The sequence below is a fragment of the Mercenaria mercenaria genome, chromosome 13 (genome assembly GCF_021730395.1).
Source record: "Mercenaria mercenaria strain notata chromosome 13, MADL_Memer_1, whole genome shotgun sequence".
Lineage (NCBI taxonomy): Eukaryota > Metazoa > Mollusca > Bivalvia > Venerida > Veneridae > Mercenaria > Mercenaria mercenaria.
The window spans coordinates 30303531-30447709 of record NC_069373.1 but is presented as its reverse complement, the minus strand read 5'-3'; the positions used below and the strand labels follow the sequence as shown (position 1 = coordinate 30447709).

At 34.8% G+C, this 144179-nt stretch overlaps 5 protein-coding genes across 7 annotated transcripts; all 5 read left to right on the top strand.

Moving 5' to 3' along the window:
• Positions 1-23658: 23658 nt before the first annotated feature.
• LOC123529032 (uncharacterized) lies at positions 23659-35192 on the top strand. Of its 2 annotated transcripts, none has more exons than XM_053521416.1 (5): positions 23659-23857; positions 25666-25738; positions 30368-32362; positions 32638-32848; positions 33181-35192. In XM_053521416.1, the coding sequence occupies exons 2-5, from the start codon at positions 25675-25677 to the stop codon at positions 33719-33721; spliced, it is 2811 nt and encodes a 936-aa protein (XP_053377391.1). In that variant the 5' UTR covers positions 23659-23857; positions 25666-25674; the 3' UTR covers positions 33722-35192. The 2 variants fall into 2 exon arrangements, with proteins under 2 accessions (XP_053377391.1, XP_053377390.1); XM_053521415.1 differs by lacking the exon at positions 23659-23857 and adding an exon at positions 23970-24936.
• A 16011-nt stretch (positions 35193-51203) lies between these two features.
• LOC128547859 (uncharacterized) lies at positions 51204-66982 on the top strand. The gene is made up of 5 exons (XM_053521413.1): positions 51204-51247; positions 54433-54517; positions 57920-60214; positions 60534-60741; positions 61202-66982. The coding sequence occupies exons 2-5, from the start codon at positions 54442-54444 to the stop codon at positions 61773-61775; spliced, it is 3153 nt and encodes a 1050-aa protein (XP_053377388.1). The 5' UTR covers positions 51204-51247; positions 54433-54441; the 3' UTR covers positions 61776-66982.
• Positions 66983-70996: 4014 nt separating this feature from the next.
• Positions 70997-75379, top strand: LOC123529170 (uncharacterized). The gene is made up of 2 exons (XM_045309390.2): positions 70997-72508; positions 72845-75379. Exons 1-2 carry the CDS (start codon positions 71465-71467, stop codon positions 74549-74551), a joined length of 2751 nt encoding a protein of 916 aa, XP_045165325.2. The 5' UTR covers positions 70997-71464; the 3' UTR covers positions 74552-75379.
• Positions 75380-80854: 5475 nt separating this feature from the next.
• Positions 80855-86467, top strand: LOC123529171 (uncharacterized). 2 transcript variants are annotated; one of them, XM_053521412.1, is made up of 2 exons: positions 80855-81031; positions 82777-86467. In XM_053521412.1, the coding sequence occupies exons 1-2, from the start codon at positions 81020-81022 to the stop codon at positions 84391-84393; spliced, it is 1629 nt and encodes a 542-aa protein (XP_053377387.1). In that variant the 5' UTR covers positions 80855-81019; the 3' UTR covers positions 84394-86467. The 2 variants fall into 2 exon arrangements, with proteins under 2 accessions (XP_053377387.1, XP_045165326.2); XM_045309391.2 differs by having other exon boundaries at positions 80855-82451.
• A 15882-nt stretch (positions 86468-102349) lies between these two features.
• Positions 102350-139393, top strand: LOC123529036 (histone deacetylase 6-like). Its single transcript, XM_053520800.1, has 27 exons — positions 102350-102443; positions 106490-106631; positions 107251-107388; positions 111623-111753; positions 112781-112849; positions 116658-116784; positions 117697-117762; positions 118483-118542; positions 119595-119684; positions 120512-120618; positions 120790-120915; positions 121651-121803; positions 122084-122134; positions 124152-124239; positions 124507-124547; positions 124970-125066; positions 125469-125540; positions 129549-129574; positions 129851-129955; positions 130171-130239; positions 130913-131039; positions 131937-132002; positions 132909-132968; positions 133505-133594; positions 134100-134203; positions 135469-135536; positions 137273-139393. The coding sequence occupies exons 1-27, from the start codon at positions 102427-102429 to the stop codon at positions 137407-137409; spliced, it is 2427 nt and encodes an 808-aa protein (XP_053376775.1). The 5' UTR covers positions 102350-102426; the 3' UTR covers positions 137410-139393.
• The last annotated feature ends 4786 nt before the right edge of the window (positions 139394-144179 follow it).

Genomic DNA, 144179 nt, shown 5'->3' with positions numbered 1-144179 from the left:
CAAAATACAGCGCATTAAGAAAACGTTATATTGCAAAGAGATATAGAAGAAATCCTAGTATGTGGAAATTTATTGAACTACTGAACTCAACAGATAGAAAAACTTTAAATAACTTAGCAGCCTTTATCAAAAATGCCATAAATATACGATCTGCCACTATTAACAATATCTTGTGATTATGAGATAGAAATATGTTTACTGTCTTATTTTAGTACATATTATATATTTTGGTACTTCTATAAAAAATGTTTTATGAAAATGTATTATGCTATGTGCATTGATGTAGCCAACAATATTATTTTGATATTATTTTTGTTCATCCTCAATACTGTACTTTATAACACTATACCTTCAGAACGTTATATGATATTATGTATATATGTTTTTTTGACCTTGTATTAGATTGTAATAGATTTATGGACGAGGAACCATAATGGCTCAAGTCCTTAATTAGTGAAATAAACTATTCTTCTTCTTCTTCTTCTTCTTCATATCGCTGACACCTTGCTAGATCACCTTGGTGACAGGGTATTGTACAAAATCGATAATCCGCAACGACCAAGGTTGCTGTATTTTCACGCCCCGCAGACTCGGATTATAGGCAACACATTAATTAATGAAAGTTAATCGTATTTAATTGCTTACTGCCAAACTTGCAATTAATGTTGTGTCTCAAATTCTGCCGACAAAGGAAAGTATCTTGAGTAAAACACAAACGCAAATCGGGATCTTTAGATGTCTTTACATAAAATATATTAAATTAAATATTTTTGACACTTAAAAAAGGCGCCAATCATAATGATTAAATTCAACACATAAAATGTAGAGAAATCCTCATAGATTTTACAGGTCTAGTTAAATTAACAAGTATTACAGCTTCTACATAAAAGTATAAAAGGCCAATCAGCCTCGCAATTTTGCATTTCCAAATCGATCATTTGGTAAAAAGAACCCTGAACTCCGTTCATTCAACCCTCAGTGGTTCAAAAAAAAACAGTGAATTGCGTTTTACCTTTATAATGCCATTCAATGACTAAAAACGTCGGGGAATTTTTTGAAATATTTAAAAATAAAAGGTGCACACTTTCTTTTGGAACTGAGTATATGTAATTGTGAAGTTGCTCAATGAATTGAACTGTTTTCGTTTTGCGACATTCATCCTTTATAGAACCAATAAATGTTTTAAGTATTTATGTAGCGAGCGAATATCATTTATGAGAAATTCGTTTCATGTTTTTCTATCTTGTCAGATGTTAAAAATCAAAACATTTATACTTTTTTTTTGTTTTGAAAGTCGACTGAGGCAGTATTTATTGAAAGTTCGACATGCTACTTACAACCTCTAGTTCTAAATTTTTTGTACTACTTCTGTTATGGCTAACTAGCTACGTACTAGAGAACCAGATAACCAACGCCGGATAATTATCTTGCTATTTATATAGATAAATATCTCGATTAGTTTCACTTTACAGGGAATACATGAATAGCAAGAAAAAGGGAGAAAAGCAGTTGTCACTGACATACCTCGAAGTAACCTTCTTTGGGGAAATGGATTTAAAAGGTCTATACGATACAATAGTTTGATTTAACAATCAGCAGTCTATTTCATAGAACAGAACGGAACAGAACAGAAAGTTTATTTAACGAGTACACTACAGGTACATTGTTAAACATACATATATGTATATTTTTACATAATACGGTTTAGAGGTCAAGCATACAGTGAACTTGACTATATTATGACATTACATTTGGAAAAACTATTGCATTACAAAAGGGAGACATATTTCCATCAAAGAAATACACATACAGAAAGTAGTTGAAGTTTATTAACTTAATCCTTAATTCATCATACAAAGCATATTTATGCAGATCTTCGCGTCTGAAATTTAATGCACTCATGCGGCAAGCACTATTACATTTGCTTAATTTCCTGATTTAAGTAGTTAATATGCGCTACATCAATAATAAACAGAAAACAAGAGATAAAATATCCGACGGAATTTCCACATTTACAATTAATAAATAATTGTTTATCTGTCCTCTTTCGATAGAAAAATCGCAATACTGTCTTCCAACCCGCTTCAACGTTAATGTATATAATTGGGTTCTTTTTTGTTGTTGATAGTAGTCATAATATGAGCCGCACCATGAGAAAACCAACATAGTGGCTTTGCGACCAGCATGGATCCAGACCAGCCTGCGCATCTGCGCAGTCTGGTCAGGATCCATGCTGTTCGCTAACGGTTTCTCTAACTGCAATTGGCTTTGAAAGCGAACAGCATGGATCCAGACCAGCCTGGATCCATGCTTGTCGCAAAGCCACTATGTTGGTTTTCTCATGGTGCGGCTCATATGTAACATCAACAAACAACGGCACAGTTTTAAAGTTGATACGTTTCATTTTGATCTGGTATGTTTGTATTAAAATCGAAAACTTCCGCAGTAAAAAGTTAAAAATAAATAAATATCAGTATCCTCTTCAAGTCATTATAATACCTCTATATTATCATGCAATTTGTTCGGATCTGCAAAAATAATATGCAAAGTATTGTCCATGTTTTCAGACTTTCGTCCCTGTGTAAAATAAAAAAAACGTTTATAGATTCTGAAACAGCAGAAAAAGTGGGGTTATTTTGGTGTCAGTTTTATATAGCACAGCTACTTTCTTACTTCTAATACCACGTCTTTAGTCATCCGTGAATTACGGGTTGCTTTTTAAGTAAGTACTACATAAAACTCACCGGGTCTCTCCGTCTTCCGTCACAATTAACGGAGGCGTGAGAGTAAAAGTACGTCAAAAATTGACCACTCCATGGTTTTTGCTCTTCCTTCGTGAAACCTGTATCTGAAAAGGTAGCATGTGAAACTACGTACCAATTTTGTTGGCCTTAAGTTGGATATTCTAACGGAAACTCCAACCATTTATCTGCCTTCTATGCCAGTATCTACTTAAACGTCATGATTTGAAGTTAATTCGAATATCCGTTCGAACAAAATACGTGGAAATTTTGTTATGTGCTGTCCGTCCGTCTTCTCGTCCATTTTTCACCTTGTAGTAAAATATTGGTTTTATACATTTACAACACGGAACGTTACATTATTAAGCTTATTTGAAACTCTCTCCTTACCTATTTTGATATTTTGTATAAATAACAAAATATAGACTGGCCCCGTCCCTATGTTTGTTCTTATTTACATATTTATGTTTATTCATTAAGAGGGAAGTAACTCCAGCAGGTTGTTTCTACATTGACTTTTTTTATTGCCCTGGCTCCGAACATAGTTGGTTCAGCCATCAGATAAAATGTGCTATTTTAGAGGCTAAAGATTTTCTTATTTTGCTTGCAGTATTTATATAAAAAATAACCATGCAGCCAGGGAGCCAGGCTAAACAAAATATTGAGTTGGCTATTTGCGAGTGTGTCGCACCACCCATCAACGTCGCTACTACCGTTAAATGTCGAATCCACCGCTAAATGTCGCAAAATCATCTGCCGTTATATGTCGCAAATTTGGAACTAAATGTCGCAAGAATTCGTCCATCGTTATATGTCGCAAGACCAACGGAAAATGTCGCACTGCCTATTCAAAACTAAGACATAAAAATTAACAGATCATTGTGTATTTTTCCGGATCGTCTTTCTCAGATTTAAAATTTGTATCGGCCGGTGTCCCTCAAGGCTCGGTCCTTGGTCCTCTATTCTTTCTAGTATATGTTAATGACATTACTGATAATTTATTAAGTGTAGCTCGTCTTTTTGCTGATGATAGTTCCTTAGCTGTCTCATCTTCAGATATAGATTTCATGCAACGCACTTTAAATAATGATCTTCAGATAATTAGTGACTGGTCTCTGCAATGGCTCGTAGAATTTAATCCTAATAAAACAGAAGTAGTATTTTTTACATTAGGGTCAGAACGTAAACCTGCATTGATATTTAATAATGTTAGTCTTGACTTTGTCGAAAGTCATAAACATTTAGGAGTAACATTTAGATCTGATGGAAAATGGCATGATCATATTAATAATATTATGTCATCAGCTTCGAAAGTCCTTGGATCAATGAGATCACTGAAATTTAAAATTAATCGTAATTCATTGAATCAGATATACATATCTTATTTAAGGCCCTTATTAGAATATGCATCTGTTGTATGGGATGGATGTGCCGACTATGAGAAACAAGCTTTAGAAAAGATTCAGTACGAAGCAGCACGAATTGTAACTGGCTTAACCAGATCAGTCTCAATTGAACGGTTAATGAAGGAAATAGGTTGGGTTTCATTAAAAGACAGGCGCACTATTCAAAAACTTGTAACTGTTTATAAAGCAAGACAAGGAAACTTGCCAAATTATCTAGCAGATATATTTCCTGCAACTGTTTCTGAAACTACTCCCTATCCTCTTCGTAATAATAACGACTATGAAACATTAGCCCGTCGTACTCAGATATACAGTTCCTCTTTTATTCCGTCAGCCACTTCTCTCTGGAACAATCTTGAACTAGACATAAGAAACTCGGAATCAATTAATATTTTCAAAACTAAATTAAAGACAAAATTTAAAGCGCGCAACATTCCTAAATACTACTGCGCAGGTGACAGACAAATTTCGGTATATCATGCACGCATGCGTAATTATTGTAGTAACCTAAATGGTGATCTCTTTTGTAATCATCTTCGTAATAATCCTATGTGTGAATGTGGTCATCCAAATGAGGACGCAGAACATTTTTTCTTCAACTGTACTTATTTCCAAACTCAAAGAATTAACTTATTTCGCGATACTCGTATGTTTCATCCGCTAAATTTAGAAACTCTGCTCTGTGGTAGCGATAGATATACGGATGAGGAGAATAATTTTATATTCTTACAGGTTCAAAAATACATAAAACAGACTGCAAGATTCAAACATTAATATACGATATTATGAATGAGAACATAATGTTGAGAATACTGGAATGTCTTATATGTAAGACTGACTTCCCAAGGAGCTGGACCCCATCCCCCTCTCTCTCTCTTTCTCTCTCTCTCTCTCTCTCTCTCTCTCTCATAAAATATATACATGCTTTATTTCATTTTCAAATTTACAAAGCCTTTAATTTTCCCGCCAATTTGTTTCGTGTTATATCTGTTGGGGAGGGCCGTCATCTGATGTTGTAAGAACTTGTGGCCCGACCCATTTGCTTATTTGTTTGTGTTTGTAAAAAATGTTGTATATGCTTGTAAATATTGAATGAGCAATAAAATATGTTTAAACTAACTATTTTTCCTTTTACATTTTACTTAATGTAATAAACCCGAAGGAAGTCATACTCATACATGCTTGTTACTTTTTTAGAGGGCAGCAGACATAACATGTTAATGTTATACAAATAATTATCTTTATGTTAATTGCTGGTACATATAAAAAAAACAAGAGGGCCATGGTAACCCTAAATCGCTCACCCGAGTTTCATAGCTTGAAGTCGTGCGTCTACCTAAAATATTTTACAATACGTCAATGTGACACGCGACACGATGTATGACATTAATTAATGTCGGATCGTATTTTGCGCCCGTTGTATCGTGTGTCGAGCGTCATGTCATATTGTTGTGCTTCGTGTTCTAGGTCGATGCACAACATGCGATACAACACGCGACGCGCGACTTTATTGCCATATGACCTTAGACCTAAAATAATTTTAGTACGGCGGCGAGTACCGAGCAGAGGTTCAAACGTTTAAATATCAAATGAGCCGCGCCATGAGAAAACCAACATAGTGGCTTTGCGACCAGCATGGATCCAGACCAGCCTGCGCATCCGCGCAGTCTGGTCAGGATCAATGCTGTTCGCTAACAGTTTCTCCAATTCCAATAGGCTTTAAAAGCGAACAGCATGGATCCTGACCAGACTGCGCGGATGCGCAGGCTGGTCTGGATCCATGCTGGTCGCAAAGCCACTATGTTGGTTTTCCCATAGCACGGCTCAAATCATTAAAACATGATAAATGCCTACTCATGCATGCACGCACGCACTCGCCTTATCTTATCTCGGGTTCAAAATAAGTTGTAAAGACATTTGAAATCACCTCACTTTCGCTGTGCGACATTTAGCGTTGATGTTGCAGTATATAACGGTGGACAAAATCTGTGACATTTAGCGTTAAAGGTGCGACATATCGCGGCAGATTATTGTGCGACATTTAGCGAAGGTTGTGACATTTAACACCAACCTTGCGACATTTAACGGTAGTTGCGACATTTAGCGGTGTTGCGACATTTATTTAACGGTGTAACAGCGTGAATTTTTATGCTAATGATTTTATTTGGTTCGGACGCAAGTTAAGTTGTTCGTTTGCCTGTAGTGGAGTTGGGTGTGTCATGTATAACTATCTGATGCAGTGGTGTCTTTCTCCTAACCAGGAGGTGAACACAGGCCGGTTAAAAAGCTCATTCAGAGCTTCTGTTGTATTGTTATACGTCTTGCCGACCTTTGTTATCACGGAAATCACGAAAGTAGAGGTCCATGTTATAAGTATTTACATTATATTAAACTATAATATGGATCAAACATTGGATTCGTTCCTAGCTACTTAATTTGTGCAAAAGTAGGCCTCAAGGGGCTTATAATTTTGGATAATTTGACGTCTTTTTTCTTTCACCGTGCATGCAGACATTGGTCTGGTGTTTTCGCATGCCGGTGTAATTATATTTCTGTTCCTGTTGACTAATTTAGACGGCCCTTATACCTTTTATCAGGTCGTCTAACCGAAGATTCAGCAGTGCTTCTTTGTATACAGAATATACTGAGGACATGCAGGACAGCTGATTTCATATGACGGTGCATGTATGCATATTTTTAAACTATTGAATTTGTAGTACCGTATTTTTGCTCAGCAGTTAAATAAATTGCTACAGTTATACATTTTCGATTGCGTTTGTTTCTACCTTGACATAAAAGTACGTTTTGACCTAATAGCTGATTCTTCAATAGATTTATGTATGTCTGCTTTCATTCTGTCAACAGAAATGAATATTAAAGAAAAGACAATGTATCAATTCGCCAGGAGATGCAGAATCGCACGTGTCCCCAGCGCTAACGTTCTGCGGACACAGGTTCAAAGGTTTTTAAGCGGACATTTTGTCATAGAATTAAATAACATCAATGATGAAAAACGATCGCCAAGCGGCAAGTGATACTAAAATTGTTATATTTTCCTTACCGGTAGATAATTCAAGTTGAACTATTTATAACAGTTACAGAATAACCGGCGGACTTTCCACCTTGATATACTATATATATTACTTGTTTATCCGTCCTTTCTGGAGTACAAGTTGTCTCCACTCGCTCGCTTCCGGTGCCGACAAGAAAAATATATCACCAGACGTAAAGCTTGTCCGGTTTCAAGATGTGCATAAAGCGATTTGGTCGCAACTGGAGTGAAACCATTAAAAACTTCATTTCTTTATTTATACACAATGTTTTAACACTGGAATCAATATTCGTAAAACTCATGGGGAAAGTGTATGTAGCTTTACTATTGTTTTACTCATGTCAAGTAAGATTTCCAAATATTACGCTAACTAAACTTGGTCGAAATTCGTGTGGCAACAAATGAAAAAATATATATACATAAAGTACAGGTAAACAGAAAAATAATCAACCATATGTGTTCTGTGCCTTTTTTTCAGCACCCGTTTCTTTTATATACTATAGTATGTAAAACAAGTTCACCAGTTGCCTTTCGCTTTCAAAAGGGAAGTATTTAAAGAGGTAAACTACATCGTGCGGTTATTCTAACGGAAACTCCAAATATTTATCTACCTTCTATATTATAATCTACGTCCGAAAAAAAATTAACAAAAACGGAATACTTGTTATGTGGTGTCCGTATTTTCTTTTTCATCATGGCTGCAGATAATGCGCTGATGTTCTACATGTGTATGATGATGTATGCAGGAAAATCATTCAGATCTATAGTTCAGGCATAAATAAATGGTTACAATGTGGTAACTAACTTCTTACACTTAGGCCGTTAATACAAATCCTGTTGACACCGAAACAAATTGAATTTGCTCGGCCTTTTTTGGAAAGCCCAGTAGTTTTATACGGAATAATTAATGTCCGATTACTGTATCAATTCTGAAACTGCATTCATTCATAGAGAGAAAATACGATCGTAATGGAAAATTGTATTTACATATTTTGGATTTTATATTTTTTGCACTTGGAAGCGAAGTTAGTTTTAGTCCAGAAACGATCATTGTAAGTTTATCTAGTTTATATTGATAAAGAATTGTATAAAGACTACTCTCGTGACATGGCACAGCGGCTGCCATCCGTACATCTTTGCTCGAACTAATTCCATTCCAACTATACAAACGAGGCATTATATAGCAAAAGTGATGAAAATGAAAGGTATCATCCGCATGGGTACTTAGTCAGTGTCAAGTGTAAAATCTTTACACAGCAGATATTAGAAGTCATATATTTCAAGCTTAAAATTGGACCGGACACATTGTTATGAATCAAGGCCTGACATGTGTGCAAATAAAGGCTCTTTCACCAAAGGTCCCATTTGAGTGACTGTTTGACTGAGGTCAGCTAAACATATGCAATGTTATGCGACTGGTACCTACAGATATATGAAGCTTTTGATATCCAAGGAAGGGGAGGGAAGTAAAAACTGGACCCGCAGGAGGTATTAGTCATTTGGTTGAACAACAGAACTGTTTGATACTTGTAAATAACCCAAACTAAGAAATTCAGTTGTTCTATAAACGAATGGCCTGGTCATAAAAGGGTTTAGGTCAGGGCTTGTAAGGACATATGAGCCCTGTGATTACGATGATTATGTTCTTTGCTTCCGAAGGATCTTTATATAGAATTGAGTTACTTAATCTTTGAGTGATCTTTAGTGGTTCTAAAAGGTCCCCATGTACCTTAACTCACTGTTGCTGTATTTTCTGGTTCTTTTGGACCATGGAGTTCATTCCATTGTAATAAAGTTCCGTTCAAACCAGTGTCTGATCTTGAGGGATGGTGAATATTTCATTCCTTCTAACGAGCAGAATCAATAAACATTTTATTACTAAATTGGTAGCTACAAAATATGCTGCAAGGTTACATACGATTTTATAAGTATCATTGAATGGAATGCATTTTTTGTATTGTTGTAGATATATAGAAGAATAACAGTAACCATGATTCACCATAACCATCGTCATTGCTACCATCATTATCATAAGTTTCATTATCATTTTTTAACATTTGTTCAGGACGGACGAACAGACGAACAAAGTAGCAACTGTATGCACACCCCTTAAAATATTTTCGAAGAGCATAAAACGTTGTATATTAAAATAGCTGAAGTACATACAGATTTACTTATACCAGGAAACAGTGTTGTTTATTTGTATGGTGGTGGTGGCGATGATGGTGGTGGTGATGTTGATGTAGTGCTTAATATGATAAATAATATGAAACTAATTATGATGATTATATTGATGAAGATGATGTCGACTGTATCGACGATGTTGACGATTACTGTGACGATAAACTTTCCCTATTTACGAGTAACCATTTTTTTCAATTAGCGCCCCTCATGCACTATTGACAGGACTGACAGAAGCACCATTGCACTGACTTCTCTCAATCTGCTCAAGTGAAGGGCCGATGTATATTAAAGGTTCTCTCAATCTGCTCAAGTGAAGGGCCGATGTATATTAAAGGTCAAGGTCAGGTACCCGCTTCAATTCCATCGTGGCTCTCTTGTTTTAAGTTAGCCGATATTGTTTCAAGGTAAAATCTCATTTGTCTAAGATGAGACAAGAGTTTACATGCATCAAATTATCACTATCGAAAGTTGCGTTTTTATTTTGGTATGTATATATCTGACACATTTTTGTACTTGTGACACTCCCAAGATGCGTTGTGTCTAATGCAGTTTAGTAGTGGCTACCACAATTCGGCTGAGTACTACCAAACTTCGGACGAGTTTTGGTAGAAGCTACCAACTTGCGTTGTTACCATTTTGAGGTTGAACACAGATGAGGTGACATGATTAACGCTTTAACTGCTGTAATTTCAGACAGAATAAACTTTTTTTTAAATTAATTTACTAGTATTGATTTCTTAATTATCCTTTGAACTAATACATGAAGAGTTCATACATCCGCACAGCACAGTCTCTAATGAGTAAGGATTAATACTATTGTTTTCTTTTGTTGTTGTTTTATATTCCCATTCAATATCGCATGATTAGGCAAACAATGTCACTGTCTAACTAACTGTACAAACGATATAGAAGATGAATTTCATTTTGCGCACAAATGCGGAATCTTCCCCGATATACTAGTACGTCAATACCATTTACAAAAATATTATCGAGTACGTCCGAGCATGTTCAAATTTGTTGAACTACTTAAATGTGATAAAAAAAAAATCCACCATAATCAGACTCGCTAAATTCTTAAAACTTGCCACAAGAAGAAGAAATAATCTAATATCAACTCGAAGCACGATTCAATAGCACCGTAATTGATTGTTAAATTTGTGTAAGGCTTAATTTGATAGCTTATTAGAATCATGCATGTTTCAATGTATATTTATGCTGCTAACAATAATATCATTATTTTCCTTTATTTTCCTCTTCAGGTACATGTATAATCTCATTCTCCTGTTAACAGTACCTTATCTACCTGTATTTAGTTTCTTTTCTTTTTTTTTCACTTTTTTTCAGTGTAATAAATAATAACAACCATTATGTGACCAACCATGTAAGTTGAAAAATTGTTTACCAATAACTATGTACACAATGTTGTATACGTTATTTAATAAACATTCTGTTCTGTTTCTGTTCTAACATAAATACTTGCGTACATCGTGTCTTTCATTTGAAACTGACATTCATCGAGGACAAACCAGTTTTAACTGAGACATTGAAAATGATCTAATGTTTGGTTTAATCAATATTTTATTTCATACATTTGCATTTCCATTTGTTGTTATACAATATTACAAGTACCGGCAGAGTAAGCTCTTAATATTCGTATTTCAAAACTCTCTATATTATTTATTATTATTATTGTTATTATTATTATACAGCACTTTATATAGCACTCTTTTCATACAAATTATATGCGTTCAAAAGTGCTTTACAAAGACATTAAAGAACACATATATGTATCTCAATCGTGACAGAAATCGTAATTTCTTCATTTTTGGATATAAAATTCAGATTGTTAATATAAACTTATATCTGAATGGGAACAGCATTTTTACTTACTCATATTTAAAAAAGACGGGATAAGAAAGTAAGAAGCGAATTACTGAAAATCTTCGACTCTTGTTAAGCGCTAACCGGTGTGACTTTTCTGTATTCAGACCGCATTGTACAACTCATGAAACTGTTCAAAATTGATACAAGTATGCCTCTCTTTTCTAAAAAAATACGGGGATAAGACGGAATTTGATGAAATAGTAAAAGGCGAAAAAACAGAGATTTAGAAAAAAAGTTTAAAAAAAAGATTGTCTAGTCGGTATTAAGATTACGATGTGACGTACGCACCGTGTGACGTACGCACGCAATTTAAAGTTGTTCTTCTGGTCACGGTAATCACTAAAAAAACAATCAAATATTTTCAATTCTACGATATATCCATCGGCAAAACTGTTTTACTAAGTACTGAGCAGTAGCAATAAATCTACTTATAAAATTTATTGTTGATAACACGAGTGACGTCAAATCATCACCACGCCTTAATATCAGTGTTATCTTCCCAAATGAATGTAGTGAATTTTATTCGTTTGACTAATCAAGCTTTTTGAAACTCTGTATCTTTTATCTTGATTTAATTATTACAATATGATATAGCTTTCAAATGAGCTAATAATCTACAATACAAAACAGGAACTACTGTTTGACCACAGTTGTAAAAGGATCTTTTTAAATTTTCGAAATATCTCTAATAGCCTATTTTTGCCATTGTAAAAATCAGGTAGAATTACGATTTCGATTTTATTTAGAAATTTTACAAAATGATTGCATATGGAAATACTACCAGTTCCTAAAACAATCACAAATAAAGTGATTTTTTGGGGGGGGGGGGGGGGGGGGGGAAGAAGATATTTGGTGTCTAAAATGGTTGAAATTTACAATGGAAAATACCCAACAAAAATTTGTTTTGACGATACATTAAACAGTAATTTTTATTTGAATATTTAAAAAGTTGGATATTTGAATTCTAAAATTTAGTTATTTAGTATTAGATATCAGACAATACAAAACAGGAACTACTGTTTGACCACAGTTGTAAAAGGATCTTTTTAAATTTTTAAAAAATTATCAAATATAATATGTATATATATAGCTGTTAGTACAAAGACCGATTTTACATTATTTCATAACTGGAAAACTTATTCATTTAGAGTATTTTCTATATACTGCCTAATTGTTCCGGTTGGAAAGTCAATTTTGGAGTGGTTTTGCGCATGATCGATATAAAATAATTTTTGACGTGTGTGCTCGCGAAAAAAGTATACAGGTATACAGAAGAAGAAGAAGAAGAATGTTTTATTTGACTTAAACTTATACAGTTTCTCGTCATACAAATACAATTCATAATTATAATAAATACAAAATATACAGAACCGAAACGTTTTATAGTGCTTCAAGATCAGGCAAGTTTTTCGTCCTTTCACTGTCTTGTTGGATTTAATCCTATTCACTAAATTTCTTGACAGGAGTGGAACTGTGTCATAGACTTACATTTTATTAAAAAAAAACCGTTCCAAAACAAATCTCGTTCTATATGAACATTTTAGAATCTATTTAACCGCAAGTCTCTCCAAACTATCTATGTCTCTCCTGGAGTATTCTAACATTATCCAGCATGATGAATTTGATCTTGAGAAGATCCAACTCGAAGCATGTAAAATCACTGGAGCCAACAAACTCGTTTCTTTTGATAATCTTTATAAAGAAACTGATTTCCAACTCCTCAAAGTCAGAAGACAAAAACACAAACTTGTTCTTTTCTACAAAATGAAAAATCTTTTAACTACACAGTATCTTTCTTCCTTGGTACATGAACTTGACTGTTGCACAAACATCCGTATACAATCTTAGAAATACCGGCGTTTCTAGAAACCTGCATTGTCACACTCCACTTTTTGCTAACTCCTTTTTGCCGCTGGAATCATGGCAGCTACCATTAGATCACAGGAATTCTTCCGCTTTAAGCATCTTCAAAAGACAGCTTTATTCAATCGTATACTGAAAGTCGCAGCAGAAGAACGTAAATACCAGATTCTTCGTAGAAGACTTAGGACTCACTGCAGCTCTCTCAATGAACATCTATTTAAAAAAAATATTGTAAACATTGTTTACATTGTGTGTGGGGGAGGTGGGATGGTGGGGGGTGGAGTGTAGAAAACACATGTCTTTTTTTTTCAGATATCCCATACATCAAAGAGAACGCACAGATCTCTTAAACAATGTTAAGCCAATAACCACTGTTACACTTAACACACTGTTACATGGTGATTCCTCAATAACAAATTTCTCAAATGAATTAATATTTCTACATGTACATTAATATATACAGAAGACGAAGAGATTTGATACGTAGTTTAAATACTATTAACAGTACTGTTATAGGTGTGATAACTGCTTCGTGTCCCAGGTTTTATGCCATCTTAGCCCTAATACACAGCTTAAGAAAAGTCCTTAAATCTCCATTTGTCTAAAGTGACATTCCTGACCTATTAATCTCAATTCCTCTTTTTCACTTCCTTCTTTCCTATCCCAATTTTTAGGATATTAATACATTTTGTATATTAATCCCTTGCTGATGACAATTTTTTTTTAAAAAGGTGTTGCTGAGGTATTTTTGCAAAGGTATTAGACAGATAACCTGTTTTAATAAGAAATGAAAGTGTTCAAATATTTTCAAATATTTCTTGGAAAAAGCAAATCTGATTACGATAAATGTAATTAGATCATTATATTTATTCCGAAACTATTTTTTTTAAAAACTATATTACACATGTACTCAATTACGTCTCACTTATTCTCACAACGGATTCATTCACTTTACGCTGCATACTTCTGAAGTCTGAACTGCGCTGGATATGCATATATTTGCACCGCATACTTAAATACGTTCACGATTTTCATACATGAATGAAAACTACAATTTCATCTTTTCCTTATCTTATATCAATGGTTTTGTTTTCTCTGCTTTTCAAAATATTGGCAATTTTTAAAGTAATACATTTACAAAACCTACTTAGCGGCTGTTGAAACAGCATGTTTCATCAAAAGAAATTTGCACTGAGCTGTAAATCGGTTAAATTTTATTTATCAAAATTTCATTTTAACCCAAAATAATTAAATTCATGGGGGAAATGATCATTGCACGTAATGGAATTTAGAATACTGTCAAATATTTCCATAGATAACTTGCATGCAATTGGTAATACTTTTACTTGAGATACCGGCTTGAAATATAGATAGATAGAAAGATAGATAATTTATTGAACAAAAGGTCATAGACCCGTGAGTTCACATTGTATATAAACAGTGCATAGTATCTTATGTTCAATGGTTGTACAATCATATAAAGCATATTAAAACTACAGAAGTTGATAATCACTATAAATTTTCATTAACAATGTACATGATGAGGCAAAGTAAGATATAGCATAAATGTACCTAAACAAAATATGTCATGATACACAATTTAAAGCAAGTTATACTTTCTAATATAAGATTAATAAACATGCATATAAAATTCACATACAATGTGACATGTTCGTCTCTATTCTGGTAGGCCACAGTTTCTGTAATGAATAATTAAAGTAGAAATCAACTTTAAAGAGAGCAAAAATATGTCGTTTCATATTTTTCAAGTACAGTGTAACATATTACGCTGACTTGACCTAAAACTTTCTATAATTTATGAAAGGTTATTAAAGTAAACAGTTAACAGAAATGTGCACGTATGAATATCTAAATGCAAATTTGCGTTAGTTTTTTTTAGAAGGAACAGATACGGTTTTCTACTGTTTCTAAATAAAACCTCAAGTCTTTAACTTATGCCTGCTTTATCCTATAATAAGATAGTTTACCGATTTCTAGATTGTTAAGATTTGAAATGTCAAATGTTGAAATATTCAATATTTTTATAATTTTATTTCTATTGTATATTCAGGTCAATTCTATATTTCATACCCACCATCCCTCCGAAGAAGGGAGCTGTTTGTCGATAGGTTCGTCTGTCAGACTGTCTGTCGGTAGATGGCAAACCATTTGGTTCTGACCAATAACTAGAGAACGCTTGGTCTCACAATCATTCAGAAAGATTACCTGACCCCTATTGTCTTGAGGGTCAGTAAGTCAAAAGTCAAGGTCACAGTGACCTCGAGACTGAAAATGGTTTCTGCTTAGTATCTAATGAACCCTTTGACATGCTGCCTTCAAACTTCGTAAGATGACTGCCTATGGTCAGTAGTTGTTTCAGAAGTCAGTAGGTCAAAGGTCTAGCTTTGTCCGACATTCTACACACTTCATGATGATTGTCTGTGGTCAGTAGATGACAGCTACAGTTTTTGGGGTCAAAAGGCCAAAGATCAAGGTCACACTGACATCGAGACTGAAAACAGTTTCCGCTCAATAACTAAAGAACGCTTTGGCATACGATCGTCAAACTTCAAAGGACGATGAATCTGGTCAGTAGATGACATATAATTATAGTTTTTTGGGGTCAGCATGTAAAAATTCAAGGTCACATTGACATTGAGATTAAAACGGTGAGACCGCTCAGTAACTAAATAACGCTTTGGCATACAGTCACATGTCTGTGATTAGTAGATGACCTTTATTGTGTTGGTGGTCAGTAGGTCAAAGGGCAATGTCATATGTAGTCATTTCAGGACGCAATCACGGGGGAGGGAGGAGAACATAAGTGTGTTACAAACAGCACTCAATACCGTTGTATTCAATAACTGAGAGTTCTTTTTAGCCCACCATCTGATGATGGTGGGCTATTCAAATCACTCTGCGTCCGTGGTCCGTCCGTGCGTCCTTCCGTCCGTTAACAATTTCTCGTTATCGCATCTCCTCAGAAACTACTGGGGGGATTTTGACCAAACTTTGTCAGAATGATGTATTGGTACCCTAGTTGTGTCCCCCTGAAAATCAGACTGGTTCAACAATTTTTGAGTGAGTTATGGCCCTTTGTTTATTTTCATAATTTACATAGATTTATATAGGGAAAAATTTTGAAAATCTTCTTATACAAAACCACAGGGCCTAGGACTTTGATATTTGGTATGTAGCATCATCTGGCGGTCATCTACCAAGATTGTCCAAATTATTTCCCTAGGGTCAAATATGGCCCCGCCCCGTGGGTCACATGGTTTAATTATTTAGACTTATATAGGGAAAAACTTTAAAAATCTTCTTGTCATAACCTACAATATTCAAATTTGGACCTTATGTATAGTTTTGATTGGCTAGATGAACCTTGACATGAGCTAACCTTGATCTTGACCTAGTGACCTACTTTCACATTTCTGTAGCTACAGCCTTCAAATTTGGACCACTTGCATAGGTTTTTGTACCGAAATAATCTTTGACCTTGACATTGACCTAGTAACCTACTTTCACATTTAATTTGGACCACATGCATAGTTTTGTGTTCCAAATGAAATTTGACCTTGATTTTGACCTGGTGACCAACTTTCACATTTTTCAAGCTACAGCCTTCAAATTTGGACCATGTGCATAGTTTTGTGTACTAAAATGAACTTTGACCTTGAGATTGACCTAGTGACCTACTTCTACATTTCTGTAGCTACAGCCTTCAAATTTGGACCACATGCATAGGCTTGTGTACAGAAATAAACTTTGACCTTGACATTGACCTAGTGACCTACTTTCACATTTTTGAAGGTACAGGCTTCAAATTTGGACCACATGTATAGTTCTGTGTTCCGAACTGAAATTTGACTTTGATTTTGACCTAGTGACCTACTTTCACAATTCTTAAGCTACAGCCGTAAAATTTGGAACACGTGCATAGTTTTGTGTACCGAAATGAACTTTGACCTTTAGATTGACCTAGTGACCTACTTTCACATTTTTCAAGCTACAGGCTTCAAATTTGAACCACTTGCGTAGTTTTGTGTTCTGAATCGACATTTGACCTTGATTTTTATCTATTACCAACATTTCTCAAGCTACAGCCTTCAAATTTGAAGCACATGCATAGTTTTTTGTACAGAAATGAACTTCGACCTTGATATTGATCCTGCTTTCACCTTTCTTTAGCTACAGCTTCAAATTTGGACCACATGCATGGACCACATGCACAGTTTTGTGTACCAAAATGAACTTTCACCTTGATTTTGACCTTGATCTATAGTCTTGAAATTTGGAACATTCAAAAATGGCTCAGTCAAGGGGGGTATTCGATCTACTCCTTACCACCAAAACAAAATGGCGGCCAAAACTGAAAATGTGAGTTTTTCTTACTTTTTATCTTTTTTAAGGATTTCTAGACCATGACACATGGCTATCAACCTGCTCCACTGTTTTTTCTATCTATCGGTACCTTTAACATTGGAAATAGTGCTGTAGTTTGTCTGGAATGCTGGTCATGGGATTTGAATCGATGGAAAATCCTCCGGTAAACACGGGATAAGGAATAGTGCGATTAGCAAATATAGTCTTTTTTCCTTATAATTCAAATAATTGTGAGCTGTTTTTCTAATTAGAAGAAAAGAATCAATATATATTTCCATCATGGTTAGTCTGGAGCCGATTAAAAGTCGTAATTTTAAATTACACAGTTTTTTGTCTGATGGTAAGGAACAGTGTACGAAAATAAGAGGATAAGGTGCAGTCCACTTCTTCAAGCAACTTTTTACTTTGCTCTTTTCAGAGACAATCAAGTGAAATTCTATTACAATAATATTTTGGTGATCATTTATAACTATCTCTTGCTAAATGTAGTAAGATTTAAAAGGTATCCGCCTGTCTATCAGACACGTGATGTACTGAAAGCCAAAAGTTCAGCAAGTATTTAATATAGTATCCCTCGCCAACATTTAAGTATTTTTAACTTTCTATTTGGTATAGCGCCCAAAGTCATTAACAACAAGCAATTGCCTTACAAAAATGTTGAAATATTATTTTATTTTTTTTTTGTCTTAAAAAACCATTAAAAGTTAAACCTACTTAAAATACAATGTGTTTTACTAAAGATAGTGAAAACTCAGCAACACCACTTAACTTGTTTAGGTGTTATGCATTCTTTGTAATTTTGCGTTAAAATACATATGTTATGCGACATTTAGGCACACTAATTCACGATTTTATGGATACAAAGACTAGAAATTATTCGTGGTTGAAGCTATAACTATGTATACGACTTTTCATAATTATGGTTAACTCTTACATTTTAAGTTAACGTTGGCTTAGAGTTATTAAGGAATATTACCTCGCGAGTTCGCTAGTAGATTATTGAACGAACATTTAACTGTAACAAAACATATTTAAAAACATTGACAAAAAGGCAAATCGCAAACATAATAAGCTCATAAAACCATAGATATACTCTTACGATGCCATTAACATATATATCTGGAAGAGCAATTTGAATATTTTATGTGTCCTGCTTGTATCTTAAGCTGCATTGCAAAAGTAACGTAAGTATCATTGCACATAGGTATGAGAAAAAAATACATTCAAGTAAGGCTTAATATGTGGCAAATATGATTGTTATTTACCAACATTATGTATCTTATACCACGAATTTAAGAACATTTAATCATCAAGCTTTTCTTGGAAACATTTATGTCAATCAACAATAACACATATTGAACTTGTCAAAACTGATCAGAAATATGCTGATGGTAACGTATGTATCCCAAAGTAACTAATAAATTCATTTTCGGGTATCAAAATTCGTGTTCAAGATTGCCATCAAATTGAAGCCGACCATTGTAAATCAAAAGCACAAATACTTATTTATTCAAATTAATTATTTCTTACGATTGTCAAATTAATTATTCGTATTTTCAAAGGCGGCTTTGGTAATCTCGTTCTCTTGTATATTTGTAAGTGGCAGCTCTTATAACAAGTGCTTTTGTCACTGAATCCATGAATCACACCAATTTAAGCTGTATATAATGAAATGCACAAAGAAAAAGTACTTATTCTAATATTAAAAATTAAATATAACCACAAGTCACCGTGTCAAAACTTTTCCAAATAATGAAGAAAAGATAATTTTATTTGAGTACAACCACATTCATGAACCAAGCACCAACAAAAACCAACAATTCTACATATAAAATTTCATTCAGAGTTAACAGTTCTATTAAGTCTGTCTTTACTGTAAAGACTTTTTCAAATATATTAACGGTCTTGTAAAAAAATATTTCAAGATATATCACGGTTGGAACAAAACTTTATGCCCTTTTACTTGCAGATTTTTACCTTAACAGTAATTAAAGCTAGCTCTTTTACCTTTTAGCTACCAGTTCTACGGCAGCGATTTGTTTTAAGGTATCGATTTTAATAGATACGAAAATAAAGTAATATAAGGTCGCATACGTTCTTAGCAAAACTACAAACACTATCTTTTCGGTTAAGCCTGCGCCCGAACAACCAAAGCCTATTCAACAAACTAAGAAACAGACTCTCGATACTCCGAAAGAAACACGGTACATTTTCACAGGGAATGTATAGTGTCATATTATACATTTCTTGTGAAAAAGTACTGTTTTTTTTTTTTCGAAGTCTCGAAGTCCGTTTCTCGTTTTGTTTTTCTTATTTTCTCTCCTCCATTTTCTGTTTGCCAAAGGATATAATTAGCAGGGAGGTAATAGTTTCACTGTCTGATTCTCTCTTTTTAAAGTAGCGCACTGTCTTTAGCCTTCTCACATTCTCGATACACCTTTCAGATTTTAGCCCTTGATGTTACAATAATGTTAACCTGATGTGCAACCCACCACAAGTCAACAGTGATACACCAATAACCTATGTATTGATACATACGTTACCGATCACTGTGCTATGGGTACCACGGGTATGCTGTTTCCATTCATTTTGTATTCAAAAATATGTTAAACATGTATCTTTATGCTAAAAACACTATGACATATGACCAATTCTGTAAACAAAACCTTTTTAGCAAGAAATTAATATCAAAGCATATATTATTAGATTTTAAAAACAGAATTTGCATGACGTGTTTTAAACAAAAATAGTGATAAAAACAAAACTTTTTAGCAAATTAAAACGCCTGAGCGTATTATCTTGGAACCTTGACTTCAAAAAATAAAAGAAGCCTCATGTTGTATAAAAAGTAATATATCAGGCATGAAAGGATACATACGTTACCATACGTAACGTATGTATCAATAATTTGTACTGTGTTTATGGCGTACTCAATATGTACAACAACATAAATTTAATTGAAACAAAAAAATATAATTGTCATATAATCACAAATAGGTTTTACTTTAAGCTTCCTATTTAAACCGAACATTACCAGCGGAGCCTATTGAACATTTCAGAAAAAGAAAACACTTCTTCAAGGACAAATGTGCGACTTAACCTGTGTGAAATCTGCATCTTACGACATAGACGATACAAACTGATGACACTGTCAATTAAAACTGAGTGACACTTTCTTGTTTATGTTATTTTAAATAAGATTGGTAACGTTTGTATCGATCACGTATCATTTTGCCATTTCTTATGCCATTTAAATTAAGAAGGACCTCTGCTTCATAACAGACAAATGATTGATGTATTGAAAATGCATATACTGTTTTGGCATGAAAAAACTACTCTTAGTTCAACATGAACTGCTGTGATTTTCAGTGTCTTAGAATAAATGTAACGTTTGTATCATAGAAAGTGGAATCTTTACATAAGGAAAGTTTAAGTGAAAAATATATCACTACTAAGTATATCTTGTATCAAATGTTATAACATGTAGTTGAAAACAAAACTAGAAATAACCTATAAAGACATAAAAACGATATTCTTTATATGTCAAGCTCATATATTCATAGTAGGATAGATCCATAACCAAAGTATTCCTTCATTGGCGTCATATCTTTTTTATTGTTTAGGAATCGTAATAACACAAACATACATATTATGATGCAGTTATTAATAATTAGGGAACATGTATTCTTTGCATTTACTAAAAAATCCGTCATTAACTATAAAAGCGGTCAAGCGTTGTGAATTTTTGTATAAAACTTGCGCATGGCGCCAGTAACGTATGTATCATTTTAAATTGTCTTTTGTACATTTTTTGGATTATGGATATGATAAATCCAATTGACATTAGGTAACAAGTATAAACACATATTCATTGGAATTATAGTATGTTTAATTTGCTTCCGGAGCCTATTTTTAAACAACCACGATAAGGAACACTCGATTGTTCGTCATTTAAAACTTAACGATAGGAGGGTTTACACTATGGTTCATCTACAATATTAGTGTAGTTTAACAGCCAGGGTCACGATTCAGACCTCTTTAATTATTACATGGTATAAAAATGTCAACTGGTTATCTCAGAAATGATGAAAGAAAACTGTAAAATCCGTTTATAAAAATTGCACTGCACCTTATCCTCTAATTTTCGCACACTGTTCCTTACCATCGGACAAAAAATTGTGTTTTTTTGAAAATACGAACTGTGATCTGCTCAAAACCAACAGTATTAGATAAATATGTGGAAATATTCCTTCAAATCAGAAAAATAGCTTACAACCTGCGGTATATTAGGTAAAAAAGACCATTTTTGCAAGTCGCACTATTCCTTATCCCGTGTTTACCGGAGAATTTTCCATCGATTCGAATTTCATGACCAGCATTCCAGACAAATTAAAGTGCTGTTTCCAAAGTGAAAGGTACCAGTAGATGGAGAAAACAGTGGAGCAGGTTGATAGACATGTGTTATTGTCTAGATATCCTTGAAAAAGCAAAAAAGTAAGAAAAACTCACATTTTCAGTTTTGGCCGCCATTTTTTTTCCATGGTAAGGAGTAGATCGAATACCCCCCTTGTCAGTGGTGGGCGCCAAGATCACTCTGTGATCTCTTGTTCTATTTTATGTTTATATATTTGTATTGAATACACGTTCATATAAATGTAGTTAGTTTTAAAACATCTACGGTTCAATGTCTTAAATTGCCTTCAATCTCTCAATCTCTGTTGATCGAGAGAAGTAGTTATACAGGCCAAATAGCTCCAGAGAAGGTAACATAAATCAGAAAATGGAGAAGTCATTTAATGCAAGTCAAAGGACCGTTGTTTCATATAAGCTAAATAAATTCTAAGTTAAAGGAAAACGCTCTTGCGGTTGGAGATGTTAGAATAAATCTAATGTGGATTTTAACAACTTTAAACAAGATTCAACTGGACGCATACTTAGAGGGTGGGAACCTAATTTTTACTACTGCTACTACGACTACGACTACGACGACGACGACGACCACGACTTCTACTACTACTTCTACTACTATTCGCTTGTTGGCTTTGTTTCGCACTTTTACCGTGTCGTTTTTAAAAATATTTTTGTATAATTTATTTCCTCAAGCTCAAGTAGAGACAAATTTCGAAGTGATGGCCACTGTCCAAAACGTTTGCAAAGAATTCAATTTACCATTAATTTTGATAAAAGAAACGACAAACTATTGGTTAACAATTATAACACACAACATAAAACTGTCAATATTATTTTTTCTAGGGTTCCTCAAGTAAAAGGTTTTAATGAGACAGAAATCTAACTCAACGCCAGCATTAAAAAATCAAGGTCGAGTCCTGTGGGACTGCTTTAAATTTTGCTCACTTCATTCAAAATTAATCTTGGGACAGAAGTAAAACCTACCTATACTGTTACCGCAGGTTACTCAGTGTTTTTAAAGATGTTTAACGTTACTCTGTCCCCTTCGGTTTCAGAGGTAAATTCACTTTGAACAGCAAGAAATCGCTATAAATGAAATGAAATTTTTCCACTTTTGTACAATAAATCAATAATAAGTCTTTAAAAAAATAAAAACTTACTAGAAAAAAAGGAATATAAGGAAAAAAAAATACTGGTCCCAGTTGGGCTCGAACCTATGCCTACTTGAAAAATTTAAGTAATCTGTTTTGGAGGGTCTCTGTTGATTTGTTTGTTTTGGGCTTAACGCCGTTTTTTCAACAGTATTTCAGATATGTAACGGCGGGCAGTTAACCTAACCAGCGTTCCTGGATTCTATACCAGTACAAACCTGTTCTCCGCAAGTAACTGTCAACTTCCCCACATGAATCAGAGGTGAAGGACGAATGACTTCAGACACAAATCGTCACGGAGAACATACGCCCCGTCCGGGGATCGAACTCACGACCCCGCGATTCGTAGATCTGTGCTCTCCCCATTGAGCTATGCGGGCGCTGTTGAGGATGAATTTGGCGCCCAGAGTGGCCGCCTTATCATGAAAAGGGTGCTATATATATATATAGTGTAAAATGATGTGTTATTTTTGTTAAGTGTTTATTTCGAAGCACCCTATTTCGGACCTCATTGATTGAATCATTCATTTGGACACTCCTGAGGGTTTTCGTTTTTTTTCAAGGCTTGTGAATAGATACTCGGATAAAAGTACGGAGGAATGTTGCTGGTTGGAGTCGTAATCATGATAACAAAGAGAATTTCCAATTAAATTATCGGTTTTTTATTCTACTTCTGCCCGATCACATAGATTCACAGTGCAAACTGGGAACCAGTATTTACGTCCGAGCTAAAAATAGCTTAAATGGAAATACCACTGGAAATCACATTAAAAAGTACAGGTACATAATTTCTTGAATTAAACTCATTTTTGAAAAGCAGAAAAAACAAACAACACTAAATAAATCTTAATTTCGATGTGATTAAATATTACAATTCTTTTGAGCACTTAAAACCTCCACAATTAATATGTTGCCGTCCTGACTTTTGCCCTCGAGGTCCGGGAAGGGGGCTATTTAATGAATTCATTTAGGCCTAAAAAATTTTCTTTCTTTCCGGTAACATGCTCAAAAAAATTAGGGTAGGTAGGTCTGAAAAACTATTTGTTTTGATTTTTTTTTATTATTAAGGGAGACTTTTCGGAAATTATTTTTGTGTCAAAAAATGAATACAAATACGGGGGTTATGCCTCTAGAGCATCAGTAAGTTGATTTATAACATCACTGACTATGTTTAAGGCATAGAAAGTGTAGTTTTGCAACTTTGTGTCAAAAAGTTGAAAAAAATGTTCTCCAAGGCCATAAAAACATTTAAGGTCGGGTCAAAAATTTAGGGTAGGTTGGGGTACCGGAAACAAACATTTTTTTACGCCTTAGTCACAGTGTAGATCTATAGTTAAGTTATTAGGCCCACCTCCTGAAATATAATAATATTTTAATAAATTAATAAGATTTATTTTTAATGAAGTGTATTAATAAGTCCTGATTTCATTCAAGTAAACTGGATTGCTGTGTATGTGCGTGCAAATTAAAATGATATTTTTATGACTGTTTAAATAGAATAAAGTTTGTATAAAGTTAATCAACCATTTCTTTATGATAAACAGTAGCTTTTCTTTGTATGTGTAATTATATCTTTAAAAGTGTGTCAAATGAGCAAGTATGTCGATTTTATACTGAATTTTCCACGGAAACGAAAAGAGGAAATTCCGCGTTTCAGTGTATATTTGGAAACAAGAAAAGGCCACCATCGTTCTGTATTAAATAGAAAAACGATTTAAAACTGACAGAATGTTAATTTTGTTAAAAGATTAAAAAATATATTAAACATGAAGATAATTATGTACGTTGAATCGTATGGACAGTCATTACTAAATCTGATTAATATGCGTGGGCTTTATAAAACAATTCAGCTTTATGTGGTAAGAAATTTTATAAGCTAATAATTAATTTATTACCGTAGAGTGTGCTTCCTTCAGTGTCGTTCATGCTGTTTTTTGTAATATTTAAGATAAATTGATATAATCATGTTAACAATGAAACTATGTTTTTTTTTTTTATTATTGAAGACAATTTCTATATAACCATTTCAAATGGTGTCCAAGTGATTTGGACATCCAGACCAAGTAATTAAACTGGAAAAATAAACAGGGATGCAAATCAGTTTTTGTAAATATTTAACTTTGCTGGCGGCTTGCCGGTCAATAGACAAAACTATTGCTTGTGGTATTAATGGCCGAGAACCGATAGTTTTGACTAATGACCTGCAAGCCATTCAATAAATGTTTTATGACATCAGAAATAAATTTTCACGATTCTTTTCTTCTATTTTTGACTAGCCCAGCAAAAGTTAGTGTTGAGCTATAGACTGGTCAATAGTACAAACTATGGACCGGTGATTTATTTAATGAATCATTCTTGTTAGGCTATATTTAGTAGTATAATACTCATCTGTTGATGAGACGAAATCACATGACTTTTGACAAAACTCTTATTAAAATGAGTTTTTTTTCAGAGAATGCAATTAAAACAACAAATAATTGCCTATTTTATCATTTTGTGTCCGAATTTACAGAAAACCTTGAGAAACCCATTAAAATAATATTATAATTTATAGCAGGAAATGTATTAAGGATTTCTATTATTTCCAGGATCACAAAATGACTTCATATTTTTGTTATGCGGTCGTTGTTCCAATTCAGGCAACATCGGGGTCACCAGACGGTGAGTAATTCTGAATTAAGTGCTATTTTTAAAGGGGCGGACTTCCAGAATTATGTTAAAGTCTTTTTCAATAAAACGTATCTGTAAGATATACAGAAAAAACTGTGTACTGCAGACGTTGTCTATAAAAATGTAGAAAAATTGTCTACTGCGTTAGTCACATAGTTAGTCAAGTAGTAAAATACTATGTAAGTTGTAATATTTTTATTATATTTTTATATGCCCGTTTTGGAAAAAAAACAAAAAAAAAAAAACAAAAAAACGGGACGTATTATGTGATGGCGCGTGCGTATGTCCGTCTGTCTGTCCGTCATAATTCGTGTCGGGAGCATAACTTTATAACCATTAAAGATACTGACTTTAAACTTGGCTATGAGACGATATGCAGAGCACTTGACCGGCTCTGTAGGTCAAATGTCAAGGTCACAAATTGAGTTTAAAGGTCAAAATTGACGATCATATTTCGTGTCCGCAGCATAACTAAATAGCCATGCAAGGTATTGACTTCAAACTTAGTTTATAGGTAGATGGCGATGAGACGATGTGCAGAGCACATGAGGTCAAAGGTCAATATCACAAATTGAGCTCAAAGATCAAATTTGTCCATGGATTATAACTTATTAATCATTCAAGGTATTGACGTCAAACTTAGCGTGTATGTAGGTGGTGATGAGATGATGTGCAGAGTGCATGAACCAGGGCGGTAGGTCAAAGGTCAAGGTCACAGCAAATTCAGATTTGCCAATCATATTTCATGACCAGAGCATAACTTAAAACTTAATATTAAAGGCATTGACTTAAATCTTGGAACATAGGCAGGTGTTGACATGGTTGATGCAGACTGCAACAGTCTACATTGCAACCCCATCCGCCCCCTTTCCCGCCGCCCCCATTTTTTTCGTTTAGCTTCTTGCCCTTTAGTATTCTGTCGCCATCGATCCCCGCCATTTTTAGCTCACCTGTCACAAAGTGACAAGGTGAGCTTTTGTGATCGCGCAGCGTCCGTCGTCCGTCCGTGCGTGCGTCCGTGCGTAAACTTTTGCTTGTGACCACTCTAGAGGTCACATTTTTCATGGGGTCTTTATGAAAATTGTTTAGAATGTTTACCTTGATGATATCTAGGTCAGGTTCGAAACTGGGTCACGTGCGGTCAAAAACTAGGTCAGTAGGTCTAAAAATAGAAAAACCTTGTGACCTCTCTAGAGGCCATATTTTTCAAAAGATATTCATGAAAATTGGTCAGAATGTTCACCTTGATGATATATAGGTCAGGTTCGAAACTGGGTCACGTGCCTTTAATAACTAGGTCAGTAGATCAAATAATGAAAAAACCTTGTGACCTCTCTAGAGGCCATATTTTTCAAGGGATCTGTATGAAAGTTGGTATGAATGTTCATCTTGATGATATCTAGGTTAAGTTCGAAACTGGGTCAACTGTTATCAAAAACTAGCTCAGCAGGTCTGAAAATAGAAAAACCTTGTGACCTCTCTAGAGGCCATACTTTCGAATGGATCTTCACGAAAATTGGTCAGAATGTTTACCTTGATGATATCTAGGTCAAGATCGAAACTGGGTCACGTGCTGTCAATAACTAGGTCAGTAGATCAAATAATAAAAAAAAACCTTGTGACCTCCCTAGAGGCCATATTTTTCATGGGATCTGTATGAAAGTTGGTCTGAATGTTCATCTTGATGATATCTAGGTCAAGTTTGAAACTGGGTCAACTGCAGTCAAAAACTAGGTCAGTAGGTCTAAAAATAGAAAAACCTTGTGACCTCTCTAGAGGCCATACTTTTGAATGGATCTTCATGAAAATAGGTCAGAATGTTCACCTTGATGATATCTAGGTCAAATTTGAAAATGGGTCACGTGCCGTCAATAACTAGGTCAGTAGGTCAAATAATAAAAAACGTTTTGACCTCTCTAGAGGCCATATTTTCTAATGGATCTAAATGAAAATTGGTCAGAATTTTTATCTTGATGATATCTAGGTCACGTTCAAAACTGGGTCACATGAGCTCAAAAACTAGGTCACTATGTCAAATAATAGAAAAAAACAACATCATACTCAGTTCAAAACTGGGTCATGTTGGGACAGGTGAGCGATTCAGGACCATCATGGTCCTCTTGTTTCATTTAGTTTCTTGCTCTTTTGTATCCTGTCGCCAGCAACGCGCACACACACCTTCTCTCCCTCCTCTCCCACCCACTCGTATGCCCAACCCCATATTATATGTGTCATATTTGTAACACCATTTTCATGATAAATACGTTTAAAGGTGCTTTACATTCAAATATGCACATACAACGGCAGCCATTCTACCATTGGAGAGAGAGAGAGAGAGGGAGAGAGAGAGAGAGAGAGAGAGTAATTTGACCTAGAACCTTCAGACTTCTTAAGATGGCAGGGCTTTTGCAGTAGACGACTCTTATTGTTTTTGGGGTCACTCCATCAAAGGTCTAGGTCACAGGGGCCTGAACTTGAAAAACCGTTTCTAATCAATATATTGAGAACCATTTGACCCAGAACCTTCAGACTTCGTAAAATGATAGGACATACAGAGTAGGTGACCCTTATTGTTTTTGGGGTCAAGGTCACAGAGGCCTGAGCACTGAAAACTCTTTCCCACCAATAACCTGAAACCACTTGACCCTGAATGTTGAAACTTCATAGGATGATTGCATTGATTGGACATGCAAAGTAGATGACCCCTATTGATTTTTGGGTCACTCGATCAGAGGTCAATGTCACAGGGGCCAGAACACCGTTTCCAATAACTTGAAAACCACTAGGTGTGGAATAATTTGACATGCCGAGTAGATGATTCCTATTGCAACCAACCATCGGTGTCTCTTTTACTTTCGCTCCTGTCCCCTATTGACTTCTTGCCTATTACAACTATGCATTGGGGGAGACATGCGCTTTTCTACAAAACATTTTCTAGTTTAAACTGGTGATACAGTTTTCAGGATTATATATGGCTGCAAAAGTAGTGAAATTGAAATTTACAGGAGGCTGATTTTATGTTGCACATTATATAAAAGTGTATGTTATCTGACATATTTTAGCAAAAAGAGTAATTAAAAAGAACCTACCTTAGTACCTTCCCGGCCTTTAATGACATGGCATTGTTCACGGGAGGGGAAACAAAGACACTTTTAAGGTTGGCCTAAGCTCAAATTTCTGTAACTTACTATAATAGTTTTTAATGAAAGATAACGAAGGATACAAAATATAGCCGTTTACAGTTTAATATATTAATTTTTAGCTCATCTGATTTTTTGAAAAAAAATGATGAGTTATTGTCATCACTTGAGCGGTTGTCGGCGTCGGCGTCGGCGTTGCCTGGTTAAGTTTTATGTTTAGGTCAGCTTTTCTCCTAAACTATCAAAGCTATTGCTTTGAAACTTGGAATACTTGTTCACCATCATAAGCTGACCCTGTATAGCAAGAAACATAACTCCATCTTGCTTTTTGCAAGATTTATGGCCCCTTTTGTACTTAGAAAATATCAGATTTCTTGGTTAAGTTTTATGTTTAGGTCAACTTTTCTCCTAAACTATCAAAGCTATTGCTTTGAAACTTGGAATACTTGTTCACCATCATAAGCAGACCCTGTACATCAAGAAACATAACTCCATCTTGCTTTTTGCAAGATTTATTGCCCCTTTTGGACTTAGAAAATCAGTTTTCTTGGTTAAGTTTTATGTTTAGGTCAGCTTTTATCCTAAACTATCAAAGCTATTGCTTTAAAACTTGCAACACTTGTTCACCATCATAAGTTGACCCTGTATAGCAAGAAACATAACTCCGTCCTGCTTTTTGCAAGATTTATGACCCCTTTTGGACTTAGAAAATATCAGATTTCTTGGTTAAGTTTTATGTTTAGGTCAACTTTTTCTCTTAAACTATCAAAGCTATTGCTTTGAAACTTGCAACACTTGTTCACCATCATAAGCTGACCCTGTACAGCAAGCAACATAACTCCATCCTGCTTTTTGCAATAATTATTGCCCCTTTTGGACTTAGAAAATCATTTTCTTGGTTGAGTATTATGTTTAAGTCAACTTTTCTCATAAACTATCAAAGCTATTGCTTTAAAACTTGCAACAGTTTTTCACCATCATAAGTGGACACTGTACATCAAGAAACATAACTCTATCCTGCTTTTTGCAAGAATGATGGCCCTTTTTAGACTTAGAAAATCATGGGTAGGACAATATTTCTATTACACAAAAAAAATCAGATGAGCGTCAGCACCCGCAAGGCGGTGCTCTTGTTTTATCTTTAGGTTATCCAGCGTTTGAAATAAACATTTGTCAACATACGGTCAGAGGTCTCTTTTTCAATAGTAGATGTGTAATGCATATCATAACGGGTTATCAAGTCTGTTGTAAATGTACATATCAGCTACCTTTAAAACCGTCAGAACTAAACATTAACAAAGAAATATTCAAATCATGTCAATTAGACCTTTTCCGGAAAATGGATTTTTCGTCGGTTTTCTGCTTGTAAATATAACTGGAATAATTTTGCAAAACGATCGTAAAATCCAAACAAAGTATTGTTACAAAATTCTTGATATTCATTGACAAACAACTAAAATTGCTAATTTGTTTTCTACAGGTAAGACGGAACAAGACATTTTTCCTGCAGAATTTAGTGGAAAAGAAGGCGACAGAAAGGGAGGACAGTCCCCAGATAAACATGAACACGGACAAGCACAACAGACCGCTGCAAAAGAAACTCAGGGCCTTAAAAACTTTAAAGGATATACTTTTAAAGATACAGACCATTGTTATGTTGAACATGAAATGACGGACGCAAATGGTGAATCCCACTTAATCCATACCCGAGCAATGTCTTTGACGGATAGTGTGGATGAATTAAAGATTGGAACCGGAACAGATGGTAAAATTAATCCGGGTGGAGAAAGGATTGATTCATGGGGATCTTTATCAGCCGATGATCTTACAATGGACGCTCGCGCATGTGCATTGCCTAAAAGAAGACCGAAAAACGCACTATTAAAAGAAGAAAAGTTGACGAAGCTTGAGAATGAACATGTCGATTGTCAAAAAGATAAAGGCAAAGCTGAAAACAGACGAGGGACACATGGAAAGTGTTCCGAACACATACATGAATTTATAAAAAATCTCGTCCATACCCAGGTTTCTAAAGAGCATATCATTAAGTATTTTGATGCCGTGATAGTTTATGATAAAAATGACTACAGTAACGTAATATCTTTTAGGAATCAACTGCATAGTATTGTGAAGTCGAGTCTTGACGAAGATTTGAAAATTGAATTATTTGATAGCGAAGAATTTGCCCAATCTAAGATAATGGTTGTTGAAGATGTTATTGACAGATGCAGTGTTGTCTTAATTTATCTCTCAAGTAATTTTAATTCGCCTGAACTCCATTTATTCATAGAAGAAGCTATCGGTTTGTCAAGATTAGGATATAATGATCCTGAATTTCAATCTGGAAGAACTACTAGTCGGAGACAGTGGGTGCTGAAACCAGTACACACAGAACCTCGTAAGTCACGGGACTACAAAACACCATTAGGTTTACTTACAGTTAACGGTATAGACTGGTTTGACCGCTCTTCATCACATACACTGAATCAGATAAAAGGTATGATGCAGACTGCGATAATGCAGCGTAAGCAGAGAGAGGTGGAAGGCAATACTTCTCGGACTTATGAACACGTGTTTGGAAGTTCCCCAGAAATGCCACCTCTCGGGCCGCCTTTTAATAAACCATATGAATCGCCTACTTTTAGAATTCCGCAGTTACCAAAACGACAGACTGCTCAATTAAATTCTCATCCTTCAAACGATGCGATGTCGCTTATACAAGGTTCACCAGCCTTTCCATCGCACCAAAATGAGTCGACAACAATTCGAATTGACACGCAGCCAAGTTTTCCTTCTGGCAATCAGAATACTGCATATCGTGATGCTAGACAACTACTTGCACGTGAAACTACTTCACAAGGAAGCGGATTTGCCCAGCAAGGTCGAAGTTCGGACTTGAACACTCCGTCGAGATATGAACCTAGAAACCAAGCAGATGCTTGTCTGTCGTATAACATGCCTCCCCCGTACAGCCCATATACGGATCAACAATTTAGACAACCTCCAGTTGGCGGGCAGCAGTTCTATCAACCTTTGTCACCTAATGTTCCTGCTCATCAGCCCGGGTATATTTACCAATCAGCTGGACTGCCAAATGAGGGTTGTTTTGCTAATCAGCCGCCTGGACATGTACCAAACTACCAAACTTCGGCGATGCATACATGGCAGTCAGTAGGCGTTCCAGTACAAATGGACATGAGACAATCGCAAGTGCCTGTCAATTCAACAGCTACGGATGTTCGCGGAATTAGTCAGTACGATCCTTACCAGAGTCTACATATAAGCCGAGATGCTCTTCAAAGTGAGCCTGGTAATTTCCTTCTGGACCAGAGAAACGATACTCCACCTACCTCACAATTAAGCGTAGTTTCTCAAGTGTCAGGGAATCTTATTACCAAGACAAATCTTTCGGCAGATGATGACGTAGAGGTAGATACACGCTCACAGACTGACCATGCTAGAAACTATGCAAACGGTAAGTGTCAAATTATTTCAGCTATTTACTTTTCAGTGACTTAAGTGCTAAATATGCATAACCTAGCATTTCTACAGAATGTTATCGGCAATAATTATAATGTATATTACTTTACATGCTAGTTTTGCTGCTTTTCTAAGTTTCAGCTGAAAATAAGGTTAAATGTTGCATTTTTTATTATGCAGTGAGTATGGTGTATATACACTTGACTGTATATTACAATCAGTGTAATATCTTCAGTTATTATGTTATTTGCAATGTTGACTACATTTTAGATTTCGAAAACAGTACCGATGAGTCCGACTATACTAGTGACAGTGATAGCGACATGGATTTCCCAGTGAAAAGAAGAGTTATACAGAAAGTTGTCAACATCGTTGGATGTAAAACTGTTCAGTTAGGAAAACGCAACCGAGTTAAGGAGACCGGTACAAAACAAGAGACAACTGATAAACCTTCGAAGAATCAAACAGAGAAGTGTTATAGGTATTTTATGTTATTCATTACGTTGGTCTTGTACACTGTTCATGTTTATTTCAAACAAGATATAGTTTTGTACAGTCAAGACTAAACTTATGAGATCCAAAGCGGATGACCATAATACAAAATTTAAAATACGCTATCTTAAAATACGCAGATCTTTAATTTGGCAGTACATTGTAAAACGAGTAGGTTTTAGAATCCGTCTTCTTTATCATAGGACTTATTTGAAAGTTAGATACATCTAGTACATAATGTAAATATGCTCAGCAATATTTGAATTTTGTTTAGTTATCTTGATATTCAAATGGAATGACAGGAATTTTTCATATTTTCAGATCATTCAAAGAACCTTCTGCTTCTAATATCGCCGCAAATGAAAAGCTGTCGACAGCTTACTTAAAACCAGCGATGAATATTTCAGTTGATAACATGTCTGCGGAAAATGCCTTGTCCAGAGGCTCGCATTGCAATTTGGAAAGCAGGTATTCGTTGGAAAAGACAGCTCTCTTAAGTAGTGATGCAAACATGACAAGTAGACGTTTCGAACCTGTGAAAACTGCTCAGTTTAAAATTAATACGAAGTTCAAAGTTCATAATGAAAGAGTGAACGTTAATGAAAACAGAACTATCGATGAAAATGAAGTATACTCTCCAGATGACAATATTTCTGAAGATCAGCTGTTTGGGAGTGGTTTACTATCTTTAGATACAAATTCATCTTCAAGCTATAACAGGGGTTTTCAGCCATTCTCTTTTAGTCAAGGAATTCAGCAAACTAGAGATTTAATAAACTTTTTGCGTCCTTCTTTGAATATTAACAACCTTCCTGAAGAAACGTTGGACTGCAACACTTTTGTGAATAATGATATTGACTAATCTAATTTCGGAAACTTACGTTTTATGACATAATATCTGATAGCAAACACTTCAATATGTTACGACAAGACAGTAAAAATCCTCGAAAGATTTGCAAGATGTATCTGTTATCTGATTGAACAATTTAAATGGGTGGTTTGATTAATAAAAACAGCAGTTGTTGCTTGATATCGATAAATCGATATTGTGTACATAGATATTTTAATGAGCATAAATTACATCTAAATTGCTTCTATTTCATATATTTAATTTCAATAGTATGACTAAATCGTTTGAGAGGTTTTACATATTTTATTGTCTACGAGTGTTTTTACTTTTAAAAGCATCATAATACGTACAGAATCACATTGCAATTTCTTCCTATTGTAATCACTTTAGAATGAAAGTATTGTCTATATTTTGATTTTGTTAATGTAAATCTGGAGTCGTATCGTGCAGTTTTAAATATGAATAATAATTGTAATAAATAAATAAATAAATAAATAAAATAAATAATGATAATGATAATAATAATGTAGATAACATAGTAGTAGATTACACGAACATGATAATTGTAATGACCATTTTCTGCTTTAGCAGAGGCTAATTGTACGTGATCACTATCAGCGAGACATTCACTGTGAAAATCAGAATGAAAATGTGACATCTCAGTATTCACTGTTAACCTGTCTTTTATTACAAGAAATCTTATTGCCAAGTGCTTTGAAAAGAGTAACATTTGTTCATAAGGAAACCATTAGAACTATTGACACTTAATGACGTAAGTAACGTTTGGAAGGAGGAAATCATGCAGCGTGAATTAGAAGAAGTACACGTCATCGGTTATGAAAATAAGGAAGTTTTAACTATTACAAACAGTTCTTTTGAAAAGTAGCGTCAATTGTTGATACTTTTAATGTATGTGAAACTGCAAGTATCTTTTGAAATGTTAACTGCGTAGTTATTGAAGTAACTAGCTAAACCATATTATTCGTACAATCGTCTCGTACAGTTTAGATGGTCAAGAACAAAAGACTGCATGACATGATCATACTAACTGGTGTTTGTGGAATGGTACCCACTAGCCCGGAAGTTACCTTGTCAGAATGCATCGTGGTCTGTCCGTGTTCCTTGATAAACCGTCCACAGCCTGGGTCTTAGACAAAAACTTACTTTTATAACTGGCTTTTTTTTCAGGCCTCAAAATTGAACGTTTTACAGATATTACTTTTAGTTATTCATTCATTCAGAGAGAGGTATTTGTGTTAGTATACGCTTTTTAGGGTGGATAAAAGTCACTTTTATTGATTAGGTCAAGTTGACCATCTTTGCTCAACCATAATGTGTTATATGCTAATTTTACTAGGGTTTAATTAAGTATTTCTGTAGTATTTATACATTTTGTACATGTATGTTCTTGGTTGTATGTTTCATGTTTGCAGAAGCCGTGTATGAAAAACGGAATAGAAATAAAAAATACATTTCTAGTAAATGAAGTAAGCATTGTCTATACAAGTATCTTACCAAAGTGTTCCTTGGGTGACTATCTACCAAGCTTGTTCAAATCACAGCTTGATCAAAGTTCAAGTTTACAGGGGCCAGAAATTGGAGAACTGTTTCTGATCAATAACTTGAGAACCATTTGATCCAGAACCTTCGAACGTCATAAGTCGATTGGACATGCAGAGTAGATGACCCCTAATGATTTTAGGGTCACTTAATCAAAGGTCAAGGCCACAGGGGCTAGAACAAGTAAGACCATTTCCAATCCATAACTTGAGAACCACTAGGCCCAGAATGTTGAAACTTCTTGGGATGATTGGACATGGGGAGTGCATGACCCCAATTGCAGCCAACCATCAGTGTCTCTTCGACTCTTGCTCCTGTCCTCTATTGACTTCTTGACTATTATTAATACTATGCATTTCGGGAGACATGAGCTTTTCTACAAAAGCATATTCTAGTTTAAAATTATTTCGCACAAATGATCCTACCAAGGGTTTTCAAATTATTCTGATTCATTAAAAACGTAGCTGCAACAGGACGTGATCTTTTTCTTATATGATAAAAGTAAAAACTTGAAACTTCTTCTTGTAAGAAACTGCTTGCCAGGTTTTATTTTACTGTTTACACAACTATATCTCTGTTGGCACTTCACAAAGAGTGTTTCGTAAAAAGTGATTTCCGGAGCAAAACATACAAAAAGCTTCAATCGACATCTTCTTAAATCCTGGTTTTCATTTTAAAATAATTTCACGCAAATGATCCTTAAAATGACTCGACCAAGGTTGTTAAAAACGTGGCCGCCAGAGAGCTTGATCGTTGTTCCCTATACATATAGTAGTTGGAATTTCGTCAGAAACTACTAATCTGACTTCAAAATAATTTTTTACACAAATGTGTCATGGCTGTAGACTTGCAAGGAAACATGACAACTAGAGAACGACTTCTTTCCAACACTGTAGAACGAAAGATAAATTTCAAGCTTTTGCTATAGCTACAGCTACTGCTACTACTTCCCAATTTTTGCTATTGCAACCGCTGCTACTGCTACTGCCTGTCATGATACGTGTTATATGACCCAGGGAAGTGCCTACGCCTTTAGTATCTTGAACAATGAAATGGGTCCTAGCGCTAAGGTGATTACGTCTTAGACTAGCTGACAAACGTTGTAGAATGTCCTTTGTTAAAACGTAGAGCTGGTGAGACCAAATATCTCATATATAGAATTTTCCTCTGGCTACCTTGCCTAAATGATTCGTGTACCAATGATTCGTAAATGATTTCTATTCGGAGCTAAATAATTTCAGGGATCAGGCAAATCACTATGTTTCAAACTAAAAATATTCAATTAATAATAATTAACTCAAACTTCTATAGGCTGGAAACTATATTTAGTTGGTCTTTTAGTTGAGGTTCAAGTCAGACAATGTCTTTGAATCAACAACGTACGAGTTCTATCGCATAGATGCTTGGCCTCTGTCCTCTTAATTGAAGTTGCAACTGTATATGATTGCCCTGACTCCTGGATGCTCAGCGCCTATATGCTATCACATGTAGCATTCAACTACCATATAGGTATAACCCCGATGCCTTGGCTGTACTTCATTTATAACACTAAACCATCTATAAGCTGGAACTCTCCTACTATATCAGTACATTACCAAACTCTGGGTCTCTGTCTCAGCTTTCCGATGCTCATTCAACTACCCTTAAGATAAAACTCCTATGCGCTGGCCCTATAGCTCCAAACCTTGTTGAAATTCTGCAACCCTTCTTCAGATAATTTATCCGCCCTGACAAGTTAGTTGCAATAACCGCCTTATCAAGTATAAATTATTAGTTGAATCCTCGATGTGTCTTCTTCTATCGCTGGATACCGAATGATCTCTCTGTCATCCATCTACATTTTTATACCTTAGCAGAAGTGAGCTTTGATTGGTGCTATTTATAGAACTTGTTTCTGATTGGATCAAATTTGTACATGGTATTTCACAACGGGTACTTTCTTTAACAAAAATAAATAAAAAAAAAACTGGTTCCCTTTAACTATTTTATATAGCATAATGTGTGATGCTGGGCTCCAGCTAGTACTATATCATCCCAAATCGTCCATAAATGGCCCAGATCCTATTATTAACAGCAATTTAACAATAATAATAGCAATGATAGAATGAAAAGGGAGTCAATCACTATCTGTGCTTATGTGTTACGTTATCCATATATCAGATATACAAATTATTCTAACAGTGACAAATTTCACGTTTTTGCTACTGCTGTTACTTTTGCTTCTGCCAGTTTCACGATTTTGCTACAGCTACTGCTACTGCTGCTACTGCCAATTTCACGTTTTTGCTATTGCTACCGCTGCTACTGCTACTGCCAATTTCGCGTTTTTGCTACTGCTATTGCTGCTACTGACAATTTCATGTTTTTGCTACAGCTACTGCTGCTACTGCCCATTTCACGTTTTTGCTATTGCTACCGCTGCTACTGCTACTGCCAATTTCACGTTTTTGCTACTGCTACTCATGCTACTGCCAATTTCACGTTCTTGCTGCAGCTACTGCTATTGCTGCTATTGCTCATTTCACTTTTTAGCTCACCTGAGCACGAAGTGCTCAAAGGTGAGCTTTAGTGATCACCCTGTGTCCGGCGTCCGTCGTCGTCCGTCGTCCGTCCGTCCGTCCGTCCGTCCGTCCGTCGTCAACAATTTGACTGTTAACACTCTAGAGGTCACATTTTTGACCCAATTTTAATGAAACTTGGTCAGAATGTTACCCTCAATAAAATCTTGGACGAGTTCGATATTGGGTCATCTGGGGTCAAAAACTAGGTCATCAGGTCAAATCAAAGGAAAAGCTTGTTAACACTCTAGAGGTCACAATTTTGGCCCAATCTTAATGAAACTTGGTCAGGATGTTACCCTCAATAAAATCTTGGACGAGTTCGATATTGGGTCATCTGGGGTAAAAAACTAGGTCACCAGGTCAAATCAAAGAAAAAGCTTGTTAACACTCTAGAGGTCACATTTTTGGCCCAATCTTAATGAAACTTGGTCAGAATGTTACCCTTAATAAAATCTTGGACGAGTTCGATATTTGGTTATCTGGGTTCATAAACTAGGTCACCAGGTCAAATCAAAGGAAAAGCTTGTTAACACTGTAGAAGCCGCATTTATGACTGTATCTTCATGAAACTTGGTCAGATTGTTAATATTGATGATTTTAAGGTCCAGTTTGAATCTGGGTCATGTAGGATAAAAAAACTAGGTCACCAAGCCAAATCAAATGAAAAGCTAGTTTACACTGTAGAGGCCACATTTATGACCATACCTTAATGAAACTTGGTCAAAATGTTAATCTTGATGATCTATAGCTCAAGTTCAAATCTGGGTTAGGTGGGGTCAAAAACTAGGTCACTAGGTCATATCAAAGGAAAAGCTTGTTAACACTCTAGAGGCCACATTTATGACTATATCTTCATGAAACTTAGTCAGAATGTTAAACTTGATGATCTTTAGGGCAATTTTGAATCTGGGTCATGTTGGGTCAAAAACTAGGTCACCAGGTCAAATCAAAGGAAAAGCTAATTAACACTGTAGAGGCCACATTTATGACCATATCTTAATGAAACTTGGTCAGAATGTTTATCTTGATGATCTTTAGGTCAAGTTTAAATCTGGGTCAGATGGAGTCAAAAACTAGGTCACTAGGTCATATCAAAGGAAAAGCTTGTTAACACTCTAGAGGCCACATTTATGACTATATCTTCATGAAACTTAGTCAGAATGTTAATCTTGATGATCTTTAGGTCAAGTTTAAATCTGGGTCATGTGGGGGCAAAAACTAGGTCACCAGGTCAAATCAAAGGAAAAGCTAGTTAACACTTTAGAGGCTACATTTATGACCATATCTTAATGAAACTTGGTCAGAATGTTGATCTTGATGATCTTTAGGTCAATAGGTCAGGTGAGCAATACAGGGCCTTCATGGCCCTCTTGTTTCCTATTACTACCGCTGCTACTGCTACTGCCAATTTCACGATTTTGCTACTGCTACTGCGGCTACGACCAATTTCACGTTTTTGCTACAGCTACTACTACTGCTTCTACTGCCCATTTCACGTTTTTGCTATTGCTACCGCTGTTACTGATACTGCCAATTTCACGATTTTGCTACTGCTACTGACTACTGCTACTGATGCTACTGCCCATTTCACGTTTTTGCTACCGCTGCTACAGCTGCTACCAATTTCACGTTTTGCTACTGCTACTGCCAGTTTCACGATTTTGCTACAGCTACTGCTACTGCCCATTTCACGTTTTTGCTACTGCTACTGCTGCTACTGCAATTTCACGTTCTTGCTACTGCTACTGCCATTTCACGTTTTGGCTACTGCCACTGCTGCTACTGCTACTGTCCATTTTTCGTTTTTGCTACTGCTACTGCTGCTATTGCCAATTTCACGTTTTTGCTACAGCTACTGCTGCTACTGCCATTTCACGTTCTGACTACTGTTACTGCTACTGCCAATTTCACGTTTATGCTACTGCTATTGCAGCTACTGCTACTGCCAATTTCATGTTTTTTTGCTACAGCTACTGCTGCTACTGCCAATTTCACATTTTTACTGCTGCTACTGCTTTTACTGCTACTGCTACTATTGCTACTGCCCGTTTCATGCTTTTGCAACTGCAACCGCTGCTACTGCTACAGTCAATTTCACGTTTTTGCTACTGCTGCTATTGCCAATTTCACGTTAATTCTACTGCTAATGCTGCTTCTGCCAAATTCATGTTTTTGCTACTGCTACTGCTGCTACTGCAACCGCTACTTCTTCTACTACTGCTACTGTCCATTTCACGTTTTTATTACAGCTACAGCTACTGTTGCTACTGCCAGTTTCACGTTTTGCTATTGTTACTGCTGTTACTGTACTGCCAATTTTACGTTTTTGCTACAGCTACTGATGCTACTGCCAATTTCACGGTTTTGCTACTGCTACTGCTGCTACTGTCAATTTCACAATTTTGCTACCGCTACAGCTGCTACTGCCAATGTCAAGGATTTGCTACTGCTGCTACTGCCACTTTCACGATTTTGCTTCTGCTACTGCTGTTATAGTCAATTTCAGGTCTTTGCTACTGCTATGCCAATTTCATGATTTTGCTACTGCTACTGCTGTTATAGCCCATTTCACGTTTTTGCTGCTGCTACTACTGCTACTGCCAATTTCACGATTTTGCTACTGTTACTGCTGATATAGCCAATTTCACGTCTTTGCTACTGCTACTACTGCTACTGCCAATTTCATGTTTTTGCTACTGCTACAGTTTGGTCGCAAATAACGGATCACTTACGAGTTGTTTTAGCTATAATTCATTTCATCTCACAAAAACTGTTTATGAACTGGCCTTCAAATATGCATTATTATTCCCTTAATAAAACAAAATAAAAAAAGATCTTGAAAGATTTCATTACAGTGTAGAAGTGTTGATTTGTAAGTCATCTGTGTTTTCTCAAATAGCGGATCATATTCACCAATACCGGTTCACGTGACAGGGTAGAGTGGGGATCATCTTAAAACCATAAAAATATAACAGAAATCAGCTGTTTTTCATTCTTTAATAGAAAATCTAGACATATGAAGAATTATACCTAAAATTTCAAGTTTCGCTGTTTTTAATAACATGACAATGGAAATAAACTTCAAGAAACCATTTTTTGTCTAACCAATACTGTAATCTATTCCATTTTTAGCTCGATTTTTCGAAGAAAAAAAGTAGAGCTATTGCACTCGCCCCAGCGTCGGCGTCGCCGTTGGTTAAAGTTTTTTTTATAAAGTCAAATATCTCTGTTACTATCAAAGCTATTGACTTGAAACTTAAAATATTATTTACTATCAAAGTCTACACCAGGAGAAACAATCCCCATACCGTATAGCGGGTTATTTCTGCGGTCAAAATATTCTGCGTTTTGGCCCCAAAAATTGTGAAACAAATTTCTGCGTGTTTAATTTCTGCGTTTTCACATAAAAGGAAGAGAAATTTCTGCGTTTATGATGCCAAATAGGAGGTAGTTTCTCGCATGATCGGGCGTTGTGAGAATGATAGCGTATGAAAACAATAAACTAAATTACCGGTAACTGTTGTAAAATAACTTTGCATTTAATGAAAACATTGTAGGATACAATAACATGTGAATTGAAAAAATATAAGTACAACAACAATTGCACAAACAACAACTGCCGGCATAACGGTTATACTTATATAAAGGTTATTAAAGTATAGTTCGGAAGATATCTATTACAAGGGTTTAATAAGAATAACACAACTGAAATTCACTCAATTATTTCATTCACAGAAGAAAAATGTTTTCTGAGGGATCAACAGTTAGGGCTTTGATTGACCATCACACCTAATTATACAATTATCGGTAATTGTCAGATTGCGACGGTAATTTCCAATAATTACTTCGGATTACCTAGGGAAACATAACATGAAACAACGTTGGGGAAAATGCAGTTCTTTTGCGTTTTAAATTTTTGCTGGATGAATATTCTGCTGGAAATATTTTTGCGATTCTACCGAGAGACCGCAGAAACGCAGAAATATTCCCCCGTAGAAATAACCCGCTATACGGTACCTCTGATTGAATTTTGACAGAATTATGCCCCTTTTTAACTTAGAATTTTTGGTTAAAGTTTTTGATAGTGTCAAATATCTCTGTTACTATCAAAGCTATTGACTTGAAACTTAAAATAGTTATTTACCATCAAAGTCTACACCAGGAGAAGCAATCCCCATAACTCTGGTTTGAATTTTGACAGAATTATGCCCCTTTTTAACTTAGAATTTTTGGTTAAAGTTTTTGGTAAAGTCAAATATCTCTGTTACTATCAAAGCTATTGACTCGTCTGCAAGATTTCACTTTCAAAGTGAGGCTGGATTTCTGTGTTGAGCAAATGCTTGGTTTACTGACCTGGATTGTGATGACGCAACAAAAGTAAATACGCATTTTTTTTATTCGTAATTGTAAAACATTAATATTCATGACCACAAAGTTTCATTTAATTTGATAAACTTTACAAAAATACGGAAAACAATTATCAAAAGTGATCCGCTATTGGGGAAGATCCGCTATTGGCAACCGAACTGTACTGCTGCTACTACCAATTTCACGTTTTTGCTACTGCTGCTGCTACTACTACAGCCAATTTCACGTTTTTGCTACTGCTGCTGCTACTACTACAGCCAATTTCACGTTTTTGCTACTGCTGCTGCTACTACTACAGCCAATTTCACGTTTTTGCTACTGCTACTGCTGCTAATGTCAATTCACGTTTGCCAATTTCACGTGCTACTGCCAACTTCACGGTTTTGCTACTGCTACTGGTACTTCTGCCAGTTTCACGTTTTTGCTACTGCTACTGCTGCCACTGCCAATTTCACGTTTTTGCTACTGCTGCTACTGCCCATTTCACGCTTTCGCTGGCTGCTGCTACTGACCAAGTCATGTTTTTGCATCTGCTACCGCTGCCACTGCGTCTGCCAACTTCACATTTTTGCTACTGCTACTGCTACTTCTGCTACTGCCTATTTCATAGTTTGCTACTTCTGTTTATGCTACTGCTTCTGCCCATTTCACGTTTTTGCTACTACTTCTGTTGCTACTGATACTGCCAATTACACGATTTAGCTACAACCACTTCTATTACTGCTACTGCCCATGTCATGTCTTTGCTACTACTACTACCAGCTTCATACCGATTATTGATAAATAGCAGTCGCAAATGGCTATGCCCGATAATTTTTATACATCTACATAACAGTTAGATTGTGATATATCTTGTCGCAGAAGTGTTTGTAAATGTAACCAGCACATTCAGTGAATTTATATCCCCACCGAATAGGTTGTTTTGTTAATGAGGGACCTATATTCTGAAGAATATTTTATTTCCAAATATACACATGTTAGATACAAAAGGACCATGTAATGGTTTAAACAAAGGAGAAAACTCTGCCCTATAGTGACCTATATTTGTATTAGTTTTCATTAAGATCCATCAATGGGTTACGTTGTTTTGTGAGAATTTATTAATTTTAAAACAATTAAAGGGCAATAACTCAACTACTGAAGAGATCCTGGTGAAAGATGTGCATGTACCACCGCCCTTCAGTGATCCATTTATGAATTGTAAACAGTTAAAGGACTATAAATGATTCTTTTGTCCGTGCACCTGACCCTAAAGTGATCTTCAAACAACATCTCAGAAACAATATGGTTGAAGTTGATGAAATTTGTCCTAAATGTTCCTTGGGCGGTCTCCTTCCAAAATTGTTGAAACGAGATCTCCTGCTTAAAGCCACTATAAAGGTCCGGCTCCCAAATACACGTCAAATGTTGCCAAATACTTACGTCGACAGTTTTAATAATCATTGCGCGTAGGTGTAAAGAATCAAATCATTTTAAAGCAGCATGCCTCCAGATTTGGCTAAAATAATCTTTCTTTCAAATTGAAGTTTTGATCATATTATGAACATTAGAATATGAATTTTTGTTTTTAAAATATTTAAAAAATTCCAAATCAAGAAAAAAAAAGATGACCGCGTCGGGAATCGAACCCTGGACCGCCGCGGCAATAAAAACATTTTCCCGTCGTCGTAACCAAAGTAGTGAATAATGAGACAGTTTACATGGAGTAAAAGCGTGACAAACGCTTTTCGATTTTCATCGTAAAAAGTAGTGAAAACAGCAAATTCTCATGTGTTTCCGTAACATAAAGTTTGTCAGTAAAAGTTAAGTTCAAAAGGGGAGAAAGTTGAAGATAGAGTTATGATTTTTATGCCCCCCCCCCCCCCCGCACAACCCCTCCTTCGAAGAAGTATGTTGTTTTGCAGATGTTGGTAGGTCTGTCGGTCGGTCGACCGGTATGACAGTCGGTATGTAGACCAATCGGTTTCCGGATGGTAACTCAAGAATGCTTGGGCCTAGGATCATGAAAGTTGATAGGCATGTTGTTCATGACCAGCAGATGACCCCTGTTGATTCTGAGGTTAGTAGGTCAAAGGTCAAGGTCACAGTGACCCGGAACAGTAAAACGATTTCCGGATTATAACTCAAGAACGCTTGGGTCTAGGATCATGAAAGTTGATATGGAGGTTGGTCATGGCCAGCAAATGACTGCTATTGGTTTTGAGGTCAGTAGGCCAAAGATCAAGGTCACACTGACCCGGAACAGTTAAATGGTTAATTGGTAATATTAAATTCCCATTTCATGCTCTAATTTAGCATAGAATAATTTATAAGAGGTTATTCGCAAAAGTCTTTGTTGTTTGCAACTTTTTTTAAAATTTCATGTAGAAAGTATATGTGATCTGATTCATTTTTGAAAAGCATTTTAAATCGCAAGACAGATGAAACAAAACTTATAACAGAGCTTATGACTGCAATAAGAAATAGGTCCCTATAAAAAATAAGTGTTTTACCCATCATTTATTTTCGAAAAAAGCCTACAACTAGGGATAACCCCATAATATTAGAAAATTTTAAAGTATTTTTAACACTGTGCTCAAACAAGGAGTACATTAAGAAATATTGTATAAGTTGCAGTAAAACGTTTGAGTATAGGGTTTTACCCCAAACTGTCGGCCTTGTTAAAACTGATGATGAGTATTCCATTTTATTCCCATTATCTCTTTGAAGTCGTGAGGAGTATAATCAGTTTATCTATTTACCTATTTAAAAGACCACTCACAAAGGTGTATATTTGTGTATACTTTAAGGTGTATATCTTTGAATACTTATATATAAAAAGAACTTTTATATTTAAGCGAATAAAATACGCCGTCTTAAAGAAATATAGTTAATATGTGTAATCTACCATTATATCACATTACGTAATATCCATGATAAAATTCATCAAAAGGTCGTTTTAAGGTTAAAAATCAAGCCGATACAATAGGTCATATAGCGAGTTTTCTAGCTTTTTCTAAGATGTTCTTCCATGCAATGTTTCAGGCATGGAGGGCACCTGGGTACAATCACCGACCTTCCGTAAGCCAGCTTGATGATTTCGTCTCTTGAAGAAATCTATCTGCTGATGAGCCCTTCTGGCACTCAACTGACGAATTATATTAGCAAACATTGGAGCAAAATACGGATTGTCCATATTTGGTACATTGCCCAGATAGTGTGAAGTTCTGATAAAGGCACTGGTGACATTTTGCATGCATATCTAGGGATTAAAAGCTTAACGAAATATATCTTTCATAGTAATATTAAAACAAATGCTATCAGTTCCCATGGGAATATTAAAAGCCTGTCCGAAAAACAGCATACCAAAAGAATTAGATAAAATGATGTCTAATAAAAAAGGAGATGGTCTTGCAAACAACGTCACATGTTATATAGTGTAACTTTGAACTATAGTCTAGTTTTTATGCTCAAGATCCTTTCGAAGCACAGAACGCAACCAAGCAAAACAACATCAGACTTGGTTTGCGTCTGTTGGTGAGGGATAATGCATTGTAATAGTAAAAATGAATGGAGTCCATGATCCCAAATAGCCAGAAAACATGAAAATAAAACAAATGCACTTGACGTGACCAAACAGTGCTAGCAAGAGTTTGCGAACCGCACTTGATTCATGTGTTGTCGTGTATTTTGTTCACGAGGAATTGACGACATGTAGAATATATGCGAGATATACGATCACGGTGCCTATACCACGTGACTTTTATGGCTATGTGTGGGTATAAAAAACATAAACAGTCGTCGATTCAGGTAACATTTTTCATGATAACATTCTTAATCCTGCACCAATTTTATTCAAATAAAGACGAGGGCCCGGCCATAAGAAAGATACAATCACGGCCCATCAGTTTGAAAAGAATAAATTCGTATTTTTGTCGAAAAGTGCAACCGCGCATTTTTTGTCAGATTGCCGACGTGCTATGTGTGGGTGCATTCTGTTAAAATCGTTTATAAAACTCTTAAAAATGCGTTCAGCGACAGGGCAAATGGAACCGAGAATGTAATTTTACCTTGTTTGACAGTTGCAAAATGATCGTTAAGAAATATAGCGTATTCCTCTCGTTTTTTAAATAAATAGAAAAATGCTATGTGTGGGTGCCGCTAAATTTATGCTATGTGTGGGAGTAAACTCATAAAAATGATACCGTTGCTTGAGATACTTGCACTAAGTGAGTTTTAACTTATTCGTGTTACATTCATAGAAGAAAGGAGTATCCATCTAGCATAACTGATCTTTTTTATTTTTATTTAGAAAGTCGCTGTGTTATAGAGAATAGCGCGTCAGATTCATTGTTGTTATTGATTACGAGCGCGTGTTATCAAACATCTTTGTAGGGATAACGCATGTTTTTTCGTGTTATAACATCTGCAGAATCTCGAGGGATTGGTTGGTACCCGAGCCCGTTACGGCGAGGGTACCAACGATTTCCAAGGGATTCTAAAGATGTTATAACACGAAAAGAATATGCGCTAACGCTATTCTAGCATAAAACGCATTAAAAACGGGAAAATGAATATATTGTTCCTCAATGTCATTGAATTTCCATGAAATGCGCGGTAAAGTCTACGTTGTTTTGTCACGTTGACGTCATTTCATTTTGAATTATCCGTTTTGGGGCTGTAATCAGGTAATGCGTTACGCTCTGCCATGGAACGTGCATATATATATAAAGGTGTTATAACAGCTCGTGAGCGCGAGAATCTCTCTATTAACACACGTTTTCTCTCCTGTTAAAACACCCCCGAAAAGTGACAATAACAGTAGTTTTATGCTAGAATGTAGGGATAATACACGTTTTTTGTGTATTAACGTCTGCAGAAGCCCGCGGGATTGTTTGTGACCGAGACCGAAGGTTCTTGCATAGAAAATATTTCACGACGATTTATGTATTGTTTTCATATGTGATGACTTGACGATTCCGGTACATTTTTTATTTACCATTCCTGTTGTTCTTGGAAACGGTAAACATGTTTTAAATATCCGTATCCAGGGCCCGGAAATAAACAACACTATCAAAAGTACATCCTGACGGTTTTTAAGCGATTTTTTTATCTCTCATTATTACAAACATAAAATTACCAAAAATTGTTTATATCATTTCACAATTTTTGGACTCGATCACAATTTCAAGAATAATAACTTTACATTCGAGTTATATTGAGTACGGACACGCAGTTGGAGTACGGATGAGTACGAACGTAGTGTTAAGCTTCCAAGCTGTTTATATAAATTCTTCGAGAAATTAGATAAAAACATACCGACTGATACTTACCAAAATCATAAATATGATTCCTAAAAACGAGCAATAGCACAAGTTACACGCGATACTTATTTATTCACAGTTATTTACAATAACTGAACAGACGCTTTTGTAAAGGGAATGAACTCTAAGAGAAGCTAGTGCGTACATTGATGGGGGCAGTACGTTTGGGGTTGGAAACTGATACAGCTAAACATACTATGGATTACATTGTATCTATAATGCTACAAGAAGAGGTTGTTATGGAAGAAACAAGACGCAGATGCCAAATATCAGTGTGCGCAAAAATACATACATATGTCCCTGGCAAAGCATTTCAAAAATAAAAATCGGGTATTAACAGCACGTGAATTGCCTTGCTTGCACACGATTTTTCTCCCGTTAATACATGGGCGGATCCAGTGAAAAAAGTAGTTTTTATGCAAGAATAAACGTTAAAACTCTGATATATGTTTGAAGTAAAATTTATGAAAAAGTTATTTCCAATCTCCTTCAGTTGTGTTGAAGTGTTGTTTTTTTTTTTATCTTGATGCATAAACAACGTTTTTCATAAACACGCAATTGAATCAGTGTCCCTAAGGTAGTTTTAAAGGGCAGTATGTGTGACAATATAGTGTAGAGCATAGATCATAGCCTTGGAAGCTGCTCCATTGTAAATTCCACTGCTCACCTAGTTCGTGGTTAGTTGCAGCTAAAATGGCATTTATTGTAGCTTTGCGCTATACGTTTGAAACAACACAAATTACTACTACTTCAGGGTTGTAGTTCAAACCAATTTTCAAGCATAAAGAAAGGGCTTCAATCCCTCGAATGAAAGTAAAGTACCTGCGGTAGTGCATGTAAAAAACTGCTATTAAATTCATACCACACACATAACACATGGAGTCATTTCATCAGAGCCGCTAGCCTATTTAAGAAATAATATATCTCATCCAGTGATTTGTCGCTGAATAAATCATTGTTTGGAATTCAGATGCAAAGGAATTATATCACGAGGGCGCCGTCTTGTTGGAATGAATGTAGGCGCTTACAAAACCAATCTGTAGCGCGTCTATCGCTAAAAGTACAGCCAAATAATTTTAAAGAAACACTCAATCAATTACATTTCTTGATAATTAAAATTTCAGTTTGTGATTTTAGAAGAGTTCGTCACAGGTCTGTTGTGAGATAATATCTATCATAGCTTTTACTTTTTTGTGTTGGTTTTGTAAGCGCCTACATTCATTCTAACAAGACCATTGCAGAAAATAAAGCTCCAAAGAAATTATCAAACAAATTTAGAATAAAATTGTTTGTTATGAAGGGGGTAATCTGTCCAAGGAACTTCTCTTAAAATGATCTGACAGACATAATTTTACCAATATTTTGATTGTCTTCTACTTTGTTAGTGATAAAGGACACTCCATTATACTTATCTGCTGTGATCTGCCTCCGTGGTCGAGTGGTTAAGGTCGCTGACTTCAAACCACTGTAACCTCTCATTGATAGAGGACCGTAGGTTCGAGCCCCAGCTACCCACTATGCCTCTTTATGTGAGAAAGTATGCAGTTGCTTACGGAGGATGGGAGTCTAGTATACTGGTACTTCCCAGAAACGATGGTTAGGTGAACTGCCCGCCTCATATGTCATAATTATAATTATATTTGAGTTGTAAATAAATTATGTATATGGAATTCATTAAATTGATAGATCTAACTGATCAATTTGGGATATCAAACATAATACGGCCAGTGTTTTATGCATTTCTCTATATGATGTCATAGATTTGTTTTTTGGTATACAACTTTCTGTTTCGTAACGTTTTTATATATTTGTGAAAATTATGTTTGTCTTACTTTCCCCACATATTGTATATCACCACTGTTCGTTTATATTATGTATATGTGTGTCACCATGGGCTTATAGCCCAGTGGAATATATTTGAATAAACTTCAAACTTCAAAAACTTCATATGACTCCGACTGTTGAAACAGGGCGTTGAAATCAAACGAATAAACAAACAAACTTACTGCATCACAACATACATGTCAATCCTAATATTAGTTATATTCACAGACGATATTTTGAACATTGTTTATATACAAAATATTTTCAATAGTAAAATGGGTAATCAGGCAAGTAAACTCTCCATGCAATATGATTCACCTTGTTGTTTGGCACGGAAGAGTTCACCATATTGTCTTACCTTTTTACTGTTTCTGTATATAAACTTTTGTCAAAATATCATTTCTCTGTGTGTTTATATTTTCGTGTGAACAGTTAAGACGCAATACTGACGTACAGTGATCTAAGTACGAATAACGACTCATGATGAAATGACTCCATGCGTTATGTGTGTGGTATGAATTTAATAGCAGTTTTTTACGTGCACTATCGCATGTACTTTACTTTCGTTGGAGGGATTGAAGCCCTTTCTTTATGCTTGAAAAGTGGTTTGAACTACAACCCTGTAATAGTAGTAATTTGTGTTGTTTCAAACGTATAGCGCAAAGCTACAATAAATACCATTTTAGCTGCAACTAACCACGAACTAGGTGAGCAGTGGACTTTACAATGGAGCAGCATCAAAGGCTACGATATGTGCTCTACACTATATTGTCACACATACCCTTTAAAACTACCTTAGGGACACTGATTCAATTGCGTGTTTACGAAAAACGTTGTTTATGCATCAAGATAAAAAAACAACACTTTAATACAACTGAAGGAGATTGGAAATAACTTTTTCATATATTTTACTTCAAACATATTTCCGAGTTTTAACGTTTAAATAATTATGTTTAATAACACGCGCTCGTAATCCATAACAACAATGAATCTGACGCGCTATTCTCTATAACACAGAGACTTTCTAAAAAAAATAAAAAAGATCAGTTATGCTAGATGGATACTCATTTCTATAAACGTAACACGAGTAAGTTAAAACTCACTTAGTGCAAGTATCTCAAGCAACGGTATCATTTTATGAGTTTACTCCCACACATAGCATAAATTTAGCGGCACCCACACATAGCATGTTTTTATTTATTTAAAAAACGAGAGGAATACGCTATATTTCTTAACGATCATTTTGCAACTGTCAAACAAGGTAAAATTACATTCTCGGTTCCATTTGCCCTGTCGCTGAACGCATTTTTAAAAGTTTTATAAACGATTTTAACAGAATGCACCCACACATAGCACGTCGGCAGTCTGACTGAAAAATGTGTGGTTGCACTTTTCGACAAAAATACGAATTTATTCTTCTCAAACTGATGGGCCGTGATTGTACCTTTCTTATGGCCGGGCCCTCGTCTTTATTTGAATAAAATTGGTGCAGGATTAAGAAAGTTATCATGAAAAATGTTCCTTGAATCGACGGCTGTTTATGTTTTTTATACCCACACATAGCCACAAAAGTCACGTGGTATAGGCACCGTGACGATGTTTAAATTGAAATTTGAATTGTTAGAGGTTTTTAAAGGGCGATTTGTTTTGGAAGGTAGCGCTATGGTACATGAAAGTGGGCCGTATAATATTATGATGATAATGATGATGATGATGATGATGTATGAGTTCAAGATTGATTTATGTTTGATCATAATAAAGCAATGAACATTATACATGAGGGTAATGGCACGTAACACAGTACAGATAAATTTGGATGTTTATTTGTATTACTTCCCTTGTATTATTTTTTTTCATACTGTGGCGTACTATATAATTCTAAAAATAGTGCATGTGGAAATTCCGTTGGAATATTGTCTGAGGTAATATTTTGTGAAATAATTGATTTATTATTTTATTAAAAACAAAAAAAGTAATAAAAAGTACAAAATATTTACAAAAGTAGAATTCCGCACCGTCAGTTAAAGTTTTAGTTTATAATTTAGAATAAAACCCTATTTCGGTGTAGCCCAATAGGTTACGTTGACAACCGGACTTCTGTAAATTACGTAAACAACTTTGCAAAATGGAAAAGAAAAAACACATATTTTTTAAAAATCTAAAATATTGTTACGGAAAGAACGGTTTGCATAATCATTGTTGGTAATTTCGTTTAATCCTAAAGTTGAAAGCGAAAGAGGAAGAATAAGACTGACGGGGTTGCCAGTGGTGAGGTAATGGAAATATCAAATAACGACTACTGTTGTTCTGGAAAACACTCGTTTTATTATTTTAGACTGATATATGCGTTTCAATGTTTATTGTAAATGCTTTGTTTTTCTTGTTTCCTTACATGCCTTTTCCACACAGTTTATCGATGGTTTGTGTTATACCTTGTGCACTTTTCTTATGATTTTAAATATTTTTTATCAGAACAGAACAGAACAGATATTTTATTCAGACTTATACCGATCTAAATTTTCATTCTTTATCAAAATGAGGCTTTCGCTTATGCCTTAATCAGTATGTTAATGGCGCTTGTGTTTTTACACTTATATTGAACACATATTTACGTGGAGGGTCGCTAAAAACTATAATTGATTTGTTTTATTGAACACTTATTTATAGTCTGGACCGGCATGAAAATCCACTGACCCTCTACAGAAAAAAATAGGGTCGCCAAGAGACCATCTTTTAACTATTGAAAATCCTAGAATGTTATTGGAGGTAAAACAGCGAGCGTTTTTAGATAGTATATGAAGATAGTACATGATGTTAACACGTACTAGACCGATAAAAATCTACTCGGTGCAGTTTGATACAATGTCACTATACATATCTAAATCTCGTGATTAAATGTAATGCGTGTACAATCACACACAACCTGTCCCAGTTACTTATCATGTCTTAAAGGTGGACGAACAATTGAAATCTTTTCAACTACTGTAGAAACGGTATGTCTCACATCTTGTTGAGAAAGATAGATAATTTCTTAATTTGACAGCTAGTGTGTGCTTTTTTGTTTGATTTTGCTAATCTGACGTACATAGACCAGTTTAAGATAAAACATAAATATTGCATTAGAATGTCACATGTCATAGTACTTCCTTTCCAATAGTAATCATTTTTTCCACTGATAATGCAAACATATTAGGATTTGACAGTCGGATTCTAGAGAGGGCAATTTGTCACGTGTTTTCACGACTTCACATATAGTCATTTAGTAATATGGCAGATTTAATTCGATAAAACAGTCTCTTTCTATTTTTTAAGTGACTGAGTATAAATAAATCATACATCTATGTCTGGTAAAAAATACTCGAATATTCCATTAAGCACAGCTGCGTAAACAAAAGACGACACTATGTCCAATAAAATATAAAGTAACTACATTTCAAACATTTGAAAGATAAAGTTTGTATGAATTGGTGAAGAATTAGATATTATGGTTGAATTGAAACGCTACTAACACATAAAGTGTTCTCACAATGATATCACGTAATTACAACAGTTTTTCCTCCATATATTGTTTTAATTACTGTGACATTTTTAAGACAAAGTTATAAATGTAATTGAGAAAAATCTATATTAAAATTTATTTCATTTTAAAAGCACAATGGTTTCGCCTTTTTTCGAAATAACCTCTTTTTCCACTGGCCATATGAACATTTTTGAATAAGATAAAACTCACCAAAAGCCTGTGTTATATTTGCGTTTCTAAGGTTCCAATTTCATGTTGACAGAAATATAATTTATTACATGCTTTTGTGTGAATTATCGAAATATTTGAGCGAAATATATCTGGTATTTTCACAGTGAAAAATATCAAACATACGTCTCACCAGCAAAAAATTATAAAATATTTAAATTCAGTCAAAACATGAAATAAGAAGAAAATGTGATTGTTTTACATGTTTACATGTAAGATCAAAATATATTTCTATGGAAAATTGAAGTGAAGTCAACATTTGTTGAAATATGTGACAGGCAATCTTAAATATGAGGAATCTTGAATGAAATAACATTTTTGATAAGTTTTATCAGTAATCAAATGTTGATACTGGTTTATGTTGTATTGACAAGTACCCTGCCTGACATGTATCTTGCCATTTTTTGTGGTTGTGTTTTCACATCGCATTTTAGTACAAAGCCAGTGTCGTTCATATAATGTAAGACAATTGATTTAGTACTGATAAGACAATATCACCTTTCAGATTATTTAGTATTCAATTATAGAAAGAATTAAGAATGTTTAAAACATTTTTTAACTTCTAGCAGATATACATGTAATCAGTTTGGTCAGGTTCGCGCCATTTTTCGTCCGTACAGGTGTTGTATTCAAGCGGTCTTCACATAAAATTTAGCCTGGTGACCCATACATTTTTAGCCATTTTTATGCTCACAATACAATTATTCATACATAAGAAAAACAGGAAAAAATTCTATGAAACAGTTTTTTCCAAATTTAAAAAAATTCTCTTCACTATGGGTATTTTTCATTGGAAAAAGTTCACAAAAGTGAATAGGAAACAAGATTATTTTTTCATTTTTACCCATTATTGTAAGGATATAGTATTACAAATATGACTATGATATCAAATAAGTATATAATAAATTCTGTAAAAAGAAAAAACTTTATTGTGCTGTCTTGATGTACAATTTGGTTGGTATTTATAAAACAGGAGAAAATTATGAAAATGTTGAAAAATCGCTGGCAGTTTCAGCAATACCGGGTGTGTTCAAAACAATTTTTCACAAAAACAAGCCTGGTGACCCATTGTTTTTATTTATTCATTGTTTTCAGCACAAATTTTCCTATCATATATGTGAATTTAAAAAAAATCTATGAAAGGAAAAAAACTATAGGAATTCTCTTTTTTTAAACAAGCAAATATCCTCTGTTTAATTTATTATCTCAATGAAAGTATCTACTAAAAATTGAAATATGTAAGTTATAATATGCCAAATGAAGTTAACATAAAAAAGAAACATACGGGAGTACATTATCTTATATAATGGTTGTTGCTGGAATTTGAAAGACGGCTTCAATTTTACAATCAATTTTCAGACTGCAGAGATGAAAACGTTGATCAGTTTCCTGTTACACAGTGTTATACTAGCGCTCCCAACTGGCAACACAACAGCAAAGGAATGTAAGTATCAGCATAAAACATTTAGAAACGACGATACATTACGTGGGCGACAGTATCCTCTGTTTTTGATTGGTCTAATAAACTCTATTATTGTTACTTTTCCGGCGTATGACCACATGTGCCCCACTCTAGACATTATTCCAGGTGTCCGTGGGCACCTGGGTAGATCCACCGACCTTCTGTAAGCTAGCTGGATGGCTTCCTCTCTTGAAGAGTAATAAATAGAACGCCATTCTGATGTTTACACAGCCTTCTAGGAGAAAAACTAGGAGAGCTAGGTATTACAGGAAAAACCCTGCGCCTGTTAATTAATTCCTATGAAGACCTTAACTGTGTAATTAGACTTCAAGGAATGACGTCACTTCCAGTGCCCGTTGAATGCGGGGTACGTCAGGGAGGGGTCTTGTCAACGCTTTTCTATTTGGTCTACGTGGACGAGTTACTTAATCTCCTCCATAATAGTCCAGCAGGTGCATGCGTTCTATCAACTAAATCCGGGAACCCATCTTTTGCAGACGACATTTCGCTTATTGCTGTCTCCCCTTCCAGTTTGCAAACGCTTGTGGACATGACTTACCAATATGCTAAGAAATGGTATTTCAGCATAAGTACCTCCAAATCATGTACAATGACATATACTAAGAAACGTACTCATGCGCCCATTTGCATATTCTATGGTGATATGCGTTTAAATGAGGTAAAATATACTACCCATCTAGGAATTAGACAGGATGCAAATATGAAGGTCAATATCCGAATAGAAGAACGCTGTCAAAAAGCAAAAAACTCATTTTTCGCAATGGCTAGCCTCGGGCTACATCCACATGGATTTAACCCCATAACAGCAACCAGTTTGTACAAAAAGGTTATCGTACCAATTACCATGTATGGCGCTGAGTTATGGAATGGCTTGACAATAGCCGATATCGATAGAATAAACCGACTACAACATTTTATTGTCAAAAAGATTCAAGGTTTTCACGTCTCAACACGCTCTGATATGTGTGAAGCAATGCTAGGACTAAATAGACTCTCGTCCGAAGTCGAAAAAAGAAAACTCCTGTTTTTACACAGAATATTAACCCTTCGGTGCGACTCTGTTACTAACAGTTTATTCGTACGCAAATACATTATGCATGTGGCAGACGAGATATCGATAATAAGCGGGTTCATCCCAGATATATGCAAATTGTTAAAAAAATATCAACTACAACACATCAGTAATACCTACTTCTCTGGACTAGACATACCGACTAAACTGACATGGAAATCAAACGTTAAGGATGCTATAAGTAGATCAGAATATATACTGTGGCAGGACCGTTTAAATGAAGATCCTGAGTTTGATTATTTCAAAATACTACAGACTGACATCAAACCCGCCATAGTTTATAAAGTGTATGAAAACAATTCGCACAGACTTAAAAGAGATATAATAGCTAACATATGGACAAGACCCGTAGACTTAACAGGAGACTTATGTGTTAACTGTGATATGCCATTCGTCGATTATTTGTCTCACGTTATAACAAAATGTTCTATTAGTGCTGTACGACGAGAAATCTTTTTCACTGAATTAGAGTCAATTTTTACAAACAATTACATTACAAGTATAAAATTGCTTAATGAAAAAATGTTTACAGTAAAATTGTTGAGAGGCATGTCTGAAAACGAGATAGAGTATTCGCATTACGGAAATATCGATTTGTTGCGACTCTCATATGATTACATTATAGACTGTTTGCTTTTAATATCAGATAATTAGAATACTGAACGAGTGTAAAAAAAGACAGTAAAAATGACAAGAAAGAGCAGTAGAACACAGAACTAGCTGCTTGATATTTATTCTCAAATGATATAGTATTATACATTAAGGCATTTCTGTTGATATGTCATCATGATTGTATATATTACCTTTGAACTTTGATATGCATGTTTGTTTAAATTAAATATGTTTGTAATATGCAACTGGCAATCTCCCGAGTGGAGGAAATAAAGAATCAGAATCAGAATCAGAATCAGCATGTGCTGTCGGTTTCTCCTTTTTTCCAGCTGGACCACAAGATTTTTAATATATTTTCCGGAGCCTCAAAAGTTTGTTTATTTCATAGGAGTTACAAAAAGGGTCGGTATCTAAAGATGAATGTAACAGCCAATGCGTTTGACAGTATAACGTATTTGTATGATACTGCAAAATGTGTAGAGGTTGATTGACGTAATGCTTGATCAATTAGACTGACGTTCAATCAATGTCCACTTAAAAAAAGTCCTAACTGGCAATGTTTCTTTAGAAGACGCATGCTCATTGTATTAATCATTTAGTGCCTTTGTATTCTATGAAGATTTCAAAATGATCAGGTGCAGGCTAATATCATTTTACTTGTAATAGTTATTGATCATTGTATTAAAATGAAAAATATTCCGTAAAATCACATCATAATGTCGTAGCTTTTTTTGAAATAAACTCAGTTATTGTATTGAAACAAACATAATATTTCATAATTACAGAAACACTGAACTGGATCATTTTGAAATATAAGTTTTTTAAAAGTTTTTATATTTGGTTTCAGTACTAAATCTGGGCTGAAAGTACTTTATCAAGTAGTTATTATTTAATATGTTAATATACATCTGAACAATTAAAGCTGTGGAAAATGTCAATGAGTGTGCATTTACATCCTCAAAACTACTGAAAAAGGCTCTTAAAAGCGAGTTCACGGTGGATACCAACACGAGCATTTTCAACATTTGGATTAGTTGGATAAGGCTTGCTAGATTATATGCGAATGATACAAATGAATGCCAGAATTGTATAGTCAAATTTACTTTAAATATAATGGTATCTTGCAGCATTTCTGTTTTGTCGGCAGATCTCTTCTAAAGTGTATGATTCTGTTAAGATCAAATATCACGTAAACAATTTTTCTTGAGATATTATCATCATCACGATTATGTCCAATGAATTTCTGCTGATGGCTTTAAACAGTTTGAAATTTTGCTCAATTTATATGTATAGCGGAGTTCCGTTTAAGCCGGTGTACACATGTTGTAGGCGTGTGGGGTGTCTCGTAAGCTAACCGAGTCTGCTAATAAATTGACTGTTTGCGTTCTATACTTTCAAAGGATCTTCCTTTAAACTTTATTGATTTATCTACTATACAAATATCAATACAACGGTCAATTTATTACTATTGCGAACTTGAGATAACACGGTTCGTATTTAGATAACGGAAAATTTGGACGAGACTCAAGATATTGACGTTGTTTAAATTCTTATATCAGCAAAACAACTTTAAATGAAGTTCCTCAAATAGAATGATAAACTGACTTAATGATGCGCTATTCAATCTTATACACTTTTCATTGCATATAGATATCAACAATTGTTTTATTGTCACATAGCTGCAAACGAACCTGAAAGTAGTGATGAAACAGAAGAGGATTCAGGACCAAGTTCGACAGAAGATGGAGACGCCAGTGTTACATCAACAGGCAAGGAGAAGACAGAGCCGAACGATAATATAGAAACAGCCACCAAAGACTTTAGACATGATAAATACTCTACAGTATTACCAAGATTCGAGCACTGCAATGAAGAAAGACAATGTGAAGAATATGGCAGTCCTGGTACCCAATATAGATATACAGAATCAGACTTATCTTTAAATGCAGTGGAACAGAAAAATCTTTTTTGGAGAAGTCCTACAGGTCATGTAGCGTCAGAAACCAACAGTTTAGGACACGGAAAAAGAGAGATAAGAAGACCGGTAACTGAAGATCAAGAAAGTGTATCATGGGGAACATTATCAGAAGATAACCTTAGCGTAGATGCACGCGCATGTGCACTTCCAAAGAGAAGACCAAAAGGTGCAAAAACAAAAGCAGATAAACTTGGACAGACTGAAGAAAAAACATGCGACAAGGAGAAAAGACATCATACAAAAGAGGAAGAAAAGATGAAAAGGCAAGACGCTCTAGAGGATTTTATTAGACAACTTGTTCATCAGCAGGTGTCACCACAAGCTAGAGTAAAATTTTTCGATGCGGCAATAGTATACGAAAAGGAAGATTATTCTGAGGCGCTGAATTTCAGAGAAGAGGTCATTATGATAGTTAAATCAGCACTGAACGAAGAAGTGCGAATCGAACTATTCGACAGCGAAGAGTTTGCACAGTCAAAGATTATTGTTGTTGAGGATGTTTTAAACAAATGTAGTCTGGTTTTTGTTTATCTTACGATTAACTTCAGATCACCAGAGTTGAAATTTTTCATCGAAGAAGCAATTGGAATGTCCAGGCTGGGACTGCATAACCAAGACATTCAAGCGGGAACCTCTCATAATGAAAGGCAATGGGTTTTAAAACCAATCCATACGATGCCGCCAAAATACCGTGCATACAGAGTACCAACAGGCTTACTATCGGTAAATGGTATAGAATGGTACAACAAGGATTCAGCACATACAAGGCAACAGATTTGTGCAGTCATGCATACAGCAATACACACACGGAAGGAAAGGGAAAAGCAAGTACCCATTTCTCATTTACCGAGACAGATAGTTCATCAAAATCCAAGAAGAGATATTCCAGACAGACACGTACAAGGCCTTAGTAATTTATCTAAACAAAATATTGAAAACACAGGACAGAATACACATCAACATTTGATTTCACACCAGTCACACGATGCGATGTCGGTCGTACAAGATTCAGTACACTTAAATAGGTCGGACTACCATTCATTACCGGGTGGACACAATTATTTTCCTACGAGAGAAAATTTGCACAACAGCTTGCACCACATACCTTTATCGCAAACAAATCAAGTGAATACATATGAACATGTAAATGGGACAAACTTACAAAATGCATTTCATGGTCCTTTGAATCATAGGTACGGTCCGATACAAGATATGAACAGAACCTTACCACCAACCATGAGTAGTGAATTAGTACAAAACGGTCAATACCCATACACGTTCCGTCAAGCTGGACAACATTATATATCCTCTCAAGCTTACCAACAACAACCGCCTCAGCCTAGAGCTGTATATCAGTCGGCAGGCTTGCATAATCGAAATGAGCAGTCCAGTGTCCACGGAAACGGGAACATTTCATATCATGCCAATCAACCAGGTGATTACTTGCATAAAAGCTACGCCCCAGTCGGTCATAATGGTCAAATATATAATCATCCAAATGCATATATGGCGCCGGTGCAACAAATAGGGTTAACACGTCATCCTCGTAACGATCCAAGTTATACAAGTCAACGAAATATGTCGGGAATGTCAGGTCCTGCCTCTTACTGGCAAGGAAATCCCCAGGTTCAGTCACAAATTCAAGGAGGAGTACCTAATAACAGGTATGGTATGTATCAACAGGTACCATTACGTCAGCAAGACATGACAGTTCAACAACAGTTCAGTCAGTATCAAGACCAACCGTTAACTAGAGATGCTTTACGCAGTGAGTCTGGAAACTTTCTTTTTGACCAAAGGAATGATGCTCCGCCTAGCACACAACTTAGTGTTGTTTCCAAGGTTACGGGAAAGCTTATAGTGAATCCCAATCTTTCTACTGACGATGTAGAAGTAGATAATTACGTAACAACGCACAGTAGTCACACCAAAGTACCTGCAAAGTCAGGAAAAGGGAAAACGAATCGAATGAGAAGACAAATGCATGCCGAATACGGTAAGTTAAAAGTCAAAATGTTGCATAAAGTAAAATCCTTACAATTTCTATTTGGTATAATATACGTGCAGGTCGGTAGAACAAAAACACAAGTCCTGTGACAAGATCTTGTTTGTTCAACTAGAATCATTCTATTTATCCATTGTGTGTGTGTGTTTTTATATAAAATCCTTCAAGTTATTACCGTAGCATATAAGAAGTGATAAAGAAATTTGTTTAAGTTACTAGAATCACAAATCAAAAGCTTTTTGTAGAAGGACGTATTTTCTTTTATTTCAATTACATATACTTCAAGATTTTAATGCTTATTTCTTATCAGAATCTGAAGATTCAAGCAGCGATAGCGACTTTGATACTCCAAAATATAAATTGAAACGTGGAAAACAGAAAGTAGTAAACGTTGTTGGCTGTAAAATCGTTCAGATGGGATCAAGAAATAAAGTCAAGGAAAACGCAAACAAATATTCTGTTGCTGATGAGTTTCCAGTAGTTAAATCAAACTGCGACGAAGTCAAAATGAATCATAGGTAATTGATTTAATTGAAGTAAATATTGTGTTTTGTTTGTATGTATTGCTGCCAAAATTGTAAGAAAGAAACTATCATAAAACGGATTGGTGTGTGGTTGTGTATCTGATATATTACCTAGTGTAAAACACTGACATACTTTTAAGTTATTAATAATATGATGCAAAGTGTGATTGTACTTGCCTAAAATTAGTTTGCAACACTAAGCATTCAGTATATCTTTAACACGTTAAAGCTGAAAACAAAATTGCAATAGCCTGTCTTCTAAATGTCAAATATTTTTAAATCATCTATGTTACAACTAGTTTGGATGCTGGGTTAGCTATGTAATGTATTCAAGAGGTTTTGTTTAATATAAATGCTTATTTTTTAAAATGTATGATTTGAAACAGCGTTTGAAGAAGAAACCTGTCAGAAATGATCACACGCTTATATTTATGTATGTAAATGCATTTCATAGCCCTGAAAGTATTGGCACATCATCTGCGACGACATCTATTTCTACTCCTTCCCTTGATCAAACATCAGCTTTGGAGAGTAATATTTTATCTACCGATAACATGTCTGCAGGGAGTTCAATACTTAGAAACCTTGATAGTGGTAAAGGAGAAAAACCTGTGGCAGACAAGATAGATATTCCGGGTAGAGTGCCAGGTGACAGCGATGAACGATTGCATAGGAGAGATATTGTGTTAACTCATTTGAATTCTGTCGAACCTGGACAGGAACCTAGCCTGGAGACCAATGATATATCGAATGCTGATCGGGATACAAATGCATATTGCGAAAAGTTCCATTCATTTCAAAGTCAAGGTTCGGCCAAAAAAAGTGAATGCCCAAATTCACCAGATGACAACCTATCTGATAGCGGTGACTACTTGTTTGAAAGTGGCACATACAGTTTAGATATTCCTAAGGTGGCCCCATTTACTTTCAGTAATGCTAAAAGCTGCAGGATAAATGTGTTAAGGAGAAGTATCAAAGTAAATACACTGTATATCAAACAAGCAAACGAAGAAAGTGAAATAGATTAGCATGCAAGACAAGTAAAAAAGAATGTAATTAGTTTATCATATGGTTTACCAGATGCTCTAAGTGTCTTTCATAATGTTTCACGTGCACTGTATGATTTACTGCACTTTCATATCGTTATATGTGTGGACACGTTCCGTTGTTACTTTTTTATCCGTTTTATTAGCACACTTCAACAAAAATACGTCATTAACTTTATTACTGCTTTTTCGTTACCTTATAATCTTATATCCTTTCCGCAGCCTTAACGTACTAAAACGTATTAGCGTTTGATGGCCCTTTCACGCTTCCGTAGAAACAACATTTATTACACGAAACTTATTTTGAAAATATTTCTGAAATGTCTAGATCTACAGCTCTCAAATACAGTTATATCTTACATCTGAGGCATATACTGACACTCTCAGGCAACACCAAAAATGACATTTTGAGCGATTTGATTAAGTTCCAAAATTATCAATGTACCCTTGGTCCGTTACGGACCCCTGTGAGATTTCTGTTTATCCAGAGCTCAAATATTTTTTCATAGATTAAAAGCTGACATGCTGTACTAAAGCCCAGGTAATTTCAATTCGTAATAAAGTGCTGAAAATTGGCTCCCCAATAGCATAAAAAAAGTCCACGCGCATACATTTAGACGGGGTGACCCCTGCGCGTGACCCCTGACTATCTACGAATCAAAATGCGGCTTTCGTTTTCAAGTTTAGCATTTCTACTTTCATTTTATTTACTTCCGGAAATAGCTGAAGGTCGAGTGACGTCATTTTCTGTGTTGTCAAAAGCATACATATGCCTGGCGAGATTGCATAAATATGTGCTGACCGTCCTAAGGATATATGCATTCAGCCTTATATAATCTAAGTCTATTATTATTTTTTCTTGGAATAAAATGAGACCTTTTAATTATCAATGAAAAAGAATACACGTGAAAGGCAAGAATGGATTTGATAACGTATGATACAAAGGCATATCTTGCTTCTCAGAATGTGGCTTTTAAAAACATTCAGAGTTTATTTTTCATCTCAAAGAAGCATCAACTAATCATTAACTGAGAATTATTCTCTAAATACAAACTGTAAATGTATATACATGTACCTAACCGATAAAACGTTTGTAAAAGCCATGGGAATGATCATGGCTGGATTGACTGAGATACTGTTAAAAAAAGCAAGAACAAAAGTGCAGATAAACAGCTACATCGCCCATATAGCACTTATCAGAAATACAATAAAACATAATTCACATTATTAAAACGTGTACAATTAGTTTAAACTGAAGATATACGCTCCTTTAGAACATCATTTTAACCTCTTAATTTTAATTATTTGTTGTCATAACATCATTGAGATTATCGTCATGATTATGCTGTTATTTGTATTGATTTATTTCGCTGTATTATACATGTTCATGCTCTACACTGATCTCATTAACATATGATTGATTTTCTCTATTGAATGTTTATTAATATTATGCTTATAAACGCTGTGGTAAATACACCATAATGCTTATCCAGATTCACATGCTATGAGTTAAAATTAATATATGAGTTAATTGATGCGTTTTGTACGCCAAAGGTCGCAAATGGAAAAGCAATTATTTGTTTCATTATATTTAATATTATTCTTGATTATTCTACTTCAGTTTCAATATTTATTTTTCGTTTCCAGTATATTTGTTTTTACATATACATGTCATATGTCATTTGTCTTTTTGCGGTTTTTCAATTATTTGTTGCATTTTCATGCTCTGAAGTACATTATCAAACCGAAGTTGTTCCAGTCCATGCTTACAATAGAGTTGATTTTAAAGAAACAAACCTTTTATTTGGACTGTTATAATTTCTATATTATGAATTGATTTTATGTTCTACTTGAAATACTTCTATGTCGTTTGGCTAATATACATTCTTCCACTAACACACAGCATTTAGGAACTTTCGCTGTGGTGTGGCTCCTATAAGAAATGTACTGTAGAAACTATCAAGTGGAATCTGAGAAAGTGTTAGAATATAGAAGGGGTTTAATTTAAAAATTGCCAGATTTCAATGATTTATTTGTAAGTTATGCTATTCTTGATAATATGGCAGTGAATGAATTAGTTTCGAATTTTGTGCAAATATTTAATGATGTTGCCAAGCCAATTTTTCGAAAAGAACTGCATGTAGGAAATCGTATGCCACAATTTACTGCAAGGAGCCCCTGGAAAGGTTCGGAATCGTTTGATGCGTCGTGCCATGCAGCTAAACGTTTGTATATTGAAGCTTTGCGAATTTTCAATGTAAATAAAAGTGACGAAAACAGGATAAATTCAAAAAAGCGAGACTATAAGAAACTAATAAACAGTAAACGTAAAAATTACAAAATTAGAAAAATGAAAGAGATAGAAAGTTTAAAATCGAAAAAGCCTTGTGACTTTTGGAAATGTTTTTCAAAAAGAAACAACGTATAAGAGACGCTGTGTCTTTAAATGATTTCAAGAACTTATCGGAAGAAATAAATTTTACATATATATATGACAATGAAAGTGAAGACTTTTGTCGAGAGCAGTTGTTGTCTGATGATCCAATATTCGATGAACTAGATGTCGTTATCACTGTGGATGAGGTGCGACAAGCGGCCACTTTCCAAAATCATAGATGGAGAGAATAATAGTCCCAGTGTTTAAGAAAGGTGACGAATCTGATAAGAATAACTATAGAGGGATAACGTTAGTGAGCGTGTTCACATCCATATTAAATACTAGAATGTCAAAATGGTGCTCAAAATATAACATAATATCTGATTCGCAATTTGGTTTTAAAAAGGGATATTCAACAACTGATGCCATCTTTAGCCTGTTCGGTTTGATTCAAAATTCCTTAAGTAATGGCAAACGTTTGAACGCAACCTTTATAGATATGAAAAAGTGTTTTGACAGTGTCTACCGAAATGCATTATGGTTTAAAATGTTCAAACTAGAAATTAGTGGGAAAATGTTACAAATAGTTAGATCTATGTATGAACATGTCCGTTGTCGAGTAAGACATTGTAATAGATACACATATTAATGGAAACAATTGTAGGCTTAAAGCAGGGTGAGATATGTTCACCGTTACTATGGTCTATGTTTATAGAAGACTTGGAACTATATATTGGGCGTAGACCCGGAAGTGGTTTAAACTTTGATGATGTCACTCTTATAATGTTTCTTTACGCAGATGATATGGTTCTGTTCTCTAATGATGTTGATGATTTACAACAAAGCCTTAATGACTTGTGTAATATTGTAACCGTTGGGGTTTACCAGTGAATACGGACAAAACAAAATGATGGTTTTCAGACGTCGTAGAAGAGTCCGCAATAATGAAGTGTGGTCATATGATGGTAAAAGACTCGAAACAGTTGACAGTTTTAATTATTTAGGTGTTGTACTTGATTCTTATGGTAATTTTAACTCAAATATACAGATGCTTGATGGGAAATCGTTGAAAGCTATGAACACTTCATTTTGTAATACTAGAGAATTTAATTTTACACCTAAGACGATGTGTAGTCTATTTGATTCTTTTGTAACATCTATTTTAAATTATTCCTCAGAAGTGTGGGGATATACTAAATGTAAAGAAATCGAAAGAATACATTTGAAATTTTGCAAAAAGTTGTTAAATGTAAAAATCTCTACAAGTAATGTTGGAATTTATGGAGAACTAGGTCGCTTTCCATTGTATATAAATAGATTTGTCCGTATAGTTAAATATTGGTTTAAACTTATCAATACTGACAATTTTGTTTTACAATTGTGTATTTTACGTTGAAAAATGATCTGCTTAGTGGCAAGATACACTGGTTATCTAATTTTAAAGATATGCTTACTACAAACGCTTTTTGGTTATGTATGGGATAATCCATATAATGTTACTGTAAAAGTATTTATTTCTAACTTTAAGCAGCGTCTTGTTGATACTTTTATACAGAACTGGAAACATGGTGTGAATGAAAATAGTGTTCTATTTGTGTATAAGTATGTTAAAGAAAATTTTGGTTAATATGAGGAATAATTAAGTGTTATGTAAAATCGTCTATATAGACAATTATTAAAAAAGTTTAGGCTTTGTGCTCATAGACTTCGTATTGAAACAGGTAGAAATATGGTTGGTATAGAATTGATAGATCTGAAAGAACTTGTGAAGTATGTGGAAATAATGACATACAAGGCGAATATCATTTTATAGTTGTGTGTCCGAAATATAAAACAATCAGAAAGCGTTATATTGCGTTAAATATTATTTTCATCATCATAGTATGCAAAAATTTATACATCTGATCTCATCAACTAACGCAAAAGTGCTAAATAAACTCGCATGTTATATATATAATTGTGCCTTGTAAATTAGAGAAATTTCTTAAGAGATAGAATATGAAATAGTTATTAATGCGTTGAAGCTTTGTAATTTATGAATTGTTTTCCTCGTTTTATTTTTGAATGTGTAGATGTTTACTTGCTGTATAGTTTGACCTTACATATTGCTATATTGCTATTTGTATGTTTAGATGAGGAGCTTTCAGCTCAAGTCTTGAATAAAATCTTCTTCTTCTTCTTCTTCCTATAAGACTGGAAACAGGAAGATATGCAAACCTTAGGGCTGAGAACAGATTAGGTCATTTTGCAGTATTCTAGAAAATGAAGCACATTTTTGTTAAACTGTAGCCTTAATGAAGACTTGCGTGTAATATGCTAGATATTGCTGTCAAAGTTGATCAAGAATCTGAATGAAAAATTAGTGTTTCTTTTTACTCATCATTCTTTAATACGTAGCTGTGCCAAAACCTATTTTAATATTTTACAAAGACGCGGTTTTTATCTTTGTAGATAATCACGGTATTCATTTCTAAACTTATTGTATAGAGCCCTTTTTACATTTGAGTAGTAGTTGTTAGATAATCCACTCTTTGTATGATTGAAGTTGGTAAAAGTTCTTCTCTTTTTTTAAGCTGTAAAAGCGGTTGCTTTTTGTTTAAATATAAATCCTCCTTTTCTTTTTCAGTCAATATTAACAATTATTCCTAGCTTGTTTCTTTCTTAACAGGTATATATTTCTGTAATGACTATGATTTTATCTGTGATAAGTCACTTATAATTCTGATATAAGAATGTGTAATCATATATGTTTGAATATTGTATTGTACATACAAGAGACTGAAATAAAGAAATAATATACATATACAAGAAATTTGTTATATTTGTATGCTTTGAACATTTAGTTTAAACAGTTTATGACAAGAAGTTCAGGTATACAGATTATATACATACACCAAAGTCTAACTTGATTGGGTAAAGATTGTATTTGTCTTTTATTACCTTTCTTTATCTTTAAAGCGTTTTCTTCTTATTTCAGATTTTATCTAAATAAGTGTTGATTAATATTGTATATATTATATTATATACATATTATTTGTTTCTGACTTATTTTCAAAAATCAAATTTTAAATTAGTTATTCTTGATATTGTTGTTGTGGCTTTTGCAATGTCAAATGTAAATATATACACGATTAAAAAACAGATTTCAAAATTATAATTTGACATATTACAATTCACTAGTAACTCCTTGAAAGAAGGACAAATTGCATATCATATTCTTAAAATAAATATATTTGGTTTGTACTGATATAGAGTAGATGAAAATTGTAATAAGCAATAAAACTACGTTAATGCTTTTTGGTTTGTGCAGCGTGGCCGCAGTACAAACTACTTAAAGGGCAAGGAAAGCCTGACAGTAAGTTACTTTTATACGAAAGCCATCCTCAGGCTTTTCATAACGCTGAAATAATTTTTAAAATCGGACCACTATTGAAAAAGATAAGGCAGTTTGAAATTTAGGAAAATGGCGGATAATGAAAGCAGCCATTTTAGCGTGTATATGACGTCATTTACACACCCCTGAAATCTTTATTTAGCCAATAACCTTTTAAATAGATTAATTTCATAGTTTTTTCTAGTGTAAGATGTAAAACACTGTAATTTTTGTCGTCATAGCTGGAAAAAGTAAAGAAATTATCTTACAGAAATAAGTAAATACAGTTCAAATATGTATATAGAAACTGGATAAATCCGCCGTTTTATTTTTTGTTGCCATGGAAACAAAATGGGTGCCATTTTTATCAAATATTTAAATGCTCATAACTTTCTCATTTTTAAGCCGATTTTTAAAATTCTTTCACTTCTTTAAATGATTTAAGAAACCCTAGCAGACGTATTTATCATAACAACAACATTGTCTTTTTCTTTAAAGGAACAGTTTTATCTTTCTATAAGCTCATTTCGTTAACTTCTTAACAAATATAAACATATCTTTTTTCTAATTTCTGTTATCAATAAATATAATCCAGTCCATAAATTCATCATAATCGGAAGTGGAAATTTCCAGTGGGACTGAACTGTCAGATTTTTTCCCCAGTAATTTCCTACACACTTTAAAAAATCGTGATGGTCTCCTCTTCACAGTTCTCTTTGTTGAAGACAAGGGAATCCATCGACTTACCTGCGTAATTAATGGTGTGCTCGATGTGATTTTGTAACGTTTTCAGGTCATTCTCGATATAAATTGATATAATTAGAATCGTCTTAATATTTTAAAGTTATTTTTTAAATATTTTTGGTCCTTTGGGATCAAGGAGTACATTTAACTTTCCCCTGTCAAACCGAGTCTGCAATTAGTTTTCCTTGTTGCGTTCTATGTTTCCAAAGGATTATCTTACAGATTATATTGATTATATAGTGAATAATTTACCAAACATTTACTTTTGTTTGATATGTTAGATTAGTTATAAAGCTCTTCTACAAAGCGATATACATTGTATATTGTGGATGTTTTAGAACATTCCTTCTATGTTGTATTGGTATTTACTGGAATTAATATTTTCTAGAAAGCAGCTGGGTAAGGAATGTATTATTCTGTTTACTTTCGAAAAGTCCTGTTTTCCTTTCCTTTTTACTTATTACCAGTTTTTGGTATTGGAGCTAGGGTTTAGTAGCTGAGTAGAACGAGGAGTGTTCGAAATTTAATGCCTTTTGATGTTTTTCCTTAGCAAAACACTGGATTCCAAAACAACTATTAGACTCATAGGATTTATAGAATTTGATTAGAGAATCGACAATATTACAATAACACGTTTAGGTGATGTTATCTGCATTGGAATCAACATCTCACGATGGCACTTTAAACACGAAACGTTGCGGTGGATTCAGCAATCAATATAACCACGATTTATAAAACTATTATGCGTACAAAACTATGTTCAAAACAAAATTGATGAAGGAGTCTGTACTTTGGTCCTGTCAAGAGTAAATTACGAATTCGTTTTTTTCGTATTGGGAACGTGGAGTTCCCTGCTGGATATTCATTTTTTATGATACCAACCCTACATCGGGCAAGTCCTTTTATGATATGATATTGTATTGTTTTATTGACGTCTATATTTATAATCATTATACCTCACATGAATGACAAATGCAAATTTCCCATTAGTTTAACTTGAATAATATATTATACTCCCCAGTGATTTTATATCACATGCGCAAAATCGTTCTTTTCAATTTCTGCGCAGGTGATATGATCCATAATTTCATATCACATGCGCAACAGTGTTATTTTGTTTTTCTGCGCATGTGATATTATTTTTTCCATATCACCCGTTGAGAGATCGATACTTTCGCATTGATTAAAAGACTGAGTCGATAAATTTTCAGACGAGGCGCTTATATAATTATACGTTAGGATTAAATTACCCTTTTCTGGTGCTCTTGCATGTGCGAACACGGCTGTTTCTTTTTTATGCTACGTGCAAAATATTTCCAAAACAATTTTTTTTTATCAAAATTTAATATTGAATCGAAACTACCACAATAAGTTTGGAAATGATCTAACTAAGAAAATGAGTGCTCACACTTAAATGTTTCGTTTAGAAAAAAGAAAGTTATCGCCGTTTTTCGAATGCTACTGATTGACGTAACGTTGAAATATTAGAATAAATATAGGGGTCAGCGATATGTAAACGTCTCGACTAAATCTATCAAAAAGGTCTTATTACACAGCAAAGTCGCAACAAATTATGAGTGCTAACAAGTAAAGACTCTTTATTTCTGTCTTCATTATTTGTTTAGTAATTACTATTTAATGTTAAATAAATTTTTATGTTAATTTTCCAGTAAATGCTTTGACCCTTATAAGTTTTCGGTATAATAAAATAAATATTGCATTCCTGAGAGGGTGATATGAAAAATGTTCACCCCTCGAAATATGAATATAGACCTCGGCTGGCGCCTCGGTCAATATTCATATATCTCGCGGTGAACATTTTTCATATCACCCTCTCAGGAATGCAATATTTATATACTGTTCCAGACTTCATTCTGCATTTGACATTATACTCATTGGCAATCCTGTACATGTTAGGTACGTAGAACTCGAACACACACGTGCACACTTATTTATCTTGTAGTAGACGTCTACTGTTTTCTGGGTTAATTTACCATATATTTTTATAATATTTTCCACTACTTTCAAGAATATCTTAGTTTCATTATCTAAGTCCTATTAAAAAAACAACTAAAAGACTTACGTTTGTTTTGAAATATAAGTTTGAAAATATTTCTTCAAACGCATTAAAATAGGATATCTGGCATAAGGATGGCCATCACCAGATAGGTAAATCACATTTAAGTTATTTATTTAAGTGTTTTAATATAGCTATATTTGTTATCTGGTTAAAGTTCAGAAACATTAAACAAATGTATCATGTACATAATTCCCAGTTTCGAGGCTATCATATTGTTTAGAGAATACTTGTACACGATAATCCTGTACATTGAATTGTGTTTTGAGCTTAAAAATGCATCATATAAAAATGTTTGATTCTAAAATATATTTCTTGAGACTTTTCCAGTGCTGACATCCACTGTGCTGTTCAGGTAAATATTTAAATGCAAAAGAATGAGCGAAAGTCTAGACCTTTAAAACATCCAAATACATTTATAACTATTTACTAGTATAACCTTTTGTTCAATAAAATATCACTATCTATTTATCTAGCATTTCCAATTAAATGTTAAAGCTTTTAGGAAATTGCATGGCAATTTAATTCCTAGTGATACCAACATCCCGGTGCTGAAAAAATACGATTGACCTTTGTAACTAACAATCCTCATAATTTACTTGATTATATCTGGTGTGGCATAATTCAGATATGACAGGAATAAACATGTAAGGAATTTATGCCAAAGAACTGGAAAATATATTTAAGGAATTTCAACAAAATAACAGCAACAAAATACCGGTGTTGAAAGCATATATTAAATATTGCCGGACCTAACTAATGTATATAAAATGAGAAAATTTAATTTGTAATAGTCAAGTGGAAGCGTCAATAACTTGAACGGAATGTTAATACTGTGTTCACTTCCGCATGGAATTAAGCCACAAATTGGTATTTTGAGTCCACTGAAACAAATTAGAATATAAGGATTAACATCTTGTCTTTATCATCGCGCAAACACGGCGACAACGGTCTGAATAAGAAACACATTTTCCATTACATGGCTGATTATGAGGTATTTTTAAAGCCAAAAAGTAGAGCATACGGTAACGATCGGATACCTTGCTAACGTATACAAAACAAAACACTGCGGTAGTTTTCCAGCGTGAATCTTTCATGTTATGAATATGAATATATATTTCACATTATTTATGATTTGCTTGATGACACGTTTACAGAAGTGTATAACTGGAAATGTAAATACTTCTCACGATGACGTTATCCGACGAAGAATTGAGCAGTTTATTGAGCGCTGTCCAGAAACTAGTACATGTTCTCAGTACGCCAAAGGACTTCCAGAGGGAGCGCACCGGTTATATAATCATAAACCATGCTGCCAAGCATGTAGCTGTAGTGACGACTGTGGTTTCAATTGTTGTCCGGACCGTTCAGGAAAATTGGAGACGGAAGAAGCTCTCTACAACGCCAGTAGAATTGTACGCTGTATTGACTCCCAACATAGAAGATATGATCCTAATAAACACAATGGATTATCGTACAGGATGGTATCAGACTGTCCATACCATTACCGTGATACCGACATACAAACCAAATGTAGACGGGAATACAGTGACATTTCGTTTGATGTTCCTTTACGTTACATTTTGCCTGTTTTCGATAATCTGACAAATTTGAATTATAAAAATATTTACTGCGCACAGTGTCACAATGTAGAATTGAAACGATTAGAGTTTGCAAGTCTGAACTATGAATGTTATGCATCACACAGATTTACAGTTAATGAAGGATTAACTTATATCCGCGACCTATCGGCAAACCTAGATTCTAATGGTAGTGACCGTTGCAATATTTTGTTTACACCATATAAAGGGAATGCATGCAACAGAAATTTCATTGATCGTTGCAATTTGACAGGACAATGGTTTATATATGATCGAGAAACTGAGACATCCTGCTTGTCCTATACATCAGTATATACAGACAAGTTCAAAAACATTCATTGTTATATCTGCAATGGCTTTAAAGAAACGGATATAGAATATTCATGTCAAACTGATTATGCAAGTGACATAGAGGGGTATTTCATCACGATTATAGATTTTTCCAGACCACCCGATGCAGACGTCTATCAAAACGTATTTGAAATTAACGAAATAGATGTTAACAACTCTTGTCATCCGAATAGTATTTATGATACCGAGAAGGTCAGTGCATTCCTTTCTGATGTTTGTCGGTATATTTATCCAGACAATGAATTACTTTAACGCTTTCGTTTCATGGTTATTCTATAGCTACTATCCGAACACTTCTTTTGTAATTGTTTTGGCAATAATTGTTATTGTGTTTGGTAGGCGTACAGATGTATAGATATAATTGTTGCACGAGCGTTTAAAAAATTGGCAGTGGCTAGCAACTGCCTTAAAAATCATATGCAGATCGCATTAGTCTTAACAGTCAAAGTTAAGAAACACTCTTTGATATATACGCACAAAATGCAAGTTATTCAATATATTGTCATATTTCCAGGTTTTTTTTTTCAGAGATCAGAATGGAATCTGCAATGTCCTGTCGGAATGACATTAAGTAAATGGTATATGATGTGCCAACCAAAAGAAACTTCCCAGATTTTATCGATATCTCTCGAAATATCGCTTATTCCTGATCCACATAGCCGGACGAAGGATTCCCTACAAAACATTCTTCTATATTTGACGAAACAAATAAAAGACAAAACAGAATTACTTGTTACAAAGGATGTTTCGTTTGGGCGCATACAAGGGGCTATTCATTTCAAAGAAGATTTTAGACTCAAACTTGAGTCAAACAAACAAATAAGCCTGAGGTTTATACGATCAATTGATGTCCGAATAGAGATAATGATGAACAAAGCAAATCATGTTCGCTTGTTTGAAACGGTGCTTGACTTTACACTTGTGTTTACAAAACTATTAAGATATGGCAACTTTGTAGCAAATTTCAGACAATTCGATTCAGAAGTCTATGATAAGCAACACCATTCCTATAAATGTTGGCGAGATAGCAGTCTACCAGAAGTAAAGTTATGTATGCACGAGCCTGACCAGACAAGCGACACTTTCAGTTTTTATATACTCAATGACACGATTAAGAGTATGTCTTCTATTGGCGGACTTAATATAGAACCCGAGCCGTTCTGTCCTAGAGTTGTTATACCTAAATTATCATTTGCAGACGACATAAACATTTGTAACGAGTCAAAACATCTTGCGAGTATTCTTACTGATGTATTTGTATCTAAGGCCCTCCGTGAAAATAGTACACATCTGTTTTTCTGCCATGAAGATTATTTTCAGCATATTACTAACTTACCAACAAATACTTATCACGTTAAAGATGAGGAAATATCGTCACCGGATATAAATTTATCGACTATTATGTATATGGCAATTTCGTGTTTAAGCGTTTCTCTTCTATCACTCATTTTTACCTTGATAGTTTATTCCGTTTTCAAAGATTTGCGCACTTTACCTGGCATGAACAATATGGCGTTAGTTACAAGTCTGTTCGCCTTTCAGACAATGTCTTTAGTAAACACTATAACAGACATAAAAATATCATGGCTGTGTAGTTTCTTTGCAATAGTTACACATTTTTCTTTTGTGAAATCATTTAGTTGGATGTTCATATGCACCTATCATATGCTGAAAGTATTCATGAATGTTAGGAATCGGGCAGTTCCTCGGAATGATTCTTTAACTTTCACCATGTACACGATCTTTACAACTAGTGTTGCCACAGTAGCTGTTGTCGCCACAGTAATAACAGCCGACGTGCAATCAAGTGGGAATGACATTGGTTACGGGGGATATGGTTGTTACATAAAGAATCCTGTTATGGTCATGTGTGCTGCGGCCATACCAGCTGCCATAATTATTGTTCTCAATCTAGGCATGTTCTGTATCACTGTTTTCAAGATAAGCAAACATCCGAGCATGTCTTCTGCTGGGGCAACTGAGCGCTCAAACATTGCAATATTTGCAAAGCTGTCGACACTTACGGGCCTGACATGGATCTTTGGTTTTATGTTCGTGTTCACCAAAGTTAACGCGTTTGCATATATATTTGTTACGCTAAATGCTGGCCAGGGTTTGTTCATTATGCTCTCCTTCGTTTGTAATAGAAGAGTGCTGCGTCTAATACACAGCAAATTCTCAGAGCAAACAGCGGCGTCACAAAGTTTAAGCATTCGTGTTGGAAATACGGAATAAATCGACAAAGCTACATTGTTCAAAATTAAAATCTTACAATATTTGTGACATAAAGGGAAACGAAGCAAATGTTTTATACGTTTAAACGTTAAATTGTATAAGTAAGTTTGCGAAGAACGAATGATCTCTTCTCGGGTCTGATTCGTAGTTTTAACCCAAGATACAGCTATGTACACAAACTTAATTTTCCTTGAAAATACTTTTAACTTGCCAAACCTCATAAATTCTTGTGTTTAAAAATGTTTTACAACGTTTATTTTACTTCTATGTTATATCAGACTATGTGTGTTTGCATTTAGGTGCTACCGATTGTTCATGCACACTTAACTAAACATAAACAATTCCAATTTCCTTTGTTCCTAGTACTTGCAATGCTAATTCATGTATTTAGTATAGGCTTGCCTGTCATAATGTATCATGTCACATTGTATCACACATCATGATATTCAAGTTATTTAGTAAATTACTGTTGTATTTAGTATAGGCATGCTTGTCAAAATCATGTATTCGGATTAATTTAGTTAGAATAGGCATGCTTGTCAGAATGTTGCCATTGTAACACACATAATGTTATTAAATTTATACAATCACAGATTGTTGTACTAAGTATAGGCATGCTTGTCAGAATACATCATTGTACCACACCATGATTATAAAGTTATATAGTAACTGACTGTTGCATTTTGTATAATCACCCTTGTCACCATGCAGACAATGTGCCTCCATTATTCTATTTTAGTTATATAGTAATTGATTGCATAATCTTTGTATACAATTTTGATAGACTGAGTAAACTTCGGAAAATTAGTGCATTGTTTTCTGCATTAACAACTCTTTATTTTCAGTTAGATCTTATCAAATTTGTGTTTGTTTATATAAAACGTTAAGGGCCTTCACTTGAACATATGTCCTAAAAATGTACATAAGTTTACTTCGTAGTCAACGCTCATGTATCCCTTACAAACTGGAATAGAAGTTATTTAGACAAGCCTGTAAATAGTTTATTTTTGCATTTTATTAAATTTCAAAGGATCACAACTGCTGAAAAAGACATGGTAAATGTATATGTTAACATAATGCACAGGTTTATTGCATCATAATACTTTTCTGAAGAATGGGCCAAATCTCTCGAAAACTGTTCGAGGAGTTTTCCGGACAGTGGAATTGCGAAATAAGTAATAATTCTGTACAATATTCAAAGGCCCTTAAAGGCCTAGATTTTGGCAGCGGGCCAAGGGATTTTTGTCTTCACCAGCACAGTTGGGGGGCTAATGACTATCACAGTATGGCTCCAATAAACAAGGGTCATTGTTTATTGGAGAGACAGTCTACCTTACAAGTGTATCTATTAGCGAGAAGAGGAAATTATGTAATTTATTTTAAATTAATGAATAATTGATAACTTTTAAAGTTATACTAGTTTTTGTTTTTGGCATTTCTATGTAAAGAAAAAATATTTGTTGATCAAACACAATAATAAAATAATCAGAAACTTATTTTCACAATAATGAAATAATGAGAAACTTACTTAAAGAAACATGCAAGTTTTTATTTTTTCAAATTCTGTCTGGAGAATTGTGATATTTCTAAAAAATGTGACTTTCACTCATCTTACGCTTGCAGAATACTGTAAGTAACATTTGTCTAAATTGAAAACAGAATGTGAATTTCAAAGTTACAAAGCAAAATATGAGAAAAGTCCCTTTTGGCAACATAATAGTACTGAAAATGAAAACTGAGTATAGATGGAACACAATAATTTTATATACAAATAATGTTGATTACATGAATACATGAAAATCAATTTTCAAATCGAAAAATATTTTTTGTCAGCACAAAGAACTCAAGAAGTTTTCACTATCTTGTGTTTTATTATCATTATTATTTTCAATAGTATTACTGTATCTTTTATCATCCTATATGTAATATAATATTAATAATAATGATAATAATATACTAATGATAATATAATAATGATAATAATAATAATAATTATGATTATCTTTTATCATTATTATCATTATTATAACATTAAAGTAATAGTTATTATCATCTACATAATATCAAAATAACATTTTTTTTTCATTCCACATTTACTAAAGAAAACTTAATTTCTTTCAACTCCACTGCACACATCTTCATGGTCTAGTTGGGATCCCTGCTGTGCTAATTGCCCTCTAATCAGTTGCTATTACATAATCGCTGATAAGCAGCAGATAAGATGGGAGTTGTATATTGGATTTGGGGGGGGGGTACACTTATATAGTAGTGAATCTAGGCCTTTAAGACCAAAACCAGGCAAAATAATTCATGTTCCAACAATATTATGCACAAGCTCACTTCGTAGTCAAGCTTCCATCACAGAGACAATGAATATGGGATGCGAGACAAGGTCAGCAGTCATTTAAAGAATAGTGACAAAAGGTAGATTAACAGGTTTTGCTATATGGATATGCATGGTCAACATACTCTTACTAATTCCCGCCTTATTGATATGTAATTATTACATGCAACAACATGTGCATTACAGTGCATGTAGAATATGTTCAACAACTAGTTATGTGGATGCGAGTTCAAAGCAAGATTCCTGCTAATAAAAGAAATCAACTATGATAGCACCTTCATTTCTTTCGAAGTTCTGTAAGAATGAATTTAATTTTGATGGATGGGCACGTGTCATTACGAGCTAGAGGACAGATTGATAGGCTGGTTCTGTTTAACACAATCTAATCAAGTCTGCTGTTATTATGCTTGGTTGTGATATGCTTCCAGAGGATATTCTCATAGAGATGGCGGTGGGTTTACAATGGAATTACCACAGCGGTGAACACTTTTAAAACTACACGACAGTAAAATTCTTTTAGATTACATGCCAGCAGAAATACTGCTTTGAAAATAACAATCTGCATTTACTTCAGGGACTGATTATGGTGATAGTTTATAAATAACAGACAACGTCTGACTTCTACAATTTGGCTGATACTATGCCCTTTATTATTACGTCACATGTAACATTACACTGGCGCGAGTTATGCCACACAACTACTTCAACAACTGCCTGGTCAAGTTACACAATGATCCCTGCGGTCTCACAATCAAAATACAACCGTTGATATAAACAGAAAAAGCCAAGATCCAAGAACAAGCCACTTCAAACCGCAACCCCAAAGCATTGTATATATGAAAATATGGACATAATTCACATATGCATCAAATACATAGACAAAGTGAAGCATACAGGCACTAAGCACGAAACAAAAAAGTAAATAGCTTCGAACAGCACCACCTTAGAACGGCCAGTGGCTAAAACACCATTGGGGAGTTTAAATGAGTTAACGGCAAACCAGATCTCCCTCAGTATCCCCAGTATATTAAAAACTACATGATTCTTAATTGAGGACAACATTTTCTCTTTATAAATGAACTCAAAGTAAAGTGTTCATTCCATTGGCCAAAGTAAAAATGTAATGTACGATATTCAAGCTCCTGTTACAGCTGACCAGTTCCGTAACGAGGTTTTGTTCTTTTTTTTTTTAGAAAATCTCTACGTACGCGTACTTGCTAAACGAGTATGTTTGGAGGGTGCTGTTTTTCAAAACAGATTATTTTTCTGATATGTAGCATAAAAACTCAATATTCCTTTTATTTTTGGTAAGTAAACATGCTATACTAACTGGCTAGATATTGTTTTGATATCATTGATATGCTCAAAAGTACCGAAAATGAGCTATCAAGATTTTAATTCTTTATATGAAATAAAGAAGGAACTAATTAAGTATAATGTAACCTACAGAACAATTAATGAGAAACAAAACAATTAATGTGATACAAAACAATTAATGCGATGCAAAACAATTAATTAATGCGAAACAACAGAGCAATTAATGCAAAATGGAACAATTATTGCGAAACAGAATAATTAATCGAAGAATTAATGTGAAACAGAACAGTTATTGCGAAACAATACAATTAACGCGAAACAAGACAAATAATGCGAAACAGGACAATTAATGTGAAACGGAACAATAAATGCGAAACTATATATATACCATCTCGCATTACTCGGAAGCAAATGGATACAAAACAGTACAATTTCGAATACCCGCAATTGTTTACATTCGGGTATATTATTACATAATCCTGGGGCAATTCGTTGTTGTTTTCCATGAACAATTAAGTTCTCTCTATATTCATATAGAACTGTTCTTTGTGTTTTTACAAAAATATTATAAGCTTGCGATTATTCCATTATATGTCTCAATATTTTCCATACATCTAGTAGAAATTTTGGGTCAGTTTTATTTCTTTAGTTGATGCTGTTTTTATAAAATGGTGGATAAATATAGACATAAATGACTCCTGCTTAAATTATACATTTAATTATTTGATTCTGTGAACGCTAAATATTAATCTGTGGTACTCAATTTTTATCTTTGAAGGTAAAAGTTTTGGAAGACTGCGTTCTTGATACATGGCTATTCGTATTGGATGTCCGTCCTTGTGTTCGTACGCATTTCTTACCCAATCATAAATAAACCGATCAAGCCTCTGCATAGCCGTAACAAAAACTCCAGTTATCAAATAACGCGTCTGGAGACACAAACAATTACGAGATGACATTCAACCAAAATGTCATGAAATCCCTGAAAATGGTGTCAATAGCACCACAAAGTGGTAAGACATGTAGATTGTATAACCGAGTTATTTACAAAGTACATACATTTTTGGAAAGGTCCTTACATCTCAAAGTTGATAAAATCAAACTGATTATAGAGTTAAAAAAAGAAAAAAGAAAAAAGTTTATGGAATGTCTTACACAGCATTAATTATGGAACAAAGCGCAATGCTTCCAGGGATTCTACTGCAAGGGGCAACCCCACTATACACAGACGTTTTATTGCATGTTTTACACTATTCCCTGCTTGAGAGATCTGTGTCACAGATATTTGAATGGTTAAAGGGATATAACCATCTGCCACTACACATATAAATGCATAAAATAAACTTGAACACATATATTAAAAACTATACCACTGTCCCCTGAAGCAAAAATACTGTATAAAATGCAATAACATTTTTAGTCTTGGTCAAACACGATGATGGTAATCCGTTTTATTCCCTTAGATGACCTATATCCCATTGTAGTCACAAACTTTATGATCAGTTCCATTTGATCTCTTCTGATTTCAAATACCCTTCCAAAAATATGTAGAATTATATATTTATAGAATTGTACATTTAAAATCATTGTCAGTTATCACCATTGGTTTAATTTCTAACACGTAATAATAACAGAAGACACGAAATGTAAACTTCAAAATTGTGCGTGTCAAAATATAAACCCCGCCCTCCCTCTAAAAGACCCAAGTACTATAAAGGTCAGAAGACAAGTATCAAAACAGGTCAGTCCCAGTGGACTATAAGAACTAGTTGTCATGGAGTTTTCCAACTATTTCATCAGACTCAACAAAAGAGGAAAGAGTAATGCCAGCTGTAAAAGTGTTGTACCATAAACATGTGGTATGTCTTACAATAGTCGGGACATAACCTTAAACCATCGGTCTTCTGTGAGCTTTCTGGTTTGTACCCTTGCATAAAAATATTCGAGTCAAAGCTCAGACCGGACTTAAATGTGGAACGATGATTAGCGAATGGTGAAAACTCAGCAGCCTAATCACTTATCGCCTATAATCACGAATAAGTTCTCATGTTATAGGGCTATATTGGTGAACAATCCTCCTTTTGATGTATTGTCTTTTGTTTCTGACAGGATAATAAACGATAATAATTTATAATGAAGACACAATCGTAAGGAGGGAAGTAAGGAGCATGAGAACCATCAATCTATCTTTAATATTTATAGAATTATCTCCCTTTAAACTTATTGCTTCACATTATTTAACATTTAAGACATTGCCTACCAAACTCACGAAACTTGGAACAATGGTCCAAACTTCTCACACCAGTGGAGATGTATTGTGTAGAGCATGCATATATAATTACAAAATAGAGCAGCTAGAATACTTTTACATGTTCCTGTTAAAACAAGTACAGGAGTGGAACTATTAGGAGAATGCAAACACACTTAAAACATCAAATTAATGTGAATATCCGTTATTGAGATATGGCTGCGGAATAAATGACGGGTAACGTGATACGGAGAAACAGAAGGATGGGCGAACCCACGAACAACGCATATAATCTATATCCTTCCGAGATGAATAATAACAAAACTAATTGCAAGTCATTTCAAATTACATTTTATTTTTTTCAATAATTAGATGTTAAAGCTTTTAGAATATTGCATGGCAGCAAATAATGTGCTATAATTAACTTAACATTTAATCGTCCACATTACTGACGAGCGAATAGCCCTAGTTATACAACTCGGCGCTGAACAATACGGTCGCCCTTTTGTGCAAACAAACTTTATTTCTTTGACTGTATGTTGCATAATCCAGATATGGCATGGATTCACATGTAAGAAATTAATATAACATAATCGAAAAATATAATTTTAAGAAACAAAACGAAATAACCGCAACAAAATACCGGTGTGTAAGGCATTCATTAAGTTAAAATATAGTGATCAACATCTTGTTTTTGTGACAGCTACTTTGTCATCGCGCAAGCACGGCGCCAACGGTCTGAAATGAGAGATACGTTTTCTATTACATGGATTATTATGTGACTGAACTGGAGAAAGCATGTTTAAAGTGAACCGGGAAAACATTCTCGGGTACCTTGCTAGCATATACATGTATAATGTCAAGCACAGCGGTAGTTTCCTATTCTGAATCTTGCCTGTATGAATATGAATACATATTTAATATTGTTTGCGCTTAAGTTTTGTTTTATTACAAATGTACAGTGTACAACTGGAAATGTTAATACTTCTCTCGACGACGTTATCCGACGAAGAATTGAGCAATTTATTAAGCACTGTCCAGACACAAATACGTGCTCTACAAACGCCACGGTACCTCCAGAGGGAGTGGCCCGGTCATGGTATCACAAGCCATGCTGTCAGGCATGTGACTGTGGTTTCAATTGTTGTCCGGACCGTTCAGGAAAATTGGAGACGGAAGAAGCTCTCTACAACGCCAGTAGAATTGTACGCTGTATTGACCCCCGAAATAGTAGATATGATCCTTATAAACACAATGGATTATCGTACAGGATGGTATCAGACTGTCCATATAATTACCGTGATACCGACATACAAACCAAATGTAGGCGGGAATACAGTGACATTTCGCTTGATGTACCTTTACGTTACATTTTGCCTGTTTTCGATTATCTGACAAATTTGAATTATAAAAATATTTACTGCGCTCAGTGTCACGATGTAGAACTGAAACGTTTAGAGTTTGCAAGTCTAAACTATAAATGTTATGCATCACAAAGTTTTACTTTCAATGAAGTATTAACTTATATCCGGGACCTATCGGCAAACCTAGATTCTAATGGTGGTGACTATTGCAATATTTTGTTTACACCGTATAAAGGGAATGAATGCAATCGAAATCTCATTGATCGTTGCAATTTAACAGGACAATGGCTTATATATGATCGAGAAACTGAAGCATCTTGTTTGTCCTATACATCAGTATATACAAACGAGTTCAAAAACATTCATTGTTTTATCTGCAATGGCTTTAAAGAAACGGATATAGAATATTCATGTCAAAATGATAATGAAAGTTATTATGAAAGTTATGAAAGTTATTATGAAAGTTATGGAAGTTATTATGAAAGTTACTACTTTGATAATCATTTCATCACGATTATAGATTTTTCCAGACCCCCCGATGCAGACGTCTATCAAAACGTATTTGAAAATAACGAAACAGATGTTAATAACTCTTGTCATCCGAATAGTATTTATGATACCGAGAAGGTCAGTGCATTCTTTTCTGATGTTTGCCTGTAACTTATCCAGACAATGAATTACTTTTACGCTTTCGTTTCATTGTTATTCCATAGCTACTATCCGAACACTTCGTTTGTAATTGTTTTGGCAATGATTGTTATTGTGTTTGTTAGGCGTACCGATGTATAGATATAATTGTTGCACGAGCGTTTCCTAAAAATCATATGCAGATCGCATTAGTCATCAGTCAAAACCCGTTTTACATACAAAGTTAAGAAATACTCTTTAATTTATACGCACAAAATGCAAGTTATTTAATATATCGTCATATTTTCTGGTTTTTCTTATTCAGAGATCAGAATGGAATCTGCAATGTCCTGTCGGAATGACATTAAGTAAATGGTATATGACGTGCCTGCCAAAAGAAAATTCCCAAATTTCATCGATATCTATTGAAATATCGCTTACACCTGGTCCACGTAGCCGGTCGAAGGATTCCATACAAAACATTCTTCTACATTTGACGGAACAAATAAAAGACAAAACAGAATTACTTGTTACAAACGATATATCGCTTGGGCGCATTCAAGGGGCTATTCATTTCAAAGAAGATTATTCACTCAAACTTGAGTCAAACAAACAAATAAGCTTGAGGTTTATACGGTCAATTGATGTCCGAATAGAGATAATGATGAACCAAGCAAACCATCGCAGTAGCTTGTTTGAAAAGGTGCTTGACTTTACACTTGTGTTTACAAAATTATTAAGATCTGGCAACTTTGTTGCAGATTTCAGACAATTCGATTCAGAAGTCTATGATAAGCAAAATCATTCTTATGGATGTTGGCGGGATACCGGTCTAATAGAATTAATGATATGTTTGCAGCAGTCTGATCAGACAAGCGGCACTTTCAGTTTTTATATAATCAATGACAAGATTAAAATTATGTCTTCTGTTGACGTACTAAATATAGAACCCGAGCCGTTCTGTCCTAGAGTTGTTCTACCTAAATCATCATTTGCAGACGACATAAACATTTGTGGCGAGTCAAAACATCTCTCAAGTATTCTTACTGATGTACTTATATCTAAGGCCCTCCGTGAAAATAGTACGCATCTGTTTTTCTGCTATGAAGATTATTTTCAGCACATTAGTAACTTGCCAACAAATACTTATCACGCTAAAGATTTGACAATTTCTTGTTCAAGCGTTTCTCTTCTATCACTCAGTTTAACCTTGGTAGTTTATTCCGTTTTCAAAGACTTGCGCACTTTACCTGGCATGAACAATATGGCGTTAGTTTCAAGTCTGTTCGCCTTTCAGACAATGTCTTTAGTAAACACAATATCAGACATAGAAATACCATGGCTGTGTAGTTTCTTTGCAATAGTTACACATTTTTCTTTTGTGAATTCAATTAGTTGGATGTTTATATGCACCTATCATATGCTGAAAGTATTCATGAATGTTAGGAATCGGTCAGTTCCTCGAAATGATTGTTTAACTTTCACCATTTACTTGATCTTTACAACTAGTGTTGCCACAGTGGCTGTTGTCGGCACAGTAATAACAGCCGAGGTGCAATCAGACGGGAATGACATTGGTTACGGGGGATATGGTTGTTACATAAAGAATCATGTTATGGTCATGTGGGCTGCGGCTATTCCGGCTGCCATTATTATTGTCCTCAATCTAGGCATGTTCTGTATCACTGTTTACAAGATAAGCAAGCACCCGAGCATGTCTTCTGCTGGGGCAACGGAGCGCTCAAACATTGCAATATTTGCAAAGCTGTCTACACTTACGGGCCTGACATGGATCTTTGGTTTTATTTTCGTGTTCACCAAAATTAACGCTTTTGCATATACATTTGTTATACTGAATGCTGGCCAGGGTTTGTTCATTATGCTCTCCTTCGTTTGTAACAGAAGAGTGCTGGGTCTAATACGCAGTAAATTCTCAAAGTAAACAGTGACGTTACAAAATTTAAGTAACGGAATAAATCGGCATAGCTAGATTGTTCGAAATTAAAATCTTACAACATTTGTGAGATAATGGAAAAGGGAGCAATTTTATATGTTAGATTGTATAAGAAATTTTGCGAAGAACGCTTGCTCTGTTCTCGGGTCTGATTCGTAGTTCTGATCCAAGACACAGCTGTGTACACAAACTTACTTCCCTATGAAAATACTTAAGACAAGCCAAACCTTATCAATGCTTTTGTTTAAAAATTGCTTTTTCTAAGTTTAGTTTACTTCTATTTAATATAAGACTATGTTTGTTTGCATTTAAGTACTAACGACTGTCCATAGACTCTTAGATAGTCATAATACCGTTCATTAAAAGATGGCTGTCACATTTGTTTTTGCTATGAACATAACATACATTATTTATTTGTTAAATCCAGTGTTTGATAATTGTTTTCTTATGTATTTGTCAAAGGTTTCACTTTATGATTAACATAATAATCTCCCTTTAAGACCCTGACTTCATAATTTCATGTGTAATATTGAAAGTAACGCTTTTCTAACTATTCAATTATGTGTAGTCTCTATTTGGATAGCAGCAGTTTCTGTTTTAACATAAAATCAAAAGCCTTATGGGACTTTAACTAAATATGGAACAATTCTGATTTCCTTGTCTTTGTACTTTTAATTCTAATTCATACATAATTATAGTATAGGCATGTTTGTCAGAATGTTGCCATTGTACAACACATCATGTTATTCCAATTATATAGTAAATGATTATTGTACGAGGGGCGTTCAGTATGTAATGTTACTCCGTATGAAATTCCGTAACCGCTTATCATTTTTAGATGCGGTTTTCGGCACATTATAAGGCAATTTATTGGAAACAAAATGCATTATATATTATAAGAATCGACATGTTCAAAGTAAAAATTTAATCATTTTAGTGAGGTGTGCTCAGGTATACTGGACCATAATTATAATTTAGCTTTTTCTTGGGCATCCAGAGTATTAGAAAAATAGAATAACTTGTAAAATCACAAAATTCTATCATTTTTCTACGAGGTACAGCAATTTGTGATGAGTTTGCGTTTGTTTTAAACTATTTATTGCATTTTAATATTACAACACAACTAAAAAATCTAAACTCGAGGTTGATTCCATTTGGAATGGGTATTGAGAGCGATTAATCAAAGTTGTAAGAACTAGTTTCGCAATCGAGAATTAAGATACTAGTATTAACTTAAAATACAAGAATTTTTTAAACGATGATTATCCCGCCTGACAAAAGTGCGGAGGCTTATTGTACTCACCTTATCATTTTTCAAGTAAAAATATACACACTCGATATAAAACTGTTATAAACTTTTTTATTTTATTTTCCATATGTTTTTGTGAAGATCATTATTTGTTTTATCTGTTTAAACTGAAAAATGAGCTATAGTTCTAGTTGTTGAATAGTAGAATCAATGAATTGCATATTACAATCTCAATAATTTGGACATAAAATTGTCCAGTATACCCGAGTACACCTCACTCAAATGATTATATTTTTACTTTGAATCTACCGATTTTTATAACTTATATAGCATTGTGTTGCCAATAAATTGCTCTACAATGTGCCGAAAACCGCATCTAAAAGCGATAAGCGGTTCGGCAACTACATACGGAGTAACCTTACATATTGAACGCCCTTCGTATTTAGTATAGACATGCTTGTCAGAATGCTGCTGTTGTACTTCACATCGTGTTATTCCAATCATATAGTAAATGATTGTTGTATGTAGTGCAGACATACTTGTCAGAATGCTGCCATTGTACTACACATAGTTTTTAAACTTATATAGTAACTGACTGTTGCATTTAGTATAGGTACGCTTTATAGTATGCTGACAATGTGCCTCGGGTTATTGTATCATAGTTATATAGTAATTGATTGTTGTATTTTGTAAAGGCTTGCTTGTCAGAATGCTGACAATGTGCCACACACCATGTTATCAAAGTCATATACTAACAGATTCCAAGCTCTTTGTGTACAATTTTGACTTATTGAATAAACTGGAGACACATGATGCATTGTTTTCTTCATTATTAACCCTTTGTGTCCAGTTAAATTTGATCAAATTTGTCTTTGTTTATATAAAACGTTAAGGGCCATACTTGAACATATGTCGTAAAATATGTATAAGATTACTTCATACTTATACGTCCATGTATCCCTTAGAAACTATAAGAAAAGTTATCCAGACAAACCTTTATAATTATAGTAAACAGTTTGTTTTGCATTTTGTAAAATTTCAAAGGATCACAATTGCTGAACATGGGATGGTAATTGTATGTCTTAACACAATGCACTAGTACATTTCATCATAAGTATGGGCCAAATCTCTTGAAAACTGTAAGAGTAGATTTCGGACAGGAAGCTTGTATAAGCACTGCGAAAAAAAGATAATTCTGTATAATATTCAACGGGCATTTAGTCCTGAACCAGACAAGGTACATTCATGTTCCGATACACAAGTTCACTTCGTAGTAAATTCCCTTGCAATCTGTGTGACGGTTATCTGTATAAAGACTTTGGGACGGACAGAAGAACGGATGGTCAAGGAGGCAACATATTGCCCCCAGAACTTTTTCGAGGAGCATAAAAAGTGCTGTCGTGAAAGATTGTAAGCATAGGTGATCCCATTAAGTTCAAACCTATGACCTTCCTGTTGAGCAATCGATTGCTTAAATATTAGGTCATCCGGCATCAAAGTGACTATAACAATTGATTGCGAGACAGGTGAGCAATCATTTAAATAGCAGTGACAAAACAACAGTGACAAAATGTGGATGAATAGGTATTTGTATATGAATATGCAACTTTAAAGTACCTGGCCTTCTCTATCGATCAACCTGCCCATATAAATTTCTTCAAATGTAAACATTTCACGCAAGGACATCTATATTACAGTGCATATACAAAAATGTTAAACAACAAATCATGTTGAAGTCGATTCAAAGTAAGGTTCCTGCTAATGAAAGAAATAAACTATGATAGCACCTTCATTTTTTATTGCTTCTGTAAGAATGAGATGGTCACGTGTCATTACGAACTAGGGGACGGATTGACGGGCTGGTTCTGTTTAATATTAAACCGATACTAGGACTCGTTAGTGGTGTTGCACAAGAACAGACAAGCAAACCGAGTCTGTTATTATTTTGCTTGATTGTGCTCTATGCTTCCAAAAGATCTTCTTATAGAGACGGTGGTGATCTTACATTAGAAAGGTCCTGACTGTAGCTATGAGCTTCCATTACTTTTAAAACTTGTAAAATTCTATATAGCTAATAGGCCAATAGAAAACTGCATTCAATGCAACAATTTGCATTTACTTTAGATACTGGTTATGTTGATAGTTGATAAATAATTGATTTCTACACATCACGCTTGCGTAATTTATGCTTGTGCAACTGCCTGGACAAGGTCATGTTACATCATGACCACTGCGGTCTCACAACCAAAACAATCAAGAATAAAAACACAAAATGCAACTATCTAAGAAAGAGTCTCTTCAAACCGCAACATATAGCTTTGTTTATATTGATCTGTTCGTAATTCACATATACACAAAATAAATAGACAAAGTGAAGCATACAGACACCTAGCACGAAGTGAGCAAGTAAAAGAACACAAAAGCACACTACATTGGAACGATCAGTGGCCAAAACACCACTTGGGAGTTTTAACGACGAACGAAATCTCACTAAGTATTCCCAGTATGTTCTAAAATACATTATTGTTAAATAGGTACAAAATCTTCTATCTACTATATGAACACCAAATCAAGAATTCATTCCATTGCCCAGAATGTATAAGTAAGATATGCACGCTCCTTTTTGTACATCTGACTATCTCAGTTACTGTTTGATCCATCTTTTACGTGACGAGATTTATTTTTCATTTGAAATACGATTATTCGGTACCATTTTCATATCATTCTTAGGAACCCTGAGGATTTTCTGTATCCTGTTCGGTACAGAAGCCAACATTTACAATTTAAAGTGGAATTATGCATATTTTTCAAGTAAAAATCCAGCTGAAATATTTATGTGTATAAAAAAGGGTGGAGGAAATTATAACTTTTAACCCAATATACCAATCTCTTCTGTTACCAGTACGAAATAATAACTTTCCAAATATGATTGTCTTATTTTGACTGGGACAGTCTTTTAAGAAAAGTCTAACTGCACGCAGGAGTTGCTTCCCTTCAACTCCAGAAATCTCTACCTAGAAGTAAGGGAGATCACTGCGTAGAAGATTGAAGCTAAGGACTTTCATTTGTCCAATTTCTTTATTTCTAAAGAATCAACTTCAAATACTTATTCAGCATTATCATTAATTTAACATATTTAAATGCACAGCAACGGAAAATTGCTTTTATAAAACATTTACCAAAATCACACAATGTGCAGTAAGATGCGCATAATGCTACTTTAAAAATCACAAGAAGGATATATTTTCAGTTCAAAAAAAGATATCGTAAAGATAACCTACAAGTTCAAAGATGTCTTTCTATCAAACTGGCGCAAATCGGCTTCATGTTATCAGCATTTTATGGCAATCTAACCAATCATTTACCTAAAAATTGATCTGACATTTCATATCCATGTCTGACATTTGTTTATCCCCAATAGCATATCAAGTAGCTGGTACAGGTTATATTGCGCACTGCATGGTGTTAACTTCCATCAAAGCATTTCTGGATATAACGTAGTCACTCCCATATCATGAACGATGATTTGAATACGTTTTCGGCTTTATCAAATTTAGACACAATAAATTCTTTTAGTTGTGCTTTTCCTATTGGCACCAGACTTTTCCTTACATTGGTATTCAATATTTTCAATGTTAGATTTTTCCTCCTGACGATAACACTCAAAATTCAAATTTATCACATATTTGCGGCTACATTACAAAGCCCAGAAAAAAAGCTTAATATATTTGCTGTCAAAAGTCACAACGGAATGATTCTGCCATGAGTTATAGTAATTTTAATAGTTCTATCAAACAGTTGTGAATATTTCCTAAAATGTTGGCAACCGTAATATATAAATTAACAGTGTATGTGTGTATTTTTGTGCTTGTCACACTCGTCCTCACTGATCCCCAAAATTTCAGTAAGAACCCGTTCCTTATTTCGTAATTTTTAACTGACAGATTTAATTGGGAAGGTCATGATAATACCACTATCAAGTGATAAAGGCAATTTATTTATCATTTATTGTGGTGTACTTTACAGGAATGCAGTGACATACTGATATTATGTGTGAAAATATTTAACTGAACATTTCACTTCAACACAAATTTGTTTGACAGCAGCAATGCCATGGTTGATTGGGAAGGTCAGATTTCTTCACCCCAACACATTTGCCAATAAGTATATAGGTAAGACATTTTGGTAACCGGGCTTTGCACTGTTATCAAAACCTGTTACCTATACTAAGACCTTTGATATATGAACTCAAATCGTATTGTGAACGTATGAACTTTACACTTGCATGTTGGTATTTGTGCTGTAATTAAACAAAATTACATAATTATGTATGGTCTGAAAACCATTCCGCAGTCAATTATTAAATGAACATACAATTTCTCGTTTATTAGGGAAAGGAAATTACATGGTGCAAATAATTTCCTGTTTCTATGGGAGCGGCTTTAATTAGTTTAACATAAAATTGTTCACAAAATTAATAATGATTAGCTCTCATGGATGCTAAATGAAATAGATATTGTAGTAAAATCTTTAAAAAATAATAAAGCTGGCGGAATAGATAAAAATTGTAAATGAACATATAAAGTAAACTTATTATATTACGAAGGACATATATCTTAAACTGTTCAACCTTGTTTTTAACAGTGGAATTGTTCTATTGGAATTATTAACACTATTTACAAAAATAAATGTGATATTTCAAAACCAGAGAATTACAGATCCATCACCGAGTTGAGCTGCACTGGGAAATTATTTACATGCATTATAAATAATAGGTTAAGTAATTATACTGAAAACAATGACCTTCTTCATAAATGTCAAGCATGATTTGGGGAAAAAAGTCAGCTTCCGATAATTATGTTTATTCTGCATAATTTGATTTAATATCTTAATAATAGTAATAGGAAAAAAGTATTTTGTGCCTTCATCGAGCTGAAACGAGCGTTTGATACTGCTTGGCGTAATGGCCTTTGGGAAAACTTAAAAATTTAAATATTAACGGGAAATGCCTGACACTGATTCAAAATATGTATAAAAACATAAAGTCTTGCGTTAGAGCAAATTCAGAATTTTCTCAATTTTTCACGCGCAAATAAAATGTCGTAGTTCGACAGGGAGAAAACTCGTAACCTCTTTTATTATGTCTATTTTAAATGAGCTTAAAGACTTCTTTTATACAATGTAACTTTGAAAATGGCGTTGTTATTCCAAACTTTCAAATGATAACGAATTACGTGACTTTTTAAAAATTTTCATCTTGTACGCTGACGATACTATTATATTATCTGAGTCAAAATCAGGCTTACAAAATACTTTAGATATTTATTCTCAATATTGTGATCAGTGGAAATTAACAGTAAATACTTCCAAGTCAAAGGTTATTGTTTTTGTAAAGGACGTCAAACAAATTAAGAGTTTACCTTTAAAAATGAGAAAATGGAGACAGTTAATGAATACAAATATCTAGGCATCCTATTTAGCTATTTAGCAGAAGTGGTTCCTTTTTTAAATGTAAATCCCATATTGCATCTCAGGCGACAAGAGCTATGTATAGTCTAATCTGGAACGTAAATCGTCTAAACCTACCGTTGACCTTTTCAATAAAACTAGTAAGCCAACATTATTTATATCCGGTGCCGCGATACGGGGCACAGGAACAGTGACATTATTGAAAGAGTCCAATTAAAACGTCTTAAGTACATTTTAAATTTTACGATCAACCCCAAGTTATATGGTCTATGATGAGACAGGTTGTCTGCCAATAACTGCAGATATTGAAGAAAAGAATATGTCAACGGGAAAATGATCACTCAACAAACAAAATATCTTCTATTGTATATAAAAATATGTATATGATATTGTCTATTGAAATTATGAACAAGAATCATTTAAGAAAAAAATTCCGCACGCGAAATCATAGATTACCTGTCGAAACTGGATATTGGACAAGGATACCAATAAACCTTAGGACATGTAACACTTGTGAAAATAAGTTAGGGGACGAGTATCATTATCTGATTGAATGTAACCCTTTTTCAAATGATAACAAAAATCATTAAACCATACTACTTAATAAAACATCCAAACTTCATGTTACCTTTGTTAAAACTTTGTTGATAATTTACCTAGTGCGAGTCTCAAACATATTGTTAATATATTACCTCATTGATTCATGTATACATGAAATGAGTGAAATTTAAAAGAATTTTGACTTGACTTTGACTTGGCTCGGAACAGGACCGAGTGGCTTAAAACAATTTTAACGGATGTCCTTGTTTGTATGCTCTATGTAAAACATTTCATTTCTGGTATTTGTGCGAAACAGACCAGAACAAAACCAAATATTAAATATTATACACATTACCATAACTCAGTTTATTTTAATGAGAGGAGCAGACGTAGATTATAAAAGCGAAACGTAAAGTTGTAACGAATCTTTTTTTTTTTAATTTCCCCATCAAAGTAATATACTATTTTGGTAGCATTTTGCATCGATTAAATGCCTTCCACAGAAAAATGCAAGGAATTTTGGCGTCTTTTCTCTTCGCCCAAACGTTTTACATTGGTACAAAGATGACTTACTCTGTTTCATGTTTCTAGCCCATGTGTACGACAGTAGGATCACGTGAGTTCGAATTTAATGTTAGTGTTGTTCACAAACACTATATTAATAAGGCTATTTGTCTTTGATTGTTCGATTTCTCTTTCCTAATTTATGTATCCAGTATGCTTCAAACCAAAGAAGTATAAATTTTATAGCTCTTTGTTCAAACCAAAATATATAGTCACAACATTGGGTTTGCGCATGCGCGTAGCGTCCAGTCACATTTTTTCGTCGGGAAAGATCAGCGGAGGAAGGACGTTAAATTACAGCATATATTCTACTGGAAATAGATACTTTTGTGTTAAAAATCACTTTAAAGATGGATTTTATTGTTACTAGTGCTTAAAATTAACTAAAATGTCTTTTTAGACCCGAAACTCGTCAGCTGAAACGATAGGTATCATACCCCACCCACATCCTTAACATGGCCGCCATATTGAAATGTCCATCATTGAATTTTTCCATCGTCTTGAGACTTATTTTTTTGTGTTTTATTGTGCAAGAACTTATTGCAAATATCAACTGAACAAAAAGAAAAACTTTTTGTGTCTAATTTGAAAGTTGTACTCAACTCTATGAAAAATTTTTATTTCAAGCCATGTCTTAGTAATTTCAACTCGTGTGAAAACACAACAATTTTCATGTTATTATTAACGCTCTCTGGAGATATTGAACTGAATCCAGGACCAACAAAACCTCAAAACGAACCAACATTTCCGTGTGGACTTTGTGAATATCCGGTTACTTGGTCACAGGATGGTGCTGCATGCGATAAGTGTGACATCCGGCACCATAAGTCATGTATATCGATGTGTACTGCAGATTACAAACTGCTACAGCGTTCAAATGTAGTATGGAAATGTTGTAGATGTGATAGTTTAAATTGTGATAGTTTCACATTCCATAGTTATGAACTTTATGTATCAAATTCATTCTCGCCACTTACAAATTTAGATTCGTCCATGGATTCTTTCCTAAGCAATCAACCATTCAGCCCACTTTTTGTTAGTAGCCCAAAACCTGCAATGCCGCCTACATATTCGGAAAACACATCTAGACATAGCAAACGTTCAAATACATCAACTGAGCTACCTTATAATTTACCTAAGAAACAGAACTTGAGAATTTTAAATATAAACTGTCGTAGTGTAAACGAGAATAAAAATGAATTTTTAAGTGCGGTGAATTATATTTAACCAGAAATTATCTGTGGGACTGAATCGTGGCTTCGCGGAAACAAACCTGGTAAACCGTACGGAAAAAATGCAATTTTGAACTCTGAAATTTTCCCGGACTCTTATAATGTTTTTTCGGAATGACCGGAGTACTCGCGGGGGCGGGGTATTAGTAGCTGTACAAAGTAACATCACCGCTGTTGAATGTGTTGATCTTATTACAGATTGCGAACTTGAACTAGTGAATATTTCTCTACGTGGTAGGAAAGACTTGTATGTGGGTTCTTTTTATATGCATGCCAGAACGGAACTTAAACGATTTAAATAGACTAGAAGAATCAATCAAACGTTTAAATGCTGAAAAACCTAAAAAACTGGTACTGTGTGGGGATTTTAACTGTCCAGATATTGATTGGGACCTCTTGACATTAAAAAAATGTGAAAACGCCCAGGACTCAAATGTGCAACTACACCTTATAGACTTATCCAATGATCTTGGACTAGTTCAAATTCACAACGAACCAACTCGTGATAAAAATCTACTCGACTTAGTGTTCACTTCAAATCCAACACACTGAAACCTGTTATCGAACGAAACATAAGTCACGCTCTAACCAAGTTCAACGTTCGAAACATAGTTCACGCTCAAATAAGTTCGGTCCCGTAACTATGGTTCCGTCGTAAAAATAGGTTCACGTCCGTAAACATAGTTCTGGCAAACTTTCACCCGAATTCATTGTGATCTAACCCAAATATCGACGTAAAATTTTCGTTGATAAACTAGTTCTCGATGAACTATAGTTTCGTTTTCCTATTTACGTCGTTACCTATGTTTACACTGTAAATCCGTTCACGCTCGTAACCATAGTTACGATCGTGACTATGTTACGACCGTGAACTGGGGTTTACAATCGTGAATCTATATTAACGAGCGTGAACTATGGTTCCCGGCGTTATCCTATGTTTTCGCTCGAAAATATAGGTTAGTATTCGAAAAACCTAGTTTTACGTTCGAGAAACCTAGTTTATCGATCGTTAAACCTAGTTTTTCGACCGTGAACTAGGGTTCACGTAATTATTGGACAATTGGCTTGCCATATAGTTACAAATCGATAAACACGGTTTTACGAAGGTAAACTGTAGTTCACGGCCGTAAACCTTGGTTCACGCTCGTAAATATAGGTTCACGACCGTAAACATAGGTTTACGGCCGAAATTGATAGTTGATTTCATAATTCTAGTATATCAGTCGTAAACCATGGTTTACGTTCGATAAACTAGGTTTCTCGATTGAACTATGAATTTCGGTCGTTATCCTATCTTTGCGACCGTAAACTTGGGTTTACGAACGTGAACCTACGTTTACGAGCGTGAACTATGGTTTACGACGTTATCCTATGTTTTCGATCGAAAAAATAGGTCAGTATTTGAAAAACCTGGCCCCGTGTTCACAAAACGTTTTCAGTCTCAGCTGAGTTTAATAATGAAACTTTATTTGTCATTTATATCAAAACAGTATGTTTAAAACTAAATTTTATGCTCAAAATTATTTTCAAGTGGCTATTCAGTATTGATGGTATGTCTCAGACGGAATTTAACCTTGGAGTTTTAGTAAAATTGATATTAAAATATCAAATTCAAACTCAGCTGAGATCGAAAAATGTTTTGTGAACACGGGGCCTGGTTTTACGTTTGAAAAACCTGGTTTATCGAACGTAAACCTAAGTTCACGCTCGTAAACCCAAGTTCACGTTCGTAAACATAGGTTCACGCTCGAAAATATAGGTTCAGGTCCGTAAACTATAGTTCACGGTCGTAAACATAGGTTCATGGCCGTAAACCCATGTTCACGCCCGAAATTCATTGTTGATTCTATAATCCTAATATATCGACCGTAAACCATGGTTTACGTTTGATAAACTAGGTTTCTCGATTGAACTATGAGTTTCGGTCGTTATCCTATCTTTGCGACCGTAAACTTGGGTTTACGAACGTGAACCTACGTTTACGAGCGTGAACTATGGTTTACGACGTTATCCTATGTTTTCGATCGAAAAAATAGGTCAGTATTTGAAAAACCTGGTTTATCGAACGTAAACCCAAGTTCACGTTCGTAAACATAGGTTCACGCTCGAAAATATAGGTTCAGGTCATTAAACTATAGTTCACGGTCGTAGACATTGGTTCATGGCCGTAAACCCATGTTCACGCCCGAAATTCATTGTTGATTCTATAATCCTAATATATCGACCGTAAACCATGGTTTACGTTTGATAAACTAGGTTTCTCGATTGAACTATGAATTTCGGTCGTTATCCTATCTTTGCGACCGTAAACTTGGGTTTACGAACGTGAACCTACGTTTACGAGCGTGAACTATGGTTTACGACGTTATCCTATGTTTTCGATCGAAAAAATAGGTCAGTATTTGAAAAACCTGGTTTTACGTTTGAAAAACCTGGTTTATCGAACGTAAACCTAAGTTTACGCTCGTAAACCCAAGTTCACGTTCGTAAATATAGGTTCACGCTCGAAAATATAGGGTCAGGTCCGTAAACTATAGTTCACGGTCGTAAACATGGGTTCATGGCCGTAAACCCATGTTCACGCCCGAAATTCATTGTTGATTCTATAATCCTAATATATCGACCGTAAACCATGGTTTACGTTTGATAAACTAGGTTTCTCGATTGAACTATGAGTTTCGGTCGTTATCCTATGTTTACGATCGTTATCCTATATTTACGCTCGTAAACCCTGGTTCACGCTCGTAAACCATAGTTTACGAACGTGAACCTATGTTTACGACCGTGAACTGGGTTTTACAATCGTGAACCTACATTTACGAGCTTGAACTATGATTCACGGCGTTATCCTATGTTTTCGCTTGAAAATATAGGTTAGTATTCGAAAAACCTAGTTTTACGTTCGAAAAACCTAGTTTAGACGTTATAGTGGTGGCGTAATTGTTCATTACAAAACATGTTATAAAAGTCATTTCAGTGTTGATAAAATTGACCATAGGGGTATTATTTGGCTCAAATTAGATAAAGGGTTTTTAGAATCCAGCAAAGATTCATATTTTTGTATTTGCTACATTCCACCAGAGGATTCTGCGGTCTATAGAAATGTTAACTCGTTGCTATATGAAGTTGACTTTTTTGAGCTCTTGAATTCGGATATACGACTCTATTCTGATAAAGGTGACCTTTATGTTCTTGGTGACCTAAATAGTCGTACCCGCACTGACCCTGATTATATAGATGACCTAAATTTAGACCGATTCGTTGATATTCCCGAAACCGTGTCTGCGTATGATTTACCCGACCGTGAAAATCTTGATAATGGTTTTAATAATTACGGGTCAAAACTTTTGACTCTTTGTAAAGAGAATAATCTTATCATATTAAATGGTCGTAAAGAGGAGGGCAGGTGTACTTACAATACTATATACCGGAATAAACCGGTATCTAGCTTAGTGGATTATGTACTTTCAAGTCCTGATTGTTATAAAAATGTAAATAATATGTGTGTATTTGATATAAATGAATTTTCCGACCATTGTCCTTTGACGTTTTCTTTGTGTTGTTGTATGAATGTCATTTATAATGAATACGTTGAATTTGATAGAATTATATGGGACACGTCCCGAACAGATGAGTTTATTAATAGCGTACAAAATAAATGTGATACTTTTCAAGAAATTAACGATAAATTGTTGAGTGGAGAATATAATATCGATCAATATATGAAATGTTTTTCAGATACTGTATTTGATATTTCTTATTCGTGCTATGGTAAAGCTTTCAGTAATAGTCCAAAACCAAAGAAGCGGAAGTCGCTATGGTTTAACTATGATTGTAAAATTGCTAAAAATAAATTTTATGATGCTAAACGTCGACTGTCTACTGTTAAATCTGATGAAAACAGATTATATATGCTTGAGTGTAGAAATGAATATTCAAAGGTTAAACGAGATGCTAAATATAAATTCTATAATAAAGAAAAAGCAAATATGGCTAATTTGAGTAAAAAAAGCACCACGTAAATTCTGGAAGTATGTTAAAAAGTATAAACCTACTAATAGTCTTGATTCCAGTGTTAGTCTAGAGGAGTTTAAAAATCATTTCGAAAATATATCCAATAAAAATCAGGGCCATGTGAATGATGATGTGTTAAACAATGTACTTGATGAGCCTGTTAATATTAAATGTCTTGATAGAACTATTTCTATCGATGAAGTAGAAAAAACTATACGTCTTCTGAATCGTTATAAAAGCTGTGACTTGGATAAAAATGTTTCTGATTTCTTTATAGATGCAAATAGTGTAATATCGCCATTTTTATGTACAATGTTCAACTACATTTATTATAATTGTATATATCCTGAGGCATGGTCTAAGGGTGTCATCTGTCCAATCTATAAAAAGGGTGATAAAAATATCTCCTCAAATTATAGAGGAATTACCTTAGTAAATGTTATTGGAAAAATTTTCTTGTTGATATTAAGAAACCGTATCAATAAATGGTGCGAAAGTGAAAATATATTTAAAGATAGCCAATATGGCTTTCGTGATGGTCGGTCTACGGCAGATGCTATTTTCATATTACATGCTGTTATACAAAAAGTGTTATCAAAAAGTCTAAACTGTGGTGCATCTTTATTGACTATCAAAGAGCTTTTGATACCGTTAATAGAGATGCACTGTGGACAAAACTTATACAATCAGGAATTAGTTGTAAAATGACCAATATGATAAAATGCATATATAAAAATGTACAAGCATGTGTTAAAATGTCTAGTTCTATGAATATGTCTAACTTTTTTGTCTAACTTTTTTGACGTAACAATAGGATTAAAACAAGGCGAACCATTATCACCCTTACTTTTCATATTGTTCATCAATGACATTGTTGAAAATATTGATTTTAATACCTTAACTGACAAAGATTATGATCTGTTATCCATGTATATGATTTTATTTGCCGACGATATAGTTCTGTTTACCACTGATCCTGGTAGTTTACAAGCTCAGATAGATGCTGTGCATCATTATTCTGAAAAATGGCGACTTAAAATCAATGTGAATAAAACTAAGATTTGTGTTTTTGAAAAACGAAAACAAACTGTTTATCCAGAATTTTACATAAATAATGAAAAAGTTGATATTGATAATTTTGTATATCTTGGCGTTAAATTTACATACACTGGAAATATGGCAAATGCGGTTAGAGCATTACACGATCAAGCCCTTAGGGCATACAATAATCTGTTGTGTGTATTTGATAAATTACAACTTGATATTAAAACTAAGCTATCACTTTTTGATTCAATGATCGTTCCTATTTTAACATATGGCTGTGAAGTATGGGGGTATTTATAATTACAAAGATGTTGATAAATTACATATACGTTTTTGTAAATACATTCTTGGTGTAAAATACCAAACTCCAAATTATGCTGTATTAGGCGAACTTGGTAGATTTCCTTTGTCTGTTATTTGTAAGGAAAGGGCTATTAAATTTTGGATAAAGATGATGAAAAATAATAACGCACCTGTGTATTCAATGTATAATGATTTATGTAATAATGTTACTACTGTTTGCTGGGCAAGTAGATTAAATTCAATTGTTGATCACCTTGGTTTTGCAACTGTTAGACTCAATTTTGATAGAAGTATGAACTATGACAACTTGTTTAAATTGAAACTGAAACTGAAACTGGTTTATTTGCTTAGACGCCTATTTCTACATTTAAAACATATTCAATGGCGTTTTACAATACAAGTTGAAATAAAATATTAAATATAAAATATTTTAAATAAGATTAATTAAAACGAATCAAAATAGCAATTATTAATTTAAAGTCAATGATAATACTATATTTTAAAATATTACTAACATACAATTATCACAGACAAACATTAAATTTCTATCACTGTCACCAGCATCACTGTTTAAAACTCAGTCAAAACTTAGAATAATGCAAAGTAGTCTCTGAAGAAATGCGTTTTCAACTTTTTCCTTAAGCAGTCAATTGAAGAACTTTGTCTGATGTTCAACGGCAAATTGTTCCACAACTTTGGCCCTATAGTACTAAAGCTTCTATCACTAAAAGTTTTTCGCTTGTTGAAAGGGACGATGTAACAGTCAACTGATGACTCCGAGGATCTGAGGGAGCGCTGGGGGATTTTCGGTGTTAAGAGTTCAATCAAATATGCAGGCGCATTTCCAACATGGCAATTGAACATGTACGTCAAGATCTTAAAGTTTATTCTGGCTTTGATCGGCAGCCAGTGCAAATCGTAGAGTGCCTGCTTAGAACTGTCTCTTCTTCTACGATTCAGAACTAACTTCGCACACATATTTTGAATGCGTTGCAGTTTTGCGATGTCACAATCAGAAATACCGTATAAAATAACATTACAGTAGTCTAAATGCGAAATAACCAGCGATAGCACTAAGGTTTCAGTTGCATCCTGAGTCAAATATTTGCGAATGTTTTTGATTCGGAAAAAATTCAACATTGCCGTTCTACACTTTATTTTATATGCTCTTTGAAAGTTAAAGTTTCGTCCAAATAGGCCCCCAAATATCTGATGTTACTCTGTCTCTTGATTTTATCACCACAAATATCTATCTCGTGAATGTTTAACTTATTCAACTGAGGGGCACTTCCAAAGGCAATATGTTCAGTTTTTGAGGAATTCATTTTTAGTTTGTTACTGTTCATCCACTCATTTGAATCTGTAGCAAACTCCTCTAGTTCACCAATGGATTTAGCCTCGATGGATGGTTCGGGCTTAAAACGTGTGCTTGCGGTGTGGTCGTCGGCAAAGCCAAAGACGGAAATGGACGGGGGAACAATGTCAAAAATCGTTCCTGCGTAAGTGAGATAGAGCCACGGCCCTAAACAGCTTCCCTGGGGGACACTACACGTAAGCTCACGTGCTGATGACACTGTTTGATTCACACTCACGCGGCAGCTCCGTGGCCTCAGATATGAGTTCAACCAGTCCAATGCAACACCAGAGACACCATACTGACATTTCAAAACGTCCAAAAGAATATCGGATATAAAGGATAAGAGATCAATTTGTCCAAGACTGGAGGGACTGTATTAATTCTATGCCAAAATTAGATTATTATTGTAAATATAAGAATGATTTTTGTTTCGAAAAATATCTCGATGTTATAGCAAACGATAAATTAAGAAAACAGTTAACATGTATACGATTATCTTCACACTCTTTAGAAATTGAAATAGGTAGATACAATAATGTTGACAGACAAAACAGATTGTGCAAATTATGTTCACAAAATATGATAGAATCTGAATACCATTTTATCTTATGCTGCCCTCTGTATCAATGTGTCAGATTAAAGTATCTAGGTCGATGCTCCTGGCCTAGTAACAAAAATTCAATGCATTAATGTCAACACAAAATAGAACACGGTTGCTAAATATTGCAAGATTTGTGAAAGAAGCGCTATGCTTACGTAAAAATACTCTTGAAAACTGATTTTGATATGTCTACTGATCGTTAATTGTATTGTGCGTTTATGTGCTTTTGCTGTTTGTAAATTGTCTTGTGTATATATTTGTTGTCTTTGCCATAAGTTATCACTATTGTAAATGGCCAAAGGCAAATGTTTTGCCGATTGCTAATAAACTTGAAACTTGAAACTATTAAACCTCACTAGACTTTTTGTAAACCTAGGAAAATCTATAAATTCCAAAAAGCAAACTGGGAAAATATTAAAAGTGACTATTGTAAGATATCATGTGAAATAATTGGAAAGTTTGGGTCTGCACCACGTATTGAAAACATTTGGAATATATTTAAGTCGAATAGACTAGAAGTTGTGTTTCTGTGGAATATTCAGAACGAAAACCATGATTTAGATTTGTCAAGATGTTATTCCTTTTTAAATGACTCAGAATGAATTTACAAAGTATGTGCTCAAGTAATTTACACGACACTGAAGTTAAGCTAACTGGGCGGTAGTTTTCTGCTTGGTGACGATCACCTTTTTTGAAGACTGCCGATATAAATTTACGGAAGCTGCTAAATACTTGGGTGTATTTAAAAAATTCAACGACAAGCAGCTAGGTTTATTAAAAATGATTATAAATCTCGGCACGATGGTTGTGTAACTGAAATGCTTAATGAACTTGGCTTACCACCTCTTCAAGATAGAAGGAAAGAAAAACGACTTATAATGCTATTCAAGATCGCTAGGGGTATGGTACCAGCAATCAATGCTGACGAGTTCCTCCAAAAAATTCCAGCTAAAAGACAAATCAAAGTGAAAACAAATAATTCTCAGTGCTACAAAGTTGAACTTGCCAAAACTGAAGTTTACAGAAACAGTTTCTTCTTAAAAACAATACCTGACTGGAACGCCCTTAATGACAATCAAATACGTGCAGAGACACTACACGGCTTTAAATGTGCCGTACAGAAAAGGGACTAATTTCCCTACGCGCAAACCCGTAGTTAATGTGCCAGAATTGGATTTCTACTTCGTATCTACAGATACAGATACATTGATCAGAATTTGACAATAAATTGTGTATAAATTTACAGTTTACTGTTATGACAGTCTCAGCAAATGTACGATATACAATAACTACAGTGCACAACTTCTCTTTGTAGAACTGTTAGAGACAAAATGCACATTATTGATCTATTAACAATATTATTCTGTCTAACTGAAGTACTGGCTTAAATATTATAATTTTAAGAAAAACAGGAAGAATAGTTACAATGCGCTGATAATACACGTAAAAATCTAGTTACACTGTTTGCAAGAATAATGTATTAATTATTTTTCCAAAGACGGTATTTATCACAGATAAGAAATCATTTCTATTTATAATATAAAACAGATGTACAGCACATGTAATGTGTACGCGCAGTAACACGCTTGTTAAAAGTTACCTCCCTTGGATTTTGTCTCGCCATTTGTGATATTTATAAACACGGAAGATGACGTCTAAAATAAGGTACTGTATAAATATACTTTAATCAATTAAGATGTAAGAAGTTTTGTTCTTTTGACTCGTAGGAATATCTTTAACTTACTTACCATAGATCTAGACTATATCCTTACAATTAACATTATTTAAAACAGCTGATTGGAATAGTGTGTAGTGTACGTGGTATTCCCAACCATGCAGTTTTCATAAAAATTAAAATTGGACTAATGCTTCAACATGTATAATATCGTTTATAAGTATTCATGAACAGATCATTTAATTGCAAATAAAAAGCTATTTTGTATCAGAATTCCGAAGCATCACTTACTTTTTTTGCGTAATATTTATATTTTCTCGAACCCAGCTATTTCGAAATTCAAGTCATTTCCGGTATGCCGAATCACTGTTGCAACTGTGACTCATTTCTATCTGTATTTCATCACTGTACTTTTGTCTGTTCTACTCTATACAAAATAGTTGTTTATTTATAACATATAATGATATAGGTCACTTCTCTTTCATCACCATCAAATATTTACCCGTGTTACCCCATTCATTTAAAAATGCCTTGAACCCATGTCAATAGTAAGTCTGAAACATTTTACATGCTACTATGTGTTACACAGAATGGCGGTTTGTCTCCAAGTGGGCGATTTTATTGATTTATTGATACAACTAACTGTTTTATATCACACCCGTTAATCGGTTCCAAGCAAAACAGTTCGTGGCGGACAAAACAGTTCTCCGATATTTTTGCCGGTATCTGCATTGGGGTAAGTATTCTCCATCCAAGAATCGGTTGGTGCAAAATATATTAAAGATTTTTATTTCAGTAAAAAGTAGCATGTATATGTAATGTTAAAATATTTATACATGTATATATATAACATTAAACCCGAACACAAACACAAAAAAAAATCTATAACATCTCCATCTATAGTGTACTGCCCCACCAATCAATACTGATTATAACTGGGAGGACCAATCAATACTGATTATAACTGGGAGGCGCTTTGTCTGGGACAGACTATTAAAAGATGAGCAAGCTCATTAGGTGCACAATTAAAAAAGAACTACAATTACTAAGATTAATAACATAGATATAGATTAGAAAGTTACAGTTGCCAGCCTCTCTGTGAGAATAGAATCAAGCTGGTATTCCAGGAACGAATTGTTCTTGGAAAAAAAGAGTTGCATGGAATGGTATTGCATATGAGATTGTGGGATCAAGTAGTTAAGGTTCCTTGTATGTATGAGATGGTTATAGCCAACTGCAATAAGACTGTTCTTTATTTTGAAAAATATATTAAGGGAATTTTTGATATGGCGTTGTTCAAGGGATTGCCAGTTGAGATCTTTAAGCATTTGAGTGAAGCTGCTTGTTTTGCCATAGTTATTACATACGTATCGAGCTGCAGATCATTGTACTCGTTCAGTTTTGTATGTGAGGGATTTTTGCCAAGGGCGCCATATAGAAGAGCAATATTCAAGCTGTGGGCGGACATAGGTGTTGTAAGCAGTTTCTTTTACTTTTCTGTTCTTTGTTTTGACATTTCTTTTGATGAATCTGAGTGAATTTTTTGCTTTTGATGTGATGTTATCAATATGTTTTGACCAACTCAGATCTTTACTTAGAGTGACACCCAAGTATTTAGCAGCTTCTGTAGATTTTAGTGCTATATTATGTAGTGTATAATTGTAGATGATAGGTTTTTTTTCCAGTAATCCTCAATACCTCACACTTATCCAGATTGAACTCCATTGACCAGTCCTATCACCAACGTGATAGGTATATATTGTACATCATGTCCATGTATTATTTTTCTGTGCAAATCACCTGACAATAAAGTAAAGGTCTCTTGAAGAGAGCAGCTCTATATTTTCTAGGTAAAAAATAGCATCTTGAGTCAATATACGACATACTTAAACTGTGTTTATCGCTTGAAAAATAGGTAAATGATATATAACCTACTGCTGTTTAATATACATAGATGTTTAAAGATTATAAACATAACAATTTCTTAATTTTACTGACGCATTGTTGTCATCAGCTGTTTTCGGTGTGTATTAGAGTGGCATGCTTTTAGACTGATTCGGAATACCAGAGTAGACTGTAGATGGAATACCTTTAATACACTGACTCATTAGTTAGCATAAAATAAACCGCTGTGTTTAGTACCAAAACAAAGGCTACGATTCGTTAAGTATCTATCTAGCTATGATCTCTACTGGCATGCGAGTAGTCCCCGGACAGAAATCGCATATTTTTCGTCCTCAAAAGCTTAAACAATATCAAGAATAAAATCGATTAACATATATAATATATACCTTAGCTCCAGTATTACCAGTTAAGGGGGTTTCCTGTGAAATGACGTTTCGTTCGCGGCGAATTAGCAGGGCCCGAAAAGGGATATGTAGAACGTCAATTTTTAACATGCTCGATAGTAATGCCCGGACACCATTTTTTATGAATATATTTATCGGGAACTGCCCATATGAACTGGAATTATGAAAAAGACAAATGATATTTTATACAACTGTAAAAGGATTGAACATTTGCGTCAAATTTATTTGTCCCAGCCACACGGAAAATTGCAACATTAAAAAATAAAATTATTATGCTAAAGTCACGGACAATAACTGGCTAATCGAACAAATTATGAAATATTTTGGCATATTGGTATTGTTGTCACAAAGAAAATAAGTTTTCTTGTGGAAAGTGTATGTATCGTCTGCTAGTCGTGAAGTAAAGACATGTAGCCTTAATTTAAAAACCCTCCAGACATGCCTTTCTTGCGCATGCGCAATAAAAACGGAAGCCCCGCAAGTGAAAATGTAAACAAGTAACCATGCGGAAGGATTTCCACGATTATTATACTCATATGATTACCCGTGAAAAAATAAACATGATAAAATTCTCCAAAACAAACGACTGTATGATTAGGCACAAAAATATGTAAACGAATCGCGAAAATAGAGTGTTGCGGGAACGTGTCCGGGTACTACTGCTGTCCGGGGACTACTTGCGTGCCAGTACCTGATATTCATTGCCAAGGTCTTTTATTATTCTTACACTTTATAGTAGCATTTCCAGTGTGCACTAAGTCCTGTCTGCGGCCCCTTGGTAGAGATAGAACTACAGTGACTGAGTGAGACTTAAAAGTTGAGTGATTCAGAAATACTGTATTCTATCAGTTAAATATTTTTATATCTCATCACTCACACTGTGAAAATATGAAATCTATATAATCACACTGTGATATAGCTCCGCCCCTCATACATTGTGTATGAATTTTAAATTATTTGCTAAGAGCAGGATGAAAATTGTAGTCGCGCTTTGTTCTTTATAGTATATTTCTCGATTCAAATTATTTTACTTAATGAGAATTTCATAACGTTATGCAGCAAAAAATAAAATAAAATGGAACTTTATGTTGTGTGCGTCTTTCTAACGTCACAGCACGTCTGACGTCATACCTGTTTACGCGCGTCTGTTTCCCGCGCTGAGATTAAAATTGTTGCAAAATGCACATCTCAACGAAATTGAGCATAAAATAAAAAGAAAATTTGTTTGTTTTGAGTGAATATTGAATACATCTCACCTCGAAGTGAGAAAATGTTCACATTTTCATTCGCGCTACGCGCTCGTAAAAATATATTTGAAATTTTCTCACTTCTCAGTGAGATATATTCCATATTCACTCAAAACAAACAAATATCCTCTATTTATTCAGTATTATATTTGTTACATTGTTTATAGGCTATGTTAATTATATAACTCTGTACTGACTGAAAATGATACTAGTTAAGTTCACTAACCCCTTTGATGCCAATGGTGGCATTGCACATAGCTGCGACAATACAATTGGTAGTCATACTATCTAAAGTAATGTTACAGGGATACAGTGAATATAGTTCATCCGAGACGTTCGACCAAAATATTAGATGTGTACAATATAAACCTTTACTTATGAAGAAGTCGTATTCAGTAGTGTAATTGTATCCGTCAATAGATTAGTCTAAAACATATAGTAACTGATAAAAACTGAGTGTTTAACATTTAAATATTTTAGAACTGGACTTGTGTATGATGAAAGATTAAGCAGACATTTCAATACGTGGAACGCGAAGTTTGCTGAGGTACCAGAGAGAGTGACAGAGCCTTTTGCTGCTTGTGAAAAATATCAGCTGGTTGAAAGATGCAAACGTATCCAGGTTTGTTTATTTAAGAAATGAAAATAAAGATATTTTTGCTAGATACCAAAGGTACTTAAAACATACTATTTCAATGTTTATCAAAGCTATATACTATAATAAAACTTGCGGTAGTATTAGCCCATATAGAACATTGAAAATAGAATTATTATAGTATATAGTCCATATAGAACATTAAAATAATACGTTTAAAGTACATGTGATATGTGATAGATACATCTGTAATGGTCGTTTATATAACACCACGAATCAAATATGTTTATCAGTTTGCCAGCTTATGTTTGCAATTTCCAAATAAAAGGTTCAACTTACAGTGTTAACAAAGACATTTCTTTTAAAATATTTTTAAAAACATTTGTAATGAGGAGCTTTCTAATCTATGACTGAATTACGTATACTTTCAAATGTGTAAAGAAACTTGAAAACATACAATGATAAAAAAATCGAGTTGAAAAACTAGAAAAGTTGTTTCATTCGGGAAATGAATTGTAAAAATGACAAACACTGAAACCAAGCTTAGACGAAAATACCTTAGATAATTAACTGTATTTTATTACAAGATGTAATGTGGCACTAACACCCTTATTCAATGGGTTAATTTTTGAATGTTTCATTTTAGTGCCGTTACGCGACTGATGCAGAGATGTCACTGAAACATTCGAAGGATATGATAGACAAATTGAAGGCAACAGAGAATATGACAGAAGACGCATTGAAAGAAATGTCAAAGAAATATGATTTCATTTACTTCCACCCGGTGTGTATATACAATTAATATTATACAATCATTGCCTTCTAGAGAGGTCGATAAGACATCATAAGAGGATTTATACACATGTAAAAAGTAATATCAGCCGAGGGTGTACCAATAGGTTCAGGTCGATAAATGCTCGTTATGACCGAACGTTAAAGGCAACATTTGTTTATATAAATTTAAATGATTCTGAGGTAGTTTGAGGAAAAAATGTAACATTTGCAGCGGTTGGCCATTTTGCCAGTGTTTGGTTTTAAGTTGTGTACGGTGTCACCTTGATATGGCGTCAGGATATTAAGACGTCACTGCTGGGGGTAAATTCGTATTTTGGCTCCGCCTATGAGTCAGTTTGACTCACCATCATTTATTATTATCACGTGACTGCGTTTTAGACCAGTGGAAAGGACTATAAATGTAGATTTATTGATTATATGTTTAATGTAACAATATGTGCAAGTTATTACACTATCTATGCACAAGTAAATTTGTTGTGTTGTCTGGTTTAATGTTTTCGTGTATGAATGGTACTTTATTTATAAGATAAGTTTGAAGATTTATTTTGTCATGTTAATACCGTTTTATGCCCTCGAGGTAAAGATCGGTGAGGTCACTAATTGCCTCTCTCTGCTGCTACCTGGTTACCCAACAAGGGTTGTACTATCTTTGAGTTAGTATTAAGTTTTATGAAGGAAAGTAGGTTGTTCTACCCAGGCGCCCACTGAAATAATGCTTGGAGGAGCACATTTGGATCTATCAAGCTGGCGTTGGTCAAAATATTTTGGCAATCTTCTCAGTTTTACTCTTCTTAACTACTTGATATCAGATAATTTAGGGTTAAGTATCCTAAAATATTTAAGATCAATGGGGTCAAATATTGATAGTCTTATATTGTTTCATAGTATTCTAAATAAGTCCTCTACATCTTCTCCACTGTTGCCATATCTACCATCCAACACACGCACACACACACAAAGGTGTTCATTTCAAATTTCTCACAGTATCTCTCATTCCCCCACATCTACCATACATTCAGGGCAAGTTGAAAACCTGAACTTCCGTTATTCAAATGCTGTAAGTGTTTTGTTAAGAAGTTAATCTCCTTATACCATTGCAAACAAGATTATGCCAAACCATTGAATATCTCAACTGACTTTGGTTCATGCTTTCTGTTGTTGACATGTGCTTATTCATAATGTACTTGTACTGGTATTTATTCGTTAATGCTCTTGTTCTATTTTTGATGACTTTGCATGTGTTTATTAGTATTGAATTGGTACAGAGTTCTTGCATTGAGGTAACTTGGTTGTAAGGCATTCATTAGCAATATGTTTACTGTGTTTAAGCCTATTTGACAAAATATTTTACATGTAGTTTATGCCTATTTTCTATTAAAATTCTAGTTCTATTAAACTATTTTGAGACACGACACATGTTTTATGTTCAGTGCTTTAACAGTTTATCACTGGCTTTCAGGGCCTTCGTGACCGAGTGTTTGTGACTTTGAATAACATGTCCCACGTCGTCGTTGTTGGTTCAGGGCCTTCATGACCGAGTGTTGGTGACTTTGAATAACGTGTCCCATGTCGTCGTTGTTGGTTATGGGCCTTCGTGACCGAGTGTTGGTGACTTTGAATAACGTGTCCCATGTCATCGTTGTTGGTTCAGGGCCTTCGTGACCGAGTGTTAGTGACTTTGAATAACGTGTCCAATGTCGTCGTTGTTGGTTCAGGGCCTTCGTGACCGAGTGTTGGTGACTTTGAATAACGTGTCCCATGTCGTCGTTGTTGGTTCAGGACCTTCGTGACTGAGTCTTGGTTACTTTGAATAACGTGTCCCATGTCGTCGTTGTTGGTTCAGGGCCTTCGTGACCGAGTGTTGGTGACTTTGAATAACGTGTCTCATGTCGTCGTTGTTGGTTCAGGGCCTTCGTGACTCAGTGTTGGTGACTTTGAATAACGTGTCCCAAGTCGTTGTTGGTTCGAACCCTTGCTTGGGGTGTAGAATTACTTCATGTGAGGAAGCCATCCCTATGGTTTACATAAGATCGTTAGGTCTACCCTGGTGGCAGAGCATGTTTGAAATAATGGTTGGAGGATAACCATCAAAACCCGGAAGGTCGCCATATGATTTAAAATCAAAGAAACATCTACGCTAACAGTACAGCTGGAAGAGTCCATGACAGATGGTTCTTAAAGTCCACTGGGTCTTCAGTGGTTTGATATTTGTCCACTGGTTAATCTTGTCGGGCTTTTATGGTATTTCTGTTATTGCTCTGCCTTATGCAAGACATTGAGTATATGCTTCACTAGGTTTTCTTTTATGACTATTTCAAAACACATTTATTCATGTTTTACATATCATGCATCTCACCATTGCATGTGTTAAATGATTCACCTGGCAGGGATAATTTATATTTACACCTTTCTGCTACTTTGGAACCTGCCCCTTTATGTGTTGCTATACTTTATTTTTAAGATTTTTGTGTTCCTCTATAAAGTTTTTAGACTCCTACCCAGCGTTCGTATCACATAAACACCCACAGTAATTTCTGACAACTTTTAATGCGCGTTTTACTGCCGTGGTCCATTCTTCTCTTGCAAAGTGCCTTATTGTGCCCAGTTAGGCGGAGCTCTGGTTTCAGTTGTCTTACTACAGGAAATGCTTTTAGCTCACCTGATCGTTGACCGTCCGTCCTCGATTTCTTTTAAGAACATCTCATCCTAAACTACAGTCAAAATTTAAATTTATAGTTATGCTACTTGGATTGTCCTCTTTCATATTTCTTCGCATCTAGGTAATCCATGGAAAGTTCTGGTTACAATGGCAATCAAAAGTGAAAAAGTTTTCTCCTCAGAAATTGCTAGTCATGTTTCAAAATAATTTTTACACAAAATTAATATTTGTTGGGTAAACTTCATATTATTTTGTTTTAAAACATGACCACCAGGGAACGGACTGTGTTTACTCTCTCTCTCTCTCTCTCTCTCTCTCTCTCTCTCTCTCTCTATATATATATATATATAATAGAAGTTTTAAAAGTCTTCTCTTCTGGTACTGCTGTCCCGATTTTGAAATAATTACTGTAGTAACACAGAAATATTCCTTCAGTGACCCTATTCAAGGTCTGTTAAAATCAAGCAGCCATTTTGTTGTATGTATATAGCAGAAACTTTAGAAAAATCTCCCTCCACAGGTAGAGCGCAGACCTACGGATCGTGGGGCCGGGAGCTAGATCCCGGACGTATGTTCTCTGTGACGATTTGTTTTTTTTTGTGTGTTTTTTTTTTCTGTTGGATTTAACGTCGCACCGACACATGATAGGTCATTTGGCGACTTTCCAGCTTTAATGGTGGAGGAAGACCCCAGGTGCTCCTCCGTGCATTATTTCATCACGAGCAGGCACCTGGGTAGAACCACCGACCTTCCGTAAGCCAGTTGGATGGCTTCCTCACGTGAAGAATTCAACGCCCCGAGTGAGGCTCGAACCTACACTGTGACGATCTGGTAATAGGCATTGTGTGAAGAGTCAGTTCTTCTTCCACATCTTAATCATGTGTTACTTGCGGAGAGCAGGTTAGACTGGTACAGAATCCAAGAATACTGACCAGTCTAACTGCCCACCATTCTATTGAAAAATGGTGCTTAACCCAACCCACAAAAATCTTGTAAGAAAACATAGGCCTATATCCAAGGTAATTAATTTCACAGAATTCTTGCGCGACCCTTCACCAAAATTGTATTGGTCAGGTGAGCGATCTAACGCCATCATGGCCCTCTTTCCTGTTTTTAAATCTAAGTGAGTTGAAAAACTAGGGTTTCCTCTTATCAATCTTTTCAAAGCTATTATAATTTTGATATCTGTCTCTTATACACATTATGTTGGATAGAAATGACTTCTAGGGGCCTCCGTGATCGAGTGGTGACTTAGAATTACTTGCCCTTTACAAATGTGGATTAGAGCCTCACTCAGGGCGTTGAATTCTTCATGTTAGCAACTTGTTTAGGAAGTTTGATGGTACTTCCCAAGGTGTCCGTTCGTGTTGAGATAATGCACGGTGGGACACCTGGGGTCTTTCCTCCACCATCAAAGCTGGCAAGTTGCAATATGACCAGTACCTTTGTCAGTGCGTGTTAAACTCAACTAAATAAATACATAAAAAACTGACTTTTTTGACTACAATACTATAGATATGGCATTGTTAATTTCTATCACATGTATCTTTGCTCTGTGTTTTAGGTTCGAAATGGGATGGCTATTATCCGTCCTCCAGGTCACCATGCTCAACATGATACATACAGCGGGTACTGCCACTTTAATAATGTAGCCACAGCTGCTCAAGTTGCTTTAGATGACTTTGATGTAAAGAGGTAAACTTTAATTACAATATGTGCTTTTAATGAGTTGTTAGATTTAAGAATTATACTTTTTGTCTTTATCGTACATCGGAGATATAGGCAGTCTTTGTTGTATGTTTGATTTTAGCCTGTCTAGAAATAAATGTGTCATACTCACAACTACTTAACAAATACTCGCGGCTTTCGAGTGGTTTGTTGTCTAATTTATCACTGTTCGGAGTTCAGATGCGCAGGAATTGAACCACGAGGGAGTTTCATTGAAACATTTTGATAAAAATTATGCTTGGCTTCATTTATCCAAGTAGTGATTAACCGGACGTGATGCGGAAGTTTGACGTCACAATTGACGTCATAATGTTCTCTTACTGGTATGCGCATCAAATATAGACAGCTTGGACTGCTTTGTTTAATTGGCAATCAAATCAAGCCACGTTAGAATTATTCATCACATAGTGTAACAGTCCTCTAGACAAAAATTGATTTTATATTGAGGTCTGTCAGTCATTCAATCGAAACCTTTAACATAAGTAGATGGCAGCATGTGTAATATGCACGTCTTTCTTATTTTGTTGCAATGATAACAGATGTGGGTTCTAATGGCAATCAGAATTAAAAATGATAAAAATAGATCCTGCTATAACTTTGAAAGTACGAGAGACTTTCCTGAGACTTGGTGTATAAACAGAAGACAATATGGAGAACATGCACCTTATGTTATTTTTTGTCCATCTGTCCATCGATCTAGTTATAATATAAATATAATTATGTGGTTCTTATAGTGGCAATATGACACCTCTTAAAATTGAATTACTTTATTTGGAAATAGTCTTACGGCTTAGATTATTGTATTAGTGTATTTAGGCTATTGATATTTTGCTTTTTAAACCAAAATATTACAGTACCTCTATTTAGATAAAAATATAGGTTTTTGTTTGGGAGAGATTAGGTACAAATAAGGATCAGTTGTAGATCTTGTTTCTGGCACCAGTTTGCGTAATGTATAAAACATCTTTCACATGACTGAACTTGAATATTTCAGGATTTTGATTGTTGACTGGGATGTTCATCATGGTCAGGGAACACAGTACATGTTCTACGATGATCCAAGGTAATGTACATGTCCTTTGACGATCAAAAGTAAGGTACATGTTCTATGACGATCCAAGGTAATATACATGTTCTATGACGATCCAAGGTAATACATTTTCTATGACGATCCAATGTAATGTACATGTTCTATGACAGTCCCAGGTAAGCTACCTGTCACTGGGTGACCAATGGTAAAGTACATATTGCATAAAGATCCAGGGTATTGCAGGTATATGTGATTATCCGAGATAGGGTGCAATTCATCTGTTAACCCCAAATTGTTCACTTAAGATATAGATGGCGGTTTATCAGGTTACAGTATTAGGCTCTTTTGCGTGTTTGAAGTACTGGTATTAGGAGGTCGTGGACCTTCATGTATACTTTAAACACACCAAAGTTACCTATTTAGAAATTTCCCAGCGATTTATATCATATCTTTACAGCTTTGTGACCCTTTAAGTCAAATGTTTACCTGACCCGAAGTCTCTTACGTTTGAGTTATTATTCTCTGAACAACAACAGAATCGTCCACAAAAGGCAGTTATTTCAATAGCAAAACGTTCTAACTACATGTCGCAATGCAGGCTTCCAGTAATATACACATACCTCATTCATATGGCGATGTAGTCGTTCAATTAATTTGAAGCAGTAGTTGTACAGTATCATGAGTATGTAGATTTATCAAAGGAAATGCACTTGAACTGTCGGTATTCTGTTACGACTTAAGGTATTACATAGACTATGTTAGAAATGTTTAAAATTTTCTTAAGATTGCGTTGTGAGAAGAAAATGTACTTGCATGTTTTCAAATCTATTTATTTTGGAAAAAAATGCGCCATCCTTTTTAGCTCACCTGTCATGAAGTGACAAGGTGAGCTGTTGTGACCGCTTGATGTCCTTCGTCCGTCGTGCGTAGTCCGTCGTCCGTCAACAATTTCTAAAAAAAATCTTCTTCTTGAAAACCACTGGGCAGAATTACACCAAACTGCACAGGAATGATCCTTGGGTGGCCCCCTTTCAAAATTGTTCAAAGAATTGAATTCTATGCAGAACTCTGGTTGCCATGGCAACCGAAAGGAAAAACTTTAAAAATCTTCTTCTCAAAAAACAGAAGCCCTAGAGCTTAGATATTTGGTGTGAAGCATTGCCTAGTGGACCTCTACCAAGTCTGTTCAAATCATGACCCCGGGGTGCGGGGTCAATTTCCCAGGGGTCACTTAATTTTACATAGGAAAATTTTAAAAAATCTTCTTCTCAAAAACCAGAAGCCCTAGAGCTTAGATATTTGACATGTAGCATTGCCTAGTGGACCTCTACTAAAGTTGTTCAAATCATGACCCTGGGGTCAAAATTGACCCCGCCCCAGGGGTCACTTGATTTTACATAGGAAAATCTTCAAAAAATCTTCTTCTCAAAAACCAGAAGGCCTAGAGCTTAGATATTTCACATGTAGCGTTGCCTAGTGGACCTCTACAAAATGTGTTCAAATCATGACCCCCGGGATCAAAATTGACCTCGCCCCATGGGTCACTTGATTGTACATAGGAAAATCTTCAAAATTTTTCTAAAAATAAACCAGAAGGCCTAGAACTTAGATATTTCACATGTAGCATTGCCTAGTGGACCTCTACAAAATTTGTTCAAATCATGATTCCTGGGGTCAAAATTACCCCGCCCCAGAGGTCACTTGATTTTACATAGGAAAATCTTCAAAATTTATCTAAAAATAAACCAGAAGGCCTAGATCTTAGATATTTGACATGTAGCATTGCCTAGTAGACTTCTACAAAATTTGTTCAAATCATGACCTCCGGGATCAAATTGATTCCGCCCCATGGGGTTACTTGATTGTACATAGAAAAATCTTCAAAAAATTTCTAAAAATAAACCAGAAGGCCTAGAGCTTATATTTTTCACATGTAGCATTTAGAGCTTAGATATTTCACATGTAGCATTGCCTAGTGGACCTCTACAAAATTTGTTCAAATCATGACCCCTGGGGTCAAATTGACGCCACCCCAGGGGTCACTTGATTTTACGTAGGAAAATCTTCAAAAATTTTCTAAAAATAAACCAGAAAACCTAGAGCTTAGATATTTCACATGTAGCATTGCCTAGTGGACCTCTACAAATTTGTTTAAATCATGACACCTGGGGTCAAAATTGACCCCGCCCCAGGGGTCACTTGATTTTATTAGCTCACCTGAGCACAAAGTGCTCAGGGTGAGGTATTGTGATCGCTCATCGTCCGGCGTCCGTCCGTCCGTCCGTCTGTCCGGTGTCCGTCCGCACTTTCCTTTAAACAACATCTCCTCCTAAACCAACAGGCCAATTTTGATGAAACTTCACAGGGTTGTTCCTTGGATGGTCTTCTTTAAAAAATGTTCAAAGAATGGAATTCCATACAGAATTCTGGTTGCCATGGCAACCATAAGGAAAAACTTAAAAAAATCTTCTCAAAAACCAGAAGCCCTAGAGCTTAGATAGTTGGTGTGAAGCATTGCCTAGTGGACCTCTACCAAGTTTGTTCAAATCATGACCCCAGGGTCAAAATTGACCCCTCCCCAGGGGTCACTTGATTTTACATAAGAAAATCTTAAAAAATCTTCTTCTCAAAAACCAGAGGCCCTAGAGCTTAGATATTTGACATGTAGCATTGCCTAGTGGACCTCTACTAAAGTTATTCAAATCATGACCCCGGGGTCAAAATTGACCCCGCCCCAGGGGTCACTTGATTTTACATAGGAAAATCTTCAAAAATTTTCTAAAATAAACCAGAAGGCCTAGAGCTTAGATATTTCACATGTAGCATTGCCTAGTAGACCTCTAAAACATTTGTTCAAATCATGACCTCCGGGGTCAAAATTGACCCCTCCCCAGGGGTCACTTGATTTTACTTAGGAAAATCTTCATACTTTTTCTCAAAATAAAACAGAAGGCCTAGAACTTAGATATTTCACTTGTAGCATTGCCTAGTAGACCTCTACGAATTTTTTTCAAATCATGTCCTCCGGGGTTAAAATTGACCCCGCCCCAGGGGTCACTTGATTTTACATAGGAAAATCTTAACAAAAATTTCTAAAAATAAACCAGAAGGCCTAGGTCTTAGATATTTGACATGTAGCATTGCCTAGTAGACTTCTACAAAATTTGTTCAAATCATGACCCCCGGGGTCAATTTGACCCCGCCCCATTTGGTTACTTGATTATATATTGAAAAATCTTCAAAATTTTCTAAAAATAAACCAGAAGAGCTTAGATATTTGACTTGTAGCATTGCCTAGTGGACCTCTACAAAATTTTTTCAAATCTTGACCCCGCCAGGGTCAAATAGACCCAGCCCCAGGGGTTACTTTATTTTATGTTACTATAAATAGCTTATTTAGTAACTTCTTTATTATTGGCCGTAGGGAAAAACCGAGACCACTTTTCTGTGGTACAACATGGATGGTACCTCCAATATTTAGGTGTATTTTGACATATCTGTACCTTTAAGAAAATTTTAACTATATTTACTCATGATTCTTTTGATTGATCTTGATTATAATTTTTTGCCCTTCCTGTCCTGAAGTGCAATGATAACAGGTGAGCGATATAGGGCCATTATGGCCCTCTTGTTTAATATAAATGTTATCTTATTCCACTTGAAGTTCTTATTTACCGTAGTATTTTATTTTATACTAAACAGTTTTAATAGATTTGCCTACTGTGTTGTTACATTCACTTTTTTCATGTTTGAAAATAACCAAGTGTATATTTTAATTTGCTGTTGTATTTTCAGAACTAAAATATATTCAAGAAATGGAAACATTTTTTATCATTGGTAGGGTTCTTTACTTTTCAATACACACATATGATTATGGACGAGAATGGCCACATCTGAGGGAGTCTGACTATGATTACATAGGAACGGGATCAGGAGAGGGTTACAATATAAATGTACCACTGAACAAGGTGAACTGTTTGTTATGAAAGCTTGATATATTTATTTCGAAAACCCTGTTTTCCTTGGGAAAGCAGTTATTTGCCCAGTTGTTCGATACTTTAATCAGCTGTTAAACTAACGGCCGGTTAAAGTTTGATTCAGAATATTAGTATTGGCGGGAAACACTAGTATTATGTTTTGATTTAACTGTAAAGACTTTTGTCAACAACTTTAACTTCAGAATTTGTTTCACTAAGTTTTGTAACATGTCGAAATATAACCCTAAATGTTAATCGACCGTTAGCTTCAATCAACTGTTAAACGTTCGAACAACTTGGTCCAGAACTTCAAATCTGTATACTAATACTATGTCATTTGTTGATAACCAAATCTAGATAGACATCGGTGTGATTAAATCCTTCTTTTTTTCAGATCTTACTTCAGGTATTTACACTGCAGTATTCTACATTTTGAAAGATCTCTTATAATATTTACACAGTTGTACATATGGTAGTACCACTGATCTTTCATCAAAAAAAATTCTACTCATTAGCGAGGTTTCGAACCCAGTGCGGTCATGGTCATGCGATTCGAGGTCAATGATCTTAGCCACTCGGGCCTGGAGACCTCTGTTATCTAGCAGATCCTTTGACATTGAACGCAACCAAACATAAATGATGTTTAGGTTTGTGGGAGGTAATGAGAAATTCAACGCCCATTCAAGCATAAACTGAACTCTGCAGACATCGAAGGACACCATGATTCCAAAATACGGGGCAACATTGAAATCTAAGGCGTTTTGTCTTGAATGTTTGACTGTTACGTTATGTCTTCCGATTGACACTCAAGAACACATTTGATTCTTACATTATCATTGTTCTAATATGTTTTTGTCTTAACAAATTGGAACCATATTTAGATTTTTTCCATAATATAAATAGAACGGTTGTGGAAACGAGGAGTACATGGCCATATTTCAGCAGCTTCTTCTACCAGTTGCGTATGAAGTAAGTATGTATGTAAAGGTTTTACTGTTTTATTGCAATGAAATTTTAAATTTAAAAAGTTTTAAATTTAATTATATGAAATATGTTTCGCATTTTATTTAAAGAATTTGGGTATTTTCTTATATGTATCGTATTAAATCTTTGCAGATCTTCTTATAATTGTTTTATAAAATTGTGTAGTTACAGAATTACTTCTGTCAACCTATGAAATAATTTATACATTTACTAGTCTTTACCTTCTTATGAAGGCATTTGCATATTTTAACAGTGAACAGTGTCGATTTGCTTTGAAGATTGTATTTGTTGATTGGATCAGTGTGCCTTTTTGGTGAATAATGACCCACTCACAGTTTTTCAGCTGGAAAGATTCAAAGCGTATTGGAAGCGATACATTTATTTTGTGCATTTAATGTCAGCATATTGCCAGTTGTGAGCTTAATAATATTTCACACTGTCATAGAGGAAATGTTCACAAAATTCGAGTATAAATAACAAAATTTCTGGGAAACCGGTTACATCTAAGTCATAAGAGCTATCATGTAGCGAATTTGACAGATTATATGCTATACTAAATATGACATAAAATATTGAAACACGTTGTCAGCCTCAAATTTTGATTCATATAGGTTGCTTGCTAAACCTTTTAGTAAAACAAACACTATTATATGCAATATATTTCTTTAAATTAATATATTTGTTTCTGACTTTGTACATTTTCAGTTTTGTCCAGAACTTATACTAGTATCAGCTGGATATGACTCGGCCATAGGTTGTCCTGAGGTATGGTTGTTTATGTTGGTACTTAATGTTGATCAAATGGGAGTATGCATATAGCTGACTGAATATATTACATTCTGTAGGTAATTTTGTCAGCAGATTATTGCAAACACTGTAATATAGATAAAAAACTAATAAAAACTATATTATATTTTGTTAAATGATAAAGGCCCTGAAAATTTCTGTAACTGAATATTTTTTCTTATTACATACTCGTTTTTTTTTCTGTTTAGTTACAAAGATAACGGAAACGTCAATATTTTCCATACACTTGACACCTGAATTTCATATCGGGTGCGTGACTTAATTTAATGTGTGTCGTTGCATTAATTCGTTTATTTAGTTCAGTATTGTCGATCTTACTCAGGCTGTTGAACAAAATGATATATTTGCATTACATTTATACGTGTAGATACCTGTGTAATGAAAATGTTAATATCTTTGCATCTGGAAATATGTATTTGTTCTTTAGCAGAAGAATATTGCACTCCTAAAGTCGCACAGTATTTCCACTGCAGAATTCGTGTATACTTCCCGACCTATCAATATGGAACCTAAATATCTCTGGCATAGTATGTTTTGCATACGGAAGTGAAATATCTCTTACATAATACGGTTTGTATGCAGAAGAGACAATACCTCTTACATATGATGGTTTGCATATGGAAGCGACAAATAACTATTACATAACATAAGTCCGCCCGCATAGCTCAGTAGGTAGAGCGCAGTTCTATGGATCGCGGGTCGTGAGTTAAAAGACATTGTGGCTGAAATCATTCTTCCAACACCACTGATTCATGTGGAAAAGTTTGCAGTTACTTGCGGAGAACAGGTTTGTACTAAACCCAGAACAAACAAACAAACTTACATGATACTGTTTGCATGTAGAATCGACAATATCTGTTACATAATATGATTTGCTTGTGGAAGCGACAATATTTCTAACATAATATGCATACTGTTTATGAAAAATGTAGGCCATAAAATAAATATGAGAGAGACTGACGAGTGCATTCATTTCTTTCATAGTTTGTGTTCAATTTTTTAACTTGCAGGGACAAATGGAAGTGACCCCAGCTATGTATGCTCATTTTGTCAGTATCCTGTCGTCATTAGCCAACGGGAAAATATGCTTGATTCAAGAGGTGGGTTGATGAATTAATCGGAAGTTTATACTATATTATATCTTGCTAACAGTACTTTTTACTTATCGAAGTTCTTCATGTTTGAAACAAATATTGTTAAACCATATTTTTGAAGCATCATTTTATTCAAAGAATATTCAGTCAATAAAAAAGAAAAAGTTGTATGCTTGATTGTTTATTGGACTGAGTTGAAAATATTGGTCTTCTACACAATTTTCACCACGAGCTTCTGTAGGGAGAGCACTCTTTTGACGACATTTTTCCATATAGAAAAAGTTCTACAATGTAGTTTAATGAATTTTTTCAGTTTTAGACTTACCTATTTTCGATCATATGCTTAAATGAAATGTGTAGGTCCGAGTGCTTAATCATATAAAATTCGCTAAATATCGATTGGGGTTTTTATATTGCTGCATAATTCATGTTATTATTTCGAGTAAGTTTCTATGAAAAACTGTCTTCTGTCAAAATTAATCTTTAGAAAAGACAGTAACGCTTAATGTTTAACATTTATTTCACGGGTTATGATTAACATTTATGATACCCGATAAAGGCCTACAGGCATTTATTATAGGGATGTTACGCCGTCACTTCCGGACTAATTTAAAGAATCAATCAATCAATCAAATGTTTTGAATAAAGTGAAAATAAAAGTGAACAGACTTTCATTTGTGTTATTTGCTTACTGAAAAAATATTTTTATAATTAAACCCTGCATGCTACATCAATATCTATAGATACTTGTTTTAGGGACCTTTTAACGTTATATATTATCCATCAAAACAATTTTATTCTGATAGAAAACTAATATGTTATTGTATCTATAGGGAGGTTACTGTGTGAAGTCATTGGCTGAGAGTGTCGCTCTATCCCTTAGAGCTCTGCTTGGGGATCCAGCACCTTTACTTCAAAGTTTTGAAGAACCTGATTATAGGTAATATCTGAGAAAGCAGCATATATGTTGTCCAGTTACATATTTTTGATGATTGCTGTATTTAATTATATATCCATTGCTGAGTAGATGGTCATTTTACTTAACTAACTATCTTTAACATTTTAGGGATGGTGTTTATCCGGAGTTGTTGTGTTTGAATTTTTTTTTCAGTGTGGTAGAGTCAATCCTTAACGTGATCAAGATGTTGAGGCCGTATTGGAAGTGTTTGCAGTTTCAGAATAATCTGAAAGATTCTCAAATTTCTGACCAGAACAGATATGTTTCACTGCCACCAAGGTAATCATGAGTTTTATATGCCAGATCACGTAATACATAATATATACATACTTCAATGAAATACTGCCAGAGAACACAGTAGTTTCATTTTTGATGCTGGAGCTCATAATGTCATTATCATATTTATAGAAGGGTTGAAAATAAGCTTATTTATACTTATTCAGCCAAAACCTCTTGAGCTTGATGTAATGCAGTAGTAAAAACTTCATGAAGGTGATGGTATTTTTGTTGAGTTTAGAGACATAATTCATGTCACACGGCTTTGGGTTGTGCCACTTTGAGCATTGTTTCAGGCACGAGCGGGCATCTGGGTAGAAGTAGCAACATTTCGTAAGTCACCTAGATTCCTGCGTGACGATGAATTCTACTTCGGACCCATGTTGGTAAGTGGCAAGTGATTCTAAGTCGGTGACCTCAGCCACAGAGGCTCCTGTGAAGTTAGTGTTGTCTACAAATGATTATATTTATGTATACCTGACACATTTTGCATTACACTTTGAAAGAACTGAATAGCCTTTGAACAGTTCATACAGCGATCACTGCCACTCCTGACAATCATTCTTACAAGTTTTCTTTTTTTTTATATCAGATATGTATTTTCATTGCTTAGCAATTGTGTTGTTATAGTAAATGAATACATCTCTTTGTAACTCTTTTAGATAGTTAAGTTTACTTTCTTATGTTCACCTGGTTAACTGCAGTGCTGCGTTAAGAGTAAATTTCTGTTTTATTCAGACCAGGTATAACTTTCTACACGGACGCAATGCCAGAATCCTTTGATTTGTTTCAACCTTGCTATGACGAGGAGTATGAAGAACAGAAGCACGGTTTATATGAGAGAATCGATTCTCTTATCAGAAATACTAACTTAGAATGTGCACCAAACAGGTAAGCTCAAAAACAAATATGTAGATGACAACAGGATAGAGAGTAGTTGAAAATGATAAAGTATGAAAAGATATACTCGCTTGGCATGGTTATGTCTGGGGCCCACTTAATTTTCTATTATTACTACAAATTATACAACTTAGCTTGCGTCTAATATACTTGCTTGGCATTGTTGTGTCCGGGGCGCACTTAATTTTCTATTATTACTTCAAATTATACAACATAGCTTGAGTCTAAAATGTCTCACAGTTTATACTGATTACTTATTTTTATCTTCCAGACTTGGCATTGTAAGTGATGAGAACATGCTTCTTCATGAAGATCCAAGTGGGTATGTACTCGTAGTACAGGCTTGTTCTCCCCTGCCGAAGACAGACGGATATAGTTTTGGCGTTGTCCATCCGTCTTTCCGTCCGTCTGTCCGGAGGCGTATCTAGAAAGTGGTTTTGAATATTTAAATAAAACTTCATATATAGGTACACCACTGTAGAGAAATGTGGTACGTCAAGTTTAAGTCAGATTGCCAAAGTAACACTAGAGTTATGACCCTTAGTAGATTCTAGTGTTAACTACATATGGTACTATAAATATGGTAATTTCTGCTTCAAAACTTGTGACATATTTGACCTAGAACTATGAAACTTGTATAGAATTTAGATCACCATAATGTGGTAGTGCACACAAAATTTCGTCAGGATCTCTTCAGTAACTTCAAAGTAATTGCACTTTAATTGTACTTTTACACAACAAACTAACCAACTGGTAGAATTTCATTAAACATATTCCATTTTTTCCATGAACATGTAAGTTGTGTACCCACACCCGGTCACCCCCACCGCCCTGGTCACACCCCCTCCCCCTCCCCACCCCCACCCCACTTTTTCCCCCATTTTTTTCTTCTTTCTTTTTTTAAACCTTCCATGAATATTTATCAACATGCAAATGTACCAACTCCCACCTCGCTCCTCCGCTCAGTCACCCCACCACCCTGATCATGCACACCCCGCACCTCAACAAGAAAAACATTTTTTTTAACCGATCAATATTTATTATTAACTTGCGAAGTTTTGTACCCTCACCCGGTCCCCACCCCCCACCCGTACTTCATTCGTTTTTTTTTATTTTTCAAACCTTCGATGAATATTTATCAATATGTGAAGTTATAACACCCCCATCCCCGTAGCCACCCACGTTCCAGATTTCTTACTTGATTGTGCTCTTTAAATGACATCTGTTCTTTTAAGTGCAAATGTAATGACAATATTTGCTTCATAGCAACATCCTTACCTTTTTGTCAGATATATTTCTTTGCCATTCCTCACCACAAACCCATTCAACTGGGGATACCAATTCATTGAATTTGCTAGTTAAACAGTTTTATGTAGTAGTCTTTCGTATCATGCTTTTTTGCAAACAGTCTTTACAAGGAAGGTATTAATATATACATATAAAGAGTTTTTGTAGCCTTCAGAAGTAATTTTTGTTCATTGGGTGATTTACCTTTTTTGTTTGATTCTGTCTAGCTTGAAGGTATATCCATAATAAATTTATAAATATTTTCTTAGCCAGAAAGCATGTAAAAATATTTCGAAGAACAAAAACAGTTTTGGTGGTGACCAAAGGGTCACCTTATTCCGAAATGTGGTAAAACGGTGCCAAATTGAATGACACACACGACACACTACAAAGCGATGCAACCACTGACAACTGAAAACAGGAATGTTGCGTTGTCGAAATGTCGTAAGTGGCGCCTGTAGCCCGAAATGACCCGTCAGTATCGAGTGTCGCGTCGAAGTTGTATTATTTTGTGTCATGTCGAAGTGTCTTGGAAATAAATAACTCTCTGTTTGATATTCAAACAAGCGTCTTCTCGGCCTTCGGTCGCCTGATCAAATCATTGGCACGCTTAGCTGTGAGAGGTTTTGCAAATGAATAATTACAGATCGGATGATATTCCAAGGGTAGCCTCCGTGGCCGAGTGGTTGATGTCGCTGGCTTGAAATCACTAGCCCCATCACCGTTGTGGGTTCGAGCCTCACTCGGGGCGTTGAACTCTTCATTTGAGGAAGCCATCCAGCTGGCTTACTGAAGGGCTCTGGTTATAATCAGATGCTCGACCGTGATGAAATAATGCCCGTCGCTATGTGACCTATAATTGTGTCGGTGTGGTGTTAAATCCAACAAAGACAAAAGATTTTAACTTGAGATATGATAGTAGAAATATAGGTTAATTGTAATGCAAGGCTCAGAATTGCCTCAAAGTACTACTAAGTTATTTGAAGAAATGCTTGTAAAAACTGTTTATCTTTGTGTATTGATAATGTACAATATACAATCTACTTTTGTAGTGAATGCGAAGAAGGGAGTGAAAGGATATCTATTTGCTGTGCGACTTTACGCGCAAGAGGACTCTGGGATAGATGCCAGATAATACCCGTCAGTTTTCCTTGTTTATTGTACTTGTTATTGTATTTGCAAATTCTAACTGTAAATCATGAGCATTTTAATATAAGAAATACTTGTATTAAAAACAGGACTGAAAAAAATTCGGATGAGCATTTATGTTTATAAATGTAGCATATGGATTAAAGAATGGTTTATTCTGATATTACTTCATGTGAAAAAGGGTTTCTGAAAATCTTAGCTGAAAGAAATATTCTTATGGAGTTTGCTAACGAATAAGTATTTCTTTCATTGCGACAGGCCAGACAGGCAACTACAGAGGAACTTTCGATGGCACATACGTTAGTATATCTACTTTATTGTCATTGGACCTACGTGCCCGAGCGGTGAAGGTCACTGACCTCTATTAACTTGCTCCTAGCAACAGTATATTCTAAACTGAAGAAGCTGTCTAGGAAGGTTGATGGTTGTAACCCAGTATATGACAATTTTATTGGGAGGACCCCTTCGCCAGATTGGCTTAAATTGTTTTGGTGTGATTTAAAGCTGAACAGTATGGTGACAGTTTAATATAAACAAGCGATGATCTGTCTTCTTGCAATATCTTAGTCTTACCATTAATCTTTTTCAGATATATCTAAACTTTGAACTAAATATCGGATCATTACAAATGAAAAATAAACTGATATTGTACATTTTGTCTATGTTTTGTCTATGTTTTGTGACATGACATAATAATGTGTCTTCATAATTCACTTTTCAGACAAGAATATATTAGACTTATATGTAAAACGTCAGGATTATCGGAAGAAAGTATACAAAAATATGAGACTACTTTTACATCAGTGTATCTATGTAAGGTATATATATGATGGTATTCAATTTCGTCTTTAACTGTATTAGACAAAACTTTTCCAGGCAAGTATCAATTGTTATCAATTCTGTTGAATGCATTCTGTGTTATAATGCCAGAATTATAAAGTAGTCCTGTTTTATTGTTTTCGACTACAACAGTATTAAAATTATTATTTTAATCAGTGTTTAACGAAATCAAAAGTAAAATTCAGTTTCTGTTCTCTTTAGAATATTCAAAAAATGAAAATGTTACTATTTAGATTTACTGAATGATGTACATTGTATTTTCCTGGAGTTGTATCTTGATTATACTGTACAGTTCTTTGTGTAGAGACTAAAGTTGTGTAACATATATTTTTAATTCAAAACTGTAATATTTATCTTAGCATGTGATATGTACTTTACAGGACACATATTTAGCAGCCACATTGGCAGTTGGATGTTTACTAAACGCAGTGGATAATGTCTTGTTACACAAGGTAATGTACAGATCAGCTCACGCGGAAAACCCACTTCCCGATTTTTCCTCGAAGGAAAAATCTTGCATAGCGAGGACTTCCTCCGAGTACTGCCTAATTCTGACTCGGAGTACCGACTGTTATAGTTTTATTACTTTAGCGGAATTTCGACGAGTCACTCCGAGAAATTACCTGACGGAACTCCGAGTCGAAATTATACAGGTAACACTATAATGATTTCCGGTATTTTATGGCCACTCCGCGCGACTCCGGGTCTGTAATAAACAATAAATTGGTCATTTCGAGTGCCGCGAGATGATTTGACGAAAATTCGAGGCAGTATTTTCTTACTTGGACGGATTGTTTTTATATAATTAGCTTGTTCTTTTAATTGAATATATGAAACTGTTGCAGGGGTGTAAAATTCTTTTTTACACCACTCGCCCTGCAGGACTAGTAGCTAGTAAAATCTACTCGCCCTTAGTGGACAGTCACTCGCCCTAATAATTGACATTTTTAATACTGTCATGTTTTATGGAAGGAGTATTATGTACAACAAGCAGATTTCAAACATAACACATAGCTCGTACACTACGTTTCCTTTTTGATTATTTTTGTTACTCTTAAATTTCCTTTTCACACCAGACATTTTTCTTTCACTAATTTTGTCATCTCCACCATCAAGTTGCTCTCCATAATAACTGCATGGATAGTAAAAATAATCACAGTCTAACCTCTACCGTAGTTTCCAAAAGTGTCAGGAAAGTATTAAACATCAGTTATTTTCATTTTCTCAAGACTTATTTCCCGAAAAATAATTATTTTGAAAAGTGTCCTAAAAATATGGACACAATAATCATCATCCACCTACCCGTCTTGAAAGCGAAAAAAAAATTTGACGATCATCGGTACTTATTCTGTTGATAAACTAAGTAATTGGCTTGTTTTCATCATCAATTAACATCCTCGAAGTGTATCGGTATCATGACATATGAAGTGGAGATCAAAGCGGTATTGTTGCACGTGATTGTCATGGCATTACGTCATATTACAGTTTTCGCGCCATGTGACCTATTTGCCCTCAAGGAATTTACATTATCGTTTGAGAAGAATGTTTTATAAAAAATACATGTACAAAGATTCATTTAAAACTTAATAAAAACCGCAACATCATTTTGTTTTATTTTAAAACCACATTTCTATTTATGTCCACGAGGTCACGTACCCTATTCTGCCGCACTAACAGAAACCTTTTTACGAAAAAAAAATCGTTTTACTCAATGTATTTAAATTACTGCCGCTTTTTCATTATTTAAGATTTTTTAATTCTGTTTTTTGTTCTTTCTGGTCAAAAGTCCGAATTTTATGCCCATAGTATGTATCACTTACTTTCTCTTAGAAAGAAATCAGTAATTAAGATTGCGCTGTTTGAAATTTAACAAATGATTATATGAAAATTCGACCGTTTTCATACAAATTTGCTTACATTTCCGTCGATATTTTATTGAAATCTTAGTAGAATTCAAATTGTATTACTTCTCAAGCGTTGTTGAAAAACTGAAGCGATAATGTTAAAAAATGAATGCACTACGCGCGTTTTTTTTTGTGTACTTGTCGATAAACAAAAGTAACGGAGATGTAAATTTGATATTACGATAGGTCACACGTGCTCTCGGAATGGAAAATTACCGGCATGACGTTTTGATATCTTTACGATTCGCGGGTAAATTCCAGTCAATCTAAGTAGCAACTGAACTATCTCAAAGTTTGTTGACGTTTTTCAAGATGTAATTTCTGAATTTCATTAAAGCTACGACGTAAAAACCACTCGCCCGATCGGTCGAGTTTACAGCGAGATCCACTCGTCCTATCCAGACTTGAACTCGCCAATGCGAGCGGGCGAGTGGAATTTTACACCCCTGCTGTTGTGAATTTTTATATTGAAATAGTTTCTGACCATGCGAATTAGATTAAGAAGTATATTTATGTATAATAAACTAAATTATTAATTATAAGAAATTAAGCAAACTTTCAAGTCACCACCGTTAAAGGCAAGTGATTTGTTAAATTTTGATACTCAAATACTTTCTGACTTTGCGAATTGAATTTAGGAAAAAGTCGTGTAATAATTTATGCACTAAATTAAGAATAATTTATAAATAGATAAACTTTAAAATAACACCCGCTAAAAGTAAATTGTTTAGTATGATATTCAAAATACATGCGAATTAGATTTAGAAGTAAATTTATGTAGAACGGACTAAATTATTAATCATATATAATTAAACAAATTTCCAAATGAGCGCCGTTAAAGGAAACTGCTTTTTTAAATTCTGATATAGAAATAATTTCTGACTTTGCAAATTTAATTTAGAAATAAAGTCATGAAAATGCACTAAATTAATTATGAATAATTTATAACTAGATAAACTTTTAAAATACGCCCGCTAGAAAAGTAAATTGTTAAGTATTAAGAATTATAAAAAACTAAACACAATTTCAAATAACTGCCGTTAAAAAATAGTGATTTGTTAAAATTAAAATATTATATTGAAATAGTTTCTGACAGTGCAAATTAGATTTAGAAATAAATTGATGTAAATTGGATTAAATTAGAAACTGTATAAGACTAGATGAACGTTAAGATAATGGCCGTGAAAGAAAAGTGACCTTTATTAATTAATGAAAATTATAGGTGAAATGATCAATTTTCATTATGAAAATGGTCTTTCTTTAATTTATTAATTTGGAAGGAATTATAAATAGGATAAAACTACTACTGCCGTATCCACGCAAAAAGAGATAAAATATCATAAATGAACAGAAACAAAAACTATTTTTAAGTAAGATAAAAATACTACAGTATTATTTTTATTTACAAATTCTGTGTTATTTCGCTTATCACTATGTAAAATATAATCACCCTGCTCCAAGTAATCTGAAATTTGTTCTCGAAGTTACTCGAAGGCCCATTTAAATTTGAATAGGTAATTAATTATTCGTCTCGGAGTTACTTGAGGGAATTCCGTCAAGTGACTCTGAAACAAAAGAAACCAATATAGGTGTGTATTCCGCTAATTGGATTTCATCTCGAGTCACTTCGAGGATTTCCTTCGAGTGACTTCGCATAAATCCTCTGAGTCAGATAGCGAAATTTCTTGACAGAAAATGGCTGACTCGAAGAAACTTCGAGTCGGAGCCTTGGTACTCGTTTTGGCCATCCTCCGAGGATCGAGTAGAATGGGTTTTCCGCGTGAGCTGATCTGTATTGTTTTGTCGGGGAATATCGTTGTAACAGTGTGACTGGTTGACTAAAGGGATAATTCCTGGCAAGGATGATATCCTGCTGTGCAAAGTAATGCCTTTTCTAGTAAGAGAATATTCTGTTAGTGATTGAATTGACCTTAAGAGTGTTTGGTCTGGTTTGGAAATGCATCCACTTATTAGATAAGGAAGACATTACTGGTAAGGGAATGCAGATTACGGATTGATATAGCGGCTACATTATTATTATTTAACCAAACTTAAATAGCAACTTTTCCATGATAAACAGGTGTATGGGTTCTCTAGATGCATATACAAACGTAGCAGTTTAGAGTGCGAACCTTATCCCGTACCAGTGCAGATACAGAAAGATTTTTGCTCGATACATGCATGCTAGGCTTACGTAGCCAAGCTCTATGAATAGGCAGTCTCTCAGTGTGGAGCGCCGATACACACTAAACCAAATGTCCTTGGAAGAACTAGTGCTTGCCTCTTGGTTAGATGGAGACACTTAAAATATCCCTGAAAATTTCAAGTTCCGAGACAGGGATTCGAATCCCAAACATTTACACTGACAGTCAACCAAACGTGTAACTATAAGACCTCATTGAATATTAGCAAGAAAATGTATTTCCTGCTTAGTATTTTTCTTATAGGCAATGTTAATACTTCAACATGAATTGCTCTGACCGTCTAGGTTATAAACAAGATAATGTTATTGACAGTCCTAAAATGGTTTTTGAGTGTTTTTCATTTGAATTGCAGTCACAGGCAAGTGTTGCTGTCATCAGGTAGGTATCTGTGTTATATTAAGAAAATGTTAGATTTGTAAATAATCACTAATGATATCTAAGCATATAAATTTGAATCTGATGTTAGTTTTATATTTAAACCATCTTCTATATTTCTATATAGCAGTAGGTCCTTTGGTAATAGCATGTTTGACAAGAAGTGGAATAAATTGCACAGAATTTTAGATAAAAGTATATGGTTAATAAGATACTGTTTTTTAACATTTCACCATAAAATATGGAAGTTGGCTATGAAAATGGTTTCTTGTTTGACAGACCACCGGGACACCATGCAGAGCCAAACGCAGCATGTGGATTTTGTATATTTAACAACGTTGCCATTGCAGCAAAATATGTAAGACAGAAGTGCCCTGATCATCGGTAAGATATGCCATGATTTACATATAACTACTTTATTTCTCGAATTGGTCGATTTTGATACATAGAATCAGCAGTTACATTAAAAAGTTGAAGTAGTTTTATTTAGTTTGAGAGCTTAAGTGGAGACAACTCATATAGTAAAAAGACCATTTTTTCATATATCACAGTAAGTTGCATTTAAATGAGTAGATTGTCGACAATTTTCTAAATTATAGGGTTCTGATCGTTGATTGGGACCTTCATCATGGGAATGGTACTCAACATATGTTCTTTGATGACCCCAGGTGAGATTTTCTGGTTTAACCGCAAAAATGAGTAATTGATGAGGTTATATGATCCAATTTAAATGTTACTTTAATGTTATTTTTAAAAAGTGCTAAATAGGGAAAGACCAGTATCAGTTGTCATTTTTGAAATTTAATGACCAAATGTGTCAGTATGAAAATATGTGAAGATCATTCATAACACAACCAAGCAAAATAACAGACTAGGTTTGATCGGAACAGTTAGAGGTGATGAAATATGGGAAACCTGCCACATTCCTTTGACCGTCACGGCATAAGTGGAATTAATCCATGATCATAAAGGACCAGATAACATAACAACACCGGTAAATATGGATAAAAGTATAAAAGGAAAGAAAAGCCACATGCCGTCTACAGACTGATTATATAAAGTCCAACATTAATTATTATAGGTCATAAGGCGACTTTCCAGCTTTGATGGTGGAGGAAGGTCCCAGGTGCCACTCCGTGCACTATTTTATCACGAGCGGGCACCTGGGTAGAACCACCGACCTTCCATAAGCCTCCAACGTAGGGAAGAGTTGGCAATAAAATTCGATTCCGTTGTTAAATTAATCATCAAATATTTTAACTGTGTGTATGACTGATGTGAAAAATATGTTTTTATGACACGGACCATCTGTCAATCTCTAATATAATATACTTTATACAGTGTCTTATATTTATCCATTCACCGTCATGACTGTGGAAAATACTTTCCTTGCGGCTGCTACGGTTCCAGTACCTTTACTGGAAAAGATGCTGGTGAAGGATTCAACGTCAACATTCCGTGGAATAATGTAAGTTAAAATGTATCTATTTCAAAGCATCATATATCCTTAGGAAAGCCGGCACATTTTTATACAAGCTCGCCAGGCATGCATACGTATGTTTTTGACAACACAGATAATGACAGACGACCTCCAGCTTTTCTTGGAGGTAAAGAATATGAAAGTACACAAGCTAAACTTGAAAACGATGGTCGCATTTGCATTGGTCTAAAGTAAGAGTTCACGCGCAAACATATGCGCGTAGACTTCTTTCTTTCTTTTTTTATGGGGAGTCAATTTTCAGCAGTTTTTTACGGTGTGAAAATACCTGGGCTTTAGAATGACATTTCAGCTTTTCATCAACGAAAAAATAGTTGCACATTGAAACAAAAACAATACAAATCCCACAGGGGTCCGTAACTGAGCGAGGGTATGTGGAGATTTTTGTAACATCGTCAAGTCGTTCAAAAGGCCATATTTGATGTTGTCTAAAACTGTCAGTATATGCCTTTGATTTCATATGTTTCTGTATTTGAGAGCTGCAGACCTAGACATTTCAAAAATATTTTCAAAATGTGTTTCATGTTCTGCCGAAGCGTCAAAGGGCCATCAGACGCTAATACGTTTTAATGTGCTACGGCTACGAAAAGGATTATTGCATTAACTTATCATTATATAATAAACGAAACTCCAACTGTATTCGAACACAGTATAACTTAATTTTTCATTTGTAAAACAAAACACTGTAAGATATCAGTGGCACATGCAAAATATTGCTAAAGGTAATGGTTATCTGGAAGATCGAGAGTATCCTTTCTGAATGATACATGCTCTAAATCTGTTCATGAAAAATGTAGATATTACTGGCTAAATATTTTAAAACATTTTTCACTACGGGATTAGTCAATAGACACTGTTTGTTCTTAGGGCAAAAGAAGTGATGGGGACTACATAGCTGCCTTTAATCAAATTGTGATGCCGATTGCATATCAGGTAATTTGCATACATCTTTCTTTGATTACCAAACTGCATGCTTTAGATCGTCAAGCATTCTTTCATGTCATTCTGCTAATTTCACTGCTCGGCCTACAGACTTCTAGCAGTTGGCAATAAAAATACGCTATGAAAATACATTTAAACACAAACATTTATACAGATGCATAGTTTAAAAATTAAAAAAAAAACAGGACCAGCATACTTTAAATACCATTCTAATATGAAAAATCTTTACACATTTCCGTTAAAACACAGACAGTTGACGTCATGTCAACACATTATTTGATATCCTACATGTGCTGATAAAAGATTGCTTCCGGATTTGATGTATTATTTTAAGTAAAGGAAATTTTAGAACCGACATTATATAACAATTGATAGTAGCAAACACAGTACATACATGCGCCATGAAATAATGCTTACCTATTTCATTAACTTGCTTACATGAAATACATATTAGAATGAAATGATATATAGCAGAACCATGTTTTAACATCTCAACAGTTCGAATCGGTTATACGGCGCGTGTAAAAATTCTTTCGTGCTGCGCCGTCATAAAATCATTCCACAGGCGTATAATATCTAGTACGTATTATGTCGATATGTTAAAACATGGTTCTGTTATACATGTATATTATTTCTTTATTTCAGTATTATGAGTATATGAAATTTAATTACTTCACCTGTTTTCGTTTACAGATTAATTGCTAGAAATGATATGCTTTTAATTAAAGCTTAAAACTTGTTATATGACTTACCAAATCTTGATCGGGTACTTACAATAATATTAAAACATTCTGTTATATATAGTCCATCCAAATGACTTCACTGAAACACCTTTTCATTTCTATGTTCAGAATCGTTAAAATCGCACTGAATGTTCTCGATGCGTTTCTTTTTTAGTTCAATCCAGGGGTTGTGTTAGTGTCAGCAGGGTTTGATGCTTGTATCGGAGATCAGTTGGTAAGTAGGAACAACTATTTAAGTTCAGGCGCAGTAAGTATATTGTTGCATTTAAATACCAAGTAGGCCTATTGCAGTGTCGACATAATTTTGTCATTCAAATCCCAAAGCAAGTTGTCGCAATTTTCCTGGTTTTAGTTTATACTAATTTATTTTGACTGGATTTTGAAATAAGCTTGAAGCTTATTTAAATCACTGTCCAGTCTGCTTCCTGGAAACAAACAGTTTTGTTGTCATATGAGAAGGCATGGTCATGACCCCAGTGGGACTCGAACCCACGATAGCCGGGTTTAGCGACCTACACCTTAACCACTAGACCAACGCGCTCATGGTCTTTGGCGGCGAATCTTATGGTGGCCACTTCATTTTTTAACTATATTTATGAAAAGAAGTTTCTTCTGTCAAACATTCACTTGTTTTACTATCCCTTCACATTTACATCATGTTACTAGAATTTTTAGAGAATTCATATATATAATTATGTGTCATAGACATTTTGTAAAATCATTTCGGAAAGTGGTATTTATTGGATTCAGGGGCGCTACGAGGTCTCGCCAGCATGCTATGGACATCTGACAGCAATGCTCAAAACGTTAGCTAATGGAAATCTCATCATGGCTTTGGAGGTAATTGAAATGCTGTTAATTGTTGTGACAGCAGGTGTTGTATTTTTGTATGAAGAAAGCTTTCGTGTCTTCCAAATATCAAGGGCTTACAGCGAAACTGGTCTATTTGATTCTATTTCTTTATACAGATAGAAAAGTTTTACTCTAAGCCCTCGATATGAGAAATTACAAGCATGTGTGTTGAAAATAAAATCTGTAAAAGATCAATATTTAATTGACATTCGTAAAACAAATTATAGTTCTTACTTTTTGAAGATTAATGAGTTTGTTACAGGATGAAATCTCATGACTTTTTGCATCTTTTTAACAACATTAATGTGTAAAAATATTCAGCTTATCTAGCAGCGTGGTCAGCTGACACAGTCAGCTTGAACTTGAAAAGGACGACCATTCTCGATATACACGAGTGTTATAGAATCACTTGCGGTTTAAGTAGGATCCTTTCAAAGTAAAGTTAATCTTTGCACAAATCTGAACAAATGTTTCATCTTTTGTTGACCCACAGGGCGGATACCACAGGGAGTGTACCGCAAATGCCCTGAGCGCGTGTGTTTCAGTTCTTCTTGGAGATACTGTTCCATCACTTACTTCAGTAGTTCCCTGTAAACAGTGAGTAAATATTCATAAGTGCTTAATTTTGCTTCTGTCAATCTACACATCAAATACCATATACTTTTTCGCACTGTTGATAAAAGATCTAACATTTGACATGTTCATAAAAATATAATATAATTATTTATTAAATCAAATATAAACAAGTGCAACTTGATTGTTCTACGTACGCTTTTAATTCAGATTTCTGTTTACTAACCTAGCGACTTTTCTGATAATGAATAGTATCACAATTTTCATTCTCTAAAAATGTTAGTTTCGTACATTCCAAAAGTTATTATATTCTTGCGATTTCCGCAGAGAAATAACAGATAGTCAACGTCTGACATAACTATGTAGACTGGATCCATTCACAAAATTTGGCATGTACTTTGTAAATAAATATAAATATTTATATCTAGTTTATTTGTTTATCTATTGTTATTGTAAAATATATACTGTAAAATGAAAAAGGTCTTTCGTTTATACAGTTTCAGTTGATTGTCATTTTGTTTGACTCGTCGGACCTTTTGTCTGGCCGTCCGTTTACCCAATCTCAGTTTCTGATTGATAACTGAAGAACGCTTTGGCCTACAGGCGTCAGACATCATAGGATGATTGCATACAGTAACAAGAGGACCCAAGTTTTTTTTCGGTCTGTAGGTCAAAGGTCAAGGTCGCAGTGACCAGCTTCCAATCACTTTGGCTCTCGGGCGTTAATTGTCATAGTATGATTGTCTGTGGTCAGTAGCTGACCCCTGATGTTTTTTGGTCAGTTAGTCAAAGTCAAGGTCCAAGTGACCTTTAGACCGAAAACTGTTTCAGATCTATAATTGAAGAACGCTTTGGCTTGAGGCGTCAAACTTCAGGATGCTTAACAGGTAATTCCTATTGTTTTTGGTCAGTAGGTGAAAGGTGACCTTGACAGAAGTTGGTTTCTCTCTTTAACTAAAGGACACTAGTGTATGTGTTAAAGTCTGTCTGTCTGTCTGTTTGTCAACTATGAGCTTCCTATTGATAACTGAAGAATGTGTTGGCCTATATGCGCGAAACTTCTTCGGATGATTGCTTGTGGCCATTAGATAAGACCTATTTTTGTACGGTCAGTTGGTCAAAGGGATCACTGGAGGCCATCATGGGGGCATGCTTGTTGTACAAACACATCTTGTTTTTTACTATCGTCTAGGTAAAACTATAGCAATAGTTTCGACCTTAGTGTTGTTAAGATTATTTTTAGTCTTGTAAAGGTTGTTGTGACCTAGGCACATTTTTTTTATTCACAGGGGAATTGTCAATATCAAGAAAGTTCTTGATGTGCAAGAGAAGTATTGGTCTGGTCTGAGATATAGAGGTAAATTCTTTATAACGCATTTTGAATGACCATACAAGGTCTTGTGTCCCGTTCATATTTCCGTGACTGAGTGGATTTGGTAGTTGTCTTCGTAAATATTGCTACTCAGTCGCACGTTTTATGTGAATTGTTTGTTAGGATACTATTCAGTTGGCTATCGGAAGGTTGGTGGTTCTACAGAGGTGCAAGCCGTAGACTGAAATAATAATGCCCAGAGGATCAGCTTTAGTCATTCTTTCTCACCACACGACCTGTAATTGTGTCGATGTGACGTAAAATCCATACAAAATCAAAACAAACATTGAGCTCAGTTGAACAGTCACCACATTATGAACCGCATAAACCCATTTCCTGTTACTTTTTTGTCATTCGAAGTCTTCTTCGAATGACTTGTCCATCACCGCTATGGTTTCGAAAGGTGTAAAATTATTGCATTTAAGAAAATCATTCGTCCGGCTTATGGGAGGTCGGTGGTTAAACACAGTTGCTCGCTCGTGATGAAATAATACAGAGGGACACCGGGGATCTGTAATATTTTCCATTTGTGAATGGCAGAAACCCTGTATCAGCTCAGTTTTTAGCTCGACTATTCATAGAATAGTGAGCTATTGCACTCGCCCATGCGTCGGCGTCGGCGTCGGCGTCGGCGTCTGCGTCCGCGTCCGCGTCCCGATTTTGGTTAAGGTTTTGTATGTAAGCTGGTATCTCAGTAACCACTTGTGGGAATGGATTGAAACTTCACACACTTATTCACTGTGACAAACTGACTTACATTGCACAGGTTCCATAACTCTATTTTGCTTTTTTACAAAATTATGCCCCTTTTTCGACTTAGAAATTTTTGGTTAAGGTTTTGTATGTAAGCTGGTAACTCAGTAACCACTTGTGGGAATGGATTGAAACTTCACACACTTATTCACTGTGATGACCTGATCTACATTGCACAGGTTCCATAACTCTATTTTGCTTTTTTACAAAATTATGCCCCTTTTTCGACTTAGAAATTTTTGGTTAAGGTTTTGTATGTAAGCTGGTATCTCAGTACTTACTAATGGAATGGATTGAAACTTCACATACTTGTTCACTATCATGATCTGACATGCACTAAGCAAGTCCCATAACTCTACTCTCTTTTTTTTTCAAAATTATGCCCCTTTTTCGACTTGGCAGTTTTTGGTTAAATTTTTGTATGTAATCTGATATCTCAGTATCCACTAATTGGAATGGATTGAAACTTCACACACTTGTTCACTGTCATGATCTAACATGCACTGTGAAGGTCCCATAACTCTACTTGGCACTTTTACAAAATTATGCCCCTTTGACTTAGCAGTTTTTTGTTAAGTTTTTGTATGTAAGCTGGTATCTCAGTATCCACAAATTGGAAAGGATTGAAACTTCACACACTTGTTCACTGTCATGATATGACATGCAGTACAGAGGTTCAATACCTCTACTTTGCATTTTACAAAATTATGCCCCTTTTTCAACTTATGTATTCATTCAATTGACAAGGCTGTTGAATAGTCGAGCGTTGCTGTCCTCCGACAGCTCTTGTTTTTCGTGATCGTTATGTTACAAACTGAACGTGTAAGGACTGTTTGTTTAAAAGTTTGAAAGTCCTATCTGTAGGCATCACATTTGTAGGCTTCAAACATTTGTATGACTACAATATATTTGAAGCCCAAGAAATATAATTTAGTAACGATCAAAGTTGTACGTTTGTCTATTCACAGAAGCATTGCCTACGCCGGAACAGCTGAGAAATATAATAGAAAGGAAGAGGACAATTGAACAACAAGAAATTGAGGATGGCGAAGAAATTCAAAGAAACACAAATGGCGAAGAAATTCAAAGTAACACAAATAACTGACACTTAATTTTTTTTAGCAAAGAACAGCTTCTGGTAACACCCTATTGTAACTGTAGCACAAAAACGATAAAAATAGGACAAAGAACACAGACATTGAGAGTTCTACGATTTGTTTTTGCTGTTAAACAGAAACGCCTTTACGGCAATAAAACCCACTTATGATAAGAAGGAGTACAAGACAACAAAAAGAAATTAAAACTGAAGAAGGACACCAGAACGGCAAGTGTGGCATTTATGACAGAATTACAAAACAATGACCAGGACATATATGTTTATTACATGTTTTTTCTGTGTATTATTGAAATATTTGATTGAAAGATTTTTTCAAACATATTTATACCCTACAAAACTTGTATTTTTCCGTGTAGTTGGGCTATATAGGAATCACTTTGTCCCGTCCATCCTGTCCCGTTCCGTCAACTCACATCCAGTCCGTCCCGTTCCTTATAGGGAATCTGTATAGATATCAAGTTGAAAACTTACAATATTTTTGTAGGATCATAAGTCAAGCTCATATACCAAGGTCCTGTAAAAAATTATCTGCCCTTTTTGCTTGGTAAATATAGCGAAATTTTTATTTCTTGAAATATTCTCTGAAACAAATGAAGGTATTCACACACACGAAAAAACTTTTAAAAACATTATCATATTGTTAGTTTACATATCAACTTGCATAACTCTGTCTTTCATTTTGACAAAATTATTTCCCCTTTTTACTTGGAAAATTAGCAAAATGGTTGATTTTTTAAAAAGTTCTCTGAAACTAATGAAGGTATTACAATGAACTTAAAAACAGGTTGTAAGGATCATAAAATAAAGCATGTTCATGTTCAAGGTTCCATAATTCTGTCTTTAATTTTGACAAAATTACTTCCCTTCTTTGCACTTTAAAAATGTCCTTAAAATACTATTTAATTTAATAAAACCTTTACATCTTCATACAATTTTGAACCATTATGCAGAAATACACATTTCAACTCAAGTTCCATATGACTTCAGTGTTTTATTTTTGCTGGACCAAATTTCTATCCCTTTTGGACTTTAATAGCTCTGAAACCAAAAAAGTCTTTAGCTGTTATCTGCTTTAGTAAATATCATGTATCTTCTTACAATGAAGGATTATAATGCAATAATACACACCTGTCAAATTCTGTATGAACTTTGTGTTTTATTTTGACAAAATTATTCGCCCTTGCAGACTGCCAAGTTCGTTATTGGCAAAATAATTGTTTTCCTTAAATATCTCTGAAACCCTTTGAGGGTTGGAATTTTACATAGTTGAATAACTAGTCACATAGCTTTGATGGCATTTCTATACAAAATATCTCCCTTTATAATTGTATTTGATTTTTCTAACCTGTGCTATTTAAGAGAATGATATTAAACCTACTGAAGGGAATTTAATGTAACATTTTAGAGAGGAACTGGAAGGCACAGTATCCGTAACTCTGTTCTCAGTAATGATAGCCATATCCCTATTTACCCCTGGAAAAACTTCGACTTTATTGAAGGGAATTTAATATTACTTAACAAATTAATAAATTCCATATCTGATTTTTATACAAATTGTCTCCCTTTAGCAGCTGTATTTATTTTTTCATATGTTCAGTCTTGAAGAATATGGTCTTAATTGTACTGAAAGGCTTTGATATAATTTGATACAGTGATACATGGCATTAAAAGGATTTAAAGGGCACATTTACTAAACACCTGACCTGGATAATGATAAAGTTATCCGCCCTTTAATACTTCTGATTAATAATTTAAAAGAAATGTTTCAAAAGATCTGTAACTCTTTAATATAGATAAAATTATATCTCAGTTGGAACATAAAAGATGCAGCGAATAGTAGTGAATGTTACTGCCAAACATTTCCCAACAAGGCTTTTAGTGAGGGTATGTATTTAGTGAAAGCAGCTTTCTCACTGGTAAGAACTGTTAAATTGTAAAATGGACAAAATTTAATAGATACATAAAATTGAAATATCTTGTCTCTTTAACCATTATCATGCTAGACACGATTGATTCTCCTTTTGCGACCAGTGCAGATCATGATCAGCCTGTACATTCGTGATATGCACTGTTTGCAATTCAGCCAGTATCTTTTTGGTAAACACTCCTTTTAACAGTTAATGGTAATGTCCAAATTGAAAGGTGGAAAAATTCGTTTATAAATTTAGCAGGGTAAGGGTTAACACCATATCTTACATTCTCATTCGTAATTTTCCCACTCTTGAAAATACTGCCTTGTTATTGTATTCACTCGGTGGAATATATTTGAATATGACCCTCCATGTAGTAGTACATGTATTATGTTTGTTTATGAGTCAAACACAAAATAGTTACTAGTATTTATATATAAAACTTTGAGTTATTGCCGAATGAAATTAATCATTGTACTTAAATAGAAAATACTGTTGCAGTGGGAAACCATTGTTCCCTTAAGAATTCTTTAGTATTTAAAACGAAATTTAATCTGCAGTATAAACTATTCAATGATATTTAATGGAAGTCTATTGTAAAACACCAATGTCTCATTTTCATATTTTCATTACTATTGAATGAGACGAATAAACCCTCCGCAGTAATTATTAATGACTTGTATTACTGGCATTCCCCTTAAGAGTACATATGAACAGGAATGTTCTGATCAATTTTTTTACTGAAATGTAAAATTGGATAATACTAAAAACTTCGGAATATATCTAGAAAATTATGTAAATAAAAAAAGATAAGAATTGTGCTGTAAATATTTTGCTAGACAGATTTGAAAAAAAAAACTGGACCTTGGGCGAGTTTAGAGATTCGCACATTTCCAACCGATTTTCACGCATTATTTGAAAAGTGTGTCAATCTGTTTATACCATAGTATTGCTCTAAACCATTTTACTAAATTTAACTATAGGTTGCCATAAATTCATAATATGATGAAACCGCATAGCTCAATAGCGCCGATCTACGGATCGCGGGGTCCTCGAGCGGGCCGTTTGTTTTCCGTGACGATTTGATAAAAGACATTTTGTCTGAAATCATTTGTCCCCCACCTCTGATTCATGTGGAGAAGTTGGCAGTTACTTGCAGTTACTTGCGGAGAACAAGTTTGTACTGGTACAGAATCCAGGAACACTGGTTAGGTTAACTTCCCGCAGTTACATAACAAATACTGTTGAAAAACGGCGTTAGACCCAAAACAAATAAGTATAAAATGATGTTTCCGCCTTTTTTCACGTTGTCCGGATAAATGAAATAACGCCAGTATCTCTTGCAGAATAGCTGTATATATTTTATCAAGCAGCACTAGGGCTGTCGGGGCTTCCGTGGGCAAGTGGTTATTGTCGCCGACAAATGAACAACAAGACATTACGGAAGACATATTAATTCAAAGTAACACAAATAACTGACACTTAAAAGTTATGAGCAGAGAATGCCTTCTGGGAACAAAAACACAAAGCGCCCCCATCGCCGCTTTTGCTAAAAAGAATAAAGACAACAGTTGAAGGACTTCAGAATGGCTAAAGATAGCATTTATTACTTTTTATTAGCTCACTTGTCACATAGTGACAGAGTGAGCTTTTGTGATCACCCTTCGTCTGTCCCTCGTCCCATTCTGTGACCAAGATAGAGCCACATTTTTTAGCAATTTTGGTCAAACTTGTACAAAACTTGTATTGGCATGATATCTCAGTTCCTGTCGAAAACTGGCCAGATCCCATCATGGGTTCTAGAGTTACTTCCCCTTAAAGGGCCAGAATTTGCTATTTTTGTGCGTCAACAATTTCTTGTCTGCACGATAATGGTTTCATTTATGATTTTATTTTAACCAAACTTGCACACAACTTGTTTAGCTCGGTTCCTTTCTTGAGCTGGCCAGATCCCGTTACAGGTTCCAGAGTTATGGCCCCTGAAAGGGCCAAAATTAGCTATTTTGACCTTGTCTGCACAATAGCAGCTTCATTTATAATTTGATTTTTACCAAACTGGCACACAACTTGTATCACCATAAGATCTTGGTTCATTTCTTGAACCGGCCAGATCCAATTATCGGTTCCAGAGTTATGGCCCCTGAAGGGCCAAAATTAGCTATTTTGACCTTGTCTTGCATAATAGCAGCTTCATTTATGATTTGATTTTTACCAAACTTGCACACAACTTGTATCACCGTGAGATCTTGGTTCCTTTCTTTAACTGGCCAGATTCCATTATGGGTTCCAGAGTTATGGCCCCTGAAAGGGACAGAATTAGCTATTTTGAGCTTGTCTGCACAATAGCAGCTTTATTTATGATTTGATTTTAACCAAACTTGCACACAACTTGTATCGAACTAAGATGTTGGTTCCTTTTTTTGAAGTGGTTAGATTCCATTATGGTTTCCAGAGTTATGGCCCCTGATAGGGCCAGAATTAGCTATTTTGACCTTGTCTGCACAATAGCAGCTTCATTTGTGATTTGATTTTTACCAAACTTGCACACAACTTGTATCTCCGTGAGATCTTGGTTCCTTTGTTGAACTGGCCAGATTCCATTATGGGTTTCAGAGTTATGGCCCCTGAAAGGGCCAGAATTAGCTATTTTGACTTTGTCTGCAAAATAGCAGCTTCATTTATGATTTGAATTTAACCAAACTTGCACAAAACTTGTGTCACCATAAGATCTCGGCTCCTTTCTTGAACTGACCAGATCCCGTAACGGGTTCTAGAGTTATGGCCCCTGAAAGGGCCAAAATTAGCTTTTTTGACCTTGTCTGCACAATAGCAGCTTCATTTATGATTTGATTTTAACCAAACTTGCACACAACATGTATCGAAATAAGATCTTGATCCCTTTCTTCAACTGGCCAGATTCCTTTATAGGCCCCTGACCTTGTCTGCACAATAGCAGCATCATTTATGATTTGAATTTAATTAAACTTGCAGAAAACTTGTGTCACCATAAGATCTCAGTTCCTTTCTTGAACAGACTAGATCCCATTATGTGTTCCAGAGTTATGGCCCCTGAAAGGGCCAAAATTAGCTTTTTTGACCTTGTCTGCACCATAGCAGCTTCATTTATGATTTGATTTTAATCAAACTTGCACAAAACGTGTGTCACCATAAGATCTCGGTTCGTTTCTTGAACTGACCAGATCCCATAACGGGTTCTAGAGTTATGGCCCCTGAAAGGGCCAAAATTAGCTTTTTTGACCTTGTCTGCACAATAGCAGCTTCATTTATGATTTGATTTTAACCAAACTTGCACACAACTTGTATCGAACTAAGATGTTGGTTCCTTTCTTGAAGTGGTTAGATTCCATTATGGTTTCCAGAGTTATGGCCCCTGATAGGGCCAGAATTAGCTATTTAGACCTTGTCTGCACAATAGCAGCTTCATTTATGATTTGAATTTAATCAAACTTGCACAAAACTTGTGTCACCATAAAGTTTTGGTTCCTTTGTTGAACTGGCCAGATCCCTTTATGGGGTCCAGAGTTACGGCCCCTTAAAGGGCCAAAATTAGCTATTGTGACCTTTTCTGCATAATAGCAGCTTCATTTATGATTTGATTTTATAATAACCAAACTTGCACACAACTTGTATCACCATAAGATCTTGATTCCTTTCTATACGCCCGAAGGGACATATTATATGTTATCGCCTCGGTGTCTGTCAGTCTGTATGTCTGTTGGTTAGCAATTTCCCTTCTGCTCTGTAACTGTTGAACCCCTTGAAGGATTTCAAAGAAATCTGACACAAATGTTCACCTCATCGAAACAATGTGCAGAGCGCATATTTCGGATGGCTCACTTCAAGGTCAAGGTCACACTTAGGGGTCAAAGGTCATATGACTTTGTTTTGTGTGTATATTGCTCTGCATTTGCGTCGATTGCAGTGCTCTTGTTTTTATTTGGCAGATCCTTCTTTTGTTGACTTACAATAATTTTTTTCAGTTACTTCCCTTTTATGTTACTATAAATAGCTTATTAAGTAACTTTATTATTATTGGCCGTAGGGAAAAACCGAGACCAATTTTCTGTGGTACAACATGGTTGGTACCTCCAATTTTTAGGTGTATTTTGACATTATCTTTACCTTGTAAGAATTTTTTTTTATTTCTTTTTGGTTAAATTCCGCCCTTTGTTGTTCCTGTCCTTTGGACTTAGATATTTTTTCTGAGGACTTAGATTTATTTTTAATTTCTTCCCTTTGTTGTTCCTGTCCTTTGGGCTTCATCAGTCAAAATTTTGCTCGGTGTAATCCTTCGGGCATGAAACTACTGGTCTGATTTGAAAATGATTTTATTTGAAGTAACTTTAAGAAAATTTCAACTATATTTTCTCATAATTCTTTTCATTGATCTTGATTATGATTTTTTGACCTTCTTGTCCTTAAGTGCAATGATAACAGGTGAGCGATATAGGGCCATTTTGGCCCTCTTGTTTGAATATAAAATTAATGTTTATTTTATGTTTTTTTCGGTGAATTGTTGAAATATTCGAGTAAAAGATATGGTACTTTCAAATACATTTATCAATTCAAACTTTGTTTATGGGGTGGCTATACAAGAACCACTTTGTCCCGTCCGTAGAGGTATCCGTGCGAGTGGTTAAGGTCGCTGACTTCAAATCATTTGCCCCTCACTGATGTGGGTTCGAGCCTCAACCGGGGCGTTGAATTCTTCATGTGAGGAAGCCATCCAGCTGGCTTACGGAAGGTCGGTGGTTCTACCTATGTGCCGGCCCGTGATGAAATAATGCACGGAGGGTCACATTTGGTCTTCATCCACCATCGAAGCTG

Coding starts and splice junctions, on each gene's coding strand:
- LOC123529032 (XM_053521415.1), top strand. CDS start 24,844: ATGAAGATAATTATGTACGTTGAATCGTATGGACAGTCATTACTAAAT. Junction 25,739..30,367: donor AACATCGGGGTCACCAGACG/GTGAGTAATTCT, acceptor TGTTTTCTACAG/GTAAGACGGAACAAGACATT. Junction 32,363..32,637: donor TGCTAGAAACTATGCAAACG/GTAAGTGTCAAA, acceptor ACTACATTTTAG/ATTTCGAAAACAGTACCGAT.
- LOC128547859 (XM_053521413.1), top strand. CDS start 54,442: ATGAAAACGTTGATCAGTTTCCTGTTACACAGTGTTATACTAGCGCTC. Junction 60,215..60,533: donor ACAAATGCATGCCGAATACG/GTAAGTTAAAAG, acceptor ATTTCTTATCAG/AATCTGAAGATTCAAGCAGC. Junction 60,742..61,201: donor GAAGTCAAAATGAATCATAG/GTAATTGATTTA, acceptor TGCATTTCATAG/CCCTGAAAGTATTGGCACAT.
- LOC123529170 (XM_045309390.2), top strand. CDS start 71,465: ATGAATATGAATATATATTTCACATTATTTATGATTTGCTTGATGACA. Junction 72,509..72,844: donor GTATTTATGATACCGAGAAG/GTCAGTGCATTC, acceptor TTTTTTTTTCAG/AGATCAGAATGGAATCTGCA.
- LOC123529171 (XM_045309391.2), top strand. CDS start 81,360: ATGAATATGAATACATATTTAATATTGTTTGCGCTTAAGTTTTGTTTT. Junction 82,452..82,776: donor GTATTTATGATACCGAGAAG/GTCAGTGCATTC, acceptor TTTCTTATTCAG/AGATCAGAATGGAATCTGCA.
- LOC123529036 (XM_053520800.1), top strand. Junction 125,067..125,468: donor CATCAGTGTATCTATGTAAG/GTATATATATGA, acceptor TGTACTTTACAG/GACACATATTTAGCAGCCAC. Junction 130,240..130,912: donor ATGTTCTTTGATGACCCCAG/GTGAGATTTTCT, acceptor TACTTTATACAG/TGTCTTATATTTATCCATTC.